This window comes from Cuculus canorus, chromosome 17 (assembly GCF_017976375.1).
Source record: "Cuculus canorus isolate bCucCan1 chromosome 17, bCucCan1.pri, whole genome shotgun sequence".
NCBI classification, from domain to species: Eukaryota; Metazoa; Chordata; class Aves; order Cuculiformes; family Cuculidae; genus Cuculus; species Cuculus canorus.
Window position 1 is genome coordinate 13,122,194 of NC_071417.1, and position 121,896 is coordinate 13,244,089.

At 45.0% G+C, this 121,896-nt stretch overlaps 1 long non-coding RNA gene across 2 annotated transcripts; it reads left to right on the forward strand.

The window, feature by feature from the left end:
* Positions 1-50,555: 50,555 nt before the first annotated feature.
* On the forward strand, positions 50,556-121,579 carry LOC128853916 (uncharacterized). Of its 2 annotated transcripts, none has more exons than XR_008452739.1 (5): positions 50,556-51,677; positions 53,023-53,283; positions 53,423-53,523; positions 56,005-56,195; positions 121,426-121,579. It is a non-coding gene; the product is annotated as an uncharacterized LOC128853916 (long non-coding RNA). The 2 variants fall into 2 exon arrangements; XR_008452740.1 differs by lacking the exon at positions 121,426-121,579 and adding an exon at positions 75,714-75,824.
* Positions 121,580-121,896: the final 317 nt, after the last annotated feature.

The window sequence follows — 121,896 nt, forward strand, 5'->3', positions numbered from 1 at the left end:
TTTCTGAAAATGCTGCCTTCCAAAACTATGAGTAAACTTCATGACAGACAGAAGGGATTTGCTGCAGTGAAACTACTGACTTGCTAGAAATCCAGTGTGCTCTGCATATGCTTTACTTGTGTTATGTGATAATGAAGCCAAACGTGAAAAAGGAGAATGGGATTGCTGTGTTTCCCTGCAGAGTACGGGGGGTTTAGTGGTGCGGACAAGGTGTTTCAGTATAGACAAACAGGGAAAAGCAAAACAGGCAATGTGTTTGGGGAGAGAGAATGGGTGAATGGAGCATCAGCCAGAGTAGCTGAAGAAATCTGTGCAAGATATTCCTTGTCTTTGTCTATAACTGAAGACTTTGAGGACAAGGGAGAATGTTCCTCTGGCTTTTAAAGCCATGTGAGAAGCCCCAGGGCTGTACTACTGGCCGAGGGTGTTTTTTACCAAGAGACTTCGTGGCCACATTACCATTCAGCAAGGGAAGCTCCAGCATCGCCACTACAAGTCCCATAAGCAGCCAAACCACTAGAGTTCTTTTTCCCCATTACTGTTGCCATCACAGTCATAGCTGGCCCTGGAAGCTTTCTTGTGAGATAATGCTCAGCTTTCCTGCAGGATGTCAACAGAAGAATGGATTTGCTATTCTGCCTGACAGAAGGGGGGGAAAGTAAGATTTTTGGCAGGCTTTCTTCCTGCTTAGTTGTAAAGATTCATCTCTTTGTCTTGCCCCTGTGGCTTGGCTATCTGAGATCCAATTGCTAGAGAACTGTTGAAACAGATCCTCATCTGCTATGGAAAATCCTTTCTCCCAGTAGGGTTGCTGAGGGGTTAAAACCAAAGAGGACGATGATCTGTGAACCGTGTTGCACAGAAGGCTCCATCATGCAGTGCAGTAGTGACAAGGGTTTGCTTTAAACCGAAATGGATGCGGGTAAGAGTTAGACTGGTTTCCTCCCCTAAGGTGGCCTTGTGATGGAGGAGAGTGTGAGCCGAGTAGCCACAAGGCTCCTTTTATTCCCAGGGGCTTACGCTGCAGTCAGAAGCATTAAGGGCAGGGAGCATGGCAGGGAAGAGGGTAAGGCATGTCCCTGCTGACCCACTGGAGCCACCGTGATCTGACAGCGCTTTCAGAGCTGTGGCTGTCCGGCTGGAACAGGCCAGTGACAGCTCTGTGTGCATGCTTGCTTGCTTGTTCCTGCCTGGAGGGCTGAGAGGAGAACAGCCCAGGCAGCTGCCTGGAGTGGCTTCCTTACACATTCTGCTCTTTTCAATGCTAGCGAGGGCGTCTGAGTGAAAGAGAGCACAGCAGACAGGGGTTGAATGACAAGTGTCAGTCATGTTAGCTGCAGGGTCTTCAGAGGGAAGGAAAACAACACCATTGTTGCCTTACCCCCTCCACTATCCTCAGCTGGAGAGCCGTCCCCAAGGCTTGCCCCCGATGTAGCAGCCATGGGGTGCGTTCTCTTCCCTTTGAGCCTCTTCCCAACACAAACCTGTTTTACCCCTGTTTCCCACTTTCACTGCTTGCTGCAATGTCCATATTATTATTTCTCAGTTAAGCCTTGAAATATTCCTCCTGCAAGTGCTTGCAGGCTCGTTTCCACACAGTAAGGGCAGTCAGCAATTTTTTCCCATCCCCATCTGCTACCTGCCTGCTCAGGGAGACCCAGTGAATAGCAAGAGGCAATTTTGCTTCATTCTTCTGACAATTTCGATTAAGGAAAGCTGAGAGCATATCAATTAAATATATTATATAGACATGGGCAGCCTTTAGGATTTGCTTCTATTTTCTGCAGTACTCCTTGATGTGATGCCTTGAAGACATCTTACCTCTGGTAGCAGCAGCTGCCAGCAGGATAGCTGTTTTGGGTCAAGGGAGACGCAGTTCCTGGGAGAGAATGAGCCAAGCTGAAGGAAGAAGAGAAGTGGCAGAGAAAGATCCCCCTTGGGTACTGGGTAACAGATATTGGCTCGGACTTGGGAAACAACATATAGGAACCAGGCTAAATTTAAACAGATAAAGAGGCAGATAAAGGGAAACCAAGCAAAGCGTTAAGGTTTCTGAAGCTAAAAATCAGGCCAGTCTGCAGCCACTGAAAGCATTTCCCCAACATTTCCAAGTAGGCTGGACAAAGCACCAGAGAAAGTCTGCTCTGGGTGGCCCTGCCGGGCCCTTCTGGCCAATGTCAGTAAGTGACATGGGGAAGCTTTAGGCAGGTTCTTGTGTAGTCTGGAGGGTGCAGGAATTCGGTAGCTTGAAGCACTCATCTGTGAGAGCAGGCAGTGGGGTTGAATTGGTAAACCTGTCAGTCTCCGACTCTTCACAAGAGAAGGCTCGCTGAGCTCCTCCTTTGAGTTGCAAAAAGGCAGTTACTGGTGTGGTAGAAAGCATAGGAAGGCTCGAGAGAAGACAGAGGTGCACGCTAAGGTGAGAGCTGCCTATAAGCTTTAACGCTGCCTCTGGTGGGAGGAGAGGGTACGACATTGAAATACCAAGGGCTGGAATTGCAGAGTTGCTCGGCTGAGATGAGGTGTCTGATACCCTTGAAAATGAAGGTGGAGCCTCGTAAATAGCACCATTTGATGTTTTAGGCTAATTCTGAAGATGTTGAGTCTGAAAGGATGAGGCAACAACTGATAAGCTTGGCTTCTGGTGGTCTTGGCAACTCACTCAGAGGCGTGCAAGATTGGCATACCAGGAGGTCTGCTGCTTCTGCAGCTGCAAACAAGGAATCATAATGTGGGGTTTTTTTTCCATCCCTGTTGGTTCACCCATGGGACGCCTTGCAGAGCTCAGTCTGTAACCTTGCCTGGTCAGCATGCAGACACAGCTGTGCCAGTGGGTGGATCAGCTTTTTGCTTGAAGGCTCTGGAAGGCAGTATTATTCTAATCAGTAAGGATGTGATATTCAGACCCACTTCTCCTTCCCTTAAAAGTCAACTCCTGCTCTCCTAGTTTCTGATAGAAGCAGAGCTATGAACAGCAACGGCCTACTGTGTGATGAGCCCAGACCTAGGAGTGCTATCTGATTGTTGGGCCAGAAGTGAAGATACTTATCTGACATTTGCAACTCAAAAGCTTCCGGTCACCCCATAGCCCTTTTTCCTTCTGGTCTCGCAACTAACAGCAGAAGGCAAGTCCTACCTTCTTCCCTAACAGCTAGCCCGGGGGCTGTACCTGTTTCTGTGGGTTGTGGACCTGCCTGCTGTGGCATGCAGACCTGGTGCCTCTAGGCTAGCATGCCAAAATGGGCTTGAGCTTTTCAGAAGAGTTTTGATTGCAACTCAAAGCAGCCTACTGATGGTTTGGATGAAGTAAAATGTGGGCAACTATTGTTTAAGAACACAGCATACTGGATTTTCCTGGCGTTCTATGTTAGCTGCCTCATCCTTTCAGAGTACAGCACGAGGGATATGGTATGGTTCGTAGTCCCACACGGGAGCAGATCTGGTATTCGAGTGTTTTCTCCTCATTTGTTTCACTAAAGTATTTACAAATGAGGGCTTTTATTCCCCAAGTTTTTGAGGTTTATCTTTCCAGATGTGGGAGACAGGCTTATTCAGAGACAGATGCAGAGTTTCTGGGGCCAGCTTCGTCTTGTGAGACAGCAGAACCCATGCTCACTGATAAGAGGTGTACTTGTTTGATCAAAACTATTCTAGTTCAAGAAGGTGATTGGTTGTGGCCAGAATGAAATGAACTGTTCACAGCTGAGCTTTGTTAAATGCTTGATGATTATAAAGTTCGTAATAATATGTTAATATAAACATAACTGCACTTGCTCTGTGCCCTAGATCTGTATCTAAGTTATATGGATTATTTATGTGATGTCTAGTATCACTATGATATCGGATATCTTTTGTCCCTTGTTGTCTGAGTTGTATCCTATCAGGTGGCTGGATTCAGTGATTCAGCAAGTCCTGCCTGTCTTCCAAAAGCTTCTTCAAAGGGATTTTAAAAAAACCCAAACTTGAATGGATTCAGCAAGTAAGAGTCATAAATAGGGACAGAAGGCAAAACTCGTAAATCTAAAGTAGTTTTACAGGTTGAATCTTTGCCTTTTGGATCTTACTGAGAAAGAGCACAGTAATTTTTGTTTCACTAAGGGTAATAGAGATATGTTTGCACAATTCTTATGTGGGTTTTTTTTTGTGTTAATACTAAAGTCAATTTGTTCTTGAATGCAGCTTTCTTTAGAACTATGAGGGAAAGGAAAGTTGTTCCCCTACTACCCCTGCTGCTCCATCTCTTTCCCTCCTTCCCCCTCCTTTCCTCTTGGGTTTCTTGCCTTTCATGTCTTTGTTTGACATCTAGGAAAGAATCATGAGGTGCTGAATATTATTAACTTCTAAACACCTAAGAAATCAGTAGGAAATCGCAAACATTTCGGCCCCCTGACAGTCTCCGTAAATGACCTGTCCGAAATCCCTCCCCTTCTGAGATGAAAAGAGGGAGCCAGGCAGAACGGAGGAGAGAATGGGGAGAGCCAGGGAGTGAGAGGGATACGCAAAATAAATGAGAAATATGATTAACTTACTTCCTTGGCTGGGTCTACAGCTGGTTCTGGGTATTTAATAAACAGGTTGACACTCCAGGTTCCCCTCATTAGGTGATCACTAAGGTCTGGGCTGTCATAAATCAAAGAGCCAGGTTATCAAGGCCTGTGATCTTTAACTGTACAGGGGCGCCCAACTGTCTGCCATAACGAGGGCTGAAAAGTGCAAGCTGTAAAGAATTAGCTGGCTGCGGCACTTTAATGCCCGTGCAGAGGCATGAACAGTGTGCTGGCTATGGAACGATTGCCCAGGTATGTGCATCGATGGGCTCCTGTCTGCAGGCTGGCAGCGGCTTCTGTCTTGACTATGAGCACGTGACGTGGTGTAAGAAGTTAAATGCAATGGAGTGCAAATCAGCCTGAGCGAGACAGTTTCTGGCTGTTTGTGGGTAGAAGATTAAGGAGTCATCTCAGCTTCTGTGTTTGTGAAAGGGGGAGGGATTGTTTAATTTGTAGGTGACCGGAGAAGCCAATTCTCTTGATTTGCTTCAGGAACCAGGGAGGAGAGGCAGCATGGCCCAATTTGCTTCTGCATGTGTCATTCGAGTACTGGGCTAGGAACCACAAAACCTATGTATCTGTGATATAATTTAAGAGGAATTATGGCTCTGTAAAGCGTACTGCTTTGTGGGGTCAGCTGGATCCTGCGCTGTCCTCTGTGAAGGAAGAGAGGGCCTGCATAACACGTATTTACCTTGTAGATATGCCAGAAACTTCATGAAAGTTCATCTGCCTGAAGCCTCAGGCTGAGGTTTCGTGACAAATCTGGTATGTGAATAAGTTCTGTGTGCCTTCGAGAAGGCGAGGCATCGAACACCACAGGTTTTGGCTGCAAATACTACAAGCTCTGAGTAAGAGCCAAGTGGACCTCTGAGGAGGAGAAAAGTGTGGTCAAGCCCAGACCCAGTTTTATGAGATAATTCTTAGATGTTAGGAATGTTCTCTGGTTCTTGGGGTTCCCCAGTTTTGAATAGCCATTGTCAACCACAAAACCAGGAAAGGCTTGGGAGGAGTTTCTAGGCTGATTCTGCAGGACAAGATGCTTGCTGGCAGAAACACCAGTGGTAAGAAAGAATTTAACTTTGTGTGCTAGAAATTGGAATGAGAATTTGAGGGAAAAGGAAATAAGAGGACCTCCCAAAAGAACCGCACATTCTTGTACCTTAACCAGTGTATGACAAGTGCTGTTACTGCTGGGTTCCTCAAGCCACACTGTCACTAACTTTTTAACGAGCAAGAGCAGGGACTCTGGACAGAGCACGAGCTCAGAATTGTCAAGCCTTGTGTTTTACTCCTGGCCACCAATGGGACACGTCAGATTTCCACACGCATCTACAGAAGTTTGAGACACAGCTTTATGCTAGAGGGTGGGGATCTGCATGGCTCCAGGGGGAGACAGCACCCCACAGCAGGTGGTTGTGGCTCTGTTGATGGCCTCTCCCTAAGCCATCTTCCATGGAGTGAGGTGGATGCTGTCGGTGCATCTTAGGCTGCTCATGTGGACTGGGAACACTGTCGGGGGGGTGTGAGGAACCTCTTAGATGGGCCAGGGAAGCAGCTCTGAGGTATGCTTATTTTCAAAATGATCTCCTAAGCTGGGCCTCCGCTACTGCTTCCTCCTTTGGACCAGAAGGATGATTCTCTGTGGGAGAAAGACTGTGGGAAATTAGATGGCACAGAGATGGCTGCTGTTTTCAGGGACTGAAGGCCCCTAAAGCCTCATCCCAGCAAACACGGATTCACTGAAGCAGCTGTGCACCTTGTCACATCTCGTGTGAAGGCCCCCATCTACCTGTCTACTAGATATTCAGCTGATAGGGTAAGCGATGTCCCTAGAGTTAAGCCACAGCTGAAATTCCTTGAGGGGCTCAGAGAGCGCAGTTCCAGCTCTGCCGCAGTCACTCCAGGGCATTCCATGACTATTTATAATGGTGTATCTGGGTTTACTGCTTTACAGATTGTAACGCAACTCACTGCCACCGGGCAGAAAAATGCAACACTAAGGGACGACATGCTACCCCTTGGACATCAAACCGTGTGGTTTGTGTCAAGCTGAGAGGTGGAAGCGTCTGATTCACAGGAGCAGTTTCAGGGTGTTTTTCTGGCTCTTTCTCCTCCTGTTTTCCTCAGCCTTATTACAGATTAGCCACATGTTCTACCTTTAAACACAGAAGTGTCTCTCTCGTGAAAAATAAACTAAAGCTGTGTTCATAAAGAACAAGAATTGTGAAAGAATCTATTAGTCCAAATAAATGGTTTCTTTAAGCCCCTCTGGTTTCAGTCAGTAATATAAAGATTTGGGAGGGGGGTCAGAGACATCTTCAGAAGTTTGCATGTTTTCAGCATGTCGGGTCTGTGTTTTGGCAACAGAATAGTGATGAAATTTCAGAACTGCACCTAACCTGCAGTTAGTGCAGTCTGTTCATTTGAAAACTAGCTATGTGCTCCTTGATAACCATGTAAGCCTTACCCGTAGAGCTAGAGGCTGACGTTAGAGTTTTTAACAGTGCTTGCTTGGTTTAGGATTATGCAGAGAGGTTTTACAAATGGCAGATAGATAACTTAATGCCTTCTTGAGAAAGCTGATAGGAGCAGGATGCCTAAATGCCCTGTCTGCCTCCAAAAATGATTCCATAGGCTCTGTATCATTTAAGTGATTTTGGAAATCCGATCCTTTCTTTGCTCTTGGACGTAAGTCTCATTGACTGCTGTGAGTAGAATCACTTTTCTAAGCCTCTTCTCCAACAACAAGCTTTCGAAAAGCATCTTGAAATCAAAAGTCTATCTGAAAAGCATTTATGTTACACTTACTGCAGGTATATTATGAATTTGGTCCAGTATATTTCACATTCCTGTGTATACAGTCATATTATTAATCACTGGATTGTGTGTCAGAGCTTGAAGTTCTTTAATTTCAACCCAAGGATATGAGTTACCAACCCAACCAAGCAAGTGAAAATCTTTTAAGTTATTGCAGGAAATTGCCACCACTACCAATATGTAAGGAGTTTCCTGTGCTCTGGTTAACTAGTTCCTTTCTGTACCATATATTAAGGCAAAAAACAAAATATATTTGTGCAGTGTTTGCTCTCCCATCAAAATCATGACAGTCAGTGCGGCTAGTGTGTGGTGCATGTCAGTGTTACATATCCTTGGAGAAAAGGTTTCCTATCTTGAGATACTAGGAAATAACAACTTTGCTCAATATTTAGGTTGTCCTATTTTAATACCAAGGGAGATATGAAGAGAATTTGGATTGGACTGTAAATGCATGCTAAAGGAATCAGAAGTTAAATAGTTAAGAACTTATTTGGAGCCTTTGTGTTCTCTACTAAGTAAACTAGTGAGACTTCCTGGGAAGGCATCTCAAACGCCCGTGTTTTCTAGGCTGCTGCTAACCCAGTGAGGTGCTGCTGTAACTTTTAAGTTCATTTTGTTTTCCATGATTTTATGTGCAATAACATTCATTTTTTTCAGATAAAGGCATTTGTTGTGGAGAGCAATTTGCCTTTAGTGTTTACCATTATCCTTCTGACCTAGTGTAAGAGAGGTGGTCTGAGACAGCAGAGGTCTCTCTCCGAGTGTCAGGAACTTCTCTTGAAGAGGAGGTGGAGCAACAATGTTCAGACTGAACGAGCAGGAACGGCATGAGCTTTCTCTGGGCCCAGTCCGACTGTGAGCTTCTGGCGTTCTATGGTCCCATGCCAGTTCCAAAGCAGCGCTGCACCCATTGAAGTGTGACTGCTTTTCTTTCTCAACTTCTTCCCACTAACTTTATCAGTGTTTGATTCTAAAAATCATAGGATTTAGTTGAATGGTTTTGTGGCATGAACTGGATGTTTTCAGGCACAATTTAATCCTGTGTTTCTGTAGGGCACTAATGAGCTGTTTCCAAATCCTTTGGTGCCACTGGAGAGTCATTTCTTGGCAACTCCTCTGCTCAAAGACAGAGCTGGGGGGTCTCACATGTGATATAATTAACACCAGGCTAAGTGCTACTTCAGCACCTGGGATTGTTTGTTTCTGAGTTATGCCGACTTCAATGTTAATTTTGTCATGAGTAAGCAAATGTTAGCATCCTACTAGACAAATGTCCTCCATGCGGGAAGACGGCTAAATCTGCCTTCTTTAGATGGCTTTATTCTTGTTTTATGTTGGCTTTTGTTGTTCTGTCTGACTTAAAGATCCAAACTGATCATAGTTTTGTTTCAGCTGTAGCTGAATATAGAAATTGCTGAATGCTGGCTAATTAATGAAGATTTGAGGCTAACTGTAAACACTGAGGAATGTGGTAAGCTCTCTGTCATTTGACATCTTCTGTGTCAGATTGGGTTAAGCTTTATAGTAGAGTTTTCTTCCTCCTTCTGGGTGTTCTTAGACATGATGTCAGAACTATTTTTTTGAATCTCTACAGTCTGTTTTATGCTGACTTTATTTTTAATGAAACTCACTTGAGTAGCTCAGCTGATTTTAAAGGTGTTCTTGGGACTGCGTACTTGCTGGAGAGGCTGTACAACAGAAAGTGTTGTGGTCCGTGTTGCAAATTGGTTGTCTTATAACCCACTAAGGTGTGGGTCCTGCTAGTTCTGTGTGTGAAGGGCTACCTACCCGAACAATGGCAGGGAGGAACAAAGGGCAAAGGGAAGTTGAGAGTCAGGATACTGTGGTTATTTAATAGCTTTAAAGTATTTTATACGCTTTGTGATGGCTCACACAGAGGCTTTTGAAGGTCAGTATTTGTTCAAGTTCTATTTGTAGAGAAAGTTAGAGAGTGATCGGGAAAGAAATGAAGAGCAAACCAGAAACCTTTTTCAACATATTTAACTTGTTACTAGTTTCTTGATGTCCCTACTGAAAAGGAAGTAGTGAAAACCTGGAAACCCAAGCATTTTTGGCTGCTGTTAAATTAGGAGCATCCTGGTGAATTATTTTTCCCTTCTTCAGTCAGAACTGTGGCCTGAACTGCAGATCAAAGTAGAACAGCGCTTTGGTTAATCTGACATAAAAATCTACTTTACCCCAAAGAGACAAGAAGAAGCAGAAATTGAGGCCCAGGCTCTATGGCAGCTGTGAGCAAGATTGTTCAGATGGCTGGTAACTGTAATGCAGTTTAAAAAGAACTTGGAGAGATCTATTGCTACCATATTGGAAAGGGCATTGCATCCCAAGCCATGGATGTTCCCTGCAGTTACAGGGAGTGTTTATAACTGTGTGTAGGTTCTGTCATGTTTACCTCAGACTATTATGAAGAGTAAAAGGTGGCCAGCTGATATAGCTTCAGATCTGCTTCAGAAATGGTTGCTGAAGGTGCAAGCAATGCTTTTCTTCTTTGAATCTGTTCTGCATCACATACTGGTGTTATAACCATTGAACCGGGAAAATCTGATATGGCAGGGCACCATTTGTTGTGGGTTTGACCACATACCAGACAGTGCTTACTTATGACATTTTGATATAATGCTATGTTTAGAGAAAATGCTGCTCTGTGATCTCGTGTGGCGCTGGGTCCTACACTGCCAGCTGCTAAACTTGCTAGATGCTTTGTTAAGGGACTTGAAAGCTAATTCAGGATTCCTGGTTCTCTCTTCCTGGTGAATCTCACAAATTGACATAGTGCTAATCAGACCAAAACCTTGAATGTCTGTTGCTGAGAGATCTGGGCTTATCAGTGTTTTGGTTCAGGCCGATCCAAGTAGGGGAACTTACTGGCTATGGCAACCAGGAGCCTGGCTCTGTTGGGTTAAAGTGCACCTGCAAGTAGCAGGCAGGATGCTCTTGGTTATTCTTGCATCTTTGACAGCAAAGGTTTTTTTGCCTGCAGACAATCTGATGCAGTTACACTAATCACACAGACCTTGCTCATCTGTTTTTCACAAGCTGCTTATTTAACCACAAGCCTTAAGTCCTGGTAAACCAAGCTGGTCCTTTTCAGAGCTGTACAAATGTTTTCAGGTGACTCTTACAGCTGTCTTGCAGTGAGTTGGCCAAATCTGGATGCCTTGTCTTAATTTGAGGTATGACTAGAACCTACAGGGAAAATTACGTTCCATTCGTCACCTGTCAGTACATTCTGGGATGAGAGATCTTCCCTCCCTCTCCCTTCTCCTTTTTTGGTGACATCAACTCATTGATCAAAATTCAGTTTGCATTGTATCGCAGGCTGAAGGCAGTTCTCTGAATACTGCTGCCACTTGTTCGTAGCCATTTGAATTTGTGTGTCATAAGTGGAGCATTATGTACCTGTCTTGCTTTGTTCCATTTTAATAAAATCAATCTTTTTCCCCTAGTTTATTGAGATCGTTGACTTCCAGCGATAGCTTCCAGAATGGTTGCCGCTTGTCTCTGCACTAATGACTCAGGAAAGGGGAGCTGATGTGGTCCCTGTAAGAGCTGCATGTGAAGTGTCCTGTTGGTTCGACAGCAAACTGCTGGTAATTAAGAGGATTTTCTGATAGCTGTATGCCCAAATTGTGGTGATTTTAATCTATATTGGATTTCCTATTTATGCTTCAAAAACATTAGGTGGGTAAGGATTAAAAGCATTGGTTTTTTTACTCTGCTTTTCAAGTAAATTACCTCTAATGCTTCCCCCACGCCCGAGTCACTGGAACTGTTACCCCATTAGATGGAACATAATAAATGGAACGTAATTTGTTCCTGACTATTCTGCATTGACGGTTTTCATCGTCCTTTTACCTTCCAGTTACTTCTAAACTGATTGTTTAAGGGTTTTTTCACATCTTTTGAGATAGTGCAGTTCGGTAATTTGTAGTTTGCTGACTCGTGCCTTTAAAGATGGGTCCTTTGTTTGCCTTTTGGCAAGAACTTTCCTTGTCCTCCAAACTTCCATCAAGATTAATACTAGTCATTTGCAGATTAACTGTTCCAGATGCTTTTGTACTGCATTAGGGCAGATTTCATCAGCCCTGCATACTTGGTTGTATTCAGTTTTAGGTAGCTCAAGGTGCTGAATGTGGCTTCTATGGGATCGAGATCCTGTCTGGAATTCCCCATTTTTACCGAAGGAGGCCTGCTGCCATTCCCTGTTCCTGGCTATATGTGCAGGTGGTGATCCACGTGCTGTGTGAGTGTGGAATCTGTCCACAGCTTGTGTAAATTAGAGTGTCCCCTTTTCTCTCTGGGGAAAGAATTTGGCGTAAAGACCCTGACTTGGGCCAGACCAACAGAAGTGTTATGTAACCCACTTTGTCTTTGTTCTGGGCTGGGTCTTCTTCCTTGATAGGAAAAATTACCTTGAAACACCATTAATCTATTTGTGAATTTGGAGTTAGAGGAGGAATTGATGACTTGCTAATTTTTTTCCTTCCTGGTTTTTGTTTGGTGTATGGAAGTTGTTTTTGCAGATCTGTCCCTGCTTTTCTTTGTTTTTCCTGGATATTAAACATTATGTTCCTATTTCCGTATTAGTGTTTAATGTTTGAAATTAACTAAAATCAGATGCATTCAATTCCCCTTCTGTCAGTTTGCCGCTGTACCCTTAGTACAGTCTGTCCAGTTAAGCTCCAGCTTCGCTCTACATCGCTTCCCACTGGAAGTCTTTCAAAGAGATCAGTCTTTACCAATTCCCCCAGCTTGCTGGCATCTCCTGTTTTTGTAGCCCAGTGCCCTTTTCATTGTCTACTTTCACATTTTCTTTGTTAGCAAACCATTAGAGGTCATGGTTGTCTTTAATTCAAGTTGTCTTCTGGTTGCAGTTGTCAGCCAGTTCATTGCTGTCAAGTAGGAAGGCATTTAAGACAGTTGATGACGTTGTTCAACTCTTCCACCACCTGAACAAACTCTGATATGTGACAGCTCGGTCTGATTTGGTGGTGGAAACTACATTTACAAAAAAGCTATTTGGACCGCATACTGCTGTTTGGATTCCTCCATGTTTGTGACCCATTGACAGTTACTATTAGTGAACAAACTTGATGTGCATGGATATTCATCCACATAAAACCACAGGGAACAATGTGTTTGATCTGAGCATCTTAATCACAGGAGAGAAAAGAGATTTGGGATGTGAACAGAACTGTTCACTGTTCTGTTGTGTAAAGAGCTTTGGACATCCACCCGGAGAGCAGAAGCAGCAGCATATGACTTACGTGCCCAATTATACACTGTGTCTAACTAAATAGCTGAACCGAACAGTTCACAAATGCTCTATAGTCTGAACACAGCCAGTTCCGATCTCCAGCAAAAGACAGTGTGCATTCAGAGAAATCAGGCTGCTTTAATGCTTGGTGAAAACAAAAAAGGGCTAAATTTGCAGCTCTCCCTAAGGAATTATCTGTGAGCACTATCTGCGAATAATAATTTAATCAGCTTATTTGGCTGCCCATGGTCACAAAGCTGTAATTGATTAAAAATGATCCTTTTTGTAACAAAATAAGGCTGCAGAATAAAAATGAGATTCAAAGGTGATTCTAATGTGCCCTGCTCTGGCAGTATGATAAGGAGCAGTTCTGTAGCAAACCAAAGAATCTCACAGCAAAGGTTTTTTTAGACTTTAGGGTGGTTTACACTGAATTTGGACTTCTTTCTTTTTCTTTTTTTTTTTCCTTATGTTACAGTGTGTTCATGTTTCCTGGGGAGCTGAGAGGGACTCCTTTGAAAGGCCACATGGCCTGCTTCCAATTCTGATAGATAAAGTCAACCTGCTTGGCCCCACCAACAGGAAATAGGATGCTGCTCCTTTAAGCGGACTGTAAGGAGTATGGAATTACGGCTAACTTGGTTTGGAGCCTTTGTGTAAGGCTTTCAGGAAGAGATAAACCATTAATCATGCACAATTACTCTGACCTTGCATGAACTAAAGCCTCTCTGAACACATAAGATTACCGTCTCTGGGGACCTTGAGATACTGACACGATCAGCTCAGTACTGGGGCACTGGAAACCGCCGCACAAAATGGCTGAAAGTGGGGCCTTTATTTCCCTTTCTTAAAGTGAGTCTCGGGTTAGGGATTTATGTTTCTAACGTGCTTGCAGTGTAAACTAAGGAGAAGTTTCCCTTGAGCCAGGATTTGAGTTCAGAGTATGTGAGTGGGAAATGATGGCAATGCTCAAGAGAATAAGTTACATTTATGTTTTGATCAAATGTTTGCATGAACCTGCTGAGGTGGAGCTCTGCACGCTTATGTCTGTCTCCCTGTAGGGATCCCCTCTTTCTCTGGGGTCAGTGCAGCTCTTGGAGCGAGTGTTAGGTCAGTGGCAGAGATGCATATGTACTTCTGCAATGTCATTTAGTTTTGCTGGTGTTATTGCTTGCCCAGTACCATCTTCACCTGTATTAACTTGATTTCAGATGGAGATTTTCAAGGTCAGATTGCATTCCCTCTATTAGTCTTGTTTAGCATTTCTCTTGCCTCTTAAACTCCTTAAACAAACATCTCTCACACACATACTGTGATATACTTTCTTCTACCTCTTCTTTCCCCAGCATCCTGGCACTAGCAGCAATACATATAATAATAATAAATAAGCAATTAAGTATTTACTCATTAAATAATTATTGATTTCAACTTGCCGTTTTTCAAAATTAGTGAGCTAAAAATGCACGTGAACAGTTGCAGAAGCTCTGCTCAGTAAAATGCAGTACCCCCTTTACATTTATCGTTCATTGTGCATGTGAGCCCTACAGCTTCGCTCACTTAAAATTTAAACCTCTATAAACATTTTATTTACATATGGGATGTTACACTGTTATTACTGAAGTGCAAAATCTATTTTGGGTGCAATTTTACATTGGTATAACTGTCTTTTCTCCATTTTCACAAAGGAGCAAAGCCATCTGTGTTATAAGGAAGTGGTAGTTACATGAACAGGAGTTCTGCTATTTTAGCCTTATTTTTCTGCAAAATTTGTGTTTGAAATGAAACCTTTTCCTGTGTTCCTCTCAGGAATACTTCATTGGAATTTTCAGAGATTGCTCCCTCCATTCCTTCACTTTATATGTGACAAAGACTTGGAAAAACTGTACTCTGGCATAGACATTTCTTAACAGTATTATGAGGTTCCAGTGATAAAATGGTCTGTCAACTGAAGTAGGAAATTTCTACTTTTACGAGAATGGAAATGGCTCGTGGTGCGTTAACGGACTGGAGAATGGGATCCAAACCAGAATACAAGTCAAACGCAGAGCAGCACCTCTATGTTGCGTTTTTTGTAAGAGGTTGGTAAGTCCAGAAGAAAGATACAGCTCTTCACACAGTGAATGATGCAGGGAAAAATGTGTTAGGAACTTCTCTCCTCCCTAAAAAGTGGTTTAGAAGGCAGGCATAGAGAAAACAGCACAAATACAGCTCTAAGGGGTGTTTTTTAACAGATAGCATATCTGGCAGGAATGACAAACCTGTTGCTTCAGGACATCAGTCGCTCTCTAATACTGGACGTAAGTCAGGAGCAATTTTTTTATGAGGATGATTTCCTTAGCTTGTTGGCTCCAAGCTTTCTGCGCTGTGTTCCTGAGCCATGTTCACAGTCGCTGTTAATAGTGGACTGCTGGATTCGGTAGCAGCTGTTTATGGGGCTCCCTGTGCCACCGGCCGTTGAGGGCTCCTGACGCCTGGGTCGCAGCAGCTGTCCAGTACTGCCTGGGGGAAGGCAGGAACTGAGCCTGCGTTACTCCATGGAGACTTTAAGTTCTTTTCCCCCCTCTATTTCACGTTTTCCACAAATGCATTCTAAAGGCACTGCCAGTGGCTAAAGGGCTGCTGATTATAGAAAATACTCTACAGAAAGGAAACTCAAAGAAACAAAAAAAACCCTCAGGAGTCCTTAAACAGGATGGATGGACTATCTAGTGGAAATTTAGTGAAGACCGTAAAAATTAACCGGAAGGCAGCATCTAAAAGGAAAAATACCATTTAGATGCCATCAGACAAAGTATAACAGCCTGTATGGGCAAGTGGATTTTGTCAGTATCACTGAAGCAAGATGTTTCTGAACATTGAACTTGCTTGTGTTCAGGACAAATTGATATTGGAAATATAAAAGCAGGATGTTAGCTGGCTGGGTAAAGGCACTGTGGGAATAGATTGCCATAGGACGCGGTTGATTCATCATTGCATGCGACACGTAGACTGAGCTTGCATCTGTCTGAAACTGTTCTTCCTTTCAGTTTTGGGATTTTGCACCTATTAACATTGAGCTTATGGACCGGGGAAGGAATTTTGGGTAGTCCGTGTTGTGCAGGATTTCAGGCCGTATGCCAATATTGGTCCGTTCTGGTATAAATGCGTGAATCGGTGAAATGATCTTTTGCTGGAGTGTGGTGCTGAGGTACAGACTTGCTCTCTGTGGTGCTGTGGGACAACGACTGCTCATGGCACTCTTGGGCAACTGTGATGCAATGCTGGTTTTCAGAGAAGGGTGGAGTACCAATCCTGCTCCTCTCTTAGGAAAGGGGCTGTGAGAAGGTTAACAATTAGTTGCGAGTGGCAAAAGGCAGAAGCTTGGTGGTAGGAGAGCATGCTTCGCTGCACATGCTGCAAGGGATAAAATTAAACAAATGTAGGTTCTTATATAGACCAGCTTCAGTCAGCAGCGAACCGGCTGAAGTCAGTAGCAGAGTTGGATCAAAATAAAGCTTGAAGGGAGCGATATCCGGCCCACGTTGTTCTGCTTTGTTTTTAATCCTGTTGCACCTCGTTGTAACTAAAGACATGAGAAGATATGTTGTAAGAGGTTTTAAAATGGAACAGTTTACCATTTGAAGGGAAAAGGACAACGCGCTGTTTGCAGTCCAGATGTTCACTGTGTAGCTACGCTGCAGTGCTCTCAGTACAGCTTGTGGAGTTGTTCCTGAGACGTCTGTAATGAGCTGGCTTCGATACCATGGTCTGTACTGCCGGAACCATGACGTACTCCACGCGTGCCTACAGGCTGGTCTTCTCAAGAATGCAGTAACGAGGCTGCTTCTGCCTCTTGCTGTACTGCTACGAGTGCTAATGCTCTCTAGCTTACAACTAGCTCAGCTACGTGTGTTGAAGCTCTTAATGCTTTGTACTAAAATGTAGATATTTTCTTTAACTTTAGATTTGATTTTAGAAAATCAGATATGTGATCAGGCAATTCTGCAAGTCCTGAACCTCTCCTGGTTTTGCCGTTCTTTATTTGAAATCTGAAAACCTTTATGTTGGTCAGATAGATAAAAAATGGGAAAAGGACACTCAGCCAGTATGGATGTGTGCAAATTCACTGCTGCTGACAGTTCAGGTAACTCAGTTGAACCAGTGGAAGAGTTGGCTGAGGGACTGCTCCAGGCTAATAGGAAGAAGAGAACTAGAGGTTAAAGGCGAGAGCATCCTTTTTATAATTATGACAGATCAGAAGTGGAACGAAATGTTCTTGCAGCTGAATCAGCTGCCCTCTAACCAGCCTGGAGTCTGGAGCCGAGGCCTGATGGACACTTGTACAGAATGCAATTTAATCTGTAATGGCTGAGGAGGACTCCTCAAAGTCTGCGCCAAATGGCAATTATTGTCCCTTTTTGTCACATCCCCCCCAACCAAAACAAAAGAAGAGGAAAATTAATGAAAATAACAACAGGGAAGGATCCTAACTAGCATGCCCTGCCTCCCTCTTTCTGTTTAAAAATCCTCGACAATGTAGTGACTGAAATGAGCTGCCTAGTATAATAAAATCTCTCAAGCACCAATGTGAAACAAGAATTCCTCCCCCACACACACATCCATACGCACCCCTTTTCCCTAATGAGCAGGGAGACGCCAGCTTGGGGGCTGCAGCCAGTGTTAAATTAGCAGAGAAGGCCATCCGAAGTGGGCTGACTCCAGCATAAACTGCCTTAAGTGTCTGTTTATTAAATCACACCACCGCTTAGAGTCTGCCCTGCTGCCACATCAGAGCTGTCTGCATACAGACAAATCCTGGGCAGTCTCGAGGGAACTTGGTCCAACTGGATACTGGTAGTAATGAAGGCTGGGGGAGGAGAGAGCAGTCCGCCAGCAGAAGGCCTCTTGTTATGCTCCATCATGTGGTTTTCTTCATGAGCAGAAAAAGCTATGTCTAAGGTCGTTGTTTGCATTCATGGCAGTGGGGAACTTGGATGTCTTGAAATAAAGCCTTCTTCCTCTCTGTGTTTTACTAAGTATAAGTCATGGCGGGCGATGACTTGCTAAACTGACTTGCATAAGCCCTGGAGCAGAGCGTCCCTGGATCGGTTCTTATTGGAAGTGTGGCCTTCATTTTCAACTCTCCTTGGGTTACAGTAGGAGCAGGTTGTTAATACCTAATGATTTTCTGAGAGAATTCACTGGTGTCCATGAAAGGCTTTGGAAATAGAAAATCTGCTGTTCAAACCTCAAACCATTGTATTAAAGCAGGGGAGATTGAAAATGGTTCTTCAAATTTGTATGGTGTAGGGTACCATGAAGGTTTGATTCTGAGTGGGATTTCTACGCACACCTGCAAAACAATAATCTTACATAGTCTGCCATTAAGACAGACAAGAGAGATATACCCAAGCTGTATATCTTGTCCTGTTGGTCAGGAGACATCACTTTTTCTGCTAGTTCTGGGTGAGATTGTTTACCCAGAGCCCTACTACCTTCCCTTGTTTCTCAAGGGCCAGTTCTTAAATACACTTGGTACAGGGCTGCTGGTTATGACTCCTACTGCTTATGTCAGCGGTTGGACTGCCTTACTCCCTACTCTGCGCTTCCAAGATAAGTCATCTTTGCTGCCTAAAGCCCCAGAGAGGATTCTTGGGGAGAAAGCCTAGGATAAAGGTTTGGAAAAGACTCTGAAATATTCATTCTCATGAATTGTAAGGGTTTACTGAGCAGCTCTTAAATTTGCATCTTTCCACTTACTACAGATCTTTCTCTGTAATATTTTTAAGCTTCAAACAATTTTCATCCATGTGTTGTTAGGTCAGGAAATTGGATGTACATCATGCAGCTCTGGTTTTGTTTATTTTAACAAGGGTATGGATAGTTCCATACCTGTATCCCCTGCTCAGCCTGCTGGTTTATGTGTGCCACGAGGGATTTGTGCTGCACGTAGGCTTCCAGAGACTACACACAGCCCAGATGGCCGTCCTCTGTGAGAGCAGGTGAGGAGTTGTGGCCAAGCATCCTTTTGTGAGGTGCCCATTGACATTGTAGAAGAGCAGCAGTTGTTGAGCTAATGCGAAGCTATGTGAAGCTTCATGTGAAGTGGTTGGTTTAGCCAGCAGAAAGGGAGAAGTGAGCTGGTTTCCATTTCCCTTTAAAATGTCAAACGCTAATAGTCTCTTCCGATCATCCTGAGATTGCCAAATAATTGACTCCTGCCTACAGCAAAAACCTCCCTGATCAACAAAGCAGGAAGCTGATGGCAGCAATTGCCTGAACGTGTCCAAATTAGTCAACCCCAGCAGGGTCAATAGTGGCAGCCCAGAGGTCGTGGGGCAGCAGGAGATGGAGGTTGGAGATTGCCCTGCTTCCTTTGCCCTCTCATGCCTCCGGGACATAGCAAGGAGACGAGGGATTCACAGCTGGAACAGGCAGCACCTGAACTGCGGGTCCAACAGAGATGTGTTTATGTAGAAGATCTGCTGTGTGTTAGCCAAGACACAGGGTTAGGGTAAGGAGGGAGGAAGTGCCTGTCTCTCTGAGTGTAGCAGAGCGACTGTGTGCTCTGTAGGGCTGACCCAGTGTCAGGCTGCTCCTAGCATGGTTTCCCTTTGTGTCCTCCAGCGTTTGCTTGCTTTGCTGCATGGAACCAACGTATTGCAACAAGCCAGTGTCTGTCCCCTTGCTGGGTTATTTTTTCTGTGCCTTCATTTGTTCTGCAGCTGTGCAGGAATATTTGAAGATGTGAATGTAGCCCTAGTGTAGCCCAGGCAAACTGAGGGACAGAGTATATAGGAGCACAGGTACAGCCCAGGGCCTCAGGAGGAGCCAGAGGAGGATGCCCACTACACTGTTCCTTAGCCGGGTGCCTCATCAACACATCCCGTTAGGCGTGCTGGTTTGTTGGATTTTACAAAGTGGTGGAAGTAAAGCCTCAAGAGTTCCTGGCCCCATTCATCTCTCTTGGTTTTGAAAGGACTGCAAGGTGTGCCTGTGACTTCTGGAAGGCAACGCGAGCATCTAAGGGTTGTGGCATTTTCATAAGTTTATTTTAGGTCTTGGAGAGAGGAAAGAAATGTTGTCTCAGAGCTCCTAACCAATGCCAGTGTTGTTATCGATAGGATGAGAAAGTTTAAGAGCAGGCTCTTTGTCTGCTAGCCCCTGTTCTTGCCTGCGCTTGGTGAAGCAGAGGAGCCGGGGTGGGGAGCCTGCCCCTGACAGCTCCCTCTGCGCTGCTGCAGGTCAGGACCTCTGCCCATGGAAGGAGCACTGCCCGTAGGCCTCCCACGTCTCCTTACAGAAGGCTAAGCTGGGCTCTCTGTCACACTCTGACAAAGGTCACTTGTACATCCTCAATTCTAAAAGGTCTCAGCGCAACCCCAGGTGCAGGAGGAGGAGGGAGAAGGCCTGCTCCCTTCTTTTTTCTTTCTTTTTTTTTTTAAATTTGTAGCTGCCACTGGAAGAAAACACAACTTCCCTTCACTCTGGTGCTGCCTTTGCTCTGCTGCTGTGCCCTCTCGCTCTCAGCCCGCGTTGGCACCCTCTCTGCCCAAACGCTGTGGCTGTTTGAGCACAGCTCTTCACCACAGGTTTTGTAAGATGCATGAGCACATACGTGAAGGTAGGTTTTCCCCTGAGGACTGGGAGAGGGGAAAGTAATAATCTATGCTAGCTCCTTCTGGTGTCTTGTGGTAAGTGGATACATCTCCTGAAGGGAAAAGTACTAGCCCATTTCTGTGAGCGATTACACATCAGTGAGGAACAGGGAGGAGAGGGAAAATCTAAACCCTCAGGTTTCTCACACTATGCTGCATAGTTGTTTCCTGAACTTAGATTTACTGAACCAGCTAAAGGACAAAATGATTTATTTTTCTTGACTTAAAGAAGGCCCCGTGGTTAACAAGACATTTATATTCAAGTTCTCTGTGGCTTCAGTTCAGGACTAGTGTCTTTAAATGTTGGAACATCCTTCCAGTGTCCTTTGAAGTTCTTCCTTGTCATAGAATTTGTAACAGCAATATAATTCTTTTCTGCATTTCAGATACTGATGGACAGGAAAAATATAGGAGGTTTCTATCTGCTCGTGTTAATAATATTTTTACTAATGATTGGACTGTGTTAGCATAGACAAAGGTGCTGGATGCAATTCTTTGTGGGGCATGGCAGTAACTTGTTACAAATGCTGTTGTAGTCCTTCAGGTAACAGAAGTGGGAGATTATGTTTTAGTGATATGGTTGATTTTGTGAAGACAATTACTGGATACAAGCTCTTTTCCTCACAGTATTCATTCTTCACAAGGAATTTCCTTAAGTTGTTGATGTAGAGATAGAAATTGGTAGAGAGAGAGAAACATGGAAGACTCACTTTTCCAAGAACTCATTATAACTTCTGTGTGGGAATGAACCTGCCCCTGGTGAGTCTTTGAGAAACAGTCAGTCAAGATTTCTCTGCCATAATTAAATGTAATAGTGTACATTCATCTTGGATGTATGTAAGCGTTCTAATTGTGAGTAACATCTCACAATAAGGTTTCTTTAAGAGGTACGTGCTGTCAGCTCACAGTAATTAAGGAACTCAAGACCAGCTTACTTTCAGTTGTGTGAGTACCTTAAAGAAATCCACACCCAGTTCCTGACATCTCAAAGGAAATTCGTGCAGCTTGCAGGCTACCCACGAGGCAGGTCTGGCTCCTCCTGACCATTAACTGACCAGATGAATAGAATTTCTGTGTGTTGACTAGGCCACGGAAAAGGCAAAATCTGTGTAGAAGTAGTAGCGTGTGTAAGGTCAAACACTAGATTGTGGCTGGACTAGGAATGCCAGTGTGCTGGGCTACCTGTCGAGCACAAAAGGGAAGAAATAACTATGATGATGAAGACTACCCAAAAGCAGTTTTCCAAGTTCCCAGTCAGAAGGGAGACTGTTCCATTAATTGGGTCTTAAAAGGTCTTTTCTATTCTGTTTAAATTCTTTCATTACGCCCCTCACCAAGATAGGAGGGTGTCTGAGTATTTCTCTTTTCATTCATTTCAGCTGTGTTTATTTTCCTCTCTTCCCTCGCTCATTCTTCGCAAGTTCGTGAAGAGTATTCAGACCCCACAAGGGGGTCTCTGCAGATCCCCTAAGAAGATTAAGCTCTCTGAATATTTCATGCCCCTGATTGACAGTTCTTGAGGACCTCTTGTAAGCCTGGCGCCCGTATTCTTGTTGGGAAAAAAAAAAAAATGAGAGAGAGAGAGACAAGACGTTCACATCCACAGAAAAAAAATTGATCCTATGGGCCCGACCTCTGCTGACAGAAGGCACCAGACAGAGGCAGCTCCTCCCGGACATCTCCCTCTCCTCTTCCCTGTGAAATAAAAGGAAGGTAATGGAATTTTAAGAGGCAAGGAGCAGTCAGAGAAGGAGGTGGCTGTGCCCCCGCCCCCTCAACTCAGTCCTTAGGCTCATGGCCCCTCAAGAGCTATTGTAAGCCCTGACTCTCATCTGTGCCGTCGTTCCTCCTTTTCTAACGAGCTGACCTGGCTGAGCCGATGCGCCCTCATTAGAGGCCGAACCGAAGAGCCAGCCCTGTGCTCTCCTACAGCCATTTCACCCCATTAAGGGTTGCCCCCTGGTTGACAGCCAGGAAAGGGAGCCGGCGACCTGTAAATTCTCATCAGACTGCTTTTGGTTCTCCCTTCCCCCTTAATCATCCCATAATGGGCAGCTGAGAAGTTTCTCCTTTGTTTAGAAAGGCATGGCCAAGGAGATCTCCTCCCATGCTGGTTTTGGGAGACATTCCTTGATGGAAACAGGAGGATGAGGGCAAGGGGGATAATAGCGGAAACAGCTCCTAACCCTTCTTACAGCTGGAGTGCAGTGGGATTTACTGCTCTGCTTCCTGAAGGTACCAGTGTTAAGGACAGCAAAGTCCAGTTTGCCTCTTAGCTGATGGTAAAGGAGAAAATGCGTTGCACAGTCTGTTCTTGTAGCCGGATGGCATTTAGTGTGGGAGCTGTTAAGCTTACCCGAGAACTGTAAATCTTACTAGGAACAGTGATTGTAACCACAGAAACGCCAACAGTGAAAGACCCAAATCCTTACACTTGCAGTTTATTGACTTCAGCGCGTCACTGGGGGTTCTCAGGGTCAGGTGTCTCCTGGCAAACCAATTGCTGGGGCTTGCGTTAGATACAGCTGTCACGTTGTTGTGTGGCTCATCCAGACTTGGTTTTGTTGGCCTTTGCTTCAGCGTGTTTTCAGGTGCAAGAGGAATGATTTACAGCATAAATGTGCTGCTGGGGTTGCTTCAGTTCTGCTAAGAGCTGCGTGAGGAGAGGGAGACAAGATGGAGCTCATTCCTTCTCAGAGTGAAAGTGCTGGAAACAGTCATGGGTTTGACTTCCTGTGTCTCCTGAATGTAAATGGAGGTGGAACTTGTCAGGCTTTGTTGTGAGCTGTTGCTGAGGTGGAACAGGGTGAGTAGGTGAATAGTGAGAGTGAGGGAGCCTTGTCCGTACTGAATGTAATCGCCCACCTATGCCAGATGAGAGCAAGCGTCTTCTCATGGCTTCAGCACATCTTGTGTCTGCATCTTACAGGCTAAGTACTTCTCCCCTTCTTTTGGACTCTGCAGTGGTTGTGGCTACTTGTCTCTTACTCCAGACTTAAAGTTTATTTTTAAGGAGTTGTTTATAAGACATTTTTTTAGGGCCCAGAGCATGTAGAGGGAAGGGCATGGATGCTGCTCTGGAGCAGGCATCTGTTGGCTGTTCCTGTGAAGGAAACCATCAGTCTGTGAGAAGACTGAATTAGCCCAAGATCCCCCTTTCACTTATCTCTTGCTGGACATGTTCGAGAACTAACCAAAGAGCAGGAGTATCAGTCATCTGAGACTTGTAACAGATTTGTCTAAGCAGACTTGACCTGCTTAAATACCTCATGGAATTATAACTGGGCATTTCAGACAGAGGGCAGCTGAGTTTAGGTCATAGCAAGTCAACCTTCCACTTCTGCTTTGTTGTTCACAGTGCAAACATGGGTAGTAAGAAATCTGCGATGTCCTGGGTTCTCCATGCAGTGGTCTTCACTGATAAAGAAAAAAGTAGTTGCTGCAGGTGGTAGTAAGTAAACAGAAGGTAGAAGGTCCTAGCAGTGTTTGTTCTCACGTTATTTTAGGGGAAGAATGGCCAGGGAGGATGGATAGCAAAAGGGAAGCAGGCAAATTTTGGAGGCCTCTGCTGTATGCACAGAAATTGGCACAGCTTTCTGTTGGCAAGTTTACGGGAATCATCCACGATGCTGGAAATTACAGCCATGCAGGTAGGCAGAATGTCACTGCTGAGTGATCAGGAGACTCCACCAACTCTTGCAGTACTCTAATCTTTTCCTTGCTCAAGAATCCAGAGCTGCTGCATTCGATTTAAAGTCTCCTCTTTGATGTTAGCCTTGCCTTCTCAGCGTGATTGATATGCCATGTAACCCAAATCTGCACTAAACTCCAAAATCCTTTCCTTGTAGGCTCAGTTTTTCTGTGTGTGTAGCTGAATGCTCCGTTAGGACCTGGGACCGTTTGAGTAGTGGGCTTGAAGTTACACGCAGGGTGTGACATGTAAAAGGCAAAGGCAATTTTATAAGGCATCAGTCAAGCCAGTAAGTTATACAATAACACCTTTTTAAAGTCAATTATTATTAATTTTAACAACCAGTTGATGTCCCATTTACTTGAAATAGCAATCTTGGTGGAATGCCAGTGCCACGCCTCACTAGTGCTTATCCTGGCAGTGTTCTCTGGGTGGGTAGTGCAGCTTACATCGCAGCTACAGTTCATTGGTTTGGGTTGGAGGGAAAAGAAGAGCATCTGCGTATTTATAACCCTTATGGAAAAGCTATGTATACAAATAGAATCAAGGGCAGCATTAGCTTTTGATTAGTCTCACACCACTGGTGGTGAGCTTTATAAAGGCTCAATTGTTAGGGCACGATATTGTGACCCTCACTCGAGTCCGTAGCTCATTTGTTACTGCTAGGGCTGCCAGATGGAGTTCAGGGTTCCAACCTCCGCCCTGCCTGTCCGTCTTCTGTGCCTGGAGTGCTGTGCAGACAGCAAACTGTTCCAGAACAGTGCTCGTGGTTTGGGAGGGATTTAATCTCTCCTGCTGACATGGAACAATTAGCCATGGGCTAGATTTTCATCTTAGCTGTAGCCACTGACATGAAGTGGAAAAAGCTCGACAGACTTCTCTATAACCCTATCTGATCCAGGAAGAATGAATCCTAGGGCAGGGAACTTAGTCTTCTAAGTTTTGAAACAGGAAATGTCACATCTACCATTTTTTTTTTGTAGTGGAGACACTCACTATAAACAAAATCCTTGACCTAAGGTCAGCAAAACCCTTTTTTAATCCGGTTCTATTCTGTGACTTAAAGCAATTATATAAGAAATTTCTGCCTGATTCCTTAAAATTCTTTCCTTTACTCGGTGTTTTGTCAGGCTGAGCAGAACGGCTGGGAATGGCAGAGCCTGAAGACAGAGCTACCCTTCAGCCATTCCCGGCTTCTTACGTGGTTTGCTCAGTCTCTCTCAGACACGGAGTCTTCAAAAATAACCAAATGCCTACCATCCTCTCATCACTCCTTTTTCCATTTTAGATAAGCGATGAAGATGCTTTTCTTGACAGCAATTGGAGGTCGAAGGGCTGGCCTACTTGCAGATTTTTGATTCTCATGAACCACACCTTTTTATCTGTAATTAAACAAGACATGTTTCTATTGGAATGAATCAGGTGACATTTGGGGCTGATGAAGTATTTTCAGTACCCAGCTTTAAAGTATCTGCCTTCATTGATAAGGTTGGGAGACTGATCCCAACTGTTCCTACTCTGAAGGCTCTGTAAAGCCCACCTGCCTCCCTCTTCTGTCTGATTAAAGACATTAGAGATAAGTCCTTTTGGTGACTTAGATAACTGGGGTATGAAAAGGCAGACAGTAAAAATACCCTCAGTGTTACAAGCTCCTTGCTTATGGAGATAAAGGTCCTCATGCACCGGGGGAGGTTGCAGTGGTCAAGAAGGTGTTTATTGGTTTTTGTTTTGTTTTTTTTTACAGGAGCAATTTCTATCTTTTACTTTATATTAAGCATGATGAAGTTTACAGCCTGGTGATAAAATCACCTTTTTTTCTGGTCTAGGCAGACACTGGAGAATATTTACAAAGATGCTTCTCAGCTTCTATTTTTGGATACCTGACATAGGACAAACATGTTGCTCTTTGAAGGAATCCTCATCTCTTTACAGAATTGTAGAATAATTCAAGTTGAGGGGAGTTTTGGAGGGTGTGTGAGCCAAGCCCCCCTCAAAGCAGAGGGGGAGATAACAGTTCAGGATCCCGATATTGATTCTTAATCTCAAGCTGGCTGTTGCCATTAAGGTTTTCAAGAGCCAGAATTGCTGCAGCCCTGCCAGCCCTCCCTGCTGGAGTGGCCTTTCTGTGGTGACTGTGGCGAAAGGAGACTGTCTGACCTCTGCATTAGAACAGAGGTGGACTGAGTTTACTGCGGATGTCTCAAACTGCAAATTTACCCACCCCAGTGGAAAACTGTAGAGCTATGGTGCTGTATATGTTGGAAAGTGGTTATTGCATAATAATAGGATGAGAAAACTAAGATTTACATTAGGAATAAAAGAATGGTAATGGAAAATCTCGGTTTCCCGTTGAAATGATTATCCATGTTCAAAACCAGAGTGGAACTTTAAGCTTTTTTTTTTAGGGTTCTGAAATTTCTGGGTCAGTTTTTCCGTTTTAATTTGTGGTTAGGAACAGAACCAGAAGGACCACGATACCTCACAATTTATTCTAGCATTTGGACTTGTGAGCAGAAGTCAAAATGTACTAGAAATTACACACAAGATAGTAAGTCCCTCAAAGGTCTGGAGCCCGGTTTTGCAGAGTTAGGTGGTTTGCTTCAGTTTCCAGTCAGACAACAGTGATGAGTGTTTGCTGTCAGGTACATGTCCCGAGTTTGCCGAGAGATGTATGTGAGTACAGGCAGGATGGAAGTCTTGAAGATTTTCCCCTCTTCATGTTGTGCTTGTTGCTCTACGGAGTGCAAGACGAGGGGCAGAATCATTTCCTGTGGCTTCCCTCGTACAAGGAAAAGTATTTTCACTAAATGCCATCAGAGGTCTTGAGAACATCCCTTCATCTTTGAGGGGGTGAATGTATCATTAAAGAGGAACACTGGCCTTTGCATCCAAAGTGAGCTCTTCTATGCGAAAAAAGGATCACATTTCTGTTTGCAGAGGCTGCATTTTGCCTTGAGTAAAGTGGATAAAAACTTGGAGTTGAAATCCATGAAGTAGTTTCATTTGGGTAGAACGAGAGATTCTTTTTAAACTGATTTTGCCAATAGTGAAAGTTGTAGATTTAATGTAACCTAATGTGCTAGGAACTGTACGTGTTTGAGAGCATATGGGGAGGAAGGAGTTAAGGATCCTGCTCTCTGAGCCGACCACGGCAGGGAGTGACCCAGTTTAAAAGGGTTAACAGTATTTGGTTTTTCAGAACTATTTGTTATATCAAGTTAGTGCAGCAGAGGTCACACAGGTCACTGTGCCTCCCCCTTCCCTTTCCATTCCCAGCCCTTGCTCCGTTCCTTGTTTCTCCTCTAATCTGATGACCTCAGACACAGCTCTTTCCTTATGATGTTCTTGACAGCATCTTCAGACAATATGCAGCTCGACGCCAGTTGTCTTTCCCCTTTTCCCCTATCCCTCAGGAGAAAAACGTGGATGCTAAAAGGCACTTTGTGCAGTGGGGAAAAGCCTCAGCAATTTGTTCTGTGGCTTTTGGACAAGAGTAACTCAGAAAACAGTTTTCCTTGTGTGTGCGCTGCTAGCATGACCGTCTTTCCTTCCTGGTGTGTGTTTGTTTCTCTCTGGTTTGCAGTTTTTTTGTTTAATGTGTGTGCGTGATAAAAAGCCTTCTGTAAATCCTAATTTATCCACAGTGCCTTCTGGTCTGTTTCACTGTGGTGTTGCTGTGCTTTTCTTGCAGAAGTTCCAAGCAAGTGGTTTTTGTAGTAGGCCTTAAGTTGTTACCATTTGCAAAGGGTAATGAGAAGTTTGGGATGGAATTTGCACACAGGTTTAGTAACCAGGTGAGGTCAGATGTGGGATTTTAACTGTAAGAGTTAAATACAAAAAATGTTGAGAAGAATTCTCTTCCTCGCTAGAACCAGGTGATAACTGTCATATATTTTTTAAGTCTTCCCAGTGTCACTGTGTTAACCTTCTGTCACACCATCAGTATGGACTCTCTACCTAATATGAAATCAGGAAAGGTCTTCTCCTCCTGGTTCCTCAGCTGGCTGTGCTTTGCTCTCATTCTTCTGCACCTGTGCCTCTATTGATATCCAGTCGGCTGATTGTTTTAAGAATGTTCCTTGATTTTGTATTATCCTTTGCTCATTACACAGCCAGAGCTCGGGGCACTACACATGCTGCTGGGGGTGAAATGAGGAAGAGCGGAACGGACTATATTTCTTCCTTTGCTATGGCTTGACCTGGTTTCTGAGGAGTGTACTTCACTTTCTTTAGCGAGAACAGGATTTTCTAGTGCTGGGTGTCCTTAATCTCCCGAGGGAGTTGAATGACCACCAAAAAGCTACTGCTGGTAATGTTATTCCTTGCAGCCTGTCCAGGGCTGGGTAGCTGCCAGACCTCAGTGTTTTTAACAGAGCTGAGGAAAAAAATGTCTGTGCATATTTGCTTGAATTCAGAAGCAAATTGCAACTTGAGCGTCCTTGTGTGGCTTGCATTGGCCTCCTAGTCCTGTTCAAGTACAGGAGTGCTACTAGTGTGGATACTAATTAGAAAGCGAAGGTTAAGGCTGTGCCTTCTGTTAGAACTCTTTTATACTATAAGAAATACCAAGATTTTTCAGTCACCATGAGTTGATAATCACCTGCAGAGCAGACCTTTGTATTCAAAATTTGATGGAATAGGAGAAACCAAAGTTGAAGTAATACATTTCCGTGTCATTTTTTTCAGTTCACAGCTTGCTTCTCTGTTGGTAGGGTAGAAACCCTGCTGCCCAGTAGCCTGACAAGCCAACAGTGGGCAGAAATCAAACCAGTCATTTTGAGTTCATGCATGGATAAATCAGACAAAATGGCAGTGGCTGTCATGTGGCGTATGTGGGAAGCTGCTCGTTCAACTGCAATACTGAGCACGAGGCTTGGATGGAAGGCAGTTGCAAGTGCCTGACAGCAAATGTGGTAACTATGCAATACTTGGTGGGTTTCCCAAAAGACAGTGAGGGTGTAATAGACATAGTGTGAGAGGAGTCTGTTCTGATACCGTGTTCAGGCAATTCTGAATTCTACTTTCAGCTTTGACATTAGCTCTATCTTTAAACAAGTTAGCCAGCGTTGCTGTCACTGTTTCCCCAGGAGCGCGTTGGGGATTGTACTGTGTACTCCTCTGCCTCACAGAGATAATCATTCTTGTTTTTTAATGAACATTTGGTGACCAACCACAGCAAAAACTGTTTGAAGTCATAAAATGTAATGGACTTTCAGCTGAGCAACTGTTGAACACATTGGAACAAAAGGTGCTTAAGTTTCACCTTCTTTAACCTTAGGTAGAACATTCCTAATGTTTCACATTAGGCAGGATAGCACAGGTATTGAATCCAATATCTCTGTGTTTCAGATCTTTGTTCTGGATTCTCTTGGAGGATTTCAAGGCCTTCCCGCATGTTTCAGGATTCCTGAGAGCCATGGAGTTGTCATGTCATAGAATCATAGAATAGTTTGAGTTGGAAGGGACTTAAAAACCCATCCAGCCAACCTCCCTGCCATGGGCAAGGACACCTCTCTCTGGATCAGGTTGCATTTATTATGCAGTTCTCTCTGCATCTCACCATCTCTCTGCATCTCATCAGGACTGCAGGTTTTCGGAAGCACAGATGTGGTAGGGAAAGGGAGTATCTGGAAGAATTAAACCCTTTCAGGTTTATTTGATTATTTTGTGGGGTTTTTTTTTCCTTAATATGAGAAGGCAAGACACTTCTTTGTCATTGCAGCATGCTTTGTACCCACTAAGTCATTTAGCTTAGAGGACAGTGTTGTAACAGGAACATTTCAAATGGCGGAAATATGTCTACAGCTTCTGTAGCTGGGAAGAAAGCATCCAAACAGGAATGGAAATTGGCAAGGGGAGCTTGGAAAGGCCAAAAGTTTCCTCCTGAGAAAGACAGTGAGAGAGGAAGTCCACGAGTGCAAAAGGATTCCCTCTTTCCCCACCTCTCAGCCCCAACCCTCTGTCCTTCCTCCTCACCCCACACGGAGAGATGGGAGAAGAGACTTGGCAAGCCATCTTGTCGCCAATCAATCTGTGGTGTAACAATTAGCACTTAAGCAGCACTCATGCTAAACACAGGCTCAGAAAACACTTAAAAAGGAAAAGAAAAAAAAAACCAAACCCCCAACACAACAACAACAGGGGAAAGCTGGAACAGATCGATGCCACGCAGAACAGGAGGCACCTAATACCCCATTACTGACGAGGCCAATAGCGCTTTAAATATATGCTCTCCATGCTGAGCAATTAGCCAGCAAGACCACTGCAGGGAAGGCAACTCCACCACAAGAATGCACCCTCCCCTGGCTGCCCACCACTTCCCCCAAGAGGTGTTTGATGACAGCTTCATTTGTTAGCGTGATCCCAATAGCTGGCGGCGCCGGCATCCTTTCCATTACGGAAAAGTGCAAGGGGAGGCTGGGCAGTAGGTCTTCTCCCCCGCTCCCCTGGCCTGTGGTAACAGAATACAGTAGACACGGAGTCTGTCTGTGAGCTCTCTAAATTGATTGTAATGGGTTTCTTAACGTGGTGAAAGAGCCGACTGTTTTCTCGCCTCTACGAAAGGCTGGAGGAAGGAGGAAGTGACTGCTGCGGCTGCAGCACAGGGGATGAAAGTAAACTTTTGTTTGGTAAAGACCAGCTGACTGCAGACTGTCTCTGGCCTTTCAGCTAGCTCTCAGCAGCACTGTTTTTTAGAAGAAAGGAGAGAGGATTAAAAACAAACTGTCAGCTTCCTGCCTTGTCGCTTGCTCTCATAATAACCTTGCTGTCTGGCGGCACTTTCCAGAAGCACGCTGGAAACCTCTTAATGGCGTGGAGGCTGTTTTCAGAAGATGCCTATGGGCTGAGGCTTTCAAAGGGAATTTACGCACGTGGAGAGTGGGACATATGTGCTTTTAAATGCTTGTCTCGTCTGGGCTTACCTCAGAAAGGTGTGCCCAGCTCCAGCGATAGGAAATGTGATGTCAAAGCCTGAAGATGATACATCTGTCTGAAGAGTACCCAGGCACATCTGTTACGGATAAAATGGTGTTTGTCTGGAACTCCAAGAGCCATCCTGAGGGCTCCCAAGTGAAGAGACTTGTCTCAGGTTTGACTGCACCTGTGCAGTCAGATAACAGTCAGTCGTTTGTTCCGGTTTGTCGTAGCACACGCTGTGGGTGCCACTCGGGGACTTCAGACTCACAGTCTGCTTTTCACAGTCGTGCTGAAGCCCGTCCTGCTAATGTTTACTGGATCGTTGCCTAAGCTGGCTGGGATCTGCCTAAAGAAAACAGCACTGGGAGCTGCCAGAGTAACTTGGCCACTTTCTGTCCGAGGAGAATGATCATGTTGTATCTGTGCAGCCTTTGTCACCAAGGTGAAGCAGATGACATAAAGATGTCAAAGCTTTTCTGGGAGCTAGTAGGTGTGGTAACAGCTGTGTGCGGAGCCTGTTCTGCTCAGCTCACGTGGACCATCCCCACATCAGCACATAGTGTGGGATGGCAAAGATTGGTCTCTTCAGTTGCTCAGCACTAGATATAAGCTTTGCTTCTGTCTTTTCTTTCATGGAATGAGTTTTTTTAGAGGTACCACAGACTCGTAGATGCCACAGAAGATGAGGAAGCCCAGGCACCCGGTGTGAAGGCACTGCCGTATTGTTAGAGGAGAGGAGAAGTATTTAACTTTGGCATTGCAGTGTTGTCACTCCACTTGCAGCTGGTCACACACCGTCAACCCTTGCCTGGTTCAGAAAATATATTAATTCTCCAAGTCATGTCTTGTGAGTAAAGAAAGGAGGCTGAAAAGTACAACTTGCTGTGCCATTATAAGTGGAAGCTGCTGTTTGCTTCTGACCAGGAGGCTTTAAGATGATGTGAGATGGGGCCATTAAAGCTGTGCAAACAATAAGGAGCACATAGGGGAGGCTGTTAATGGGTTTCTTTTGGAAGCATCAGCTGGAGTTGGTGAATGGGGCACATGACCTATTAAAATAGCCACTTGAGAAATCTCTGTGCCTGCTGAAATGATGGGATGTTTTTACCCTCCCTGTTTATGCCAACCCACTAAGGATCTAACATGCTGGATGTTCACACGCTTGTGTTTGCAGCTCTGCTCACTTGCTAGTGTGCTTTTTGGTGTGTGCTCTAAAGCACTGAGACCGGTGGGCTGGATGAAATGTCTCAACTATATCGTTCTGAGTTGAGAGGAAACCACATTTAAAGAGATGGCTTCCATAGAAATGCTCTTTGATTACTGCTTCTGGGAAGAGGGAGCCTACTTCTAGTGCAGGTTCTGTCCACAGCTGGAAATGGGTATTTTGCATGGAGAGTGAGCAGCACAGGTAGAGATGGCTGGCAGAAGACTTGTGTGTGCGTACGTTCTTAGGCCTTGAGTTCTGGTGGGGGCTTATGTGATGCAGAGGTTGTGGTACAGCTTGGGAACGCTCTGAGTTTCAGTTACTGATCAGCTTTGTGCTGTATAAAGGGAAATGTCTCTACATAGAGTGACCAAACGAAAAATGGTGAGAAGTGATGTTAAAAAAGAAAATACAGCTATAATGCTGCTTAGCAATGGATCTAGAGTTTAAATTGCTATATGCTGCAAAGGTATTTTCAGTATATCTTTTTTTGCAGAATACTTTAACATCCTGGCTTGAATTTAGTTAAGGGAGGATGTATTCGTTATCACAAAGACAGTCAGCTAAAGAGTGTGTGTGACATAACTGTACTCAGCATATTCAGTAAAGAATTGTTCCTTTAATCACAGTGAAAATCATGTCTCAAGTAGCTGTGTTTTTATAGCTGCCCATGTAGATGTGGTCCCTCTTGCTCGATTAATTCATACCACTGCGAGCTCCCCTGGAAGTTCTCATTTGGCAGGATTGCCCTCTGTGCCCCAGCTACTGGAGACTCTGTTTCTGGGAGTACTTTCTGAAGTTAAGTCCACAGACAGAGAGCGTGAGAGCCTTACTGCCGCAGCTCGCCATGACGTGTAGGTATAATGGAGCTCACAAAGCGCAGTGTGTAATCACTTCCATGGTGTGCACCGTGTTACTTCATTGGATTGGGTCTCAAAGAGGAGACTTCTCTGAGAAAATGTAAAATGCTAATTTCTTGATGGAAGTTTGACCGAGTCTGCTTGATTCTTTGCTGTTTGAAGCACGGTCTTGTGATTTGACTGTGGACAGGTCAGTTGGGGACCAGCAAGAGCAGCGCTGTTCCACAGCGGAAGATGAGCTCAGGGCAAGCATACTACAGGCAGGGCCAGTGGCCTCCCTGACCGAGGTGCAGCCCACAGTGCTAGAGGACTCATGGGCCTGCAGACATTAATGCTTTCCATTCACCATGTGTTTGGCACAGTCAGACAAGTGCAAGGTGATGAGTCGTGGCTGAGGTCAAACCGGGAAGTCCAGCCAGTGAATCAGGATCAACAAAGGACAGGTAAGACAAAAGCATTTCTGCGTCACAGCTCAGGAAGAACTGTGAGCCCAAGCGTAAAGGGAGCTGCAGGACCAGGGAGCGGAGGTGCCTTGGTATAGGTCCCAGGTGAGGCTCTCCATCTGCTGAAGCCTGTTGATATCCTCAGGGCTTGCAAGTGGGCAGCTGCATCCTTGCAGTGATACCTTAGCCCACTTCTGCGCAAAAAGAGCTAAGGACTAACTTTTCCATTTGACGCAACATCCTCTTGAAACCGTATGAGTGACTTTGACCAGTTTGCTGGAGACACAAAAGGCGGCGTTTTGTTTGAACTGTGAGCATGTGTTGTCAGATGCTTAGGAAGCTGGTGACACATCATTTGGTTAAACTCGGAGACAGCCTGACCAAATTTCACATGGCAGAATCGTGTCTCCAGCCGCTTCAGACTGGTGGTGTTTTACAGTGGCATGGCAGACAGAAAATTTCAGGATGCCTGAACCTCCTGGAACTTGGATTTGGGTCACCTCAAAGGAGATGTTTTCTTGAGTTCTGTAAGCAGGAGTGAAGAACTGAGAAGGGAACTTTCCACGTGTCACCGTTTCTCCTTGCCTTTGCTGTGTGCTCATAGCTGAGGGAGAGAAAAAGATCTAGCAATGTGGTCACTGCCACTCTAGTTCCTCAATCTCCAAAAGTTAGAGGGTGCTGTTCTGCAAATCCTTCCCATCCCTTTGCTTGTGCCTGGAAGTCCTTCCCCTCTGACTGGAAACATCGCCTGAGGGAAAATCAACTTGAAGTGTTCTCTCTCCCACTTGCCACCTTCCAACTTTGGTTGCTGAGAGGAAAAGAGAAAGGCTTTTAACACCATGCAGTGACCCGGCCCTAAATACAGTCTCCTGGATTTGATCTAGCTGGGGAGACAGGAGGTCAGCGCCGGAGGCCGGGAAGAGTGAGAGAAACCATGTCAACAGGCTGCTCCCGCCGTGTCTGAGTGGTGAATGATGAGTGTGTGACACGGTAGAAGCAGCGAGGGTGCTCACCTGGAAAATGTTGCGGGAAGCCTGTCATGGGTGTTTAAGTGCTGACAAGATGTGTCTGAGATATCCTTGCAGTGCATTTAGGATAAGAGTAATCTTTCTTGTGATTCCTGATTCGGAAGGAAAGTTGCTGCTCTGGTTCATAGTTGGGGAATGAGCAGCAGGTTACAGCGTGATGCAGAGGAGTGAAGTCATTTTTCAATATGGAATATTGCTTCTTTACTTATGTAAGGACTGAAAGGGCAGAGTTTAATTCTGTCATCTTCCCTTTATCCGTAGATCTGATTCTAAATCCACTGGAATCTGAAAGAAAATCCTTTTGCCTGACCAGCGTTTGAAGCCAGCTCTGTTACAGGAACATCTTCAGATCAGTAAATCCTTTGATGCAATGTCTGACTTCTTTCTCAGACAAATATCTATGGGGTAAATCAACTACCTCGATTGTGTGCCTTCTGGTGGCCAAGTGTATCCTGTGTCACCTCTGCAAACGTTGCAGATAGGTTGGAGACAGCATTGGGCAGATCTGATACCAAAAGGCTTGTATGCCATCCTGCTGCACTGGTTGCTGTACTGACAGGAGCAGAAAAATCAACACAGTTCGGGGGTTCATAACCAAAGAGCATATGTACTTCCCTGTGGCGTTGTCTGGGAGGCTGTTGGGGCTCATCCAAACTAAACTGTCTTGAGAAATAGGTGTGATACCGCAGTGGTGGTGTGAACGCAGACCACAGCAGTCTGTCCACTGGTGAGCTGTGCCTGACACTTTTTGTCTGGTATCCCAGTCGGCGTGTTCAAAGTTGGTTATCCACGCGCTGCTCTCTCCTCTGCTCGGAAACGACCAGAAGTGTGCTAGGGGAGCATTCGCTCAGAGAGCCCTGATGTGCTGTGTGCTGGTTAGGAACCACAGTCATGCTGGAGGTTTCTGGTGATGTGAAGGGGAGGGATTTACTTTTGGGGACTAGATTTTCTACGGTAAATTGTGTGAAAGAATAATGACTTGCTGGGTCTTAGGGTGTGCTTCCCAATGCCTGTCAGGGAGCACACGTGGACTGTGGAACCAAAAGTGTCTCTTGAAAGCAGGTGACTTGGCTAATTGAGTTTAGATTGGTAAAATGACCTCCACTTCCCTGCAGTTTTCCTATTTACAATGTGGTAAGCAAGAACCAAACCAGATCCTGATCTTCAACAGATCCTTTTAATTGATCTATCAGCAACACTTCAGTAGACTCAAGGTAGAAAATTGGGATTTTATATTGCTAAGATGAGGGCAGAAATTTGAATCTTTTGTTGTTTCTCTTCGTTTGTTTGTTGCTCACACTCCTAATTGCTTGACTTCTGTCATTCTGCAATAGGGAGAGCTGTGTAATGTTTAGCCCTTGAGCCTGACCTTCCAATCCCTACAAAGTCCAAAGGAGAGGAAAGAGTTTTAACTGAATTTAATTGGGGTTGTCTTTGCCCATCAGCCTCTTCCTCCTCACCACCTGGGGGGGTTGAGCAGGGGCCCTGCTAACTGGTGGAGGCGAAGGGTGGAGAGGAGATCATCTCCCCACGTCAGAGCTGCGCGGCTGTCATACTGCGTTACTGAGCAGACAGGAGACGGTGCCTGCAGGAAACAGAGATGGTTCCCACCTGTCCAGAGCTAATGAGGATGTTTCTGATGTCAATAAATGTTTCCTGATCACAACAAAAAGCCAGTAATCTTCACAAGACGCTCAGAAACAATAGGCAAATAGAAGAGGTAGAAGACAGAAGTGAAGGGATTGGGGAATAGGATGCAGATGAGAGACGGAAGAATTGGAAGAAAAAAGAGAGAGGAAGAAGAAAAAAAGACAGGGAAACAGCAAATCAAGGAAAAAAGAAAGTACAATACGGAGCAAAAGAGAGAAGATGAAGATGTCTGGATGAACTAGGGAGGAAACAGAGAAATAGATGGAGGAGGCCTGAGATGTGAAATATTGCAAGTACACTGGAAATGGAGCAGGAGAAAAAGCTAAAGGAATGGCGGAAGAGAGCACTATCACGTGGAGAGGAGGGATGAACCGAAGAGATCCTAGTCACAGGAAAGTCTGAGAGGCCCTGAGTGATGAAGGATGGGATGTAGCTTGTAAGGGGAATCTTGGGCATGGAGAAGATAAGGGGAAGGAGAGGGGAAAAAGCACTTTTGATCTTACTCTTGAAGTAGTCGATTGAAGAGAAAAAATAGGCATCTGCATAAGTTAGAAGATGGGAAAAGTGCAAATAGATAGGGGGAGCCTGGGCCAGGCACAGTAAGACTGCTGCTGGTGAGCATCCTGTGCTCAAAGGCTGTGGCATGGGTATGCTCCAAACACACCCTGGAGGGGGTGTAGGGATGAGAATCGGGCAACTCTCAGGCTGTGGGGAATTGAGTTGAGGGGCTTTCACTATGGATGAGTGATAGGCTTGGCCCTGGACCTCCATTATCATAGGTGTACTCTGTCTAAAATCTGATAATATGTTTCCAAGAGAAGCTTGGAAGTAGCAGAGCAGTTTTCAAAATCTAACTTGTGAACCCAAGTTGTTCATCGGTTTGTAGAGATGGAGCCGGTGTTTGCATTCTTACACACTGCTGAGGTTCTGTACAGGTGTTTCTGCTCTTAGTAGACGACATCGCTAATATGAGGGCAATTTTATAGATGTATAGATGTGTATATATGTAAAATATATTGAGTATTGTAACATGTTTATATATTAAATGGTATATAATGCAGAATTTGGTCCAGATAACTCAGAAAAAAATAGCATTTGGCTGTGTATTCAGTCATTGAGTTCCAGTTCAGTTTTGGTCATGGACCAAAAATGTGTAAATTGTTAGATTATAACATAACAAACAAAAAATGAAGTTTCTGCTGGTACAGCATGGTGTGTAGTTCCAAGTCGTATTTTTTAATAAATCTCACGCTCAAGCTGGTACAACAGTATCACACTGATTATATCCGTAAGAGCTTTCAAAACAGTCTAGCTCAAAATCTGAAGTCTTTGGGGAATAGGAGTACTGCTTAAACCTAAACCTGTCCTTCCCAAGAGACTTCTTCACTCGCTGGTGTTGGGACTACCATGCCATGCTTGTCCCCTGTCTCTTCCTTCATTGTTTCTCTATGCACTCTCTTGTTTTCATCTGAAACGTATTTTCTTGTCTGCACATTACTCTGTCTGTGTAAGTCTGCAGTAATTTCAATACATTCCCAGCCTTCCCAAGGCTCTTGAGAAGGCAGCAGAGCAAGGACAGAGCAAGTGTTGGCAATTCCTTGCGTTTTACTCATAGCTATGTTCCTTACTCTTAGCTGAAATACTTAAGCAGAAACAATAGGACCAGAAGTGTTCATTAGGATCGTGTAAGGTGACCAACAAATGTAGCCCAGGGAATGAAACTCAGGAGTTCCACATCAATCTTATAATTTCTTTTTTGCTAGCACCTCAAGGAAGATCTTCAATCTTGTCATAAAACAAAAGATAATCCATTTAAAATACGGTAGAAACTATGAACGTTAACTAATAAGCGCGCTCTCATCTGTGACTTACAGGCAGCTGAGGAGGAGGCCGGTGATGCCAGAGGTTTGTCAAGAAACATGTAGCACTATATTCTATTATCATCACTGATATACGTGCTAATATTTCTTTAAATCCTGTGAAAAATCTTACTTTAGAAAACTCATTCTTTTCTGGTATAAAATACCATGTTTAGTGATTCATACGTGTTTTCCATGTTTCTCCTGTTTTTCAGTTGCCTATCAATAACAGTACTTGGGATAGGTGCGATATATAATGTTGCACTGAGGGTGGGATGTATCTCCTTTTGATCCAGCTGTCTGACCATCTCCCACCACTGGTCTTCTGTAGTTAGCGTGAGAAGATTCAGCAGCTCCAGGGCATGATTCAACTCATCTTAAAATAGGTGTCAACAGACAAATGAATCCTGTTCAGAGTCAGGCTGCCAGGGCACAAACAGGAAAGCACTCAAATCTACACCAGAAAGACAAATATTTATGCTGATGCTAAGTAGCGGTTGTCCTTTGTGAGTTTAAAAATAAAATGAAAGCGAAGAGTATTTCATCAGGGTACATACTATTATAGCATTGGGCGCAGCACGCTGTCTCAATGCAGTGTTCCAAAGCGGCGTACAAAAGCTGCAGAAGTGAAGAAGGGAGTTTTAAATTCACTGGGAACACTTCTGAAAATAGGTTCTTTTTTAGTTTTTTTTTTTTACTTCTGTATTGAACGTTCTGGAATGTTGGTCTCGCTGGATACCTGAAGCGGAACAAAGCCAAAGCAGAAATGTTAGAGCAGCATTACGGAGGAGCATCGCTCCAGTCAGGTCTTCCAATTATCCTCCTTGTTTCCCAGCACTTGCCACTAGCCAAGAGCAAGAACGAGAAGCCGCCAGCTCATTGCCTGGTTGAGTTTAAGTCTGAGTTTAAAAGGCTCCATTAGTGTTTCATTCCGCACAGGGATGCTGAGCGCTGCCCTGTGGAATGCCAGGCAGGCTGCATCCCCGTGTGGCTCTGTACTGGGGCTGTCCCGCTCTGGCCCTGTTTGCAGCTCGACCGGGCGACAGTCGCTGCGAGCAATCACAGCCCAACACTGGGGCACTCAAAGCGACACAGCCACAGAGTTTCCGACTCAAATACAACTTTTAAACGAAGACATTGGGGTCTTTCTCTCTCATCCCCACCCCCTCTGCTCCTCCTTGCTGCCCTCCCTCCTCTTCTCCTTGAAGAAGTTTGTGTTGATGTAAGTGGACAACGCAGGGAGTCAATAAAGCGGGTATCGAGAGCCTGGGAGGAGATCGCCTGCAGCAACAGAGAAGACACAATTACTGCAACAACTGTCCAACCAACCACAGCCAGGAGACTCCACTTAATCTAATTGAGTGTGAAGGCAGGCTGGAGACACAGGACGTGCTCCTCCGTCCCCCCTCCCATAACATAGACACTATTGGCTGCTAATTGGCGCCAGTGGGCTGGTGCTAATTGTGCTGATGTCTTGGTCTAAGGACAGGCATGTGAAGGATGAGGGGATCTGCTGGGAATAGGAGGAGGGGAGAGCGAGAGAGACAGCGGTCATAAAAGTTGGAACAGGGCTTTAATTTCATATCAAATATTTAAGTAAGTGAGTGGAAGATCTGTGAACTCTCTTTGTGGTAACCCACAAAGGCCCTGGAGAATCCCACCCCCCACCTCCAGCCCTGGCAGTGAGCTAGCTGAAATGCTGCGTTCCTCTTCCTCCTAAGCTTTGTTTAATTAATTGTGAGAATTGCTAACAATCCTTTATTCCTTTTTGTGCCTTCTCTTTTTTTTTTGCCATTGCTTCTAAGTTCTTTATTTCAGAGATTAAGCTTTTCCAGCCCTAGAGCTGCCAGATGTTCACTGGCCTTCCCCACGTGGAAGCTTTGGCTGCATGGAATGACAGCTAAGGTTGTGGTCATGTTCATTACCCTGAAACTGGGTAAGGTCTGATTTTGAACATGCAAGGCCAGCATGAGCAGTGGTGGCTGTGCACTGGTGTTCCTTATAAAGGTCCCATCACATTTCTGGTGGAGGTTTACGTGTATGAGATGTTAGTGAGACTTATTCACATAGAAAGTTTTGATGATTTAAATACACAGATATATATATATAAAGATATAGATATATATATGGCAAAGTTTAAACAGCTGTTCTTCTCAGACAGAATGCACTAGCTGCGTATTCAAATACTTCTTTGCCCGGCTTTTTTGTAGACAAATCCAGATGCTGCAGAGGTTTCTCCTGAGCTACAGGAGCTAGATTTTCAGATGTTTTCTCCTTTCTTCCCCTCACTGATTTCAGGTAAAAGTGACTTAGGACACGTGTCTTGTTCCCAAAGACCCCATAAGCTTGTGATGGAGTTTCATGACTGACTCAGGATGGTGTGAATCGGGGCGATTTGTCCAGAGGTGCGTGGTCTTGTCCCTCCTGTGTGTCCTTGTCACTTCCTTTGAATAAGCTAGTAAGTGGCTGTGAGATGGATTTGAAAACAAACCACCTGATTCAGTTGAAAACAATTATTTTCTTTCTTAGTTTGTCATTAGTTTTCAACAGAAACAAGGAGTTTATATGGATGTTTCCTTCCCAAAAGAAGAGGGAAGGGAAGGTGTGATCAGAGAACAATCAGTATTTGTTAGAAACCATAAGATGTTGGTGTCTCTAGTTCCTCTGAAAAATGCATCATAACCAAACAAGGCACTTGGGCCCTGTAGTGCTGCACAAATTGATTCTTAAATAACTTGAAAATTATCATCCTTAAACTGCTATAATTACGTTACATTTGTGTGGGAAGTAACACAATGATAACTTGACTTGTTTGGCCTCAAGGCACCACTGCTCTAAAATGTTCAATATTAAATAGTAATTATAGAAAGTACTTTAATAGGCTGTGTTGGTAGGAAGTTCTGAATGCATAGATATATCGCAGATCACTGAATTCAGATTACAGTTTCAGTCTAAAATTAAATTTTAATGTACCGATATCTAGGCAATTTGAAGCTTTTTATAAATTAGCACAATGTGCATTTTCTTGGGTGAAAGGCTTAGGCATCCAAAATTCTCTGCCTCTTTTTTCCTCTCAAAATGTAATCACGGAACTGATGTATGAGCCTGCTAAACTCAGTTGACAGCACGTCACTTTTACTAAGGAAAGCAGAAAGTGAGTGAAAGCTCTGGAGTGATTTGGTTCAAAACCCAAGTTCCAAATCCTAAGCTCATGAACAATCAGTTCTGTCTTACAGTCAAAATATGCCTAACTCTGCCATGCAGACACAAACTTCAAGAATATGGCATCTTTAAGATTGCTTTTCTACCAAGCTTTATAGGCTGCTGCTGTAGCTCAGGGATATATTGGGCCAGACTTGTACCAGGTAAAAAAAACCCTGTACATGGCTTTTTGCTCTCAGTTCAGTCTTCCTCTTCAAAGGAGCTCATGACTTATGCAGGTTCATCGTATCCGTTTATCAGATGATGTGGTATTCACTCTAGAGCTGTTGGTGGATCTGTAGGATACCTTGAGCACTAGCACTTGGATTCTGGTTGTTAATCAGCTTGTATTCGTGATTACTCTGGGTGTAACTCTGGAATGCAGTGCTGTTCTGTGATACCCCAGCTAGCTCATAGCCAGCCAACACAAAATGCGGTTGCGTGATTGGTGTAAACTCTTCTAAGACTGTGCTCATGTTCTCTTCATTCCTTCCTTTTCCTACCTTCTCCTGTTGAGTTTTCAGGCTTTCCCTTGAGTCATCACTGGTGACTTTTATTGATCAAAAAGCTGAGGTGGCTGGTTGGGTAGTGGCAAGATGACTAGTACTGATGGAAGAAAGCAACAGGAACATATATTCAGGAGCACTTTGTTCCTTTGTGATCTTAGTTTGCCTTACTCCAGGTATAAACTTAATTCAACCAGTGTAATTTGGTTTAATGCAAATACCCCCTGCTTGACCGCATAACATCTGGAGGCAATGGAGATTGTATCACAGAAGGCTCTGTTCACTGAGTTCATTTATGGAGCTAAATAGATCTCTTTTGTCATCTGTTGTAGAACTGAGAGATGTCACTAAAAGGAGCGTGACTTTATAATGTACTGTGAGGGATCTGCTTGCTCTGTAGCATCTGGGCCCGAATCAGCAAAGCACTTGCAGTCACTGGGCTGATAACTGAAGTGTTTAGAACTGGGCAGGCACTGTGGTGCATTGCTGGGTAGGAATGGACTTACTGCTGTGTTTAAAATTGAACATAAAGTTGAATTCCTATAGAGCTGGCTCTGGGGCAGGATCTCCGCCGCACTTCTGTCCTCTGTCAGCTTCCAAGCATATGGTGCAGGAGGCAAAGCCCAGATCTCATGAATAATTGACATCCTCGGGCATGAACCCCACTTGGCACCATGCTGAGTCTCTCTTGAACCTTTGAATCCAACTGTGCTCTAAGAAAAGAGAGTGTCCTCAGAGCTTTCCCTGAGCTCAGCCTTAGGGTGTGTGCAGTGCATTTCATTGTTTTCTGCGTTGGGAAAACAAGAAAAACTGCTATTCTAATGGAATCCAAGGAACCAGCAGGCTGCTTCCTCACTTTGAATGGGTTGATACCCCAGAACAAAACTAATCCAGAGTCTTGCTCACTTCAGTGGGCTTGGAAGGGGCTTTAGGCAGAGGACAGAGCTCTTCTCTGTGTATTGGCTTCAGTGGTTCGGTGCCATATGTGGGAAATAGAAGATCTGAGTCATTCTATCACATTGGGTGTTATTTTCCTTCCTACATTTTATGTTGTAGTGCTCTTTTGAAAGGAAATTGTGACCAAAGAATAAAGGGAAGAACCCAGTTCCTCCGGCTTAAATTACAGAATAATGCAATTTCTTTTACAGCTACTCCCTCCATCCCGTGCCTTTCCTCTGCACGTACGCGTCAGGTGAATTCATTGGTGCTGAAAGAGATGAGTTTGACAGGCCTGGTGGTTCACACCTCCTGTTCAGCTTCCTACCTCAGATCAGTCCAGACTAACGTCAGGCTGTGATTGCTGTAATTTTAACACGGGTGAAAGAGGGAAATAGCTGAACCCAAGACCATCCTCTTCCATTAACCAGTGGAAGAATTTGCTCCCTCGGTGTTTTGTTGTGTGTGATATAGGCAAGACGCTCAATGCAGACTTCATAAAATGTGTGCTGACATCATCTCTGGCTTCCCTTTTAGACAAGTGAATTCTTACTGAGCTGTTCAAACTGTGAGCTGATCTGGTGATATCATCACGACTACGAAGGCTTACTTGCCAGTGTATTGCAGTAAGGCAGTTTTTACATGGTAAACACCTATTCATTACTGCTGTTTCAATGTTAGTGCCCAAAACCACTCTTATGAGCAGCGTTGTGCATAACTAGCTAAATAGCACTAAATGTGTGTGTGTATCAAGGAGCTCATTAGCATTGCTTACAGGGGAGAGAATAACTGAGGTTTCCTGAGTGTCTGCAAACCAATTAAATGAAAATGCATCTTGTTTTCAGAGCAAGAACCAACACAGCACAAACAAACGTATGAGCAACCCCATTCAAACTGAGTGAGTGATTTACAGCCCCTCGTGACCACACCAGAACATTTGCCCTTCTCAGTTATGGGCACAAAGATATGAGGTGTATCACTTGCAGTTGTCAGTTTTACCACTGGCTGTAGCAGTGTGAGTGCAGAGAAATCAGAGTGTGTCTCTGTGCACCAAATCATACTGGTGTGTGTCTGTGCCTGTGCGTGCAGACAGACACACAGGCAGGCGCATGCAGCACACGCTGTCACAGCACACACAGTTTTCCTTTCTTCATCAAAAAAAAAAAAAACGCCATTGATTTTTCCTTTGCACGCTTCCGTTACCAGCTCCGGCTAACAACTGCCACTGCTGTTTCTTATCAATATTTGATGAGTAGGGTGAGGTGGAATGGAGAAGCCCTGCGAGTTTCTCCTTCTAAATGGTCTCTGTGAGGGCTGAGGTTTTTGTGGCTTATGTTTATTCTCTCTGTCTGTTTCACTTGGTTGGTTCAGGTCCTGAAGGTGACTGCTGTAGGATAGAAATAGGACATCTCCCCCTCACCATTCCCTTTTCATGCCTTTATCTCTCTGTTTGCACTTTTGAGTAGGCTCATGGATGATTTTGTGTGCTCTGCAATTCACGAGCAGTGGAAGGTCAAGCTTGTCTGTACGTAGCTGTAACAACTTCTCCTTAACTAATTTTTCCCAAGCTTTATCTAGGGAAGTGTTCCCAGGAAATAAGCTCTTATTTTAAAGACTACCTTTCAACTCAAAAATTAATGACTGCTCTAGTACCTTACTAAATTTTGCCTGTAGATATTAAAAAAAAGGAGTAATTCCAGAATAGAGCGGCATGCCTGAGGACATATCTCTGAGTTATAATTCCTCACTTGTTCTTCGCTTGCTGTAAAAAAACATAAATTTTCCATGGTACCTGAGAGAGACTATTCTTTCTTTTCTTGTGCTCACGCAGCTGATACACCTTACTTTATGGCTGTGAAATGATGTCAAAGTAAGGTCAAACGTTCATTGGTTACTGAAATGAGGATTCCGTGCTTTGCTCTAAACAGTGCTTTCTTGCACGTGCTGTTGATGCTAGAGAATGAGTTTGAGTTGTCAGGCATGAAGTCGCTGAGTGCCGTTACCTGGAGGGCAGTGCTTGAAGTACGACACAGTGATCATCTGTTGAGCTCTATGGGAAGGGAGAGTGTTGGACAAACAGGGCCTCATGTAGAAAACTGAGCAAGGGGAGCGTGTGGAAGCTTGGCACGCCGGCGGTGCTGGGCTGCAAGCACTGGGGAAGGCAGCTGCCTGTTGTCCAACCTCTGCGTTTGCTCCCTTGTGTCTAGGCCAGCGACCAGTTCAGTCACAGGCAGTCAGGTATCAGGCAGCACAGTAACAGGTTGTTCTGGGCACTGCGGAAATCTCTGACCTGGTTCTCTTCCCAGGCTGTACCCAGAGACCGTTCCAAGTGATACAGCAATACAGTTCAGGTTCTCTTCTGTCTTGCAAATGACTTAGCAAACCACATCCTTTCTGTAAGAGAAAAATGATCTCTTTTCATTTGTAATATCTTTCTTAAAATGTGCTGTACAATCATGTCTGTAAAATATATGAGGCGATAGAGCAGATATATTGAAAAACAGCACATACTTGGCGAGTTTTACTAATACAGTATACAGGTCTGTATCTGACAACTGTATGTGTTGAAATATATTGGAAACATATTTGGATCATTCCATATATACTGAAATATTGAAAACTGGCCAAATCTGTAAAAAATTTAAGTCTGTGTTTTATATACTATATATTTAAAAATCATTTTCACAAATAGATAGCAAGGAAACTTGCTCTAAAGATGTGAGAAACACTAACCGTGCTTTATTTTTTCCTGATGGAAACCAGTGATCATGGATGCTGTGTCGTTACAGCCACTGCAGTAATAGTTAACATGTCTGCTAGCTAATAATTTGTGTACTGGGCCTTGCACACGGGTTCATTGATCTTCATAGAGACCGCTCCGTAACTGTGAAGTCTAACAATAACGGCTCCCTTGGCATTGCTGGTGCTGATTTAAGCCCTAGCGGTTCTTCCTCTGCAGTCTCTTTGGATTAGTCTGAGAGTGGATTGGGGAGTGGGAGCAAGAGTGGTTGTGACAGCTCTCAGATGGAAGAGCATGCAAGAGCTTGCAGTTTCTGAAGAAATAGGAAATTTCTGGAGAACAAGTGTTCACATAGTCTTTGAGAAGGGCTATGACCCCTCAGAGGATGCAGTGAGCCTGCATGTTAAACATCTTTTTTTGTTGCTAGCTCCTGCTGGCATTCATAAGCGTTCTCTAGGTAAGGCTGGAGATGTCGGGATGCCCTGGATCCTCTGGGGAGTGCCCTTTTGCAGTATGACACATAACCGGACAGGGTTATTTGTGATGAGAGCAGAGCTGTAGGCACAGTGCAGCTGGGATTCCCGTGGCCTTTGTGTTTGCTGAGTTTACTGTCATGCCCTGCTTTGAAATAGCCAGTCAATGTAACATAGCTGGAAATGGTGAATATAACCTTCCAAACCAGCACCACCACACTGTATCCCTAAAAGCAATTGCTCCTTTGTGAAAGGTTATCAGGGTCTAAATTATCCTTTTGAGTTCTTATGCTATATTGTTATATCTTAGAAAGGTGTGGAGCAGGAGACTTCAACTATCTGCCATGGAAAGGTCTTTCTTTTCTTTTTTGGAAGAGCTTTCTGTAACTTTCCCTGCATGTTCTAGCAGCAGTCGTGTCCCCAGTGAAGATGAGAGTTCCACCGAGTGCTCTACACATACATTGTGTGTACAGCACACACATTGTCTGTGTATGTATTTCTGGTTAGGGCTGGGATGGCCAACTTTGCTGATGGGCCCACTATGTGACAGCAGTGAAGCTGTATTTATGGTGATGGTGTCCTCAGCGTAAGAGTGGTGAGTGTCGTAGAATCAGGGAAACACACATGGGCCGTTTGAAGACTTGTGAGGAGAGCTGGTTCTGCTTAAGAATTAGGTGGTAGAAACCAGCAAGAAAGAGCCTGGTTTCCTCATCTGAATTAGAAGAGGTTGGAAGATGAGGGAGGAGAAGATCATCTCACAAAGAGGAGCTTTTAAAGACCACTCTTCCTTTGAGATGACCTTGCTTCCTGGTTTGAATGTGAGTGGAATTTTCATTGGTTCTTTAAATTGTTCCATTCCTTTAAATTGTCACATTCTTTTGTTAAGGAAAAGCATCAAAGATAATTTGAGGTCCTAAATCAGGCTTACTGTGTGAATCATAGATCTCAAACAGGAGTCCTGAATCCTATGATACTGTTGACCAGGTGGATGTATTTCTGTCTGCTGCCCAACACGAAGTGTAAACCTGCAGAAAGTTGGAGAAAGATAGAACTGGAAGCAGAGTATATCGGAGAGTCTTATCACGAGATGATGGATGAGGATTAGGAGTTTCAAAATGGGAATCATCACCGTTTTACTCTTCTGAGCTCTTTTCTGCTCTGGTTGGTGCTCATGCCCAGAGCCAGGGAGGTTATTCTTGTTCTGCGAAGCATCAGGTGCTGGAACCCCTCAACATCTCACAGCCTTAATGAAAACAAGGAGCAAACCAGAATTCTCCTGAAAAATAAACAAGCCCACTTTCATGACCTCTTCTTGACCTCCCAATGAGGTGCTAATTACTAGAGGATTAGCACCTCTCCTGTATCACAATGGGCCCAGCCAAGGAGCAGGAGGTGACAATACTCTGCACAAAATGCAAATCCAGAGAATTAGTCCGAGGGCAACAGGCAAGTGCCAAAGTTAAGAGCAGAAAAACCTTTTCATTTGTGAGCTCAACCTGTTCTTTTAAAAAACGGCAAAATTGGTGGCTTTTGGAGGAGTTAAGCAGGAATGGAATCATTTTTTTCTCCTTATGTCAGGTAAATATGCAACTTTTCTTATTTTTACTTTACTTTCCCATTTCTGCAGCGTGGCTCCGCCAGCAGTGTCGCTTATTAAAAATGAGCGGCACCGGCAGTTGCCGTGTGTGTAGCTGCCAGGAGGGCTGGATCTGCCCTGGACGGAGGCGCCGGTGCTGTAATAAGAATTAAGGTGTACCATGATGATATTCATTTCTAAACAGCAGTGAGGGCTGGCAAAAGCTCTCCCCACGTGCTCCTGCATCACCGCATCGTGCATAGGGATGTGTATTCTCTGACATAAAACAGCGTTGCACCGCGTGCTTGTGATGCATGTTAGAAGAAAAGACTCTTCTTCATTGAGGCTCTGGAGCGTGTCCAGAGAAGAGCAATGAAGCTGGTGAGGGGCTGGAGAACGTCTGACGAGGAGCAGCTGAGAGAGCTGGGGGTGTTCAGCCTGGAGAAGAGGAGGCTGAGGGGAGACCTTATTGCTCTCTACAGCTACCTGAAAGGAGAGTGTGGAGAGGAGGGAGCTGGGCTCTGCTTCCCAGGGACTGAGGACAGGACAAGGGGGAATGGTCTCAAGCTGCACCAGCGGAGGTTCAGCCTGGGCATCAGGAAAAAAAATTTCACGGAAAGAAGGGTCGTTGGGCACTGTAAGGGGCAGCCCAGGTAGGGGCTTGAGTCACCTTCGGTGGAGGTGTTTGAGGGTGGATGAGGTGCTGAGGGGCATGGATTAGGGATCGTTAGGAATGGCTGGACTCGATGATCCAGTGGATCCCTTCCAACCTAGTGATTCTATGATTCATTGGTCACCTGTCTTCATTCAGACCATCAACATTTGCTTCTCTGCACAGGAGGTGTCTCCGTTTTCCTTTGTTCAACTATATTGGTATTTCTTCATTTCTGTGGATAATCTCATGGTGACAGGAGAGTGACCAGAGCTGTTCTGAAATACCAGTGGGAACTTTGCCCTAGGATTAAGAAGGAGTTTTGGAGGTGCAAGATACAGGAGACTGGAAAAGCTCAAGATCTGTTGGCCAAGATGGCCACCTGGGAGGTGAGAGATCAGAACTCCCAAGGGCCTTTGCTGACATGACCCTGTTGAGATTTGCAGATGAGTAAAAGCTCGCTTAGGAGCAAACTGTTGGCCTGACTGTCCTCCAGTACAGAAAACAGAGCAGTGCTCTGCTGGGGGAGGGAGGACAAGCTGTAAACCTGAGTCTCCTGAAGCTCAGGACCTCTCCCTAGCAGCAGTCTATTAGGTCTTAATAATTAGCTCTATTATTAGCTCTTCTGGGTTTGGGGTTCCTGGATGTGGAAGCTCACACTTGAACCCAGATATTCCCACAATAGGTTTTTCAGTGCTGCTGCATTCTTGGAGAAGTTTCTGGTTTGGATAATTGATTTTTTGAGTAGAAGATCCTGTCCTAGTAAATTCCTGATGAGCTCTCACTGACCAGCTGCTTTGCCTTTACTGACTTCCTCTGTTGTCTTAGCTGTGAATGTGAGCTGCTTATACAGCAGACCTGGAGAAATTGCTTTGGGTGAAGTGCATCTTCTTCACTGGTTAACCTGTCTCAAGACATCGTTTTCAAAGCTGTTCTTGCCTTGTTCAGGGCAGCGCGTCCTCTGCCCTTCTGTTCCACGGGTGCAGGGCAACGTAGCTCGGTTGGCTCCGGCGATGCTGCCTGAGCTCTCAGCAGCAGAGGAGCTGTAATTGTAACTACTTGGCTGCGTAGCGCAGCCCCATTAGCGACTGTGGCGGACACACTGCCTAATGTAATTTCCTGTTTTGGGAATTATCTCCCTGATTTTCATATGGTCCAAGAGACTCCTGTCTACATTGTTCTTCTACAAAGGATATGTGCGGTATGGGGCCAAGGTGACACAATCAGGATCTCCTCCGTGTAGTGTCTGAGCGGGGCCTCTGAATAATAACCAGATTACTATCTTCAACTTATCCTAAACATGCCTGCCTCCTTTTACAGTTTTGTTACAGAGTATTGTCGCCAGGATGGATTTATGCTGGGCCATTTCCCACTCCAGCTGCGTCATTACAATCATTGTCATGAGAACACAAAAGCAGAGACTGAATGCCTTGTGCCTTCCGAAAAGTATATTTGTCCCATTGCGCTGTCATGACCTTGGGCGTACGATGATGGGGCTTGAGCTGCTAGTGGCTACTAAAATGAAGACTTCCTGACACTTAATTACCAGGGTTCCTCAAAGAGCAGAGTGACTCCTTCTTGTCTCAAATAATCTGGCTGGAATATGCAAGGCAAGTTTGCTGAGTGAAGGACGATTCCTAGAGGATGGTGGTCAAGACGCAAGCCTACAGCAATTTAGACCTAAATAGGTATTTTTTGGTTCTTTTATGGAGCTTCCTGCCCCCTTTTCCATGCTTGAATGCTGTCTCTCCACTAGAAGGCACTGTTGTACAGTGGACAGGCAGGCTGAGTGGGTGCCCTCGGTGGACTCTCTGACATCAGCGAAGTCCCTTCCCCTTCGAGTGCCTCAGTTTCCCCATCTGCCACACAGTAGATGTTTCGAGCAGTGTTGAGTGCTGTGGTGTAGAACAATTGGTTGTTATTAGCCACCAAAGGAGTCAGTCAAACCATATCCTCTCTTTAGGAAACCAAGATCAAACCAGGTGTATTAAGGCTCCTCTGCATGACATGGAGCCACAAAAGTAAAAAGACTGTTTCATCATTATTCCATTGGTTTCCCATTGTTTTGTGCCCTGTTCTCATCTCCGGGCTCCTGCGATGTTTATACCATGGGACTTGAGAGAAAACAACTGTTCTTTCAAAGGGGCATGTGCTAATTTTATAAGGTTGGCTTTAGCATACAGCGCGTGAGGTCAGCACAGAGCCCTTTCACTGACACAGAACCTGCATTGCCTCACCTTGTCCGTCCATTAGACACCGTTTGGGAGCTGCTGTTGGTTGTATGTGGTGAGTCTGATAGCAATCCAGTTCCCTCCGTCAGTGTGTTGACACTGAGACAAGGGTTGATGCTTCTCTGGGTCCTGGTGTGCTTCTCCTCAGTTAGGTCATTGCCCTTCATTTGTTTTGTCTGAAAAGCTCTATGTGGTGGAAAGTGGTTTTTTTCTACAGTGCACAGAATGACCCGAAGAAGGTAGTTGAGAAGAGTCAAAGTTCCTACTGGAATTCTCTGCTTTGCAGGAGAACAGCTGTGGTTTCCTACAAGTCTGTCCACCTCCCTGCAGCCTGAGTGCCGTCTGTGTTAATGAAGATGCAAGGCTATAGGCCTCCCTTGTCCTGTGCTTCTAGCCTACTCATTTCTAACTGTTTTCCGACATAGATCTCCTAAAAAAGTGATGGAAGAGACCTGGCCCAGGCCTTCTATTTGAAACCAAACTAGTGAGGAAGAAGTTCTTGGAAGGCAAATAATTTCACATCTAGAATAGATAATTCGATATCTCTAATTCAAGTCTGGAGGCTCAAGTAAAGAAACAAGCTTTCTGTTCCCTGTCTTCTGTGCAGTCATGCAATGAACAGGGACAGTTTGGTACTTCATGCTTATGACCTGTCGTAATTTCTGTCAGCTGCTGCTTGTGTGTATCATGTGGAGCAGAACCAGTGATTTCAGCGAACGATGTGAATACAAGATACACCTTCACATTGCTAGCCCCACCAATCTCATGGTTTCCTTCCAGCCCTTGGGTACATGAAATGTTTTGGCCTAATGAAGCACTCTGATCTTAAAATCACTCCGATCTCACTGATCTCCTGTAGCAGCAGGTAATATCTAAAAGCATAATGTGCCTGCAGAGGCTCCTTGTCTCATTTGGGTTAATAGTTAAAAATTCATGGTTGTTTTTCAAAACCAAAATTGTCTTTCTCTCTGCAAATGATTCCCCTTTTGATTCAAAATCAAACCTTTGTCTAGACTCAGCAGACTCTGGGCTAATAGCTCTGGCAGGCAGAGATACCAACAGTTGATCAAGATCCACACTTTCTACCCCAAACTCACTCATCTCAATTTCCTGAGGTGGTTTTTGTGTTCTTTTTTACAGCAGCAGAAGAGTGTTTAGCTAATTGGGTTAAGGAGCCTTAGATGTTACTTGGCTCTCTGCAGAGTGTTTCTTTTTTAGTGATGCCAATTTCCTTAACAAATGTATTTTATTGTGTGGCGCATTTGATCCTCGTATCCGGAACTGTACGCGAATCCTGAACCACCCCAGAGTCTTCTTTACAGCTGCCACGGCCCTGACTGCAGCGCTGCAGAAGGCTCCTTCCACTTCAGAGGTGCACCTTGGAATTCAGAGGCTGACTTCTAAATGCAATGGGAATATAAATAAAGGTGAATAGTGCATCATCCTCAAGTCCATTCATGTATTTCCCCTGTACGGCTACTAACGCAGCTCAGTGGCCAGCACCCGCAGTGGGCCTGAGCAGAGGTTTCCGTCGGGTCTTCTCTCAAGCCTTTGACAGTTGTCTGTAGAGAATGGCCTTTCACTGTACTGAGGGTTCAGTGCTTGGCAGTGATTTCCAAGCTTCTGCAGTCAATGTTACATCTGTATTTTGATAAGAGCTTGGGAATCGTACTTAGGTGCCAAGCTGGGTGTATTTAGGTGCCTCAGCATATGTGTCAGTGTTCCTAGACCCAGGCAGAAAGTGGTTATCAAGTGTGACTCCTTGGCTAAAGTTATTATATTCAAAGAACAGCCTTTGTCTGAGATATTTTATGTGTGTTTAGGGATTCTATTAGGTAGAAGCAAACCATTTGTTACCTAAAGGGAGCCTTAGAGGACCTTAAAGGGCGAACTCTGTTCCCAGTGAGCAGTCAGTATGTCCATCTTCCAATTGTGCATCTCCTTAACAGCCTTACTGTGACCTTGCCACAAGTTCCAGTTTGCCTTGCTACTAAAATGCCATTACGAGCAGTACCAGAGAAAGTTGAAGTATTACAGACACTTAAAATATCTTTTTTTTTACTGCCAGAACTGTATAAAGGAGCTGTAGTGTAAATGTGAAATCAACCTTCCGTCTTTGTAAAGGGTTGTATAAAGGTAGTGATTACCCAGTGTGGTGTTCTCACATCAGGAAATTTCTGCTGTAATTGAAAGTTGCTATGCAGAGTTAATCCTGACACAGCTGCTAGTGCTACCGTAATAGCAAACAAAATACTTAGCACCTATAAATATTTTATTTGCATATTGAAGCTTCCAAAACCTGTATTTCTCGGCCTACCCAAGGTGAAAATAAATACTGTTTTATAAATGGGGAAATTGAGAGAGAAGGAGAAAGAAAATAATGACTCCGGATCACAGAACATTTTGGAGATGAAACAGAGCTGAGACAAGTTTCGGGCTGCTGTTTGCTTTATGGCAATCCTTTACTGCAGGAACTGTAGATCCAGGTGTTTTTGCTTTCATACGGGGAATAGATGCTGCTGGGAAAAGGAGAACTGGCTTTGGGTCAAACAACTACTTTCTATGATTTTATTCCAGGATTAAAGTGGGCAGCTCTGTCATGATTACTGATAATCAATTATAGCTAGAAACAACTGCATGTTAAAATACACAGGGGAGACAGACATGGCACATGGACTTTTCTGGTGGTTCATGGTTGGAATGAAATCAGATATTAATTGAGCTTCATGAGTATTGAGTTGTGGTGAATGTTCATTTTTTTTTGGTTTCAAGGCACAAGAGTGGGAAGGCAGCGCGTGCTGTGCTGAAAGGTGGCCACGTCCAGCACAGACACAGCTGGGGTGTCAACCCGTGCACTGCTGACCAGGAGAACAGCCCTGCAGAAGCTTTCTGGCTGCAGCCTTAGCCGGCAGCTGGCTCAGGCCCGCCAACATTCCAAGGGCCGTTCTGGCATTTCAGCCTTGCAGTATTGAAAACCACAAGCCTTTGAAAACATGAATCAGCCCTTCCGAAACTGAGAGCGTCTTAAAAATGGTGAGATGAAAAAAGAGTCTAACCTCACATTTGTTGTTTCTACGTTTGCCTTTTGATTCTTCCTCTTCCTGGGTCATCTGTCCCTTGAAACCACAAAGATTAGAAACTCTCTTACGTTTCTCTTGATGGAATTTGACAGTCTTGTGGAATCACATGGCCAGCACCGACTCCGTGAGGGGAAGTTTGAAATGGAACTCTTGGCTGTCTCCACTGACTCTGAGGTGCAACTTTGGAATCAAGGTATGGGGATTTGCAGGTTTGATGTTTTGCTAGTTTATAATGTAGAGTGAGCTAACCACGTAAAAATGGTCATCAAAGTGAAACTACGGTGGGTAGGACTTGTCTTTGGGAACAAGGTTAGTCTTCAAAATGCTTTCTGCACATATGTATTGAGTGAGTTGTGCGTTAAATAAGGAAGATATGTTTCTGTGTTGCCTGTTCCGATGCCCTGCTGGTTGGGATAATTTGACGCTATCTCAGAGTAGTGGCCAGTAAGGCCCTACAATAGAAAACATCTAATTTTGAGAAGGGTTGAGCTCCTCAAGTAATTTAAAGTGGAAAACGTTGCTCTGAAAAGAGTGGCGGAGAGGAGGTGGGAGTCCCAGGGTGGAGATGCTGCTAACACCCAGCAATAACCGATTACCCTGCTTGGCAACCCCCTTGCTGGTTTAGGTAGATGGAAATGACTTCATTATTTGTTTGTCCCTTGTCCTAGTGCCTTTTATTTTTAAGCCTGCCTAACGCAAACCACAGCCCCTGGGGAGCTTAACGAGGGTCTAAGTGGCACCAAGCTCCCTGCTAACAATGGGCTTTTGTTGTTCACACTTTCCCTATCACAGTGTCCCGGAGGAATGTCCTTGCTTAGGAGACTGTATTGTGATGTTATGACCTCAGAGAGGGGTGGGAGAGGAAGGGAGGGTTCAGGTGTATCTTTAACTTACTTGAATAACTTTCTTCTAGTTGTGTTTTCTTCCCACCAGGATCTCTAATAACTCCTCTGAGGGGGCTGCCTCTGTGCTATAAATACAGCCACATTATCGCTCGCTGTATTGTGTGCAAGCGCTAATTTTCTGAGCTGGGTTTGAACTTGTTGACTTTTGTGGTCGTGTCAGGAAATGTTGGGTGGGAAAGGATTAAAGAGGCTATTGATGTGACTCGGAATCTCGGGCCAGGAAGACTGCTAGTATCATCTTAGATCTAGAGACTGCCGTGTTGATATCCAGCATTGGCTTTTTTTATAGAGTCACTGTAGTCAGATCCCAGTTTCTCCCTCCCACCTCCCCCAGCGCAAGCACACTGACTCCACCACTCTAGGCTGTAGTCTCCAAGGAGGAAGTAGACCCTGTAGGCGAATTTCCTGGTATTATGCCACTTTAACAACCTCTCTCTTGATTTAGGTGTTACAGCCTGGCTAAGAATATTCCTTGACACTTGAAAGGGACCTTTATTGTTTTCTTAATTTGTGAAGAATTGCTTTTTTTTTTTTCCTCTCCAAACTTTTCTTTGTAGGGTCAGACTGGAGCCATGTTATTGTTGTTAAATTTAGATCTGAGACTATATTAAGTCCTCTGGCAGTCTGCCCTAGCGCTTTCACTTCTTAAAACAGGAAGGCAGGCCTTGGCCTACTTGTGCTCATGTACTTAAAACGGGTGAGAAGATGACTTTTTACACTGCTGAGAAATAAATACAAAACTGCATGGTGTGTATACAACTGTTCTTCTGGAGCCACGGGAGAATTTAATAGAATTATGGAATGGGTTGGGTTGGAAGGGACCTCAAAGCCCATCCAGTTCCACCCCCCTGCCATGAGCAGGGACACCTCCCACTGGATCAGGGGCTCCAAGCCCCATCCAACCTGGCCTTGAACCCCTTCAGGGATGGGGCAGCCCCCACTGCTCTGGGCAACCTGGGCCAGGGCCTCACGGCTCTCACAACAAAACATTTCTTCTGAAGGTCTCATCTCAATCTCCCCTCTTTCACCTGAGAACTATTCCCCCTCATCCTATCCCTGGATTCCCTGATCAAGAGCTCCTCTCCAGCTTTCCTGGAGCCATTTCAGTACTGTAAGGCTGCTCTGAGATCTTCCTGTATAACGTATAGAGGCTCCTAGGCCTCATAGTTTTTCAACAGGAATTAGGCATGTAACTTTCTGGAAACTCTGTCCCCAAAATAATTCTGTCACATGAAAATCCTGTGTTACGTGCAGTGCAGAGTGGATTCAGCAATGTGCACTGATCATGGCAAGCTTTGTCAGGCAGTAGGTGTGTAACAGAGCAAGCCTTGTAAAGGCTCGAAAGATTGATGAGATATAGCAGATTTACCAGGGCTATCTGCTCCTTCCCAGGGTGCCACATGCATTTGGTACAAGAGTTCTCTTTCAAAGCATTGTGGGGAGTCTCATTAAAAAGGTGCCACCAGGACCAATAGGCGAAACAATTCCAAACTGATATTTTTAAAAAGTGTCCAAAGTGCAGAGAAGTCAGCATTTGGGTGAGAAAAGGATTACCTTCTGCAGCCAGGAACAATGCGGTTCTGTCTTTGGCATTGCTAATGGCTTAATGTGTGGCTTGGAAAAATTACTAAGGATTTGTCTCTGCCCATCTGATTGTGGTGTTTAACTCCCAGATCTGAACACCAGTGTTGGTCTGGGCTTTTATCTGAACATTCAGAGAGAAATACCGTGCTTGTGGTGCTGTTTCTCTGTTTTCCCTTGTGCATCAGGAAGAACATCCCACAATTCTGTTTGACAAATTGCATTAGCATTCTTCTCCTGGTCAATGTGGAGCAGCTGTGGGAAGGCATCAGAGGACTATCAGCACCTGAAGGATCTTTGCTTCACTCTCAAACCAGAATGGACTCATTCTATGATGAGTGGAAACGTTGTTGAGCTTCTATGATTTCCTCTCAATCAGGTAAGCTGGGCCAGACTGAAGGCACTTCTAAACCAGAGGGTGTGCTATATAAGTAGGAAAATGTGCGTTATTCACAGCTGTGACCTCTTTGCTGTAAGAGGAGTGTGAACTTGAGGAGTGTGAACTTCAGGAGTGTAGGGCATTTGTATTTTCCTACTTGGCAGCCTCGACACAAAATTCGGGATATTTTGCAGTGTTCAGGATCCACACAGTTTGCTGAGCAACAGCGCTTGGAAGGTCCTTCTAGGAAGAACCCTAGGACATCTTCTTAGTGTTTACCTGGTGGCAGAAGGAGTACGTGGAGGCTGGTGCATGGTGTCAAAGATGCTGTGTTTCTTTCTGGTTGCTGGATGTCCTTTCATGCACCTGATGATAATAGCTCTTGTTTTGTCTGAGTTCAGTTTTATTACTAGCTCCGGTTAATTGAATCACTGGATTCCTTGGCTCAGCAGTTGCTCAGCTGAAGATGGCATGTGTTCTGAAGATATAGAAGCCGAGGTAGTGCGCATTGAGGTTTTCTGTTGGTGGGGAGGTTGGTGGAGGGTTTGAGGTTCATCTTTAGGAATAAAGTTTATGACATATCTGCTTCTGATGAGGGGTAGAAGAGGAAACTGAAGGATAAAGGAGAAACATTAGATAACAGAAGGAGACGTCGATTGTGTAGAAGAAGCATTGATAATCTTAGGATTCCATTTCAAGTTCTATGATATTTGGTGTTGTCTTGTTGCTTGTTTGTAATGAGCCTCCCAACTCCTCCATTGATTTGGTTGTGTAACAGCATTAGTGTCTAAAACGTAAGCTCCTACATAATTTGTGTGCGTCTCAAAGAAAGTAACCTGGTTTCTGAGATTCCCAAGATTCCTGTGGAAGGCAGTGAGAGGAGAATGCTCAACACTTCAGGAATAATGACTAACTCAGATTACAAAGTCTGGCTTTGTCATGTCTGGCATTCGGGTTTGAAAGCTCTGCCTCTCAGCATGTAGTGTGAAAACAGACTAAAACGTCTGCCTGTGTTTGCAAAGAATAACTTGAAAACATGGTCCCTAAAACAAAAAATGATGGAGAAGGGAGAAGGCATGGATGGATACATCAATAACTTGAAATTTCCTTATTTCACTTAAGCTCTCTCAGAATTTTTGAGCCCACTTGACTCTTGCCTTTTGTGAGGGACAGCATGGCCAGACTGAAAGGCAGTATTGCAGCACCTGCAGTTTCTTCTTTTGTGGAACTGGGGCTGAATGCAAACAAATTGCTTGGGTGGGCTGGAGGTCTATGCTCCCCTTGAGTTTTGACTCTTTCCCTGTACCATTTCTGTAGCTAATCCTTCCTGTCAGCAGACAGCGAGGAGCCAGCAGCCCATTGAAAAGGGAACCAGACTGAGGACAGGCTGCCGAGAGCGGTATAAAACCTGCTCCTTTGAGGACTGTATAGATTATTATATTTTTTTTTCCCTCTGTAAAAGCCTTCTTGCTCTGATAAACGTGATGGGGTGGAGGGCCACGAACAGCGATAAAAATACCTCGGTGCTTCACCAAGGCTCTTTCTACCTTTTCATAATTCAGGAGTCTGTCAATCACAGCCAACGAAGAGCGGCTGACAGAGGAGACTATGTGCGGATGTGTATGGAGAGTGGCAGGGGCCGGCAGAGACAGCGGAACTCTGCTGTCCTCCAGGCTGCCGGCAGTCCTACTGCTCAGGATGCTGCTGGAAATGGCCAGGCGGGGGCCTGTGACCCCCTTGTGTACAAATACAAATACACTATTGAGTTCCCATTAGGAGCAGGCTGGTCCTGGGAAGGTTCAGGTTCTGTCTGGAGAAGGACAGCTCTGTGGGTACCAATTCCAGTCATAAAATCATGGAATGGTTTGGGTTGAGAGGGACCTCAAAGCCTATTCAGTTCCAACCCCCCTGCTGTGGGCAGGGACACCTCCCACAGGATCAGGGGCTCCAAGGGCTGTCCAACCGTCCTGGAACCCCTCCAGGGATGGAGCAGCCATGACGTCTCTGGGCAACCTGGGCCAGTGCCTCTCCATCCTCATAGGAAAACATTTCTTCCTAAGATCTCATCTCAGTCTCCCCTCTTTCAGTTGAAATCCATTCCTCATTGTCCTATCCCTGCACTCCCTGATCCAGAGCCCCTCCCCATCTCTCCGTTAGGGCCCAGGGGTGCATGGGCTGTGCCCTGTTGCTTCATTGACACGCTTGCACATTGTGCCGAGCTGAACAGTTCAGTTTATCAGAGCAGTGGTCGGCATGAGCTCCCTCAGTAAATGGGAACAATCTGCCCAGATAATGATGGTCTTTTTTCTGCCTTTCTTTGAAGCAGGCGAAACAAAATTGAATTCAAATGCTCTCAAGACCCACCTCTTTTATAATATTTCAGCTCTTCCAACTTAATGTCAGCTGAAACATGGAAAGGGAGGAGTTCACAAGGTTGGGCAATCATTTTGGAACACACTGAATATTCAGTTCAAGGCAAGGGATGGTAAGAGCAAGGCAGGGCTTAGTGAGAAGGCACAGAGTCTGGAAGATTGCTGGTATTTTTGGGTAATAATGAAACTTTGAAGATCAAAGTACTTGAGGGCTTGGACTGTAATGCCATTCCTTCCCTTCTAGAGGCTTATAGCAGGGGAGAAAGGGGAAAGGTGGTATTAAAATACTATTGTCCTCTTCTCCGAAGGAAAACCTTGTACTGTTGTTGAATCTGTCCAGGGTTTTGTGGGTTTGGGGGTTTGTTTGTTTGGTTTTTTTTCTTTTCAAACCAATACAGCATTCCTTTGTTTCAAGCAATTCTTCACCCAAAAGGATAACTTCAGTGCCAGAGCTGAGAATCTTTTCACTGGGACCAGTCCTGCTCTTATCTTCTGGCTCCTGCAGTAGGACTAATGATAAGCCAGGGACTCAGGATTCTTTCATTTGCACAATCTCCCTGACAGATACTTAAGATGAGCAACATGAAAACCTGAAAGAGTGTAAAAAGCTCAGGCTTTCTGATCCTCTGTATCCAGGTAGATTTGGGATTATTTTATCTGAACTAACTTTGGAGTGAGTTTTGCTGGGGGGGAGACAACGAAGTGGAAAGGCCATTTCTGTTTGTACACAGGATCTCAAGTTTACCACATATGTTTTCTAAGAGCTTTACTCCTTTATCTTTAGCTTCTCCTGGCCCTGCATTCCCTTACCACCTAGCTGGCTGCTGCAATCTGTCTCAGCATCGTGGGGTGACATGCAGCCTGTGTTATTGCCGTTATCTTGGGCCAAAGCCTGCAAGTTTGCAAGGCAGAGCAGTCAGTTATTTAGTGCCTTCCTTCCAGAGACAGAAGATGTAGAATCTGTGATCTCTTCTTTTTCTGATGCCTCCTGCATACTTCTAACTCAGTGTTGTCTTGTATATCCTCTGGCCTTACTTCTGTGTAGTCTGAGGAGATGATAAACTCATCCAAGCAGTAGTTGTCTCTCCCTTTGTATGCAGCTCTGAGAACAGCAGCACATCCTCAGCCGCAGGTGTTGGCTTGCAGTCCCGTTGCTGTTTCTCAGTCCGTCTGAACTGTTTCTCTTGCCCATCTGAACGGGTACTGAGCGTCGTTGCAGTGTGTGAGCAAGGTGTTGCAATTTCGTGGCAATCTTCACTCTGCATTTGGATGTGGTTGTGCTGGTTTCCAAACAGACTATAAATCAATTGCTTTTAGAGCCTGGCTTGTGGATGTTGCCTGAGCAAACAGTCTCTGTCTGTTGGAGCACACCTCTCTCCTCAAACACCAAGGTTTGCTTTCTGTGGAGCCTCCATCCTTTATCCGTGTCCCTTCCCCGGAAGAGACAGGTGTCTCCTGGCTGTGAAGCCTTCACCCATCCCTAGTCTGTCACCGTGCCGGCACCGTTCTCCGTTATCGGCCCCTGGGCGGACTGGCTCCTTACAGGGGGTGTGCTTGGGAGCAGAGGAAGGGAGGTAGAGTCACAGATACTGAGACGCAGTTGAAAAGCCCAGATCAGTGGACAAGATGTCTGAGGCATATGATGCTTATCTGCTGGAGTGGGTGGAGGAGGAAAGGGCATCCCTTATCTCTTCTCTAGTTCCCAGCCCACTCTGGCTGCTTAAGGAGGCTCACTGGAGTCTTCCCACATTCCTGTATGTTCAGGTTCCTGCTAGACAGGAAACGGCTGCCGCTCCAACATCTATTACATCTCAGCTGGTAGTGTCATTTACAGTTGGATTCCCAGAATCCCCCAGAGCTTAGGGTGGAGTGGGTAGGGGTGGAGGGAGCGGAGGGGTGGAGGGGACAGCATGGCTTGTTCGATGTCCCCCGTGCGAAAATACCTCCCTGGGAAAAGAACAAAACCATTTAAACTTGCCTAATTTCTTGAGCAGTTGGTGAGCCTGGCCCACGGTGCTTAGGCCCTTCAGGAAGTAAAACTAACCCTTTGGAAAGATTAGGAAAGCTGCAAGATGTGTGAGCTTGTGTCTAATACAAACAGAACAACCAAAGAAAGTCCCTGCAGCCATACCAACAGTAGCTTGTTAGCAGCTAGCACAAAGCACTGAGGTTGTCCCTGATAGGTGGGGTTGTCCCAGGACCCCGCTGGGAGCCACGATAAGGAAAAGCCACAGGAATTGGTTTTGCAGGGACAGGTTTGGGGAATGGCACCTTCGCTCCAAGGTATCTCTTGCTGAGGAAGGTACTGCCAGCTGATGGGAGAGAGAAACTGTTCCCCCACTGCCCAGCGCCACAGCCGGTTCTCTGCAGCAGCACCAGGTCCGTGTCCCAGCACATTTGGTGCGAGGCAGCGATGGTGACAGCGCCGGCTCTGCCAGGAACCGTGATTTCTGTGGTCCTGGTTAGCAGGGCTGCTAAAGCAAACATGGCCTTGTTGCAAAGATCAAGGTGCCTTTTGACCAGATTGAGCAAATTCTGGTTCTCATTTCTGTTCGATGTGTACCCAAAGGCTTCGCGCTCCCTGTAGGGAACCAATCTGTAGTTGTGACGATGGTGTGCGTTATTAAACAGTGGCCACTGCTGTTTATACCCCAAATTCTGTGCTGTGCTCTAGCAGAGTGTAAAAATTCTCTCTTTTGCCTTCATTAAATACTACAGAGAGGTAATTTCTATTCAGTGTTGTAGGATGAGGCTGTGACCCTTCCAGTATTATTTTATGTCTCAAAGGAACCCAGTAACACAGCGTTTATGGGTAAGATTTCTGCTTATGCAGATGCTCTTGCACGTTCACAGGGTGGCAGAGTAAATGAAAGCAGAGTCAGAGGTGCCACTTAACGCAGAATGTCCCATGAGCTGCAGTTGTGGCTTGGAGTCATCTACCTCTGACATTCAGGCGAGTTGAAAACTGCAACTTGTGATAATGATAGGTGGTAATGAAAGGCTGCTTTCTAAATTAAGATGTGTGTTTTATTATTTGTTTAGGTCAGTAGAGTGTTTTCTGCTGAAGGTAGTATTAGTGGCATGCTAAGAGGATAATTGTTCACTGCTTTGATTTGGGCAGCCTCCTGAAAAATGTTGGTTTTTACTGCAGTTGCCTGGTTAACAGGATGAAAAGAGACGACTTCTTTTGTCACTCCCCAAAAGTTTTTCTCTAGACTATGTTCCACTGAAAACGCTGTTCTTTAAGGGATAATACATACTATTTCTGAACAGCTGTTACAGGTGCTCAGGGGAGGTTTCACCTTTCACATGTGCTATATTTGTCATTTACGCTGTGATTATTAGGAAAGGAAAATCTTCAAAGTTTCTATAAGACTCCTAGGAACCGAGATTCTTCAAACTGTGTCATAGTCTCGTCTCTTTGCATCAGTATAACTTTATTTAGGACAGTAGGGTTACTAATTCTGTATTTTGCTGATGATAAGAAGGGTATCGACTGTGTGCTAGTATGAATTTCCATATATAAAACTGTGTGGGAACCTCACTACCTTGCTCTCATGTTGTTCACTGTATTGTTTGCTGCTGCTCAGCCCTTCCCCAGGTCTTCTGGTTTGCGTGTGTTCAGGCTGAGTTGGCAGAGCCAGGAAATGATAACTTGTGTTTTGAGATCATTATCGTGTATTTTAAATTTAGTTTCTCTTCAGTCAGTTCTGGAGGATGGATGAAGACCCTTCCACAAGTTGAACAGTGCTTGGTTCTGCCTGTTGTGCCCAGACCTGTTCTAGGCTGACCTAATGTCAGCCCAGTGTCCGTGCGCAGGTTTCCCATCTCTCCAGCTGCAACCTCGCTGGGTGAACATGAGTAAGAGGCCGTCCAGCGTGGCGTGGGACTGGACAGCATATCTATCTCAGCCAATAACCAACAAACCTTCCACTTATGTTCCTCTTTTTCCAGTTGTGTCCTTTGCACCTCGCCTGTGGGCTTGTGTAACACCCAGGACAGTGAGTTTTGACATTAGCTGAAGGGTCAAGGTGCCAATGATATATGAATCGATAATGACAGTGACTTCCTCAAAATTGGCTCTGTTACAGAAAAAGGGTGTTGCCTGTGGGCTGCGTTTCTGCGCTGCTGGCTGTGCTGTGCTAGGAAAAACACCACCTTCCGCTGCCTTTAGGATTCTGCCTCTTGGACAAAACGACCTGGGCGGCTGCGAGCGGAGAGGATCCCAGCAGGTTTCCCTGAATGGAGCTTTGCTCAGTTGACTGGAAGAGTGCAGCAGGTTGTACTGAGCGGCCTGCAAATGGAAGCCAGCCAGCAGCTGCAATATCGAGTGCCATCTGTCTCCCACTGCAGATGATGCAGAGTAAAACCAGGTTTAAAGACAAACTGCATGGATTTAAAGCTATATTCTTCCACCAGTACTGTATTCTTCTTCAGGCTCCCCAGTAACGCAGGCTAAATGCAGGGAACAGCCAGAACAGAAGGTTTGATAAGTGCTAAAATATACTCTTTGAAGAGATCCACCTTCACTTTCATATTTCAGTTTTATTCTTCAGACAAATTAACTCCCTTACCAGGTCCTGAGGAAAGAGTTCTATGGCATAATGTCTGCAGATATGGTGTAATGCCAGGTCCTATGGACTTCTTTTTTCCTTAAGCGATTTAATCCTTTAAGATGGGCCATTTTGAATTGTTTTCTCTATCTGTTTTATGGGCTTGCTGGGTTTTTTTTGCCCCAGCCTGTGAAATTAATTCCACATGCTGATATGAATTTCAGTTAAGTTTGGTGGATGTTTTTACCAGCAGGTTTGATGTGCTTGCAGACATGTTGCAGTGTGCCATGGTCATTGCTGACTTCTCGGCCTGCTTGAAGCCTGTGTGAAGGCATCAGGGGTTATTTGCTTATTTCCCCAGTTCTTGTGAGTGAAAACTTGGAGTATCCTGGGTCTTATGTCCAAGTAGTCATGTGTAATGGCTATTTCTGTGTGCAGAGGACCCTTATGGCCTACGCTTCTTTTTTTATTTTCTTTTCTTTTTTTCAAGGAAGCACTGCCATCCATTCTGAAATACAGTTAAATTTCTGTATTGGCCTTTCTTATCCCAGATCCTGTTGGAAGGTATTTGAGTAATCGCGGAGCTAGAAGGTCTTGCAGTCCAAGCGTTAGTAATGTGGTGAAGGTCGAATAGATCCAGACTCTGAACCTGGTTTGGAACTCTAGCTCTGCTAAGAAATGGTTTCATTTTAGTTGCCATTGAGTACTTGAAGTCATAAACAGAAGGTTGGGAGGGAGATGTGAAACGCAAGTCCTGTGAGCTGAAGGTTTCTGACTGCATTCCTGGTTCTGGCTGTGTCAGGGCAAATCCTGAATAGGAATGTGAGGGAGGTTGGCAACTCAGTGTTGTTCATCCTGCACATGGATATAATTAACATCTTATTACACTCTTGCCCTCCCTCCGACCTTAGTGAGTTTCCAGTTATGGAATTGCCTGTCTATTGTCTGACCATTGTCTTATATCTTCAAATGTGTTCTTCCTTCCTGTGATAAGGAGAAAACTACTGAGGGTGAGTGAATGGCTCCTCCCATGCTGCTTGGCGTCTTGGTCTTCGTGGAAATTCCACAATGACATAGAATTCATTTTCCCGGCCATCTTTTTCCTACCTCAGTTCTTTGATGTAGTTAAATCACTGACTTCTCTCGCATCCACCTTCTGTCTCATCCACTATTTGATTCATACCTTGGTCAGAACACGATTTGGCCAGAGGCTCGGTGGCCTTTCTAAGTGAGGCAGTGGTAGGAGCTACCTTTTCTTCTCTTGCTGCTTGTGTGCATGGAACTTAGAGGAGCGGAATGTTCTGGGCTCCTGTACTTCCCTGTTCAAACAGGCATCGAATTGGCACAGTGGCTTGAGAAGTGTTGTAAAGGGGAATAGAATCACCTGCCTGGGGTGAAAGGAATTGATACTGTATTTTAGATTGAACTGAATGAAGGGACTGCCTGAATCCTCTTGCTGAACTGCTCACTTGTCACTCTTAAGACTGTTTTGTTTTAAGAGAAGCAACATTTAATTCTGACAGAGTTTCATTGGTGGGCTCCAAACCAGAAGGAAAGCATCCAAACCAGTGAAAATACGGGACTCTCTGCAGGTCATTCATGTGCTGGAGGGGTTGGGTGTCACTCGTCTGGAAAGAATAGAAAATCTGCCAAATGTTTCTTTTGTAAAGTGTTTGTAGTGATAGATCACATATATTTATAATATGGGAAAATTGTCCAATTTCCGTTGTATTTAAAATATATTATATTGAACTATGTAAGCTAAACTGTAAGGAAACCAGCCCATTTTCTAAATGATTTTTAAAATCTTTGGTGCATTACGATATACATGTACCACAGTATGGTTCATAAATACGTATTTATGCAATACGGTCAGGGGAATATACGCCCCTAAATATGTGTGTGTGTTATATATTGTGCATAAATGGAGTAGCCATTGCTTTTCCTTTTGAGGTCCCTTACTCACATAAGGCAGAGATGAGCCTTCAAATACATGTCAGAAATGCAAAGTTGTTCAGCCCTTAATGATGTTGTTAATCACTTACATTAAAAAAACCCTGAATTTTAACATCAGAAGTCATTGCTAATGTGGTCCCAAAGCAGCAGAGACCTGTTTGTGCATACACAAGGGCATGGGGACAGCCCATCACTCCCCAGCGTTCTTTAATAGGATTTCTGGAGCTGTAGTAAGTAGAATTTCTTGTCTGCTCATCTGGACCAGTCTTCAGGCTTTTGGAGACCCTGCTGTGAGAAAAGCATTTACGTTCTGTCTCCAGACTGTGTTTCCCTGTGGTGCCTCTGTCCCTGCCAGCTCCCCAGATCCATGTGCTGCAGGGGTACCCTCAAGGATTTCTGAGCTGCTCTGATAACTGAACTAGTACAGCCCACTGCTCAGGCAGAACGGTCCGAGCCAAGGTGGTGTTGGGACAAAGGGAAAGACTTCCCATCTGCTTACTGCTTCTCCAAGCATCTACTGGTGTGACTTGGGACGGGCTGATCCCATCCTGCTACCATACCGATGTTTTTTAACTAGATTGTTTTTAATTTAAGCTGTTATACAGGGGGTTAGAATCAGCCTTTAACTTGGTGGATTGTAGGTTTTTTTCATCCTGTGGCTCATGTAGAGCTCTGTTACATTTGTTGTGCCAACTCTTCGAGGTTTTTGAGTTTTGTTGAACCACTGTGGGGAAAAAAAAAATAAGGATTCAGTGTAAACCCAGAAGAAGCGGTTGGACAAATTTCCAAGTTGTTGTGTCCACTTTTGCTCCATCTTGGCTTTCTGTGCTAGTAGATGTAAGCTGGAAGGATGGGACTGAAAGTGGAGATTTGGGAGATGTTCTACGCTTATTAGAAGGAGGTGGTGGGCACGTGTGTCAGTGTGGATGTGTGTGTGTGTGAGTGAATGGCCTTTGCAGACTTCTTGTAACTCTGATGTGTACAGGTTCTTCTGTTCAGCTTCAGGGGGAGTTCCAGACATTGATCAAGGCCAGTGTGTCCCCTTAAATTCCCCTTCCAACTCAGTCATCTTGACTCATTAATCCACAGTAATTTAGATTTATGTCTTGGGCCTTGACCAGTGCTTTTCTGCTGCTGCTCTTGGGGCATCTTTTGCTGGCTGCCATGTGAAATGTCCCTGCTGGGTTTCATTTGGTGGAACCGTCTTTTTCCTGTTTTCTCTCCCACTCCCTGCCCTCTCTCCGTGGTAAAAGTAACCTGCCCCAGGAGCACAGGCTGCGGCACGTTTTTACATGTTTCCTCTTTTCTTCCTCTCTGGAAGAAGCCAGCGAGCTTCAGCTCTGTGGCTTTGCTCCGGTAGCGTGTTGGCAGGCACATGAAGCAGCTTCTTCAGTCACCCTTAACGCCAACAATGAGATTTATTATCTCCATTGCTCTTAGGGAAATTAGCCTAGGGAATTATTTATGGTGTTTTGAAATGCTGTTGTCTTATCGAGTGATTGCTTGCTTACACCCAAACTCCCTCTTACCTTTGGTCACAGGGATTGCGTGTTTAATGTGTGTTTTACCAGGGGCAATTAAAAGGGCACAAGCAAAACGCTGTCACACTCTGAGCCGTTTATGGCATTTGATCCTTGTACAGCAAGAATGACCTCCTCCAGCTCAGCTTCTCTCTCAACACTGTATGTGGGCAGAGAGATAAATTCACAGTTAATAAAGATAAGAGTGGAAAACTCCCTTTGTGAGCCCGTGAACAGCTCACCGGTTGCAGTTTGGTTTCTAACAGCAGGATGCAGCAGTATCTCATAATTCTATGGACCGAAGGAGCCACTGTTGAGGCAATATGAACTGGGATGTCTGAATACCTGGATTTGGCTGTACTGGACAGAAAGCTTTAAGGGGTTAAAGTCCTCTGCATTAGCACACTATTGATAACGTCCTGTCATTTCCTGTGACACACACTTGCAGCCTTTTTGTGATTCTTCAGCGTTTCTGTGTGTAATGGTGCTCCTGGCAGGGAAGACTCTGGGCACATTGCTTATCCAAGCATCCAAGAGGGTGTTCAGATGGAGCAGTGACTCTTGCCCTTCTGTCTTTTACATTATTTATATTTGTATTATCATTAATTAATGATTTGTGGAACCCATTTTGCAAGCCACAAACCCATTTACGCAGTGTAAAGAAGCATATGTGTGAAATGTGCGCACAGCTCCGTCCCCGCACACGTGCTTACCCTGTGCGTCCGAGATGGAAACTGTCCTTAGTTACAAACTATTTAAAAATATAAAAACTATTTAGACATAAAGCGGAGAGTTCTGCATCTCAAAAAGTCAGAGAAGGATCATGAATTAGTAGAACGTAATTAATCTGAATTATGTTTAAACATCAGCTTTCTCTCACAGAAGCAGTACTATGCCTGTTACAGTGTTTGAGTCAGACTCTACTCAGCAAAATGGTATAAGATCACGTGGATATTTCCCCTGCGGGGAATTTCATCTCCAGTACCTAGCCAGGATGTCAAGAGGGTTGTTTCATCATGGTAATGGAGATACATGTGCAAGATACAGTGCTTTGCTAATATGAAATTAGACACCCACAGTTAAACAGATAACTTGGGGTATCAAACCACACATCTAGAGGTCCCCAAAGGGCTTGTTTTCCCATGGTTCCTGCACCGTGTGCATTACCTCTTGCGGTGTTTCTCTCCTTTCATCCCAAATCACACTTGAAGTTCTTTTTCTAGGACCTCTTCTTGAACTTCCACTGTCTTTTAATCATAACTCATAGCTGGTTGGATCTGTTGAATCCCTCTTTTTCAAGTTTTTGTGTAGTACCTGTCACTGTCACGCGATAGCCTTAAACAGAGCTAACTTAAAAACCCAGGGGATGCCAGAAAACATGTGGTGTGGGAGACTCCGAAGGGGCAGTTGTGGTCACTTGTTCTTCATACAAACAGGTTGTATCTGTCATTTTAGAGTTGGACAAAATGTACTGATCAGCTTTATCACTGTAAACATAAACAGTAGCTCTGAGATCTTCATGTGTCAGGGTGTAAGGATAAACATCCTTGCCTGTATCTAAACCTACATCTTCCTCTCTGGATCAGATAGCGCAGTGACAATGCGTGTGGGGTTTCTGTTTGTTTATTTTTATTGTGTGGTGGGGGAGCACTCGTACCGGGTTGGCTTGTGATGGAATATCTCGGTCACTGGCATATCACATGCAGGTTACATCAGTGCAGCTGAAAGCTCTCTCTGTAGCTATGCCACACAGGTTTACCTCCCTGCCCATAAAACCACATCCACCAGGGACCTCATCAATGCAAATACACTCAAGAGCAGCTAATGAGGATTTTAATTTAGCTTTAAATGCCTTTGGTGCTCGGTAGGCCTTTACGGCACCAGGCAGGGAAATCTCCAAAGCTCTGGCGGCTTTCACCATAAATGTCACTGCATCGTATTTACTATTTGTTTTAGCTGCATTTCTAATGACCAGAAAGCTCATTTCTCAGATTACACTGATGCTGTGTGTTACTTACTAGCACCTTGGTTTGTTTAAACTACAGGGCAAAACGCAGGAGCTAGCCAGGAATAATTTTCCCTTGTGGGCCAGGAGGTAGGAATGGGGAGCCCTGACAAGCGTCCCTAGAACAATTCTGGGGATACCTGAAGACAGTCCTGCCTTTCCTGGATCACAGGGTTTTATGGAGGCGTGGGCTGAGGTGCAACACGTACCTGTGATCATCTATCAGCATGGATCATCGGGAAGACTTGCCCTGGAGTTACTTGATAAAAACATTTTGCTGTAGGTAGCTGAGCCAGGCTTGTAAGATTACGACTTGTCTTGCCAGTGGTTTATAACTGCCCAGACATTTGCAGGCAGCGATTACTTATTAATGTCGCTGTTATATTGAGTGTCACCTTTTGGTCTAATTCCCTCAGCCCTATGTGAGTCATTATATACTTCAGAGCTGACTTCAACCTTTGTCGAAGCTTGTGTTTGCCAGACCCTATCAGTGGGAGATTTATTGCCCTGAGGTGGTATTTTCCAGCCTTGGTCCAGAACTGGTATTTTTTTACGACAGGGTAAGGGCAGACTTTTCTTAGGCTCACAGTGCTGGTGCTTGTGTAAGGCTGAGGCACCTGTCTCAGGGTGTTACATGCTCCCATTACGAGGTGGTTCTGGTGCTACTCCTCCTCTTTATTTCCCTCCTCCTCTCACACCCTTTCCAGAGTCCCCTTTACATCACCTTTTCCAGCTGATCTCCTACACTTGGAGTGCCCAGAAATCTCAACTTTCCTTCACCTTTTCTCCATCTGCAGTCCTCACTTTCCACAACCTCTCCATCATTTTTCACAGTCCGAACTTCCTGTAACCCAGTTTGTCCTGCATGGAAAAAACTATATCTCATCATGCTCTGGGAGCTCGCACAAGGTAATTTCAAAGTCACCAGCAGGCTATGATTGGAGGCTACAGTATCTTACAAGTGATCTATAACTTCTTTAAGATCGGAGGAAGAAAAACAAGATCCCCCAAGCCCTTTTATCCAGACACCAGGATGCTGGTCTGCACCATCCCCTGCCAGTGCCACAGGGCGGGGTGTGTTGAGCAGCAGTTCTGCGTGCCTTCACATCCCAGGTGCTTTGCAAAGCAAAGGAGCCTTGTGGATTGTTGGGATAATAGTTCTTTGCTGTGTTTCCCCAACTAGCTTGGGATTCGTAGTGCCAGCTTCTCTAGGTGTGCAGACACCTGCATTAGTGAATGTGATTCCTCCGTTGGTGATGTCCTGCCGTGTTTGGTAGCCCTAGTGAGGTGTCTTTCAGATCCTAACCCAGTGCCTGATGGTTGCTGTCAAAAACGCGCCCTCCTTTTGGTTTTGTGGCCAGCCTTGGCAGGCCAAGGATTAACCTGTTCCTTTGAATAAGCTTTTTGTGCAGACAGAATGAAGAATCCTCCTTCTGGCTTTTCTTAACAGAGTTTGCAACACATGCTTACCCCACGTGACAAGACTCAGTGTCCAGCAAACATGAGAAACATCCTTCTGTGTGTCTGTGTTGGGATGCTGTTAGAAGGCCACTAATAAGAGCCTGGGCTCGGAATCCCAGCTTTCTCATCCGATTAATACCTGGCCTCTGCACCTGACAGCTGTTCTGTGGCCTATATACAAAATGAGTCAGAAATCTCTATTTGATCATTACAGGGCTCACAACTAGCATCACAGACTCCATGCGCACAGTCTGACAGCCTGGAAGGAGATGCTGTAGATCTGGAGTTAGATGAATTCCTCTTGCAGGTTTGGAAACAGGCTCGCGACGTGAGGCAGAGATGGAGAACCAGAGACTTGGCAGGGAGAGCTTTTGCTTCCCAGGCGTGTATGTTCAATTTGAAGCCTGGATTGAAAGCAAGTTTTTCCAGCCCTTTAAAACTTGGAGAAATCCCTACCGCTGTCCCACCTTCCACCACGAAATAGTTTCCTTCCCAACACCTGTTTCAGCCCAACACAGGAGCCTGTGTGTTGACCTGTCCGGAGAGACACCGTGGGCTGGCAGGAGCCACCTTGCAATTCCGCAGCAGTTAACACCTCCGCTCTCAGTGAAAGCAGCTGTTTTGCTCCATGCCCCATAAAACCATGAACAAACTTTTACACGTTTGTGCTGAGACAAGGGATAGATATTGCTTATCCGCTTCCCTGCCGCTCCGCAGCACACCCTGGCAATTATGGTCAGGTCTGTCGTTATCAAGTGAGCAATAAGGAGGAGTGTGAATGGAGATAGGTGATGGGATGGGCCCTGGAAGCGCTGTGGCAACGAACAAGTTATTGCAGGTTTGCTGGCGCCGTCAAGTCTGTATCGGCTTGTTTCAATGGCCATGCTGGAGCAGAGAGGCAGGCACCATGCTGCTGCCGGGAAGGCGGCTGTGTGCTGAAGTCAGATGGCCTTCTCATCTGCATGCAGGGATGAGTAAACAGCATACAATGTGCACATTGATTTCCAGCCCTCCCTGTCACCTGCCCTCGTTTATAGTGGGGAGATGAACTTTCACCTTTTGTTTGTTGGCCGTGTATTCATTTTCTATTTTACCTGTCAAAACCCAAAGCAAGCCTCTGTTGTAGTCTTCCTCCTCATGGCCTGCATGTCCACCTCAAAGTCTTTCACAGGACCGTATCCAGCCAATTCAGGAGCATCAGGCTGTGTGCTGCTCTTAACTGGGTCTGCAGTAACCACAGAGAGATGAGAAACGTGGGCACTTAGTCTAGACTGTCAAGGGGGTTTTTGCATATGTTGTGAGACAAAGATGTGCAGAAAATAATTGGCAGAGCTGGAAGCAGAATTGGGGTCTCTGGTCTTGGGAGAAGGTATTTAGAGATTGAGGGACAGCAGATGACCAAATTCTCTGGTTCTTTGAAAACCTTCTCTTGAAAAAGTAATCTGTTCTAGACTAAAACACCACACAGTTTAAATTTTTATTGCTGATTAAGGCTGTCAATGTTTTACATCTTCAGGAACCACGTTTTAATACAGTCAACTGATGTATGTTTTTTTATTGAGAACATTGAAATAAAGAAGGAATTATCCTTAGAAAAGAAGAATCTTCTAGTACTAACGAGGTGGGAGATGCTCAGGCTGTGGGGCCATGTTGGTGTGATCCAAAACCCTGGAAATGCAAAACCTTCTTGTGAAGCCTGGGAAAGTTTGGCTCTGAATTTGATCAGTGTGAGGTTGATCCAGGTTTATTACCCAGAGGATTTCTTCACCCCCAGAGTATTGCTATGTGGCAATGTTGTAAAAGGTAGAAATGACAGATGATTCCAAAGGAAAAGAAATGCTTAACTTGGAAATAAATTGCCTTTCCCTTTATTATAGGAAGTGCTTTACTAAATGGTGCTGCTAAGTCTGTGTTCTGATTTCTCTGTGGACTTTGGATAATCTTTGTTCTCAGGTATTCTGAATAGCTCTGACTACCCCGTTCCGACAGTCATCAGTAACTAGCAATGCTCCATTAGCTAATTGCTCAGTGACAGTGACCTTTCTGGGTAAGTCCGCATGACAGCCACATAAATGCCACCTTAATGCTTCCTGATTATAAGCCATTTGCTATATAACTTCAGTCCTCAAGTAACAGCACCTTTGGTTTCTTGGGACTCTGTGTGTCTCAGCTGGTCCAGCAGTCAGGCTTGGCTTGTTTGGACCAAATGGGTGATGTCAGCTTTCTTTACAGGGAATACTTGGAGAGTTGTTTCAGGAAAGCCAATCAACACTACACTGATCATTTCTCCAGCAATGCCATGGTGCGTTCTTTAACTTTGCAAAGGAACACCCTAACAGTAGACAGTTAGATGTGTAGATAAGAGGTAAAGAAATAATGGGTGGGAGAGGAAATATGTGATGGTCAGACTTGTGTTGATCAGTATGATGTGGCTTTGCTGGCCAGGAAGATGTTGCCTCAGAAGCAGAGTGCCCGGGGAGAGAGTAGGGAGGTGGCTGGCAGTGTGTGAACCATGCTTCTTCCTTTGTTGCACATATGGCCAAGTGTCTGGTCTTGACACTGAAGTGTAGAGGCAGGCGTTGTGGTGGAAGGGCTCTCCCTGGCTGTGGGTTCTAATGCTCAGCTTTACTGTTAGCATTTCTGTGGTGTGGGTGTGTGAGAATTTCCCAGATTGGGTTAGTCCTAACGCCTGTCTGGCCTGGCATCTAATAATGCCTCTTTTGGGAGACAATATAAAGGAACAGGACAATTGCAACTGAAGCTGCAAGATTCAGAAAAGTTGCGAGTCCTATGCTGACATGCCCGTACCAATGACCTCGGTAGCAGAAAAGAAGTAAAATAAACCCAGGCCTAGTTGTGAGGGTAGCTGATGTTCCAGGTTTTCTGAAAGTTCCCCTCTTCTTTAAGCCGTTGTGTTTCCCTTTTGACAGCATCTAGAATAAACCCCCAATAGTTTTCATGTCTTAAAAATTTTTATTTTGTTATGTCTGTGACTTTAACGTAAGGACATCGCCATACGCCTAGACCAAATGTGTAGGATGTGCATAACTGCTCTCCGAGGTGATACCATCCGTTCTTGTCGTTTGGTTAAAGATGTGGGGCAATGTTGTGGATGCAGCCCACCAGTCCTTGGTGGGAGTTTAAGCACCATTTAGTGCTCAAGCTCTTTGCTTCTGAGCTGAAGATAACTAGGAGGTGAAATAACTGGAGCCAGTCCGGATGGAGATCAGAACGATGACTTGTGTGGGTTTGGCTCATAAAAATTTATGATAGCCTTAGGTACTGCTTAGAGTGCTGTGGCTATCTCAGCTGGGATCTCTGAGGGTCTGTCTTTTGTAGGGTACAGACACAGGTACAAGCAGTCGTGTTGCACAAGTCCATGATAATCCCAGGTTCATGCAGAGGATTTATGCAGGCTCTTGGCTTTGCTTTTGTGTCAGTGGTTTGAGGAGAGGCAAGAGAAAAATGAACACTGGCGGTCTTAGCAGTAGAAAAATCTAGTTTCTCGTATGATAGTGCGGTAGTTGTCACCTGGGTTATGATGTCCTGTTCATAGCTTACAACACCCAAAACATTCACCTTTTGGGTGGCAAAGCTCAAGAGAGAATTACGCGGGATGTAAAGCCTAGTGAAAGTTCAGCTTCAGCAAGCAGTGAATCAGAATGAACTTACAGAGGCTCAACAAGATGTTTGTTGAGGGAGACAGAGGATGGTTTAACTGAGCATTTTCCCTGCTGTTTCTCTTTTGCTGTCTTCCAGTTTTGCTGTTTTTCAGGACCCCTCTCTAGTCCAGTCTTGTTCAAGCTCCTGCAAAGAGCAGTTTTTTCTGCCCAGTATAAAGCACGGTTGAAGTCCTGACAAACAGATTTTTAAGACTGCTTAATTAGATGTTTCCTTCTCACCCTAGGGCAAAGTAAGTTGCTGGTGCCATCGTAAAGGCTTGTTGGGAGTAAATGTCATGCTGTCACAAGGGGAGTATTGTGATCATAGTGGGTTTTTTCTAATTTTTGCATGTGTCTTGTGTCAGGCATTTGCATAAAACAGAGCTTGCGTCAATAGATTGTCTGTGCCTGTGTTTCGGGACGTAGTTGTGCAGTGTTGCTCTGCACTCACCACTCAGAGTTGGTTTACACTTGATGATGGTTGATTTATGGTGAAGCATATAATGGTATAACTAAGAGCAGCATCAGCTCCGGGATATAAGCCTGATGTTGTTCTCTCTGAAGTTAGTGATAATAATCCTGATGACTGGTTGAAAAAACAGTGCATCTGTTCTATGCCGCAAGGCCTGTTCCTTCTAGCACAATTTTTGCAGATTTCAGTGCAGAAAAATTGTGATCCGTGTCTCATTGCCTTTTTTTTCCCCATGGATTCTTTTCTACTTCCTATGCCTGATTTCTTCCACTGCTCAGAATCAGAAATGGTTTTGATAGTAAAACATCTGCTTCTGGGATGTATGTGCTATTCTTGCAGTTCTTGTTCTTTTGATGTATTCTTTGAGTCCATTATGTCTTCGTCTGAGCCTGAAAAGATGTGAAATGACAAGTAGTGTAACAGGTAAATATTTTAGCACACGTGAGACCAGTCTTTTTGTGTTCTCAGTATCGTTGTATCATTTTCCTGTAGATAATGCAGTGTTTTCAGTGCTCAAAAGGATCCGAACTCTATAATATCAGCTCAGATTTTGGATGACGAACATTTGGAACTCTGTCCCTGAGCTTTTTTGAAAGTCTGCTCCTGGAGTCTGGCTTTGCTGTGCTGCTGCCTGAATTTTGATTGCTGCTGAGAAGTGAAAATGAACGTTAGGGTGTTGCCCTGAGGAAGTTCGACTGCCTTGCGTCAGAGCTAGATGGCCCAAGGTTTTGGTCACAGCTTACGCTTGATTGACTTTTGGGTAGGACACAGCATAGCGTGCATCTCTCATTCTGGTGCAGCCTGTGCTGCAAATCCTTAAATCTCATTTCCTCAGTTCCGTTGAATTGAATCTGCTGCTTAATAGAATGCTGGACTTTACCCATAACTTGCAGATTCATGCTCATAGTCCAGAATGCTGTAAGAGTGTGCAGCCTCTCTGGGTATGGAGATCCTGGGGCAGGATGGACCTGCAGTGATGATGCAATGTCAGAGATGGCCTCAAGAATCCTGAGTGCAGTTCTCCTCTACTGTCAGAGCTAAAGGGCGAGCTCCAGCAGAATGCCAGAAGGGATCTGACTTCCCTGAGCCTGATCTTCTGCTAGGATAAAGACATTACAGCGTAACTGCACTGGGGACGTGCTGGGGCCGAAGACTTTGTCATCCGTGGTGACACGTGACATCGTGGTGACACACCTGGACTTCTACAGTGTCCTGAAACGTGTAATACGAATGAAATGAGTAAGCTTTTCAGTTGAAAGCTAACAGATAAACATGTAAATGACCTAGAGAAATAAACGGGCAGTATTTGTCCTTCTAGACATTTTTAAATGCCCGTGTTGAATAACTTAAAAAGAACATAAATAAGATACAAATGACAGGAACGTGAATCCTTAATGTAGTTTTTGCACTTCACGAGTTTACGCTTTGCTGGTTTTCTATATGTCTTTTCTTCCCCTGTACTTAGCAGTGCTGGTTTGAATAGCACAGTGATCCTGATGATTTCCACTGTTCTTAAGTTGCAGCTGTTAATGCTGAGCTGACAGAAGGATCTGTAGGTGTCGAGTCTGTACTTACCTTTGGAAAGCTCACCGTGAACTGCAGCTGCCAGCTGTCCACACAAACTTTGGGTAAGTGTGGGAAATGTCTCTTCACTATCTTAAACCGCACTACAATAATAAGTTATTACAGTAGCAACTAGAAGGTATAAGTAAGATCAAGTCCCTATCCTGTACGCGGAATGAGTGACAGCCTCAAATATGGAAAAATGATGGACATTCTTCATGTGCTTCTGCAATCAGATTTCCTCAGAGACTGAGGCAGATATGACATTGAATTACATTTTTCTTTACATTTGTATACTAAAAATAAACCCTGCCTAAGTCATTCAGTGTCTTCTTGATGGTTTAGAAGCAGTCAGGATGACAACAGCTACTGGTCAGAATTGTCAGAATCCAGCCTCATTATCACAGCTCACAGTACTTGACCTGGAGACCTGGCCAGGAGGAGACATTCAATAGGGTGCCAGATTCCTTTGGAATTAAGATCTTGCATATGGGATTTATGCTTCTGAGAAAGATGCTCTTCCTACTCGTAGATATTACCAGGATAATACTGTTACTAAGGTAAAGCCTTTGATCTGGTGGGCACTGCCCTTTCCCTACTCCAAAGGTCTTGAAGAGTGATGAGGATTACAGAGGGTATTCGTTCCTTTGTGAGGGGGTTCAAATGAGTGAGTGGGAGAATGGCTGTTAGTACTAGAAAATGACGTTCAGCGTGCTTATCTGCAGTTTTAACAATGTCAAAACATATTTTCGTGCTAAATGTGAGCCGAAGATTTAACGAACTTTTAAAGTGGACTTTAAGTAGCTTTATGTTCCCTGTTGTTAAGTAGCCAAGTACAGGTAAGAAAGGAGTGCATTTTGAAAGTGAATGGCAGCAATACCTGAAGCGAATTATAAACTAAATGGGAAGTTTAGTCCTTACAGATACAGCCACAGGTAGAGGTTTGAGAAATGCGTGGAATACTCAGTCCCATATGCAGATTTTGGGTGAATGTTAAGACACAGATTTTAACAGGTATTTAGATAGCTCTGGTCCATGGTAAGCGCCTGCCTGCCTTCCTTGCCTTCTTGCTGTCTTTCATTTATCTGTCCATATCATCTTGCTAAATCTATTCAAGACCTGACAAATCATGTTGGTACATGTTTCCTCCAAACTGCCCGTTTTTTTCACATTGAAATCAAATTTGCTACCAAGTTTTCAGTTAAAACTACAACTTATCCTTCAGACATGCTCAGTCCTCTAAATCAGGAGTGAAATGTTTGAAAACACTTGCGGGAGGACAGAATGGATGGGTGTCGCAAACCCCCAAGGCCTTCATACATAAACTTTTATCAAGGTCTTCAGATCTATTCATTTTGGATCTCGTGTTTTTGAGAGTTCTGAATATTGTTTGGGGAGGAATTCTTAGTTTTCTGTGAAGGCTAGATTTTCTTCAATGCAAAAAGAAACTAAAAATAAGTTGTTTTAAAAACACTGGCATATCTGCATTTTTACCAGTCCTCCATACAAAGCAGAGGGTTTGGCCTAAAGACTGTACACAAGGAAGATAAATCTTGTATCACTGCACAGCTCATAAAAAAATTATTTTTAGCCAAACATACAAATACCTGCCTTTTTATTTGTTATGAGTTTGTTTTGGTTTGGTTTTTTACAGCAAAAAATAAACTGTAGAAAAAGCATGGGAAGCAATAAATCTGGGTGTGTCATTGGTAAGTGCTCGAATGAGTTCCCTTTGCATAGTGGTAGGAAATTCCTCTGGGAACATATATTTTTATATGCATGTCAGAGGTCTAAAATTGTTACTAGAATTAACCATCATGTTAGAAAAGAGGAAAAGGGGTTTCCAGTTTGTTTTATTGTTCTGTTTTGGAATGAAGGATTGTGATCTGAGTGGGAAAAAGTTATGGAAAATAAAAAGTCATGGAAAATGAGCTGGATTAGACTGAGCCCAGTGAAACTCCTGACCTGTGGGGCTGACCCGTAGAGCCAGTTCATACAATCATGGAATGGCTCGGTTGGAAAAGACCTTTGAGAACATCGAGTCCAACCGTACCTGTCCACTACATAGAATCAAAGAATCACTAGGTTAGAAAATTCTGTACATTCCTCTGGAAATGGCTGATAGTCTTCCCCCTCGCTTCAGCCAGAGTTGCGTCAGACCCAGCGGTCCTGAAGGGCGGTTGGTGGCTGCTTTCCCTCTGGAGCGGGCACGAGATGATGCGTTGTGCAAGGGTTTGGTATCTGAGTTACCTGGAGAGTTATGCCTTGGGGAGTGAGGTGGGATCCAGACCTTTGGTGTGATAATGGCCATGTTTAGCACTTCCCATGCCTGGCTATCAGCGTGTTCACAGAGGGAAAGGTACAAGTGCTGCTGTTTCCCCAGTCCAGAGCAGGGGGGGACAGTCTGAGAAGAGCAAGGCCAGAAGCGCTGTGCTGCACTGACAGCAGTCCAGGCCTGGCCTCCAGCGGGTGGTCACTGGCCAAGCTGGAGATCTCGTGCAGTTCTGCCATCCCTGCTGAGCAGCCCCGGCCACAGGGCCGCATGCCATAGTGAACTCTGTGAAACCAGCCTCCCTTCTGGCCTTGTCACCAGCCACGTGCAGCTCGGGTGGGATGTCCCTGACCTGTGTGTGCTGAAGTTCCTGTCCCCAGAGCAGTGTCTTTGAAGCACAACTGCTGGGATGGGAATTTGGGCAAGGGGACAGGAGTTCCTTGCACCAATTCTAGTGGAAAACAGGAAACGGGCAGGGTGGTGCCTCCTGTCCACGCCGAACTTGGAGCAAGCGGCTCCTTTATTCCCGCGATCGCTAAGCTTGCCTTTGATATTTATGTTCCCTCGAGATGGCGCAGCATTACGAGGCTCCGTTTGGAAAGAAGCGTACTGATGGGCTGGATGTGCGTATCCACACAGGTGTGCCATACGCCTGCGCTGACAGACACAGCCCTCGCTGGAGTCAGGAGATGTGGCTGGCTGTACCTCTGAAACACGGCTCTGCGTTAACCTTCGATGAATAGAAGGCTGTTCGAAAGAGAATATCTGCCTCATATAATAACCTAATCAGGCAGATCGAGAGAGCCTTTTTACTTGTGTTTTCTGATCAGAACATACCACAGAGTCTGTTTGCTTATCTCTTAAACCTCTGCTGTCCAAACAGAACATATGGTATCTTTGCAATGGCAAAGGTGAGTTGAAGTCCTCAGCTCCTGCCATCAGAGAGAGGAAAAGTTCCGGCAGGTTGAGGAGCTCGTGGTGCCATTGTGCCGCAGTCCATCAGCTGAGAGGGCCAGAGCCGCCCATGTGCTCAGCTTTGGCCCTGTAGTCAGCACTGCCGTGCACGCTGGAGGCTGCGGGTGTGCTGCAGCTCAGGCCTATTAACTCATCGTAACCTCAGATATAGCGGGGAACGGTCAGATCAGAAAGAAGAAAGTTGCTGACTTCACCGAGGATGGACGTGTTTGTTTTAGCTCGCTGTCGTGTGGAGGAGGTTCTTTCTAATTGTGTGCTAAGAGGGCTTCTTTCTACATGTTCTGGCAGCCAACCTGCTTTTGAAGAAACTGGGCTGGAACGGACCAGCTTTTTTGTTATGAAATGGAAAGGATAGATCTGTGTGTTTGAGTGAAGAAGAGGCAAGTCTTTACTTAATTACCTTTCAGTTGAACACATCATATCCCTGTCATGTATAAACAACATGAAGAGTTAAGCCACTGTAGTTTTTCTCCTTCTTCAGTTTGACTGAGTGATGACTGCAGTGACTCCCCTCAAACAGCTCTCCCCTTGTCACCCCTGTGCAGAGATTCTTCTCCTTCCCTTTCTTTTTATGCCAAGATAAAATATGTGTGTAAATTGGATGAGCGCAGAGTACGATAAGAGGGGGAGCAAAAATAAGACCCTAATTAATAATTCTATAATTAAGGGAGTGAGAGAAGAATGATTTGGGGAATCACAAGAATTTCAGTCTGTTACTTGCGTGTGTTGGTGCTTGTAGTTGTACACTAAAATAATGCCAGCTGTCCTTCCTTCTTTTAATAATAGTTTATTGCTTTCCTGTTGCGGGGCCATATTTGGACAAACATTAACAAGATCAAAGCTGAACGGACAGTTACGATGGCTGTGATTCAGCACTGCACTCCAGCACCGCATTTCGTTGTGACTTCAATGGGACATACTTTGACTTCGGCCAGATTCAAATGTTGCTTCAACCAGAGGCAGGAGGAGTGACTGTATGACTGGATGGGAGGTGTGGTGTGCTTAAAAATCAAAGGCACAGATAGTTCCTTTTCTAAAGAACGGGAATTGCATGTTCTTCCTGCAAGGCATTGCTGTGGACTAAGCACCCCTTGATCCGGGCCATAGCTATCATGCAGTGTTTCAATAGCTGGAAGTACAAGAGCCAGAAGAAGCTTTGGATCCATGAGGGTGCAGTCAGCAGGAAGAAGGATAGAGGAATAGTACGGAGGAAGAGTGGGGATGTGCCCATGAACCAGGGTTCTCAGGCCTGATAGTCAGCAGTACAGCCAAGATCCAGCTGTCCCCAGAAGCTGGCGCTGACAGTGCCGTACAGCAGCTGCTGGAGAAAGAGTTTAAGGTATAGGAAGAGTACTGAAGGCTCCCTCCCTTGCTACAGACGCTCGGGTGGTGGGCGGCAGTGTCCAGGGGCCTTGCCGAGCTGGACACTGCCCGTGGACCAGACTGTTTTGTGCCAAGAACACAGCAAGCTGTCCCATCAGACTGGGAGGATTTAGTCCTGTAGCTGCAATGGTTTCGTAGGAGAGAAAGTTTCACTGTTTAGCAGGACATGAGGAGAAACTGAAATTATTTGTGCTGAAATCCCGCAGTTGATACCTTCCTTTTGATGGCAGAAAATCTTAAAATACAATTTTCTTGTCTTATCCAGGCCATTAAAGTGTAATAAATCGTGGCAGCTTCGAGGTTTTAAGATTGTTTTTTTATTTTTAGTGGATGGGCTGCACAGCCTTGGAAACACTTGGAATTCCCCTTGGTGATTATATGGGAGTTATTTATAGTAAATCCTTACTCTGATGGCAGAGTCTACCTCACAGCTTGAGAACAGCTACTTTGAAGGTGGGTGTGTAGGCTCATTTAGCAGTTTTACTCACTGTGTTTGCCATTTCGTGTTTCTGTGTTTTCAGCCGCTGTCATGAGTGAGCAGAAGCATTTGTGGGCACGTTGCCACTGTTGCAACAAGGCAGCCACGCTTTGCTTTAAGCACTCCCTCTGGACCCGCTTTTCAAATTGAACGGCATTATCATTAGTATAACACCGCGTGCTTTGCCTGTGACGGGCCAGACTGGATGGGTACAGCAGTGGAAGCATGGAGAAAATGGAGACATCAGGGAAGGAGAGGGAGGGGAATTTAATTTCCTTTACTCTGACATTGATGTTGTTGTAAAGTCTCTAAAATGGCACCTTCTGGCTCAGAATCCAGCAGCCACAGTGACATGTCTTGCTTTGTCCAGACTGGTTTTCTTGTCCAGTTAAGCAGGAGAGTCTCATGTCTTTAAAGCTTCCTGGCTCCCAGGAGGAAAATGCCGAACTTGTCAGAGAAAACAAACAGTGGCTCTCCTTGCCTGTGTGTGTTCTGATTAACGAATCTATTAGGCTATAAAACCTGGGACCCCCTTTCGCGGAGAAAGAGCATACTTTAGGAAGCTGTTGACAGTTCCTAAGTCTGAGCCCTCGCACAGGCCTGGAGACCTATCAGCAGCTTGGAGGGAGGCAGCCGGGGCCTGTTTGTTCCAGGAGGTCCCGGAGAAGTGTTTGACGCTCGGTAAATGCCAGATGCACTGCTTTAATCTGTAATGTGGGAGGCCAGAGGGAGAAAAAAAAGAGGAGCCGCAGCACAGCTGAGTGGTTTTGTTCTTCTGGTGTAATCAAAGCGTGTTTGGAGGAATGTTACCTTGGGCCTGGATGTTGTTGGCTTCCACAGACTGAGCAGGGCCTGGTTTAACAGTAGCTTCCTTAGTGCATTTGCTCTGTCGCTGCAGCAAGCAACCGGAGTATTGCAGCTGATGGCATTCCATGGTTTGGTCGGAAGGGAAGCAGTTGCCAGAATTGGATCTAGCAGATGCGGTGCTGATCTCAGCATTAGCTTCCCAAGGAGATGCAAAACCCTGGCACTGATATTTGAGGATGTACAAGACCTTTTTTACAAGAACAGAAGTGTTAAGCCCCACATTCTTGGCATGTTCCAGTGAAAGCAATTATATTCCTCGCCTTTCTTTCCCCTGTCCGTTTCATTGCTGCTGTTGCTTGTTAGGGGTACAGCATTTTTCTCTGGCACTGTAGTATTTGTCAAGCGAAAACACAAACGGTTTCTTCATTCCTTCATACACTGCTCAATGTTTTTTCACGTTCAGAGAATCAGAATCATGAAGTGGTTTGGGTTGGAAGGGACCTTAAAGCCCATCCAGTTCCAACCCCACTGGATCAGGGGCTCCAAACCTCATCCAACCTGGCCTTGAACCCCTCCAGGGATGGGGCAGCCACTTCTCTGGGCAACCTGCGCCAGGGCCTCCCCACCCTCACAGGAAAGCATTTCTTCAGAATTCAGAGTATGTGAATATTTCAGTGAGCTTCAGCTTCATGTGGCACCTGATGCTTTGTCTGCCATGGAGCAGAGCCACCAGGCTGAAGTGAGGAGGTTTCAGAGCAGCGGGCTCGTGTCGCGGTGTGCTCACAGCCAGCTGTGCTCAGGTCTTTGAGCTGTCCCGCAATGCAGCCAGCAAGGCTGGTAAAACCAGTGGTCTCCAGCCCATCTTATGCGTCATCCCACTTTTTGTAATTAGTAATTAAAGTAATAAATATGTGTTGGTGAATAACACTGAATGTATTGGTGAGTTACCGATACGTGATTCAACATGTTTTAGACAAATTGCTGCAGTGAAATGAACCTATTTCTTACTTTGCCAGGCTTGGGAAGTTGGGAAGCAGCCGTTGTGGTTGGAGCCTGGTCTCGTCTCTCATTCGGTCCCTCCCGCTCCTCTGGCGCAGGTGGTCTCAGTGGTTCTGCGGCAGGTGGCTTCAACCCGCCCTGCAGCCCGTGCCGTTAGGTCAGTCCTGGGAGACCTCTGAGCAGAAACACTGAAACACCGTGGCACGTTTAGATTTGCTGGATGGGATCTCTGTGTCTGCCAAACACAAGACCTGTTGTGAATCACAGCAGGACGTTCTCTTAAAGAGCCCGGCAGAATGCTGCTGACAGTGTCGCAGAGCAACGCTAATCCGACAGCACATTGGTCACGGTTCCTTGGGTTACCGGCCGGCGCTCTGGCAGAGTAGGGCCGTTACTGTGGGAATGAGGGACCTCGTGCTGTAGGGACACAGTCAGGGCATTAGGAGGAAGAAAATCTATCCTATTCCCATCACTTCCTGAAGGGAATGTGTCAGAATGACGCACGTACTCTTGGCTTTATTTGATGAGGGGGCTGGAGGGGGATCGGGAAAGGAATGAGTTGGTCTCGAGGGATGCATGGTTTGGTTTCACAGGGTCACGATGCTCTAAATGTTCATTTTGGATTGCTGAAACTGAAGGAGTGGAGAGCAGCCCTCGCTGGATACACATTTGTCATCCTCGTGACTCAGGAGGACCCTTGTGGATATTTTAGACAGACCGTGGATTATGGTGGGCTTCGTGATAGCTTTTCTCAGCCTCATAAACAGACCTCAGGAATGAGAAGGGAGGATCCGAGTGACGATGGCATATGCTGTGCCTGAGTTCATTCTCCCAGAATGCTTCTGGTAGGATGAATCACAGGAGAAAGGACGTTGGGAATAAAGGCATCCCCTAACACACATTCAGTGCTGCCCTGCCTTTCAGGTTAAATTGCAGCGCTTCGTTGCAGCGCGTGCCTCAGTGTCCTCATCAGGCTGACTTAACACTGATACAAGAAATGGAGCTTTAGTCTTTTGACGAGATCCTCACGTTCTCTGGTTTCCTTTGCTCATGGGGAAAGATACCTATAAATATTCTTGGGAAATAAGGTATCTAATGATAAGAAAACATTGAGTTTAGCGTGATTCAGTGCCAGCAAAACTGCCCACAGGCTGTGCCACCACCTTGGATGAGCTTCTGTGGCAGGACAGCAGGCAGACCCAGCGTGGTGTCATCAGGGACAGCCCCAAAAGCATTTTGGCTTGTAGGAACATAGATAAATGCAGTGAATGCGTGTTTAGTTTCCTGGGGAGAGTGGGTCTTTGAAATGTCCCTGTGTTTGTCCTTTCCAGTGTGACAAACAGACATAAGACTGTCAGTGGCGACAAAATAAATGTGATCCATGGTGACTGGAGCTGAGTCACTTATTGGCCAAAACCTCTTCTGTTCCATTCTTTTCCTTGTGGGAAATGCAGGCTTGGGTCAGATAAGTATCTACCTCACAGAGAGGAGCTGAAACGCTTGGTGAAAGCAAAGACAGTGTGCTTTGCTAGAGGTTTTTTAAAACAGTTGAAAAGCTTGGACACTGGGAGAAAACAGCAGTTTGGTCCTTTTATTTCATGTGAGAAACTTAGAAATTAACTTCATTGTAATTTTTATTTATTTTTTCCTTGGATCAAATTAAATCTCTTTTTCGAGGCCAAGATGGTACTCGTTTCTGTTTGTCAGTTCACTGAAAAAAATCTGAAAAAATGATGTTTATTTTGGGTTGCCGCCCAACCAATCTCTCTGCCTTCAGTTTTCTATAAGGCAAGCAAAATGCAAAATCGGTTATTTATGCATCTCAAGTTTTAACTTCTGTTTTAACCATCCATCAGATTAATGGACACCCCAGTGTAGTAGCATTTTTTGTTCTTCAGATGTGGTGCTGTGTTTCTGTTCTCTGCTGCCTTGTGAGTAAGAGTTGTGTGGAGGAGGAAGAAAGTAATAAAATCAATGAAGTCTTGGATGTTGTTTGCGGAGTTGTTGAGTGATCCCCTAATGGAATGGAGAGCCTGGTTGAATGAAGATGTTAACCTTGGTACCTACGTCCTGCTTGCTGTTAGAGAAGTCAGTAAATGGTTTGCTTTAACTCTGGAGTGAGGGTTTAGTCTGGGTGCTCACTTCTTGTAATAAACCTCATCGGAGAACAAATGAGATGGAGGCCATTGGTTTCCCAAAGAGAGGATTTATTCAGAGTGGGAAGGGAAGAACTCAATCAAAATACAAGAGGATCACATAGTCAGCGCCCTCCTGCAGCCTCATCTGGCGGCTTAACCTCTGATACCTTCTTTATTTTTCTTCATTACTGTTACTGTCCTCAGAATTCTCCCTGGTTTCCCCATGGCTTGAGCAAAAACAGTACACTGGAGGTTAACCTGTTCGCAAGTGGGTTCTGTGGAAGCTGTGGAGTGATGTAAAACCAGCCTGATCCCCACGGACTGTAGGTTGGGATCGTTTGACTTTTTTCCCTAATTCATTTTTGTGCTCCTTTCATCAGAAGCGACTCCTGTGGGTACGTATGTATCGCCTGGATGTTCAAGGTGTTGTTTGGGACGTTGTGCCCAAAAGGGGGATGCAGGGATTGACTCAGATTTATAGCAACTTGTTCCCACTCCTCACTGAGTGTGCCCCATTGTTGGTCTTGGTCAGTCGTTTACTCTCGCTGTGCCTCTGTGCTTGGCCGGATTTTTCTTACTGCGAGGTGTTTGGGAAGAACCAGTTCCTCGCTTTGCCACTGTACAGTACGTAGCACAGCAGGTCTGCAGTTTCTGCGGGTGCCTCTAGGTGCTACCACAATACAAACAATAATCAATCACTGGCCAACACCTTCCCGGCTCTGCATGAAACCAAACACAATAAAAAACTCTCCCCAGGGGCCAAATCTACCAGGCTATGTAAACGATTTTCTAGTGAAAGTGGTAGAAATCTCGTCTCTTGGGACGGTTAAAACTACACTGCAGAAAGCACTAGCAATTGGCGCGTTGGGGAACGGCCATGTGTTGGTAGAAGGATCAAACAAAGAGGACTATTATTCTGGACTGTACGTCCAGCACGTATCACCATGAGCAAAGGCACAGGGACTTAATAGATCTCTTTCCACTTCTGACTGCTGCTGTCCTCCACTGTAGATTCACACAACCAAAAGAGAAAGTAAAACCCCAGCCCAAATGGAATTTGTATTTTTAACCATCCAGAAGCTTTAATCTCTTCCTAGATTAGTTTCAGGTATATATTTAGCCCAAATCTTGAACTCCCTTGTTCAGGTTTTTTGCTCCAGCAAACTCCTGGGTGAAAACATGCATTTGGAGAAATATTAGTAAGTAATTATGGAGAGATAATTGCATTAAATCAGAAGCAAGACAATGCCTAAGTTCTGGGGAAGAGCTGCGGCTCAGTGCAGTGGGAAATGGAAGGAGGTACAGGTAGGAGAGGGTTCTGTGGAACTTGTATGCAGACTGTAACTCTGCTTTTGATTCTTATCTGTGTTTTGTTTTCTTCAGTTCCCCCATTCAACAGAAGATAAATTTTCCGTGTAGGTGATCCCAGTCAAGAATGGAGTGGAATGTGCCAGTGGGAGGAGGCAGGGTCGCTCTGTAGTCTATTTGTTGACCTTGCTCACCAGGCTAAGTGGGTGTTGCAAAGCTGCTCCATCCTGGATAGAAGCGGTGGCTTCTGACTTCCAAGATGATGCTAATCCCAGCAACAGGCATTTTTTCAAGCTAGCCCTGCAGGTGGCACAGCGAGCCTTGTGTTTCCAAGCATTGTTAGCAGTTGCTGCCTTCCCTTCCTATCATTTTACAGTGCAAAAGTAACTGTGGTGGAAAAGACTTCTATTATAGGGAAAAAAAAAAACAGCGTGATGTGCTGGCTACCAAAACATCGTGTCTTGTCTCAGGCTGTTTCCCAGGCTCTGCTTTAGTCACGTACGGAGAAACTAGATCATTTTCTTTTCACTGCATCAAGACATTTCGGATGTTCTTGCACTACTTCCAAGCTAAATTTGAGAGAGAATGTGCAGCCAACCTTCCAAAACTCAAGACAACTCTTTTAAGTCTTGGTTGCGCACTCCTTATGTGTTCTTTGTTAGGCAGGTCCTGTTATCAGAAAATCTCCTTGGAAGCCATGGGAGTCAAGTGGAACTGATTGGAAACTGTGAAAATGCTGCATAGAAATGGTCCTTGTAGCCCGCAGGGCTGCTGGAAATTCCTGCTTATTAGTCCTTGCTCTAACTTTGCTTCTCTTCATGGCCTTGGGCAAGTCACTTAACTTCTTAATCTCTGGCTCAGTTTCTTTGCCTGTAAAATAAGACAACTATTACTGTCACATACCTACCTGACAGGATTTTCTCCCCTAGTAATAATTAACATTTATAAAATACCCTTTGACTATGTTTATTTTATTACAATACTCCTAGATTACATTACTGTATTGATGCTGTTGCAGATTTGAGCTCCTGTATACGATTACACCGGAAATGAAGTCATTTTTGTAATGAGATATAAACCAACTTGTGGTTGGTGTGGTTAAGCCGAGTTTAAAGCTCCTTTGCAGATGACAACAGTGTGAACGAGCTGAAGCCTTCCAGTGAATCCAGCCCCAGCATCCGTGACAAAATGAACTGTTTGCATAGATTATTCATGATCTGATCTTAACTCTAGCAGAAAGATCAGTGATTTGAAGTATTTGATAAGTAGGACTGAAGGTTTGAGGTTTCCTTTCCATTACCAGAAGGTGTAAAGTGCTCATCTTGAGTCTTGTCAGCTCACGTCTTCATATGTATTTATATCCAGGGTGCTCCTTGGTCCTACAACACAACAGTGAGGAACTGAACTGAGGGTTTCAGGCTGCTGAATTGTTCTTTGTTTACCTTTTTGTTGGTTGGTTGGTTGGTTGTTTTTAACCTTGCTAGTTGGCTCAAGTGAGAGTCGTCTAGAAATAATGTATGTTTTCCTCTCTATGTGAAGGGAAAGGAATAAGACTGAGACCTTGGCTCTTTGAACCACCCTACTGTTGCTCCAGCACGTAGTCAGCAAGGGGTAAAAACTTGATTTTTGTTTAGGGCTGTTGTGGTTCCAATACCTTGGTCTCTGTCCTTAGAATGCTTCTATTTAAAGATCGGCTCTTGCGTCTTCTCCCTCCTTTCTGATCTCACCCATGTAAACTTTTGGTGTCTGTCCCATCCTCACAGCGAGTTCCATTGTTTAACAGGGGTCTGTGTAAGGAAGTGCTGTCTCTGTTATTCTGAACTTGACATCTGCTATCTCTATTTGATGCCTTGAAATTATTATGGAAAAGTATAATGAATAAACAATGAATGCTTATTTTCTACCATGTCCAGGATCCTCATGACCTCTATCGCAGGCTGCTCAGATGCTTCTGTTCTAGAGATCAGAGGTGGTAGAGACGAGATGTGAGGAGACCAAGACAGTGAAGGTGAAGAGGGCTGAGGTTTTGTTATTTGTTTTTTCTGCTCGGGTACTGACACAGGTTGATTCTAGATGACAGCAGAAGAGCAAATGCTCTGGATATTTTGCAACAGCTGAACTGGTTTTGGTCTTCTGAAGGTGCCCATGGTTAAATTAGGATCTTCCCACTCCCCCTCAGTATTTTTCAGATCAAAATGTGTTGATTGATTTTAATTAATTTGGGATAGAAAGCATCTCTTTAAAATTTAGAAACCTGTGAGGTGGTGCCAGGTGGTTACTCTGTACTGGCAGTTTCTTGAATTCTTCTCCTGAGCATCTGCTGCCAACCCGTGTTAGAAGGCAAGTGTGGATGGTTGGATTTGTTTTGACCCAGTGTGGCCGCTGTGGTGGGGAATGGTAGTGTTTGGGCCTTTTCTGAGCCGAGGGAGTCTTTCACTCGTGGCGTCCCTAGCTGAGTTCTTGAAGATTATCTGTGAAATCTATAAAGCCTTTTAATGCAAAGGACAGTGCATTTGTCCATCTCTGTGGTGGGAGGAGGTGGAGTGGGAAGACAATACTTCCTTAAATAGCTTCTTTTCTACTTGCTGTGCTCTTTAGCACCAACACACATGTAACCTGTCTAACTAATAACACGGGAAGCACAAACTAAGCAGGACTCAAAAGCAAAGAGGCAGAAAATCCAAAGTGACTCCCTTTAACCTGACAAAGAGGAAATTGTTGATAAAGTTCCAAGCTTGATTGAGCAAAACACAATCTTTTCCTTTCTTTTTTTTCTTTTTTTTTTTTTTTTAACCTCATCTTCTCCCCCTTCCCGCCCCCTGCTCCCCTGGAGAGAAGTCTGGATGTAACACTATTGCTAGGACTAGGCCCGTGATTAAGTTCTGTTTTTCAAAGGTGATCCCAGTGTGATTAAAACCAGGTGGCCCCCATGGCGTGCAGCAAGGGAGCCAGATGTGCTCTGCAACTGGATTGCCATTTCCTAGCCCAGCTGCAGACATTTGATTGTCCACTCGCTCTGGGTATTACAGCTATGACCTTCTCTCTTCCTTACCTCCCCCGTCTCCTGTCTCCTTCCCCCAGTGACATTTGAGAGGAGAGAAGTCCCTTTAGACTTGTTTGTCACTGTTACAACCATCCCTTTCTCCCTTCACCTCCCCGCTCCCAGCCTTGGTTCCGCACTTCCATTATTCACAGATGTTGGAGGGTAGGAGCTGACAGCATTGGCTTTTACCTCTTTCTTTCCTTTATTTGGATGGTTTTTTTCCCCTTTCCATGTTCCGGCGTGTGTGCACTGACCCCAGAGCACTCCCAAGTCAACTGGCAGCGTCTGAATCCACTTAAAGGTGACGGGATAAAGCAATTTTCTTCAAGATGTGGCATAAACTGTTTAGTTTTTGCTGTCTCCAAAGGGCTGTAATGAGAGGGTGGCCCTGTCCCAGAACAAGCCCTGTCTCACGCTGATCTATAAAATTTGGAATAGGTTAATCTTTTCCCACAGCGCTGGCCCGTCAGCCTGTTTTTGCTGAATTAGGGCTCTAATGCATGGATGGTGTCAATAATTGCCTAGTAAGCCATACTTAAAAAAAGAGTCACAATCAATCGTCCCAACATTAGGATGTCATAATGCATCAGTCCTGCATTAGGAAGTTGTAATCCATCAATCTGACATCAGAAGGGACAGTGGAAGGTGGGAACTCAGTTCAAGCCGAGGGGAGGCTGGAACTGCTCCCTAGGCTTTACGTCAGCTCTGGACTTGGTCTCAGAGGGTCATTTTTGTTTGTTTTCCCACCTACGCTTTCCAATTTAATAGTGAATTCAATGAATGTAGAATGATCTGGAAAGAGGAGGACTGGTGATGCCAGTTTGAAGAGGCTTGGGACAACACAGAGTTTCAGAGTGTGTCATGTCCTGTCTAGCAAAGTATCTTTTCTTATCTATATGTTCTCCTCCTCCTGTGTTTGATACACAAGTGAAGACATCCGTAGTTATTCCCTCTTGACTTCTGCTTTCTCTGGAAATGCCTATTTGTGCTTGTTTGTAGATCACCCCTTGCTCTATTCCATTTTAAGATCCAGCTTCCCTGAATCGGACCTGAGGCTGGATGCAGCTCCTCTCTATAGCTTTTCGGTCTGTTTTAAACCTACAAAGCTCTGTCTTTTCTGTTCTGCATCAGCCTTCCTGTTTAGGGCAAAAACCACTCAGCCGAGTTGAATGTGGTTTCAGTTTTGTGGAACAAACCAGAGGATGGCAGTTGGCGCTCAAACCAAGGGCTGAGTTCAGATCTGTGCAGACGAGGCTGAAGATTTCCCTCGATACTTCTCATACATACAGGCTTTAGTTTTAAAAATGTACCTCGGCCTTATCTGTTACCCGAGTTGTCCGATGTACGGTCCCAGCACAGGCAGAGTTTCTGCAGATCTTTCTCCTTAAACATTTGCCATCTCCTCCATCACCAGGCACAGTGATTGAGGTAATGAAAGTTTTAGACTTACAAGTTTTGGATGTTAGAGACAGCCCGTGTTCTGAAAAAGAAAGAACAAGGAGCTACTTGGAACGAGTCTTATCCAGAGGGCCTTAAAGGCAGCTGCAGAAGTCAGCTGTAGGCTGGCTACGTCGCTGCCTTCTTGGTGAGTCAGTGCTTGTAGGGAACTACCTGTGGAGGTGTTTCCCCATCTCTAGCTATCTACTTAGCGATCCTGAGGTGACAAGTGAGGTGAAACCATAATTTATTAATACCAAATCAGTAATTTCACTTGCACTGTGCTTCCTTGGGTGTTTGAGACAGTGTGAGGATCTGGGTTTGGGATGAAATGGTTAACAGTACGTGATGCAGAAGGCAACGATGTTTATCCCCAAACTGGGGTGAAAGCTACTAAGAGCAGCTGTCTGTCAGTGTGCGGAAGGGCTTCATGCCACCTGGAAACTTGTCAGCGTGGCCAACAGAGTCTTTAGCCTTTCTTACAGATGCTGTCAGAGGCTCTGATAGGAGATCTTTGGAAATGTGTGCTGCGAGGTGGCTTGCCTAGATACCTGTTGTGGTCACGGCTGCAGCCATGTGTCCTCTTTGCTGAGCTCTGGCTGGAGGCTAGGAATGGTCATGGTGTGAAAGAAAGGTGTAACTTGTCCCCCAGAGCACAAAACCGGAGAGGATTCACAGAAGGTGAAATCTTCTGGAGTAATAATTTGGTTAAAAATGTGATGCCAATTCTTTTTGGTGATGAGGAGAGAGAAGCAGTTATGATGGAAACACAAGTGCAGTAAAGGCGATGTTTTGACAGTTTTGTTTGAAAATCCTGACAGATTTTCAAAGCTGCGTTTGAAAATGGGGGCCCAACCCACCTTGAAAGACTGCAGATTCGTTCCTTTGAGTGCCTTGAAATATGGCTGGGATTGGCAGAAGAGCCAGGAATAATAGGCTCTTCCCAGCACTTTTACCAGGGCAGTTCCCTTGCTTTCAGCCTTATGTAGGTGAAGGGCTCTTCGTCACCAGGACTGAAAACACTGTGCTTGGCTACAGTTGTTGGTGGCATCTAAGCAGGCGTTTGCCACAGCTGAGTGGAGGGTCTGGTGGTGTGTCTTAGGGAGTCAACAGATCCTGGTGGCTCTTCGGTTGTTCTGCCTTCATCTTTCTATATCCTTTCTGGGTAAAAGACTGAGATGCTCTCGAGAGAGAACTGCAGCAACTTGTGCTTCTGCAAGGACCTCACAGACAAGACTGTAGCATGAAGGATGAGACCTCGGGCTTTGGCAGGCTCATCTAATCCTTCGAGGAAGATTTCAGCCATGCACAGTCCTGTGCCAGTAGTGACCACTGAAATCTCGCTGCTCAGCTTTATTGGCTGAATTATCTCTGGTGCCATGAGAACGCCGCTCTAGAGTGACCTTCGTAGTTGATCTGGTTCTAATTATAATCCAAGTAGTTTCAAACATTCATTTAAATGTCTTCTTAATTGCAACCTAATTTCTTCAATTGTAGCCCATTCATCAGTTGTTAATCATTTTTTAATTGTGTGGAAAGTTTGAAGGGTTAGTAACAAGTCATTTGTTAGCTAGAGGTCATGGAAAGGGTTATAAAAATTACTTGACTAATTTTAAATAATAAATTAACAAATGGATCTGCTCTCAGATTTTAAGGTGTTTCGATATTTGCTCATGTGAAGCAAGTCTTAGAAGTCAGGAAGGGTGGATTCTGTTTCTTGTATAAATATGGATGTTGGATGTGTTGTGCGTGTGTTGCCATTGCTTCTCAGGAAAACAGTGACAAAATGAACATTTTTTAGTGACATTTTCATTTTAATTGGATGGAAATTACTAACAAGATTCCGAGAGTAATCTTCTAAAGGCACATTATATGAAAGAAACAAGGACGGAAGAAAATCAGTGTTTTGTTCAAGACTTAAAAAATCAAACCTCTTGGCTGTTTCTAATAAACCCAGCTGTGAGCAGGAGTCACTGGAGGAAAAAAGGATGTGAAGCTGAAATGAAACAGTCTTTAGGATCACATTCGTCACTTCCTCAGGCTCTGGTCTTATATTTCAATTCTTTGCTCAGCTTCGTCTCATTCATAGGGATGACCTTGTTCTTCACTTCGGGCTTGTTACGGCAGTGAATCCGGTGACTGGGAGCTGCCACAGGCTTTCTCCTGGAGAAAATGAGAGAATCCCTGCGCCATGATAGCGTTAGGATGGGATTCAAGGTGATAGGCAGCCCAAGCTGGAACAGACATCACACCAATTCTTTCTCTTTGGGTGTGGGATCGTGGTGTCAGAATAGAATCGAGAGTTTTGGAAGATCTCTGCCACACTATATGAAATTTTACAGGAGCAACAGAAGTCCGATATCTAACCTGTGCTGCAGCGATGCGGAAGGCATTGTTCTTCTTGCACTGGCAGTACTGGAAAACAGAATTTCTCTGTACCTTCCCCACTCTGAAAATATAAAGAGAGATCACTGGATCTGGTCGTGTTATCCTACGAGCGGTGATACAGCAGGGAAAGACAAAATCCTACTCAATCAGAAAGCCTTGATAAAAATTGTTTCTTATAAAAACGACAGGGATTCCCCCCTCTTCCTCCTCTCCTAAACATTTGCATTCCTCAAACCATATCACTTTGGCAAATTGACTGTTCTGTACCAAGGAAAGTCCCCGGTTATTTCCTTAGTCACCCTCCTTTCTCTTACTTCCCATCATAATATTCTGTCACTGTTCCTGATAAGACAGACCACCTTCCTGTGCTCTTGCAGCTGCCGGAGAGATGCCTGCTCTGAGATTTACTGCTGGGCTGGGGGAATGCTGTGCATCAGAAGGTCTCTCCATTCAGCTGTAATTTAGAACCATTTTTTAAATTCCCCAGAAAGTTTCCTTCTGGGAGCTTCCCCCGCTTTGTACACTGCCCGGAAAATAAATGTGCATCATCTTCAGAATAGATTCCAATCAACAGATGGGCAAAAGCAAGAGAGCGATTGGAAACTGGAAGCAGCTTTTGCCATATATCAAGAAGGTAGTTAGGATATATTGGCTTTCCGTATGGGATGTGAAGGGAGCTACAGGCAGAGCTCACGTATGGAGCGCTCTTGCCGGAAGGAACAGATTATCAGAGGAAAAAAAACTTTAGACAATGCCTGTGATGGAGCAGCCTAATGTTCTGTTGGGACTTTATGACCCAGTGAACTATAATCTTACCTTTGCTTTTCTGTTTTTCCCTTTCCCCATTTTCGCCCCTGTGTGTGAAGGTGAAATGATGCCCAGGCCCTCTGTGGTTGGCAGCAAAGGCGTTTGCTCGGCAGGAGGGTTGGCTGTAGGCGAGCTCTCGGCAGCATCCCTGGGGCTGGGTTGTCTGAAGGGAAGGAGAGGCACCTGCCAGCTGCTCCTCCATAAATAAGTGAGGTGTTCCTGGTGTGGTACAGGGGGTAAGACTTGCACCTTCTGCAGCAGAGCAGCCACCAGGAAGCAACACTGCCTGATGCTGAAAGCTGCGGCTTTTGTGTAGCTCTTAAACGTGTTGTTGAGGGAGGGGCTCTCTTATCAGGGAGTCCAGGGACGGGACACGGGCAAACAGTTTTAAGCTGAAAGAGGGTGGGGAGGCCCTGACCCAGGTTGCCCAGAGCAGTGGGGGCTGCCCCATCCCTGGAGGGGTTCCAGGCCAGGTTGGATGGGGCTTGGAGCCCCTGATCCAGCGGGGGGTATCCCTGCCTGTGGCAGGGGAATGGAAATGGATGGGCTTTAAGGTCTATTCCAGCCCAAACTATTCTATGACTAAATATATAGCACGTAAGATAATAACAGTCTTCACTCTTAAATGTGTTTTTCTTTGTATGTACAGTTTTCCTTTAGTGGGAGATTTTTTCTTCATCTGAGAGAATATAAAGCTAGATGAAATTATTGAGATTTCTGAACTGTATTCTCATCAAGGTACCAGAGCAGCTTGCAATGAAATGAACTCACTCTTTTGGCAAAGCTCTTTACCTTTTTATCCTGATGCGTCTTGCTGTGTCTCTGAGACTTGTCCTTGGCTCCGTGTTTATATTTAGAGGTTCCAGCCCACCAACGTGTCCTTTATTGCTTGCGTACAGCCTGCCAGGAGGGCTGGGTTTGCAGATTCGAAACTGAGCCTTCAGAGTCGCATTGGGGCAAGCTCAGGTGAGGCTGTTGTTACTTCTTCCCCCGCCGTTCCCAGTTGCAGCTACTGGGAGTGCTGCAGGCTAGGGTCTGGCTATGCAAGCAATAAGAAGAGTAGTTTCAAATTCTGACTTTATCCTTCCTGATGTGCTTAAAAAAGAGTGAGAAAATATAATGGAAGTGAGAAGGGATGAGTGATTCCAGATCAGGGCTTGCTAAGAATTAATTCCCTACAATTGCTGAATTAACGTGATCAGTAGTGAGGGTCTGTAACAGACAGAAAGCATCCGGAGAGATTAGATCAGCAGCAAAGAGTGCCGTTTCGCAAGGAACCCTTTTGTAAGGGAGAACTGTATTCAAGCCTGTCCGTTCCTTGTCAGGGAGTGCGTTGGTTTGGGATTACTCCATGAAAATCCATATCAGCAGTATCCTAGAGATGGTTCTCTCTGGCCCTCAGCTTAGGGGCAATGATTATTTCAGATCTCGGCCATTTAGCGGGGGAATGCCACACCGTGCCTTTCAGCTAACTGTGTGTTAAAAGCAATCGTTATTAGCGGGAACAGTGTTAGCACTGTACTCCTAATATGTGACGGTGCGCCGTGCCCTGAGGGAAGGTTGTGAAATATTGCATCCTGGCTACATTTTTTTTTTCCTCCAGGAATCTCCAGGCATCTTTAGACAGTGGTGCTGCCTGTAGAAAAAAACCTGTTGCTTTCAGAGGCAGCAAATGCTAACCAGACCAAGTGGTGATCCAGCCCGTTTTTCCCCTGAGCCTTTCCAGGGGAAATTTTCTGTGAATGACTTTAGCAGAACCGCTTGAAGAGTCATGAAATACACAGCGATGAGATCACAAGGACTCTATTTAATAGGATTTCTTTTCTGGGGTCCCAAGAGTAATGTCACGCCAATAATTCACCACTGCAGCTCCCTTTCTGTTTCTTAACAGCACTAAAGAACTCTAAACAGCTTCCTTCTGAGAAGAGCATGCCTGCAGTTCGAGGGCCTGGTCCAACCTCCACAGCAGTCAGTAAACACTAATTTAAGTAATCTTTATACAAATCTGATACCAAACCTGTTTGACACTGGTAGGTCTCAGATTTGTGCCTGGTTCAGGTTTCAGTGCGTTTCACCCTTGTCAGTTAGAAAACAGAAACAACACAAAACCGCCTTCAGACCTGGAGAGCAGTAAGGAAAACGATATTTGAAGAATGGACTTGGGCCAGGGGAGGAAATGTTGCCTTATCCCATCAAATTCATTCAAGTAAACATATTTATAAATAACAGTCATACTCAGCTCTGGCTTTGCAAAGAGAGTTCATATAGTAAATGGGAAATAGAAACATGGTCCAAAATGGAAAACATTTCCTGAACTCACTTAACTTTTCTTTCTGGGGGAGAAATAAAATCTAGGGAAGAGGTAAGCTCTGGAGCCAGATCTTGCAGATCGTTTGAAGGGGATGTGAATAAGGCAAGTGTTTTCCAGATTCCGTGCCTGAGAAGGACCTGTCCTGAGGGGTTGGAGCATTTCAGCTGGACTCTGCAGCAGTCTCTCTGGAGTTCTTTATATAAGCGAGACAATTCCTACAGCTCTCAGGTCTTTGAAGTACACCCAAATGAGAATGTGATCTTTGTCAGGGGACCTTGCTTCGTGCTTGAGGTGTAGGTGGGTTTACTGGGTAAAATAGATCCTTCAGCCATGAGTTTTTATTGTGAATTTGAGGCAAGCAGTGGGGAAAAAGTGAGGTAAAGTGCTTTTTTGACACAGTTCTGCCTTTGCTGCTTCTGAGTGTGAATCACAATGTGCAAAACTTGGAGAACATTTCTTACAGCATTTGAGTATCACAGGGTGATCTCAATGGAAAAGTCTGGTTCTCCTAACACTGGGAAGCAGCGAGAATTAGATCTGTATAGTGGGTTTTGGCTTCCTGAGCTACTGAGCTACTTTGCTGAGAATAGCTGGTGAATGGGATGGCCCTTATCTTCCACTGCCCGGAGTCCTTGTCCTTTAGCACTGCCCCAAAGCCTCAGCCTTGCCTGTCATCTCTGCAGACAGATCATAGACATTTCCCTCAATCCATTCTTCTCTTAAAGGGGATGTTAAACAGGACCATGGGATTAAAGAAAGTGAAGTTTGCTTGCAGCTGCTGTGTCCTGTCTGTTCCATTTAGCATCAGCAGTATTAAATGCCTTCTCTTGGGTGTCAGGTTCTGTATGTGCTCGGCACCAAATTGCCAGCACAACCCAATGCCCTGATCGCTCTCCCCTTGCTGATTGGTTCCACCTTTGGATCTGTTTCCTACCCCACTGGCTGGTGTCAGCAACCTATTTGATGTTGAATGAATTAGCACCAAAGAAATAACTGATAAAAAATACACATTACCACCAAGCCAAGTACAAAGAAAGAGTTGGCTTCCTGAAGTCAGCGTTCAGTAAGCATCTGGGAACTCTTAGTGTCTCGGAACAGGCTCCAGTTTGCCACAAATATTTTAGCTTGATTAAAAATTTCTCCCAAAGGAAAGAGCCAGTTCCAGCACACAAATAGTATTTTGTGCTGAGGCAGTCGAAGCAGAGGTCTTGCATCATCTAAGTGTGGGGTTTGACACCCCACGAGGAAGTTGTCTGTTATTCAGAGTGGGCATTGTGTACTTGTTAGAGTTTTTATGTGTCTTAAGCATGAAATATCCTCATGTAGAGGGTTGTTGACAGGGCAGAGGATGTGCATGTCCCGAGCTAATCTTTGGAGAGCAACATGCAAATTAGAGCAGTGATAATAATGAGAGTGGGCAGCTCGTGTCCATGAGCTTTTTGGGAACCAACACAATCCTGGCTGCTCTGGTGGACTGAAGCCAGAGACAGCTCTCTTTTTCTTTTGGGTCATTTGTGGAACATCCTGAGCATTGTTTTCAAAGCAAAGGAACTTTCTGGGCAATCTTCCGTGAATGTTTTCTTCTGTGATTTGATGTCAGATGTGGTGTGTCTGGTTTTCAGTACTGATCCTGTGTGCATATTTTGTGTTAAAGCCTTTTGTTCGTTTTTCACCTCTAACTTTAGTGTCCTTATCTCACTGGGGAATTCAGGCTGCTCCTGGGCCTAAGACAGACCTCCAAGGAGTCTCGTACCAGCAGGGCTGTGGCACCTCTGGAGAAGAGTTCCCTTACCTTTAGAGAGAAAAAACACCTCTCTGGGAGTCCTTTTGGCTATTTTGCTTGATTTCAGATAAATAATTTTCCATTTCAGCAGTTCCCAGGAACACCCCCTCCTGCCTGGCCACTGAACGAGGCTGGTAGCTCTCAATATGTTGGGATCTATGGCAGATAAAAGGGAAAGGTTTTACTGGAGAAGAGGTACTTGATATACTTGAAATATTTCCTTAAAAACAAATTATCCCACTTCCAACCTGTGAGCTGTGGGCTAAGGTGTCTTGTGGTATGGATTCTCCCATGAACAGAGCCTTACATTTTTCACTGCTGCTGCGTTAAAACCCCTCACCCTTGTCTTACTGATATCTTTATCAAATTCTTGTTGAAACATGTTGTTTTTTTTAAAAAAAAAAAAACACACACACACAACCCAGCAGTGAAAGCTCTAACTTAACGCCTCATGTTCTTCTCAGATTTCCAAAGCACTGAGGCCTTGCGAATGTGTTTCCAATATCCTCTCCTCCCTCTCTGTTAGTGTTTTACTCGGCTCCATGCTGTGGAGGTCCTGACCCTTCCGTCTCCAGGGGAAGGGGGCGGGAAGGGGGGTCAGGCCATGTTAGAAAGCTGCAGGCCACAGCCTGTGAAATGAGCCCGGCTTCCTCTGCTCCTTTAATACATTTAACCTGGAAGAGGCCGTTGCCGGCCAAAGATTAGATTACCAATGCTGGCATGTTTGGCCTAACAAATGGCAAATGTATGACGTGCCAGGCAACGGCTAATCGCTGTTGACACAGATCTATTGCCAGGCCTTTTAGAGGAGGGGATAGTTCATGTCTGCAATGGAGTTTTGTCTTGACGACTGAAAAGAGAGTTGAGAAGTTGAGAAGGCCACTGGAATACCTGTCTCTTTGAATCTGAGGCCTCCCAAACTGTGTGTCATTTGTTAAAGGTCTCGCTGGCCCTCTCCGAGGACGATCTAAATGTCCTGGCCTCCTCGAGGCGATAGGACATGAGAGCTCGAACCTTTCTCATAGCAGACCTGCTCTGCGTGTGTCTCTCTCTGTACCTGTATCTCGTCTGTCCCTGATTCCCGGGCAAAAAAGCAAACGAATCATTTCTGCTGTGTTGGTTTGAAGGGATAGCAGGGTCAACCTGCCTTGCTTAGAAAAATGTTTTTCTAGCTGCCTTTCCGTGGTCATGGCTTCAAGAGCGTTTTGTGGCTCCTTTTCTGTGACGTGGCTCTCACAAGAGCGTAGAAGCAGGAAGCTGAGGTGCAGCCGCTCGTTCTGGCCGAGCAAGGCTGCTTTGCGGTTCTTGAGTTTCATTTCAAATTGTCTTTTCTTTGGTTCCTCTCATGTCTAACAGTCTGTGCTCCATCTTTCATTTGCCTGCTGCTGAGAACTCTTACCTCCGCAGCTGAATGTGGGGCTCCTTTTTGTTTTGCTTCCCATGATATCTGTGCAGTGTTTCTGGTGGAGACTTGCTGTGTGTAGCTGTCACTGCTGTGCCCTCCTCTTTCCTTATGTGGACTGGTGAGGGAGAGCTCTCTCTTGAGTGTAGTCAACCTGAATCTTGAAAGCAGAGTTGTCCGAAAGCTCAGACTGTCAGTCCCAAGATCTCAGCTCCTTTTCTACCTGCTGTAATAGTCAGGCTAATTGTCTTTTAGCTTTGCAGTTCCTTAAATCTAAAATTAGACCAAAATGTCTTAATGAGTAAGCGAGCTCTGAAGGTTTCACGGGACAGCTAGGAGGAGCAGAATCACTCTGAACCCTTCATAGTCTAACGAGGGGCAGGGGAAGGACGTTGCAATGAGGTCCTGTTTGAGACCTCTGACTGTTATTTGGGATAAGACCAGACTATCTGGAACTCTCACTGCAAAATGAATGTGTGTCTAGATGAGATCTCTGTTAAAAGGTACGTGTGCTGTGTTTAGCGCAAGGAGAGGTGACAAGGGAGGATGTTGAAGTAGGAGGTGACAGAAGGGGAGAGGAGGAGTACTTCGGCAAAGTCAAAAACGTAACATGCTGAAGCTTGACATGTAGTAAGCAGCAAACAGGCTGAGATTTAGCTAAGAGGGCATACGTTTTGTTTGCCTCAGTGAACTGATGGCATTAGATCCATAGCCTTTCTTTCTGCTTTCCTGTTAGTGTTTAGAGTTCATATGCTTGATGGCAGAAATCTCTCTGGTACCTTTCTTAAGAAGGCATCTGTACGATTGTATTTGATGCTGTTGACAGCCTGGTCGGCTGCCAGTCAACTTTATCTTCAGTGCCTGATTTCAGTTTTAAGAATTTCTGCTGCAGATCAGTCTTGTGCACCTAGATGCTTCAGATCTTCATAAACCTTGTCAGGCTAGGATACATCACATCTAATTTTTCCTTGGTGCAGAAATCATCGTACCTAATTTTAGACATGCAACTTTTGTCAAGTCAAAGTGAACCATCTATAATTCCAGTCTAATGGTTGGAGAAAAATAGGCCGTTCTGCCAGGAGTATTCATTCTGTCTTGAAACGCAAGATGTGTGGTTGACATCCAGGAGTAGCCCTTTGGCAGCTTCCTGGTTTGTGTTTTGCAAACGAGTGGAATCTAGGTGACTCATTTAGATCTGGAGAGCATTCATAGTCGTGGGAGATGAATCCCAACTTTTGAGAAGATATCTGTGCTAGAAGGTGAAGACTGAGTGCTTCTGGGAGCAATGCGAGGTCCCCAGGTGTTTTCAATACCATTGCCAATAGAGTCCCGCTAAATCTGCAGCGTGCCATAACAGGAATGGCTGGTGCTGATTGGAATGACTGTTCCTCCTTCATGTGTGTTCCTGCATTTTGGACAGTGGCTCAGTGCTTCGCCTTGGCTCCTTCCCTCATCCTGGCTGTGGGGATGGCCAGTGCATTACTGCATCTGTACTGACAAGGTGTATTGCTCTGCTTCATTTCCAGCAGGGCTGTCCCGTCCCAAGAGAAGTGTGGGAGTTGTCTTCCTGAACGTAGTTACTGGAGAAGACCACTGAGCGTGGCTGCACAGTGATAACGCCCGTGTGTTTGTGAGGCCCGATGTCTTTTCATAATTTACATTCTGGCTGTGGAGTATTGGTTTTATATCTCTATATTGTTCGGGGCATACTTCACTGTTTTATTTAGCTTGGAGGAATTAATGAATCTCTTTATTTTGTAGGCGCGTTTGAGCGGGATAGATTTCATAGAATGGTTTTGGTCAGAAGGAACCTTAAAGCCCATTCAGTTCCACCCCCTGTCATGGGCAGGGACACATCCCACTGGATCCGGTTGCTCCAAGCCCCATCCAATCTGGCCTGGAACACCTCCAGGGATGGGGCGGCCATGACTTCTCTGGGCAACCTGGGCCAGGGCCTCACCTCCCTCACAGCAAAACATTTCCTCCTAAGACCTTATCTTAGTCTCTCCTCTTCCAGCTGAAAACCATTCCCCATTGTCCTATCCCTGCATTCCCTGATGAAGAGCCCCTCCCAGCCTTCTCTTCTCCAGGCTGAACAACCCCAGCTCACAGCCTGGATGAGTCTCTCTTGCCCAGGTGGCCTTGGTTGTGTTCATAGAGTGATGTTGGACCTGCAGGAGGAAGAAAGCAAGTATTTGTAGTCGTAGACACGTTGTGGTTATCTTGCAGTGTTGCTTTTACTTTAGAGACAGGTGTAAGAATACTACAAAATGCAACTATAAAGGTAATTTAAAGTTTGATTAAATAGTGTGTGCTTGTGTGTACTGGGTTTGTCCCCTCTGCTTGTTATGTGCCTCATGCTTGTGTATGTGGAAATGTGCATAGTTGAGGAACTCATGTTCTCCATGAAATTTAAAATGCTCTCAATTCAAGTTAAAAGAAAGGAAGAAAACAACAACAACAAAAAATTGCCAGGAGATATTTTTGCTGCTTTTGTTTTCTTCAGAAATGAAGAGGAAAATAAGGGTGAGGAGGCAGAGGGGGGTGAATTTGTGTGTGAGGAGGCTGGAGCTGGGAAAGGCAGAGAGGGTATAGCTCACAGAAGTCTCATCAAGCTCTGTCTCGGATGCTGAAGCTGTTCCTTGGTCATGCGTGCAAAGGCTATGAGATGGGGCAGAGCAGGACCTGAGGGAAGGAAGAGAAGAGAGTGAAGATGCTGAAGGGGGTGGGGAAGATGTGGAAAAAACAAAACAGTTACAGGGCAGAGGAAGGGAGGCTGAGTTCGGTTTAATTAGGAGAGAACATGAGAGAAAGCTCAAACAGCACACACACACCCTCTGCTCCACACCCTTACCCCCCAGAAAAACAAAATTCATCACACTGATTTTTTCATGGTCTGGCAGTCAAGTGATAAAATTATCAGATGAGGGTCCCGTTCTCCTTTCCCGCAGTCACTTTCGCCAAGTGCACCACGTCTGAAATAATGAAGCAGATTTGATTAAATTTTCACTGGCTGAAGCAGCCACGCTAATTTGGAGATGGGCTTATTAGTTTAATGACCGATCCGAATAATCAGAATTCATTAGCATTAGTGCCACTATTGTCAGCTCAACGTTAGCCCTGGGCTCCGGTACACAAAGATGCACAGTTATGTATTTATATAGAGAGAGGCTGTATTTATACACAGTGAAAGAGAGAGGAGGAAGAAGCGAAACGAGAACCATACATGTGCATTTACATTTTATATTCTTATTCTTGTCCCTTACTGCGTATCCTTCTCCATTTGCAATCTGCAAAAAGAAGAATCAAATTATAAGGAGGCTTTGTGAGAGAGCGAGGCTTGCAGTCTGCCAGGGGTCATAGCCTGACGCTCGGGGTAGGTAAATTTTGGAGCCCAGTTTGCAGATAAAGGTGTTTTCCTCTTGCAAGGTGCTGTTGGCTTTGCTGGCCATTACTTGGATCCAGAGATGGTAGGAAAGTGCTTAAGGTTTGGAGCTGGGAGAGGCTCCAAGAGAGGCCCAGTGATTTGAAGGTATTTAATCTGCTTCTCACAAAGCGCGTTTGGAACAAGTTGTCTGTTGGTTGGTGAAAGGCTCTTAGAAAGACTTTGGGCCTCGTTTCCTGTCATCATGAAGGTATGATCTGGTAGTTTTTCTCTGAAAATCAATGAAGCTTGTAGAAGGTTGGCTTAAATGAAGAGAAAAGAAATTCAGTTCCCAAAGCTCTGATGGTGGTAGCAACTTAGCTGTCAGCTCTAACTACCGCTCAGTTAAATGCAATAAAAGAAGATTAATTTAACATTAAGGCTGCACAAAATGTCACAAAATACAAATTACAAGCCATGATGTTTGCTCAGGCTGGCTGCATGTCATGCCTGTCTTTCTGATAAACATCTTTTCACGTAGAGAATGTGTAGAGAATATTAAGTCCCACACTTAGTAGAAAATGCAGGAGCGTGTAAGGCTACTTACGCTGTAGAAAAGGGTGAACGTTGTAGTTAGTAGTAGTTGCATTTCCTTACATTGCAATCTTTTAAAGCGGTAAAATTCTATCACTATTTTGATTGGGATTTTTTGGTTTGTTGTGGGATTTTTACTTAATATTCTTGTTTAGATAACTTGTCTAGATTAATACGTATCCCCTTTGAGCTAAAGTGCACAGGAAGCCTTCACTATCCATATATTTTTATCAGGTACCTATTGCTCTAAAATTTGTGAGACTGGTAGTTTTACCGGTCTAGATTTTCCTCCCCCAAAAGCACACGCCAGGGTCCGTTACTTTGTGTGCCTTGCCGTGCCTGTGCTGTGCACTGGCGATGTTCAAGATCTAACCCGGACCCGATAGACACTGTGTCTCCATCCATTTAACTGCTGTTGAAACCCAGGTGTTTATGAGACAGTATCTAACACATCTTGCTTGTTTGCTTTTCCTCCTTTCTTTGCTACTTTGAAGAGAGGTGTTTTTCTTTTCACCTTTACAACTCACCTCAAGGGGTATTCCATCACCATTATATTGACAAAGTAAGATATATTAAATAATATCTCCGAGACTGCGAATAAATCACTGATATTTGGGGAAGCGCTGTTAACACCCATCTGTCCATGACCAGGGTTTATATATTGATGTATTGAGGAGAGCACACGGCGCTGGAGTCAGGTGAGTGATGGCAAAGACAAAAGCACTTGCAGGCATAAAGATGATTGACTGCAGAGTTTCTCCACCTGATTCATTTAAACACTTCTGAAAGTTCTGTGTTCGTTCATTTAAACTTTGGACCTTCAGCTTAGATGCTCAAGACCAAAGAGATCTTTGGCCCTTTGACCTTTTCACTTGGTGAGATCTGAAAAGGACGGCGGAAAGGTCCATACCTGAGCCCCAGAATTCCTGGTTAATAAATAGCTGTTTAAATTTTGACGAAGAGATTTCTCCTTCACAAATCTGGTGTCTGGGAAAAGCACGTCTTCTGGAGAAAAGACGTCTGCTGTGGTTCGGTTGCATTTGTATAACCACGGGCATCAGGTTGCATTAGTCGGGTATGGAGAACTGAAAAAAACGCACATTTGCCTTTATTAACTCTAGCTTCTCAATAAATACACCTCCTGGATGCTGCCTTTCACCATGCTCAGTACCATCGGTTTGTCTCGTGGTATCATCTACCGAGGTCTTTACAGCTGCGATTTGGTCTGGCAGAAAAATACCTAGAACAAGTGTTCCTCCAAGAATTAGCTGGGGTATTATAAAACCCTTACGGCTTTCTACTTTTAGCAACTCCAGACACTGTCCATTCTATGTGGCTTTGTGTGTTGCCTTGGTGTGGGAGTGGGGTCTTGGTAGAAGCCTTTAGTCCTTTTTAGCCGCCTGAATAAGCAGATGGACTTTCATGATTGCATGGTTTTCCAGCGTCTGACCTTTTCTGGAAATCTGCCCTTCTTTAAGGGCTTCGGTAGACACAAAAGTTCTTTGAAACCTGGTGCTGATTGGATGAGATTGAGTGCTTTGAGAACCTGACTCTTGGCTCATTCAATAGTGTGACTCCATGCTTCGGTTCTGGATATAATTCGGAGCGATGGTTGTTCACCTTGATTATCTTTTTGGTCTCTCAGTTCATGCCATACTGGGCATTGGAGGTATCATTCTGGGATTTTGTTTTGTTATTAACTTGTGCGGATGAGTCATTTCTTGTGATCTGCTCTCCTGTGAGCTGCAAGTCTGACTGTTTTACACTGGGTTTGTGGTGGATCCAGAACGAAGCCAATGAAATTGGAAGCAATCTGTGATCATTTTGTTCTTCCTGTCTGTTCTTCCTTTTTCTTTCCACCCAACAATGACGATGTCAGGAGATGATTGCTATTTACATGGGAATCACCGTACTGGATTCAATCAACAGCCTCTGCAAATGAAATCAATGCCAGATGCTCCAGATGAAAGTGCACGAGTTCCGCAGAATGAAGAATTCTGCGATTATGTGCCCATAGATAGATTCGTTTCCTAGCTCAAGTTCTAGCCCCAGATGTACAGAATAGGGGAGTTACTCTCTGGGGACTCCAGTTTTCAAATTCCTTCCAGGGTAAAGGATGGAGTAAACATTAGAGGTACCTCTTCTTCTCTGCACTTCGCATACTCTTTCCCTTGTGGCAGGAAATTCTGACTGCATAATAATGCATCACATTCGAAGTTTAACTTTGATTCTGCCTTTACTGCACCCATTTGCTGTGTAAAAGACAGATCTTAGCAAAATGTCAGCTTCTTGACAGCTACAGAATCGTACAGGTATGTCTTAGCCCTGACTGCAAAGAGTTGTCCCAAAGAACACGCGGGTTAGAAACTCCTTTCTCATGCCCTCTTCTTTATTTTTTTTTGTGTTAAATGTTGCCCTTGCAGAAGAGTGCCTGAAGCGCAGCTGGCAGGAGGGCAGCTTCAAGATACTGGGAGGCGCGTGTGTGTAGTAAATCCTGTGGGCTGATACTTCTATAGGGTATGTTTATACTCACTTTGCCATTCTTGATTTATCTTCAAAAAATCGTAGATGGTTTGGGTTGGAAGCAACCTTAAAAGTCCTCCAGTTCTAGCCCCCCTGCCGTGGGCAGGGACACCTCCCACTGGATCACGTTGCTCCAAGCCCCATCCAGCCTGGCCTTGAACACCTCCAGGGTTGGGGCAGCCACCACTGCTCTGGGCAGGCTGAGGTTGCTAAGGGAAAAAAGAGGGGCTGTTAGGAGCTAGGTGTGCAAAGGCATGTTTGTATTGGGAGATTTTACATCCATGAAAAACAAGTGTCTTTGGAGATGCTGATCGTATTGAAACTCTTCTGTAGTCCTGAGCTGTGAGATTTTGAAGCCTCGGTAAACATTGATGAAGTGTTTCTGAATTTGACCCACAGCTGAGCTGTTTGCTTTCTCTTCCTGGATGCTTTGTTATACCAGGAGGTAGAACATGCACTCTCTCCTTCTTGGAAACAGTAAGTGACATTCATTTCGCTTTAGGAAGGTGTGTACTGCATATAATTACACCATCGTGAAGTTCTGCGAGCCATACATGAGCCTTCCTTTCTTCCGTTAATTCTAGTTGGTCTTCCTGAGCACTAGGATTTAAACTAGGATTTGATTCTACAGACGCTGACTTGATCTTGCCGGGTCAGCGTTGGTTCCAGGTTCTCCTCGACACCAGGGTGGTGTCTCTGCTGTCTCAGCTGACAGAGAGGGGTTTGTGCATGAGGACAGTGCGAGCACTTCTTTCTGCTTTGGTTGTCATGAGGGGAGTTCTCTGCATATGCTTGCTTAGTCACTAATTGGTCATTAAGAATTAGATACAGAAAAATTCACACTGGGGATGTTCCCTGTGTAGTTACAATGAGTGCATCTGGCTGCCTTTCCGTAAGATCGGGATCTCTGGCTTTTTCTAGTGCTGTAGGGAAGACACAGCTAACGTAAGACTGGCATTGCCAGGAGGACCAAACGACCTTCAAGTGCCCATTGAAGTTTGGGTAGCTGATGTCCTTGGCTTCTGTGCCCCTGGGGAATTTAAAGGAGCATAAAAACTTCTGAGATGAATGAAATGAAGTAAGTTTGGAGACCTGTGCTTGAGAACGGCGAGAGTCTAGAGGCAGCACAGAGTGACATCAGGGGATACTACATACGTAGGCCCTTATTAAGGGGCAGGACATGGTAGGAAAGTGGGTCTCCCACAACAGGATATCTGCTAGAATATGTGACATAAGGCACCAGGTCTTCCAGAACTGTGAAAGGATCGCTGTAATGTACGTAATTACAGGGGTGAGAAACCACTGTAGTCCCAGCAGAGGTAAAGCAAAGTTGAAGCTCTCTGTAGGATGTCTGTCTGTCAGTTCTGGCGGCTGCACAGCCCCTGGGAATGAGTCAACTGGAGCTGACCAGTAATGTCTTTCCCCAAGCCATGCCAGCTCCAGTCTGGGCAAATCAAGAACGTGTCAGCTTGATGGTACGAGGGTGAGTAAGTGCAACACCTAAAAGCTGGCATGAGAGAAGTATACTGCAATTTCTTAGCCAGCCAGCATGGATCCGCGGCCAGCAGGCTCAACGTGAGCCAAGTGCATAACAGAATGACAGTACGAGTTAGAGCCTGGTGGTTTCAGCACAGGGTTTTCCCACAGGATCCTGTTGGAGGGGAGCGGCCCTACAAATAACCAGCTCGTTTATTGTGTGCACACTGTTCTGTATGACAGCCTGTCTGCATACAGGCTAGAAAGGTTAAAAGCTGTTCCTGGTGAGACCAGTGACGCAGTAGCAGGAGAAGAGGTAGGTGTGTGGTGCCCTGTAATCACTGCTCACAAGAGCTGGTTTTGGTGGCCACAATGGTACCCGGATGTGGTAGCAGCCCAGCATTGTCTTGTTTGAGCAGTTCCTTGAACAGCAGTTTCTTCTGCCTTGTGTGGGAGAACTCGCCTGGGAGGACCAGCTGGGGAGAGTGGATTTGGAAAGGGCTTTGCCAAGCTGCTAGATTTCTAGGTTGGGTGTTTTTCATTTCTTCTTGTTTTGAGAGGACCTTTGTCCTTTCCAGTAATCTCATTTTCATGCTATTTAGACCTTCCTGTAAACAAAGACTTTATTTCCAAGGAACCCCAGGTTGTGCACCAGTCATTAAATAGTAACAATTTCTGGCTTAGCCCTACCTGGACTCCTGATTTACCTTTTGTGTTGGGTTTTGATTTATTGGGAAGAAAATGTTCTGCCACATAAATATAATACATCGATAATAACAGGCTATTGTTTCATAGAACAAAGTGTAAGAATTGCCATCTGAACATTTGTCAGCCTAAAATTAAAATACGTCCGGATAGGACATTATTCACACTATGAATACAGTGCACCAGCTATGGTCCTGTTCCAGTTTGGTGAAACTGGAAACCAGTGTGTTAGATTGCATCATTCCCTATGAGGATGAGGCGGTCTTTCATTTGGAAACTACATTTTTCTCCTGCCTGGCAGGTTGGCCCTGTGCTGTGCGATTCCAGTGGGCAGTGCAGCGTGGAAGGCGAAACACTGCTCACTGTGCCTCTGCCTGGGTTCCACCGCAGCTCCACAGCGCGATGGTTGATCCTCCAGTAGGTGACACACCACCTCCTTCAGCCACCCGCACCTGAAGGTGCTAAGGGAGACGTAAACCAAGCTGCTTGCTTGGGTTGCTAGGGAGCGGCGGCAGGGAAGCTCCCTTTGGAGTGGGATTATGGGATATCAGCAATGCACCTACACAATCCTCTGCATTTCATTTCCCTCATTCATTAGTGTGAGGTTCTTGTATCTCCAGGGATGGTGTGTCATCTTCTGGTTTTGTACGAGGGGAATCACCGTCGTTCTGTTCTCTTTGTGGCTGGCACACAGACCAAACCGCTGGCTGGGGAAGCTTGAGCGGTGCATTGTTTGCTGAGCAAAGCTTTGGAAATGGATTGAACTGCAGTGAGTGTTGCTGCTCCTTTCAGACTTTCTGACTAAAATATGGTGTTGGATACAGTGGGGATTTAGAGCCCTTAAAGTCCCCGATTGCTCCGCAACAGGGGGAAATTCCCAAGAGGAGCTTTAATGCAGTGCCTGGGACTTCCAAGCTCCCAGTTCTGCAGGGATGCTTGGAGGGAGGATGGTTCTGCCTGCAGAGGGGTTTGGGGCTCTGCCCTGTGGCAGGGGGTTCGCCCTGGCCCTGGGGGTGTTCTCCAGGATGATTGCCGGCAGGAGAAGGCTCCAGCCACTGAGCGGTCTTCAGTTTCACTTGGGCAAAAAGGGAGGGGAGAAACTCACTGGAAGTAGTTGGAATACATTTCTGCTGTCTCATGGTAAATTGTGATTTCTGGTCATCTGAAGCGGCTCAGTACAAATCATTCTCTGTGGGCAACCACCGCCAGCTGCAGCGTGCTTCTGAGAGGCCGTCTAAGAACATGATAAACGGAGAGGGAATTAGCTGCTGCCTGTTTGTGAGGAGCTGTCAGTGGTGCAAAATGCAGCTTTGATATTTCTTCGTGGCTGTCCCAATTTCCACTTAAAAGAAAAACTCTTCTTGCTCCTGACAGGCAATTATTGTAACACTGGCACAGATTTTCCTTTCACAAAACTGCCTCGCTTAAGTGAGCCAAGATTACAACACTTCTTGGAATCTCTTGGTCAGAGGTATGGAGCTGGCTTCCTCCTAAGTTTTCTAGTTCTTGGCTTGGGATAGAGTCAAGATGCCAAAAGGCAGAGGCGTAAAAATCTTTCCTTTTGAAGTTAATCAAATAATTTGAACATTTCTCACCTCTACCTTAAGACTGTTGGGATTATTCCAGTGGCATATGGTAACCTTGAAAGACCTCCAGCACGCATATCAGACTTGTCTCTCTGGTTTTAGTATGTACGAGTTCTCCCCTGCAATCTTTCCTCGTTCTTGATGACGTTAACAAATCACTGTACAGCTCCGTGGGATTTCTCTGGAGATTCCCTGAAGCGGCAGCAGCCGAGACCATGTCAAGAGAGCTGAACTGAAAGGTTGTGGCACTGTGTGCGCTCTCCAACTTGTGCATTTGCAGGGTGCCAGGGGAGCCCGAGCAGGGCTCTGATGAAACACTTGGGCTCACGTGTGAAGCGTACAGTCACTTTCTTCATTTGCAGCCTCTCTTTTCAGACTTGCTGTTCATATAATGGGAAAAACCTGAAAATATCTCCGAGGGAACCGTAGGGACAACTAGAAGGAAAGGGTTTTGGAACTCCTGAGCTACAAGACGCGTGCCTGTCTCTCTGCAGAGGCCCTGTTGGGAGTAGTTTAACAGCAAGGGACGTGGTGGAGCTGGATGGGAGGAGTTTAAAAGCAAAGGACATGGTAGACCTGGCTGGGAATGGTTTAATAGCAATGGACATGGTAGGGCTGGATGATTCAGCACTGGGGTTCAAACCTAGGAATTGGTGGGTTTATGACAAAGTCGCTGTCACTGCTTTGCCGCAGACTTTCTGTGTCACCTCAGGCAAATTGCTGGAAGGTTCTGGGCTAGGATTGTGAGGTTTGAAGTATGTATTTTAAAAAGATCTTCAGAAAAAAAAGACAGCCACTATGTTGGAGCAGGCCAGCCTGTTAATACTTGCACAGTAACTTGAGCAGCAGCTGGTTTCTCCCTAGTTAAACTTGCCAGACTTTTAGTTCCTAACCTCGCGAACAGGACTAATTGTTTGTAGTCACCTGACAAAATGCAATGAGAGAATGAAGGGTTGTGAAATTGCCTTTAAATTCAAGTGTGGGGAGAGTGGAATTATAGAGAAACTGGATATATCGCACTGAATTAGGGAGGAGAAGGCAATTCCTTCACCTGTGAAGATATTCTCCCACCTTGGTGCAAGAGGTGAGCTGGAGGTGGGGAGAACAGGCCATAAGCAGCATCTGAATTACTGCTTTTTATCCAAAAGAACTGTTAAATGTGTAAGATTTTAATGGAAAAGACCTTTGAGGTCATCTTGTTCCAACACTGGATTATTTGGATCAGAAGGCACAGAGATCTCAGAAACTTGGCTTTGCTTTGCCACCCAAATAAGGAGCGTTTTCTGCTCCTGAGGTGGGAGGAATTACCCACTGAGCTCTTGAAGCAGCAAGATGAAAAATCAAAGCAGCAGTGATGAACGAAGAAGTTCATGTAAAAGAAAAACAGATGCAAGCCTTCATCTAAGAACTAAACTGACACGGAACTTACTGTTTTTCTTCCTCTGAACTTCAGAAACACTTCTAGTCATTGTGATTATTGCTTAGGGCATTTTTGTGGCTGGATGGATCCAGAATAAGGAAGTTCCAAAGGTCTTCAAGGAAGCCCATTGTGGTGTCAGTCACTCGGTAGTCCAGCTTAAAAGGCTGCAATTAAATTCAGGTAAAAATCCGTACTTGCTTTGATTCAGCAAAGCAATTAAACATGTGCTTCAGATCCACTTGGGATTCCAGTGTAACCTTAAAGTTAAGCGTGTACTTAACATTTTGCTGAGCTGGGGCCTGGGTCTTTAACCCTTGCTGGAATATGAACTCCTTTCTAATGAGTGCTGGCTTATGACAGGCCTGTTTCTCAGTAATGTTTGATTTTTTTGCAACCTAGAAGTCTTTGGCTTCAGTGGGCTTTGGATCATGGCCCAAGAATGCAATCCAGAAATAATAATTTACTGTATTTACATTGCATGTAAATTATATATGAAGAAATGAAACAGCATAATGAATCAACCACAGGGGCTTTTCTTCCACGCTGATACCAGAAGAGAAAAAGCCTGTAGGCAGCTGACAACTTTTCTTACTAATACTCTTGAGCCGTCCTCTTATTAAGTCTTGTGTTTTCTCTGGCAAAGCATCCCCTAATGTTACCCTCAATACAACCTTCTTAGTCTATAAATGAGATTTTGATTCTACTCTTATTAAAATGTACCAGTGAGCACAGGGTTTACTGGTGGGAAAATCCCACTAAGTGTTTCTGAAATACCCTTTAACTGCTTGATTTTGAAGATGATAGCAAAACTTCACACTCCTCACCATTAAACGTACAATAGCTGATGCTTACATCTCCCACTCTGGCAATATGAAGGCAAGAAAGTCGATAGTGTTTCACTGCCTTTGCTGTCTGAAGGGTGAGGAGGGCCTTAACACTGGTGGAAATTGGTACTCGGAGAGGTTGGGAGTGTGTTGTTCTGTCTGGGAGAATATCTTCTAGGGACAAAGCACTCCAGGATGCAGTCCTTACTCCTTACAAATGTGAATCTACAGGTACGAGCTGGATCCCATAAAGCACGGATCTGTTTTGCGTGCACATGTTTCAGCTGCGCAGCCCAGCGGCTCTGCCTGCGCTGCTGCGGGTGCGCTGCCCGCCTTGTACGTGCTGCACAGCTCCTCGCGGCCAGTGGCTGCAGCTGGGCAACCAGCCGCAGCGCTTCTAGTCCAGAGGCGTTCCACAGGGATTTTGCGATAATTTCTGCTCCTCTTATCACTGCAGCCCGTGGCCCTTTATTCCTTTGTGGTCTGTGGTTTTTTTTCCCCCAGAGACATCTCAGTGCTTTTCCTCCTTTGTTGTCGTTCTCCAAGGTAACTGATCCGTATTCCTTCTAACTGAATTCAAGGAGTCTTGGAATACTTTTAGCCTGAACTAATATTTTGTATCTCGTCTCTGGGAGGGGGTTTGAGCCGAACCTTTGATTCAAAATCTGTTCCTTGAGCTGAGTGAAGAATGGCTGCAAAATGCAGAGCTCTTCTCCTTTTGCCAGGTATTATTACTCCATTTGGTGAAACATTAGAGTAAGAGTATATTCATAAATAAATTTAAAAGGATTAATGCATGATGAATAGACTGTGTAAGCATATTACAGGCACGGTTATTATGTGATATAGGTGATCATAAGTCATGGTTAAATGCAACCTATTGACCAACTGGACTCTATGAAAGTCTGTAACAAGACATTAGCCACTTGTTAACAGAGCTAGTAATCACTTATTGATCTCACATGCAGTATTTATACATCCGCCACCCTACAAAGTGTGGAATTCAATTCCAGGATCTACTTTTGAGTCCCACTTACTATAATGGGTGACACAAATCTTTCACTTATGTATGTTTAACTGTCAGATAGTGTCAGGACCGGTAATAGGTGAATGCTTCAGGTCCACGATAGTCGTGGGCGGTAGTACCGTGACTATTACTAATACTGGGTTGCCTGTGCTGGAGCTACACAGAAAGGAGTAACTTGTTTTTTGTGAAGCGCGTTAATGTGCTTCAACTACGTGAAAGGAGGTTGTAGCAAGGTGGGTGCTGGTCTCTTCTCCCAAGTAACAAGTGATAGGATGAAAGGGAATGGCCTCAAGTTGCACCGAGGGAGGTTTAGATTAGACATCAGGAAAAATTTCTTCAGTGAAGAGGTTCTCGGGCACTGGCAGAGGCTGCGCGGGGAGTCCCCATCCATGGAGGGTTTAAAAGACAGGCAGATGAGGTGCTCAGGGATATGGTTTAGGTGAACAGGTACAGTTGGACTCCATGATTTCATAGGTTTTTTCCAACCAAACATTTATGATTTTTACATTTGTTTTTGTTGAAATTAGAAATGAAATACACAGATTTTTAAAGTTTTCCCTCAAGGTACTGAGACCATTGTCAGGGGCAGCCCAAGTGATGGGCGTCCTGTGAGACCAGCATGATGGGAGACCTTCAGGTCCTCATTACTGCACGAGTCAAAGTAGCCTAATGTGCCCAAGGCTAAAACAAATCTCGATGCTCCCCTGAGAAATGAGGTAAACGAACCCACCTCTGCTGAATCTTCCTCTTTGAAAGAACTTCTAATTTCTAAAATAATTGTTTAGCTTGAATTTTTCTGCCATTCTTTCTTAGTCCTGTCCAAACACAAGTGGGAAAGCAGAGTGCACTAACCGTTCCAACCACCCCAGTGAGATAACAGGCAAATAAGGTCCCCAAAAGTCCGTGAAAATGTTAGAAATACACCAGTGGCCAGAGATTCAGTAATCGTTTCCCTTTGAGAGCGGGTAACTGATGTTGAGAGAGGCTTAAATGGTCAGAGTCTGTTAGACAGGGAGAAGGAATAGAAAGGTGAAAGGTGCAGGGAGATGAAAGAGAACGGAAGGGAGAAAGGAGGACTGGGAGAGGGACAGAAGCTGAAGGAATCACCCTTGTTAAAGTAAGGCATAAAGTAAGGTGATAATAAATGTCTCAGCAAACCCATCACGCAGCCCCGCGGTGCAGAATGACGTTGTGAAGAGGCCTGCGTTGCTGCTCTCTTTCTAGTAGGAGGAAGTGGTGATTTTATCGTGAGAGTGAGAACAAAATGATGGAGAGGCCCATCCATGAAGCAACAGAGTGAGGAAATAGAAGGCGCGCAGCCCTGGAGGCTCGTCAAGGATGGCCCTTATTTCTCTGTCTCGCTGTGTTCCTCTGGCTCTGGGACCCAGAGCGCACACAGCCCCGTCTGATTTAATAAAGGCAGGAAGCAAACGGTGACAGAGCCATGAGAGACTGCAGATAGGGGTTGGAGAAGGGTCAAACTCATTAGTCATATGATGTGATGTAGTGTGTGAGGAGGGGGAGAAGCTTTGAGGGTTAAGAGGAGTGGAAATAGTTACAGCGCTCAAAAAATTGATGTTAACATAGATGACCGGAATGCTGTTCTGCAGTGTGGCTTTTAGGGGTAAGGACAACATCCTGGCCTTTCATCCTTTCCCTTTTCTCACTTTGGGTCATGGTTTTATAGGTTTGTTTTTTACAGCCTTTCCAGTATTGCTAAAAAATGGCTATATTTAGTGTTTGGAGCACACAGGGACTCGGATCAGGGGTCCCAGCAGGGCTGCTGCTGCCTCAGGGTCAAAACATCTGTCCTTCTTCGAAAACTGATGCTTCCTCCTAGTTGGAGCAGGGGTCAAGCATGAGCTTCTCAAACCGTGCGTTCTTCACTCGACGAGGCTTGAAATGAGCCTTTCCCTTGCGTGTAGAGGTCCTCCAGAGGGTATTTGTTGACCATGGCAAGTGATGAAGCATCAACTAGAGAGATAACAAGGGAGAATAAGCACAACCACAGCTCACACGTTCATCCCTCTTGCTCTGTGAGGAACCTACTGGAAGATGCTGAGATGGTCACTGTACAGTGGAGTTTTCTGTGTGTCTTTGGAGCAGGAGCTGCCCTGATGCTGAGCCTGGGGGGGAGGTGGTCGGCTCGTACCCGGTAAGAGGGTCCCTTACTTCGTGCCCGTGTTTCAGTGCACAACAAATTGCTGAAGAATGAGCACAAACACACATCATCGCTGCTATTAATGAACTTTCCTGAATATATATTCATTAAATGCACATTAGTATTTTTAGAAGTGGTTTCTATTGTTCATTCCAGGAGTGTGTTTGTAGGTTCTAGGTACTGCGCTGCTTTTGGGACAAACTTTGCTCATGGCAACAGATCTGTTTATTTCTAATATTGTCTATTTTTTGATTGAAAACAAAGGTTGATTTTTTTCTTAAATATGAAACTAAAATGGTTACTATAGGCATCACGTCATAAAACAATGAAAACAGCTCTGAACTTTCCCTCAGAGATGTTTATTGAAGTTCAAGGGGGTTTTATCGCTCCCTCTTTCTCGCTGTGGAAGGAAATCCTAAAATAGCACAGTCAGAACTTTTTTCTCAGCATGTTTCTGGTTCAGCAAGCAGCCACGCTTATTGAGTGATAAAGGCTGGAAAAATGTAATTTTTAAGTGAAAATATTTTCCTAATTTTTATCCTCCTTCATTTCTCTAAGATTTAAAGATACCTGCAGAATTCAGGATCTTACATGCAGCTTCTGCAGCTGGCTGGAGCACTTTGTGTTCCCTGAAGCCTCCGCTTCTCTCTTCAATTGTTAAATAAGTAAATTTGGTTTGGCAAAAACTCAGGCTGCGCTGAACATTAAAAACTCACCAGTCCTAAAGATAATTTGTCATTCTTCAGTGTCTTCTGCATCAGTATTGTCCTGAACAAATGGGCTGATGAACAAGGAGGCTCAGGCTGTGAGCTGACGTAGGAGTTGGAAAACTGTGCTGATTGACACCCTCCAAAGAGCTTGTCCTGAGTTTATAACATCAGCCGTGGTTTAATTCAACGTCTTTATTGATAGAGTCTCCTCTCTCTCAGGGCTACCTTGTCACAGCTCTGCAGGGAATGGCAAAACACCTTCTGTGGACCTTGCAGGAAGCAGCAAACTGGCTTCCAGCGCTGGCTGTGCCGAGAGCAGGGCGGAGAGGGGCCCGGCAGGATAGATGCGAGGCTGACCGACAGACGCTGCATCTTTGTACTTGCGCAATGGCTTCAAGTGCTAGTGGTAAATGGTGAATTAATGCTTCTTAGATGTGCCGAATGGTTTAGAGCTGCAGCTGAAATCCTGGGAATGTAGATACTATCACTTGATGGATGAGTTACAATCTCATAACCAGCACTAAAGGACTGGACTATCCGAAATGAGATGTTTGGAATAGATCTTGTTGTTTATTTGGCTTCCTGCGCATTCAAACACACCAAAGGTGTCGAAACAATGGACCAATTGCAGCAGAAATGATGGCTGTGGAAGGTTCTGGCTTTCTCCATGCACCAAAGCTTGGTTCCTGCCTTGGGAGGAAGTCTATGTGTAGCTATAGAGTGAGGAATATGACAGTGTAGAGTGAACACTAAGCCCCGTACGCTTTGAGTACCATGGGATTTTTTGTCATCCTGGTGCTTGTGATGTTTAGGCTAAATGTTTAGCCATAAAATATCATTCTGCTTAGTGTGGTTTTGCCTTGTCATCCTGTAATCTACTACATTTACCTCTGTTTTCCTCTTTTGGCAGTGCCCAGGCCTTACCACTCTCTTTATACTGGTTTAATATATTCTTATGCCTTGGTAAGGCACCTGCAGCATTCTGGGGACAGATGCGGGCCCACGAGCAGTAATGATTTGTGCTGTACCCTATCCTCTCTGTTGTAATTGGGATTTTCTGCCTTCCTCCTTCAACCCCCTGGGCTAACGTGCCCTCTTTGCCACCCTCACTCAGTCAGACAAACATGTTTCTTGGAAGGTCAGCGTAACCTGTAGGAAATTCCTTCTGTCTCTGAGCTGGCTCATTCATCACTAGTCATAACCATTCTGGAATGTGAACTCGTAGTCTGTTATCTGGCTACTGCTAGTGATGATGCCCGGAGACGACAGCTTGGTTTTCAAAAGCTAGGTTGACCCTGAGGGGCGAGGAAAACTTGTTTTGACAGAGCAAACATGACATGGAAGCAGTGCAAGTGCCAATATGTGCAGGAACAAGGTGTTATTTTCACAAGGTGGATTCCCCACAAGCCCCCCCACACCCTATCCTCCCAACCGGGGAAAACACAGCAATGTATAGGAAACAAAATATTCTGTATGTTTTTCCTTCCCCAAAAATGCAATTAAAGCAGAAAGGCTATCTGTGTGTATTTTGGCAGAGAGAAGAAATTAAATGGGTTCATTTGGGAAGAGAACCAGGTGTGTCTCCCCCTTTCCTCTGTCCTGGAATGGCAGTGGATCAGGTGGACGGTGCGATGGGTAATGAGTCCCAAGACCTCTCTGAGGTTCTGCCCTTTGTCTCTGTTCCCCGTCCCCACTTGTCCGTTCGGAGCACGATCTCTCTGTGTGGTGCCTCGCGCTGGGGGGCTTCTGCCCTGGCTGCCACTTCTTAGGCTGCGGTGCTATAAGGAATGACAACAATCTCAACTCTTGACCCTGGTGCGATTATTGTTCCTACATGTTCTGCTTTCCTCAAAGACACAACAAAACAGATGACTATGTAGCTTTTAAAATGTCAGACTGACATTGTGACATTAATATAATTTAAGCCCAACGTTACCAGTTAATTCACTTCGCTTTCTACTCTCTTCATGTCTTGCATTCCTTGTTTGTGGTGCTCAAAGTCATGTGGTGACACCCTTGATCCTGCTAAGCCAGGGTTTCCAAATGGTCTGAATTGGAACAGCCGGATGCGTCTTCCTTCGCCTGTGCCTGGGAGCTGGCGCTCTCACTGAGTGTGTCAGAAGAAAACGCCTCTCCTGCTAGAGCCACAGCAGGACACAGTTCTTCTCTGAGAAGAGCGTTTCTCTGTGGGAACCAAGATTGTCACTGAACTGTGAAGGAAGAAGCAAAACGCTAAGGCAAAGCACCCTGCAGGTAAGAATAATGTTTGTGAAAACCAAGAGAGTGGGATTTTCTTCTGGGGAGTAGCCTCCATCTCGTTTTTTAATGACATCTGCTCTAGGTTGTTCTTAAGGTATCTGGTTCTGTGTGCTGCTAGCACACTTGAGGGACCCACGTAGTATTCCGAAATGAAAGGCCTAAAGAAGAAATTGAGCTGTTTGAGCAGCAGCTTCGGTCTTGCAGAAATCTGTGTTTAAAGGCAGAGCCTGAAGATGTTTAAATAACCAGACAAGTGATGCGTAGGTGTAGTAGCCCTTTTCATAGTCCCTCTAAAGTACTCTAGAAGTCTGAAGACATCTTTCGCGGTTTCAGTGTGAAGTTGAAAAACACTTGCTGAAGACTTAACAACATGCTGTGATTATGATAAGTTAAGATGGTTTATGTTTTAATACTGACAACTCGCTTCCTTTTCGTGCTAGAACCAATAATGACCTCAAAGTGGTGTCAAGGGATAAACCAGCATCTTTTCATGCCTGGTGGGAGAGAAGCAGTGGGAAAGTACAGTCATGAGCAATCCCATGCGGGATGCTCCTCTGTGTAACTCGGCAGTGTCCTCCGAGGTTAATTCGCAGTGCACAGCTGCACTGCTTGGGGCGATAAGGATGCATTAAATGAAAAGGGATTTCCCTCTTTGGGAATCAAATTAGAGCAGTCCAGATCAGGCCAGTTCTTTTATCTCTTTCTCACCCCAACAGGAAGTTTAGACACAAGTCCCCAAAGGTCGTTTCCTGGTCAGAAACGTCTGTGAGGCACTGAACTGAAAGGGGTGTGGGGATGGTGCTAATAGCCTTCCTGTTAAAAGTTGGGAAGATAGGAACAAAGTAGCAAGGTCTTGTGAGAAAGATGAGGCGGCTAAACGTACGGGCACTAGAGATTGCTCAGAGTGATGGGTTAATCCCCAGCATGAGTGGCAGAATCGTTCGCGGAGGGGAGAGCTGCCAGCAGCAGTGCTGTCAGTGCAGAGTAGTTCTCTAGATTGAGGCCCTCAATCTTTGACCTCCACGCAAAGACCTCAAAATCAGGAAGGAATAGAAAGAATACAGCTGAAACCAAACATACTTCCCTTGTAAAGTTTACTGTCTTAAGTACAGGTCAGACATGATGTGTTCAAGAGATTTCTTTGATTCCTTGTTATTCCATAGAGAAAGAACAAAAGTAATTCCCTCAGAAGCTGAAAACACAATGGTTGTGTGCTAACTGGGAGGGATTGTCAGCACAGACCCAGTTCCTGCTAAAAGTGAATGAACGTTGATCTGTAACTTGAGTGCAAGGAGTTGGTGGTCCCAGTCCAATCCTGGTTAGATCAGACTTCACAGCGTTAGAAAATCAGCAGTGCCCTTGCTACTGCTGTCAGCAGAGCTATAGCAGCTGATGGAGGGCGATCTCCCCCGACACCAAGCGGAGCTGCTGCTCCTCTGGAAGTCAGACTGGGAGGCTCAGCGTCCAGAAGTCCGTTTCCATCGTATGAAGCAGCCATGCGGCGTTCCTGGTACTGGCATGCCAGTTCTTTATGTATGTTTGCTGGCATCAGGACTTGTAAGACTTTGTTCTTTTCAGACCTACGAAAGCCTCCAGGGACTGGCTACTAAACCCTGTAGCACTGTCTGGTAGCTGATGTAGCAGAACCTCACTCCGGTAAGTGCCATAGAAAGGAGCAGTGCTGAGATGCCTCCCTCTTACTTTTTCTTCTGTGTGCACTAAAACCGCCTTTTAAAATCCCTTCTGCTGAAGGTCACTTGAATGTGGCCAGTGTTATAGAAACCTCTAATGCTTTTTTGCAACAAGAGTGCCTTCATTGTCTATGCAGCTAAATTGCAATCAGGAGAAATCCAGATGTTTGTCTGAAAGGGAGACAATGTCAGAACATTATTTACCTTACAGCTCACACCAGAGATGCAACAGCGGCGCGTTTATCGCAGCTTTGGCATTAATCCCATTAAAACAATGGACCAAATTCATCACTGATAGAACTCCATTGTTTCAGCGGAGTTGCACAATGAGAGACATTGCCCACTAGAAAGACAGTGTTGCCTCTCGTATTGGAAAGGGTGGAAAAAGGTTTTGTATCCTTTGATACCAACACAAATGATCTTCTAATCTCAACTGGTGAACAATTACCAGCTTTTCAAACCTGGTACACACAAAACAAGACAATAACTGTAAGGTTGCCAAGTGACATCCTTAGATCATTTCCATAGTCTTGTGTTGTCGTCTTTTTTTGGCCAGAATTCCTTTGGTCTCATTGATGTTGCTCCCTGTGCGTCCCGTCATTTATTCTGTTCGACAGCCAGCGTCATATACTGAGAAACCCAGCAAAGAAAGGCAGAGGTCAGACTTGTGACATCTTTTGAGCTATGTATGTTTATGTAACCCAGCAGGGTTCATTTCCATCAAAGATGGAAATAGCATGTATCGCTGCTGCTGTGAGTTACGATGGGAGCATGGTTGAGAGGGTTGGAAAGAACAGTTAAGGAGGCAACTCTGCTGTGTCTGCAGGTCTCAGACTGCACTTGTCTCACTGGCTGCTTCTGAAGACTCCTTCTATTTATGTATTGCTGGTTAGAGTCATACCTGCTAAATAAATGATGGTAGAAGGGAGAAAACCTGTAGCGAGACAGTGTGAGGGCACTGATAACCAGTGGGTGAGTCTGTATGGTTGCTCTTCAGGGGCTGCAGCAACAGAGGGAAGGGAGGATAAGCAACGTGAGCATGTTGAGCACATGCTGGAAAACCCATGGAGCTGCAGGGCCTTGGATGTGTGTGGAAGAATTTTAGAAGCCCATTCCGAGACTTGGCCACTGTTTGGTGCACAGCCCTGGCAGAGGGACCTCAGTCTTTGGTTCCATTGGGAGCAAATCGTCCTTTTCTTCTCCCAGCTCCCTGGTTAGTTTTTCCAAGCAAAACATACCCTTAGTTCTGCCCAGAGGAGCTGGCGCTTGTCGCTTGGGAAGGTCTGCCTGAGGTGGACTTGTTGCTAGGGATAGTCGAGTGACAAATCTCCTTCTTGACATCTCATCGTTGGAACTCCAGGCCTTTTCTGTGCCTTTCTGGAGGAGACACTCTACAAGGGTTAATAATGGTTTTTCTGAACTGTGATGTGCAGGAGGTCAGATTAACTGAGCTGACTGTTCCTCTAAGTTCTGAGGTTAAGATTTGGTAATAACGAGGTGGTTACTACGTGCTTCTGATGTGGCTAGGAGCAGTGAGGTGACTCCTGATCGTAATCCTGACTTCCACACACGTGCTGTGACACTTTCAATTAAATATACGTGCTGGAAAGGAAGCTGAAATTTTCATTTATTAAAGTGTTAGGAACATGTTTTGTGAATGCTTGTGATGTGCTTTGAGACCTGTGCATAGAAGCTGCCAGATAGAGTCAACGTGCCAAAACCCCTACAATGAATAACTCTTAAAATATAGATACTTCTCATGTTAATCGTGTACTCCTCACATTCTTATCAGCAGTAACAAAGGTCATCGTTACCCTCGTGGAAAACAAACACCGCCAGCCAAACTGGAAAACTGGACACAAGCTCAGAATTCATTCCCTGCACTTTGCTGTTCCTTCTCATGGCTCTGAATGGAGAGGAAGCTGGAGATTTTCTTTAAAGACAACCCTTCACAGGTGATTGAAATCCTGTTCCTTTATTTATTTAGTCAGCTACTTGAGGTTTGCTGTCTGCACTCCTGGTCTAGTCAGGGTCCAGCGGGTGAAGTAATAGTCTCTGTGTGAAGTCAGTTCAGAAGATGTTCGCTCTACCAGAACCTCCCTTGCAGGTGGTAAATCACTGTCCCCAACAGGCTGAAGACAGCTTGGTTAGATAACAGCTCTCTGCGTTAGATGGTGACTGTCAGCCCCTACCTCGGTGAAGTCTGGCTGCTGAATAAACATTCAGGGAAACATTTTTCTTGTCCTGCAGAGCTCACAGTCCCAAT